The following is a 112,076-nucleotide window of genomic DNA, read 5'->3' on the forward strand; positions in this document are numbered from 1 at the left end:
AGCAATTGGTTCTACTGCCAAACTGATCTCACTGTCAAGAAGTTCTTTCTGCCCTCCCGTAACTTAAAACCTTTAGACCTATAGCTCTTCCAGGCAGGCCCAAAAATGTGGGACCTGTCACACTTTTACTGGAGATGTCCAAATGACACCTCTGGTAAAAGCGAATTCATTCAAAATAAAGCAGGATTTCACAAATTAATTAGATATCTGGTAAACTAGGTGATCCCAAACCCTTATCAATCTGGATTTGCAAAATGTATTCCTTGCCATGGTCTTGTCCAGTGCATGAAAATACATAGTCCTCTTTTGGGGAGAAAATAAAGCAAAATAGATATTGAGCAGATCTTGCTTTTTATTGCCACTTGTTAGTATTTTACCATCCTTGCTAAGCAGGAATCCCACCATTTCCTTCATCATTATTTTATTTTGAACTAATCTGAAAACTCTGTCTCACACCTTGTTTCCTTAATCATTTTGAGCTTCAGTTTTCCATACACTATTCCTAAAAAAATGGAGATACCGTATTGCTAGTCACTTTGTTTTATGAATGGGTATTATCGGCAAGGCTCACTAGAATTTTGTTGCAGAAACTATGCTTAACAGAGCCAATCACTCAGCAGATATCAGGATAATTTAAGTCTCCTATAACTATCAGTTATTGCTTCTTGGAGATTTCTGAGATTTGTTTCAGTAATGAATCACCATCTTGGTTGGGTGGCCTGTAATAAATTCCTACCATGATATTAATTTTACTTCTTTCTTTCTTTCTTTCTTTCTTTCTTTCTTTCTTTCTTTCTTTCTTTCTTTCTTTCTTTCTTTCTTTCTTTCTTTTTACCCAAATGCTTTCCACTTAGATTTCTTGCATTGCTTTTTGCTCAAGTGAATTTGTTTTTGATATAGAACGCTGCCCCGCCCACTAACTCCCCATTTATTCTTTTTGAACTGACTATAGCCATCAATTCTTGTATTCTAATCCTGGATTCATCCACCCAAATCTATGATAACTTATTTCCTTTCTTGCACTAGGACTTCAAGCTCATCTTGTTTGATTCTGAAATCCTGTGCATTTGTGGATAAACATCTAAAGCAATTTTTATTCTATTACAAGTTTTACTATAGTTTCTATTATCTTATTTTCTAGCATTCACATCTTTTCATTCAGAGCTTGCTTTCAGCGATATGTTTAAGCTATTAACTCAAACCTTCCAAGAATTTAGTTTAAAAAACCCATTGATCAGCTTCGCCATGCTTTTGTCAAATACTGTCTTCCCTGTTTTCATGAGGAATTGCTAATCTGTAGCCAGTAGTCCTTCATTTAAGAAGTAATGACGATCCCAGATGCCAAATCTGCATAACCAGTCATTTACTTGCACATCTTCCTGGCCCTGTGTGATCCTCTGCAAGCTAGTGAGTTTTTCTGGCAGGAAGAAACTGCACACACATTAGGGCAGGAAATGACAGATCCCTTCTCCTCTGTCTCTGGAGTTATTTTTTCATCCTCTGATATAACAGCATTGCTGGCCGTCAGTCACTGAGTTCCAAAGACTGATACAGCAATTCTGTGAAGCTAGTAGCCACCCGCTCTCTCTTGAATCAACTCATTGGACCAGGTACACAGGGAGAGCACATAACAGGAAACAGATGTCTCTGCCCCTGGCACACATCTTTAAAATAGTCAAGGAGTCAATGATGACCCCTGAAACACAGATCACCTTCTCGTATCTCCTCAGAGCTCATACAACAAAAGTTTCTGTTCTGCATTTCTGATATGTTGTTAAAGAGATTATATGCCCAAACTCTGACCACCTCAATTTAGTTATCTTGGCTGCTAGGGAGATGACTGATTTGGCATCTATGTGCCTTTAAGTTGTCTGTCTAGAATCCATTTACTTGATCTTTTCCCAGCAATCTGTGGTAATAATCCCATATCTCTTCTGCAGTAGCACATTTCAAATGCTGATATTTCTGTCAATTTTGTCCACTGTCTAATTTTTCTACAACCATGTACAGAAATTGGAAATACTATGACACTAATGATTCCAACTTCATTATCTATTGGTATTGGCTATATTGACCAATTTTAGAGCCCAGAAACATTAGAATAGCCCAAGGTCGCCAATTGTGGCATTAGGGCCCTTGAGTGGAGGATTGGGGACATTTGATAACATCTTATATGCCCAAATGTTTTTATACTTTGGAACTGAATTTGAGGTTTTTGCAAGAAAAACTTCTGATTTGGAAAAGCAGGTTTCTGACTGGAGGTTTTTTTTTTTTTTTGAAAAAAGCTTTCAATATGCTTTCTCTTTGCATTTTTATTTATGTTCGCAACCAAATGTTTTACAGTTTATCCTGGGCTTAAATAAATGTCTAAACCATTATTTCTCATTCTTTTCTTCTCTAGACTTAACTGGAATGGTAAGGCAGAGAATTCTAAACACTCCACCTCTTTTAACTGCAGATGATACAAATCCACAGAGTTCAATCATGGCAATTAATATGGAACCATAGCACTATACCTATGTATTGTGGAGCAGGCCTTCTCCTTCTCTGACTGGCAACATCCACTCAGGGTTTCAATAAGAATCTTTCCCAGACCTATTCCAGGGACTGAACTGAGGACCTATTTCATTCAAAGCATATATTATACCACTGAGTTATGCCTCCCAAACCTTGCACACAATTTTGGGTTAGTTTTTGGGAAACTAACACATCTGTCATCACATCCAGTTTCACCCCAGGACTTGTGTTTCTTTTTATACACAGGTGGTCATTGTGAGGCTGCTTGGCTTCCACGTGAAAGTTTTTTGGATAATTTATTTGACTATGTATGATTGCATTTTTTTTTTAAAAAAAATTATTTCATGAATGGTCACCCACAGGGAACAAAATTGCTGTGTGTCCAGTCAAGGCAATCATTACATTTAGTAGTTTAGAAGATTGATGTCACTGAACTTTAGAAATTTATTTTATAAAATACTTTGATAATGAACAATCCCAGGTGTATTACATTTTAATGTGCATGAAAGATATATAAACAGGAAATATCAGAAGGATATCTAGTGAATATCTGGAAATTATAGCAGAGCTTCATGCTTGTCTTAACAGATTAAAAACATTTAATAACATGGATACAACTTACAGAGAAAATCAAATGATTACCATTTAAACTAGCTGGTACCTTTAAAAGAAGCTTCTGTGAATCGTGACTAGGGATGTAATGCTTCACCAAGTTTCTTCTCAAGAGTAGCAACAAGTAATTTCAGCATTTTTCTTCCTTCTGCAAGAAAATGTTTCAAAATTAAAGTTTGCAAATGTGATTTGCAATTTGCAACCTATTCTGTGCCAAATTTGCACATGTTTGTTTTGTATAGAAAACAATATTTTCTGCACAGGAAACAGATTTTCTGCATGAAAAATCACATTAACCATGTGTGGATTTTATGCAGGACAAATTCTTAGTTACTTTTAAAAAACAAATTTACTTTAAGATACTATTTTTCCCACATAAAATGCTGTTTCCAGAGCAGGAAATTATTTTTTCTGTGCAAAACAATTATGTGCAGAATAAGTGCCAAACTGAAGATTCTCATTGCTCCAGGATTCTTTTTGTCAGGATTTCTCAATATGGATTTAATTTTTTTTAAAAAAAAATATTATTTCCATTCGCAGTCATGAAGGCGGTTCTCACTTACTGCTCATCTACAGAAATTCTAACCAAAAATATTGCGTTGATCATTCAAATCTCAGCAGCTTGTCTCTACTCCCAAGGTAATGAGAGATAGCCCTGGATTTCAAAGATAAAGTAATTGAATTTGCAAAGCAGAAGCTGAACAACAACCAGTCCTATGCCCCAAAAAAACAATCTAGCAGACAAAATTAATAATAATTATTGACAAAAGATGTTAAGATAGCAAATACACTCTTGCATATATTTTGAAAACAGAGTGCCAATCTTTTTTAAAAAAATCGTACATTTTCTTGGCTTTTAGTATCTTTATTTTATTCTGTTAGCATTCACATTCATAGCCACACTGACACACATACAAAGATCTCAGAAATTTAATAACAAGTTTCTGCATTTTAAAATGCTTGTAATCTTTTCTCTTTTTAGGATAGAGATCAGTATAATGAATTGAGCTTTAAATCAAGCTGCATCTGATCTTCACCATTCATTTTTTGTCACAGGAATTGCATTCACCATCCAAATAAATAATAATGTGCCTTTAGAAATATTTCTGTTTATAATTATTGTTTATTTGTCTATTAATCAGACACCTTCCATTGTGTATTGAAAGTGTCACTGTTTGAAGACATCAAGCAAGTAGTCAAAAGCAGTGACCAAAGGCTGAACCTGAATAAGGATAATTTTTTTTTATTAAGCAAAAGGTTTTCACACCTGGATATGAACTGGAAAAAGAGGAAGCTCATTGGTTAGCTTCATACTTCATAAGGAGTGCAATGCATTGTAAACAAACAAGCAAAAAAATTGGCACAACATCTGAGAAATGAAAAAACGTTCCCCAAAAAAACATCTCATGAGAAATGTATTTTAACTGTTGTTGGAATAAAAGGATTGGCCTATATATATTCAGGATTGCTTGCAACTTTTCCTTTGGAACTCAACCAGATGGCAATCCTTGAGGCACTTTCAACATTGAAGACAATGCATTTCAATGTATTATCAGATACATTAGCAGATATCAGAAAAGGGTTATTTTTTTTACTACAATTCCCAGCTGTAACAGCTGTCCAAGAATGGACCAGACAGCCCAAAGGTAGAAGTAGAGGTTGGATGGACATCTCATGCCAGTGCTATAGCTGTGGATTAGTGCATGACTGAGATAGGCTGAATGGTCCTTGTTCAAATCTATGATTCTATGTACTTTTTGTTGGACATATTTTTGATATGTCCAATGTGTGAATTTGGAATGTGTGAATTTCAAATTGCAAAATGTGCCCAGTTCTCATCCAGTTTTGGATGTTGCATAGTAGAATAATGGGGTGTGTGGACGTCTCAAAGACTGGTTGCATCACATATTTATAGTTTTGTTAGCTTTTGCGTGAATGAGAAAATAAGACCTAATTAGAATTTAGAAATGTTACTTGTTTACCATAATCCCAGAGTTTCTCAGCCAACACAGGCAATGTCCATGCTCTCTGGGGATGATAAAGGGTTGTACAAACTCAGAGCCTCAAATCTCTTTTTACTCCGCTGAATTCTCTTTCAATCTCTTGTACTAGATTCTGCATGTAAAAAACACTGGTAACTACCTGTATGCTGTACAGTTACTTCTTGCTCTGCCTTCTGTTTCATTTACTTTTCAGACTGTGGATAAATGAATAAGGAAGAAAGCATGCTAGCATTTCACGCTGTCTTACCAAATTTCTATATGGAAATATCGCAACCAACTGTATTAACTCCCACTGTTTCTGTGTCATAGTTGCCACTGGGTTCCAGAAAACAGACCTCAACAGCAACCCATATTAAAGCAGTAGTTCAATTCATTCCAAAGGGGACAAAACAGAAAAAAGCATTTCAAATAAAATGAAATGTAACCTGGGAGGCGATCAACATTTGTCACTGCAGGAAGCACACCCTCACAATAACAGTATAGCCCCTGTTCAATGGAACAAAGTTCTGCTCATTTAACAGCAGATCCTGCAACTGTTCCTCTGAGCTAGACTCATCCCTAGAATCATGTCTTTCATTTATGGGAACTCAGGCTTTTATTACACAATTTAGCCAAGAAACTGAAAACGGGTGAAGCAAGCTGTAGCTAGTTTGAACATGAAAGAAGAAATCACCTATTGCTAGCCAAAAAGATTGATAGAGTTTTTCCCTCCCTGCAGAAGTCTGTATTTGCATAAAAATAGTTTCTCCTTTATTACTGGAAAAAGTAAGGAAGACTCTTGACAGTCCTGCAGAGATTTGTAGAAGTGTTTGAATTATAGCTACCAGCTTCTGTGGAAGATTTTTTTTCCTGAACTCCCAGGAAACCATGGCCTGCATAACTGCTCATCTGTTCATTTTTGGCTATAGGGAAAATACATGTGTGGCAAAGGGAAACATCAGGTGTAATGTTTCTAAGAACACATGGGGCAGCTTAGAGCATGTCCTATTAATAACTCTTGGCATTATTGTCTAAACATTTCAACTAGACATGTGCACGGATCTGTTTTTGGTTGGTCCCTTTGGGCATTCAGCTTATTTGTTTTGTTACAGGTGCTCAAAACAGTAAGGGCCCTCCCGGTACAAAAGCCCACCTGACATGAAAACAAGCGGAAGTCGGTCTCAGCTCCTCCTCCCCTATTCAGCATCACAGTTGAATCTTGTTGATTTTCCATTATTTTCATGATTCTTTTTATTTAGTGGGACTGACTGGGAGTTGGGGGCCTGAGGGAAGGTGGATGGGGTGTTTGTGGGTGCGTTTGGGGGTTTGGAGAGTCACTCTTTTCACTTCTTTTTCTTTTTCCCTTCCTCTCCTTCAGAAAATACTTCTAAAAGATAAAAATAATAATTAATAATAGTAATCTCAGCAAACAAATAGAGAAACATATCTCTCCTCTAGAGTGGAAGTAGAAACAGCTTAAAGGAAGCAAAGTAGGCAAGCAGAAAGGAGAGTGTAGGCATGCAGTAGAGAAAACAGAGGGGATCTTTAAGGTAATCCAGGGAAGATAGCTTCACTGAGCTCTTCCTTCCCTGGGCCTCCTTAAAATGCCTTGGAAAGCTGTGGCATGCTGCTGGTGCTGTTGAGAGAAAGCATGTGTGCTTGCCTGCCTCTCTAGAGTAGAAACAGTTTTAAGAGGTATTGAACCCAGTCTCCTCTACAAACAAAAAGTAAAGGACCTAGAAAGAATGGTAGCTTAACTGATGCTTTTAAAAATCCAGGTCTTAATGAAGGATATGGAAGGTGAGCTTGTAGGAAGTCCCCCCCCCTCCATAATGGGCTGGATATGGTGCTTTCTTAACCTTGTTACTGACACCCAGGTTCCCTTGAAGGGAAGAAAGGAAAGGCTCCCAGGGGAAAGGGGAGCCTCATAAGTTCCTCGTTGCTGCCAATAGAACAAAAATATCAATTTTTCAGATGTGGAATGAAAACATCCAATTGGCAGCACACCCATTTTCAGGAGGCACTTGAAAATAGATATGGGGGACTTCTGGTATCTGGCAAGCAGAAACAGATAGCAATTCACACGAAAGGCACAAGCCTAATTTTAACCCCTAGTAAAAGAATATTATCTTTTTATTGAATATGGAGAAGGGTGAGCCATGATGTTCAGAACTTGTTAAAATTTGTCATGATAAAATATCATATCACAAAGGAAGAGCATAAGGACCAACTCTCCAGTCATGCACTGGAATGTTTCGAAACTGGCAGTAAAGAACGAATGTTTACCTTATGTTCTGGAAACTGACTGTGCATGTGTATATTTATTCCATGTGTGTACAGAGAGAGGGAGGAAAGGGAAGGAAAGAGAAGGAAAGGGAAATAAAACCTCTCTATGTAGAACTTGGGACAGAGCTTGGAACAGAAAGTTTTTATTCTACAGCTTCCAGAATTCACAAATCTACATGGCTGCTCTTACTTTTCTAAGCTCTAGTGAGAGTGGGTGGGTCAAGAATAATTTACAGTCAAAGATTATGCTAGCAGCTGTAGCTTTGAGTCTCCAGACTATGCCTAGGAATAATTTGCCCAAGCCTCGAGGAGCGGCTGGTTAACAACAACAACTCAAAAACAAGCCCACCCTTAGCACTTGAAGGAATTGTGTTTATCATACTAGCTGGCAAATTATGAGTGTTCTGGTACACTCCCAACTGGGAATTGGGGGTATGGGTCTCTGGGATTATTTCTTATTCAGTGGAAGTGTCCAAAGCTGTCCTCAGAAACCATAGGACTTGAGCTTCCAGAATCTATGATCACTGACCATGTTGGTTGGGGCTTGGGCTCCAACAGCATCTAGAATCCTGACTTTGGGAGCAATTTTGCTAGTTACTTGAGGAAACTGTCTGCATTCCCATCTTTTTATTTCCCCTTGACACTCCTAAGACTGTTCAACTGCCCCAAAGGCTATTACTCCATCTTTCACTCTGAACCCCTATCATACATCTTCTGTCTAGTCGTAGTCCATTCCCCCTTTTGTACACAATATCATTCTCAAGTGTTTCTGTTTTACTTCTTACTCTGATTTCTCTGCACTTCATTTTTCCTCTTTTGCTTTTTTCCCAGTGAACTTTGGTGAGTCAGTGGGTGTATCATCTTATCATTCACCTCAAGCAGGAAGTCTTTCTGAGCAGGTCCTAAGAGAAAATAGTTAGATATCTGACAAACTTTGTTGAGTTGTTGTTGATGCTAGTTGCACAAATTACTGAAGAAGAAGAAAAAAGAATCTCGATTTTTAAAAGGTAGTTTATATGTATATATTGGAAGATAGGCAGAAATATCTTGCCTATTGGCATCCAGCAATGGAATTGTGGATCTGCTGGGTGAGAAAGTTGTTTGTTTCGTCAGATATGTGTCAGACACCCAAGTGTGCAGACTCTCAAGCTCTCACTAAGGAGAATTTGTCCACTGTTGGATTTCCACTGTATCTTACAGATGTCATTGCAGCAGTCTTCCATTAGAAGATATTACTAGCTAAAAGCCAAATTTCTGGTTTGTTAGGAAGGCTAAGGTGCACCCCATTCCAGTATCCAGACTGGTGATTATCTTAGATTCCTGTCCCATTTGGGCCTGCCTGAGTCACTCCTTTCTTATAGTGTACATGCTGCAATTGTGGCTTACTTGTTTTCCTAATATTGAATCTTCATCTGCAAGTTTAATTCTGTTTTGCTTTTGAGATTGCCAAGACACTGTATTTTGCCTGCAATGAAAATGTTTCTTCCATCTCATCACTGTTACCAAAAAACCACAATAGAAACCTCAATGTTTCTGTAACATAGAATATCTGCTTTGCAAATTTCCTTCTTTAAGTATTTTAATGAGGGGAATTAAGTTGTAGAAAGCTTCCAGAAAGTAATGGCACATTCTAATTTCATAATTGCACAGCTTAATTATGTCATTACAGCATGTACCTGAAGTTCAGCAAGCTTCACATTTAATGTTTTGTTTATTCTGTGCAATTACATGCAACACAACTGTAAGAATTAATAATGTGTACAGAAGCAAAGAACTTATTCGGGTCTTATCATTTTCAAAAGCAATATAATTGAAGAATAGTTTATCATCCCAGCATTTAGGATTCTATCCTGAGCGCAACACCCTTTTAAGATATATACGGTATAGTAAACTGATATTTTTGTGTCACTTGCACACTGTGCATTATCTCTGTTCCATTAAAGAAAAAAATAAAGAAAAACAAGATACAACATATAGATAGATAGATAGATAGATAGATAGATAGATAGATAGATGATAGATAGATGATAGACAAATAAATAGATAGTCTTTGATCCTGTTGGGGTTGAAGTCCTGAACCCCGAAATGAAAGGTTATGCCTAAAAATAAGGTAGCATGAACTAGTAGAAAGAGAATGTCAATTTTAAAATGGTGGTTTATATGTATGGATGCAAATGTAGGTATAATTATTATAGTTTACATTTCACAGAAGCCAAACCAATTTTTTTCCTATCCAAATCACCCCAAATAACTTCTTCAATTAATTAGCACCCCAGCACACATCACACAAAATGTTATTCCACAGTTAATTTGCCTCCAAGTAATTTCCTCATCCAAATCAATTTTTCCTCTTCAGTGAAATATGCCCATTCATCATGATCTAGCCATTAATTAAATTCTCAATAAATGGGGTACACAAAATTTGGCTCATTTGAATTACGAGTGGAATCTGGAAGGAGATGTAGTCCTGAGCATTACATCCACCCCACTTGAATAATACTATTTTGTATTATCCTGTTTATATCTTGTACTTGACTGTGTTCATGCTTTGTCTCAGTCTTTTAACTGAGTAATAACATAATGTCCTTCATTCAGTCATTCCAATCAATTCTTCAATTCCAGCAGCAACGATGCTTTCTCATCTCCAGGAGCATTGCCATTTTCTCTCTCATTTTTGGACCCCCTCCCCACATTTCCACAGCAACAGATCAGAAGGATAATTCCTAGTAACTCTTTGTCAAACCTTCTGCTTCCAGAATTAAAGGCCATTTGAACACCTTTTCTGTATTTATAACCATATCCCTTCCCTTGACTTTTTAGTTTTTGCTGAATGTTTCAGCCTCTTCTTTCCAGGAATAAAGTTCCCAACCTCTAGTTCAGCCAAATTTTGACCTTAAAACTCTTGCCTTTCTAGAAAGAGGAAAATTAGTGCAAAACCCACAACTGAATCTTATTTCAACACAAGTTGAAAATAAATACAAAATCAAGGGTAGTTATATTTTTCACTGTTGCCATTAATAAAGAAATATGGCATCTTGGGGTCATAGGATGATTTTGTCTGTCTTTCTGAAGGTTGGAGGGAGAGGAGGGACTGTCCAACCTAAACCTTTCATAGATTTCATAGTCCTAGTTTCCATGCCCCCCCCCAACTAGCCTTATTTGCAGAGACACTTCTAGTTAATCCCACATTGTCACCTGCTTTTCAAATGTTCCAATTTTTCCGCTCTCTTCCTCTGCTTGATCCAACTTTGGTAAATTGTGTTCAAAGGGAAAAGTATTTTCCAGTTAATTACTCAGTCAGATGGAATAGACAAAAAATGGAGGAATATTGCCCTTTCCAGTAGGCTCAGGCAAAAGCAAACTGCTGCAGCTTCCCCTAGCTATGTAGTCTTCCTCATTAATAACCTTCCTCATCTTGACCACACTTGACATTTCTTGGCCACAGGAATCCTAGTTTTCATCTATGAAATGTTGAAAGTGCTGGGAGCAAAGGCGCACCAATGCTCCTTTAAAATATTTAGCATGAGAGAGGAGTCTAAATAATGTCTGCTTTTTGTTTTCACCTCTTTGTATTCTTCCTTGGTCTATATATTCAAGTCTTTTGCTACCTTCTTACCTGCAGAGGTCACTTCCCCCTTCTCTTGAGAAGTTAATCTCTCTACTTCTTTTGTCTGGTAAGGCACATCCATGGGATTCTGCTCCCAATAATGATGAACACTAAATTTCAGCAACTCATGAGAGCCAACTATCAGGGGCTCTTCTAACCAGGTTGTTTTGGCTATCAACATTTCTATCATACGATGGATTTCCTGACACAATAAAGGTATATATGCTGGAACTCTTACATTGGCAGATGCAAGAGGTGAAAATCGGTGGCCATGTCAAGGGCAGATAAGAGCAATACTATAGACCAGGCATGGAGAAACCTTTTAACATAGGGGCTGTATTGCAAGCCAGGGTGGGCTGGGTGGGCCATGCCAGGAGGGAGGGAGGAGGTGGAGGTGGAGGCTGAGGGTTGGTGCAGGGAGGAGGCCGAGGGGCAGTTGGTATGGGGGGCAGTTGCTGCAGCAGTGAAAGGCTGGGGGTGGTTGGCACATGACTGAAGGGCCGGTGGGTGATTGGTGCAAGGGGGAAGGGGGGATTTGACACACTGCTGCCTGGGGCTCTCAGGAGAGCCCTGGGCAGCCTTGTTGCATCTCATTGCTGAGAGGGCAGGGAAACTCGCGGCTGCTGAGAGCTCTGGAGAGCTCTCAGCACCCACGTGTTTCTGCCTTGGCCTTCATTTTAGCATTGGGATGCTGTGGCTTGCTGAGAAAGTTGTGAGACAGAGGAGGGCCAAAGGAAAGAGCCCAAGGGCCACATAAGTCCCACGTGCTTGGGTTCTCCTGTACCTGCTATAGACCATATTTAAATATTTATTTATTTACAGTATTTATATTCCGCCCTTCTCACCCCAAAGGGGACTCAGGGCGGATCACATTACACATATAAGGCAAACATTCAAACAAAGAACATAGAACAAAGACAAGACAAACACGGGGCTCCGAGCTGGCCTCAAACTCATGACCTCTTGGCCAGAGTGATTTGTTGCAGCTGGTTGCTCAACATCACATGAGGAAGGATTAGACCACACTAGGTATCCCCACACTTTTTAGTCAATAGCTCTGCCTCTGCAAACAACCAGATTTAACTAAACAAAATGAGGGTTTGTTGTATGTTTTCCGGGCTGTATGGCCATGTTCCAGAAGTATTCTCTCCTGACGTTTCGCCCACCTCTAAGGATGCCTGCCATAGATGTGGGCGAAACTTCTGGAACATGGCCATACAGCCCGGAAAACATACAACAACCCTGTGATCCCGGCCATGAAAGCCTTCGACAACACATCAAACAAAATGAGCCTGTAGTTGGAGGCCTTCTAAATGTACTTCTATATTCACTGAAACTGCCTTGTTATTCACAACCCTTAACATGCATGGTTCTGAATCCTTTGGTGGAAATCTTTTGAAATACAACAATACAGGAAAAAAACCTCCTTGCTATAGACATTCACTCTGTGAATGTAGATGCCCATGGGAATTGGACAATGGAGTAATTCAGCTTTAGCATACCTATCTCCAATATTTCATAGATGAAAACAAGAACAGATGTGGTCAGGAAACATCAGACTGTGGTCAAAATGGCAAATGCTATGAAGGAGAAACCAAGGCTGCAGCAATTTGCTTTTGCCCAAGCTTACAGGGAAAGGTACCATTCTACCAGTTGGTAAGATTCCACGAATGGAGTTTGCAATTGAAGTTTGAAGAACTTCAGTAGGTTTGCAGCAATTGGTAGTAAGTAGAGAAGATAGGGGAACTGAAACTGAGAATGCCGTTTTTAAAAAGCTGCTGAAGAAGTGGGGGCAACAAGACTATTCCTGCCAAACTGGGGACAGTTAGAGAGTATGTAGTGATATGAAGCAACTTGACAAAGCTGCATCCCTACTCAGGAGGTGAATTCTAGTTTTTATCATTCCTGAGAAGAACTTATAGCTTTCTATGGCATGCCTATTCCTTGAATGTCCCCAGAATCTGGGAAAGGATTCATAATTAGTCCTGGAGATATAATTTCCATCCCATTGCAACCAATGTGAAGGAAAGTAAAAAAAAAAAGTGTGTGTGTGTGTGTGTGTGTGTGTGTGTGTGTGTGTTGGCAGCAGGGGGAGGGGGCTGTAATTGTCCCTTTTTAGTATTTTAGTGTAAATATTAAAAGTGGGGTTTCATTTGCCTTCAAACATTCACCATTGCTGTAAGACTGCTAGATGTCAATATTCTATACAGTATGTGTGGGCGCTTCTCTTGCTTTCTTTTCTTTAAAATGGTGTTTAGAGTCTGTTACATATTTGCATGAAATTGGTAGCTGGTCTCTTGAACATTACCCCAAGCATAACCTGTACAAAAGGAATCAGTTTAAATAAGGCAAAGATATTTCATCTTCTTTGTGAATTTACTGTCTAAGCCCATATGGAGACAACAAAACAACAGCCTTTCCATGCTCTCACATTAGCTATAATGCAGAAAGTGTGTGTTACACCCCATTTTGAATCCTGAAGGTACAGGCATTCTTATAAGAAGTGTGGTTGGAAGAATAAGCATGTCATTTTCCGTGCATTGCTTCTTTTTCAAGTTGCCATAGGAGAGGAGACAGTGTCCTTAATTAGTGTTTCAAGGTGAATGTATTAGTAACAAGAAAAGCGTAAAATGGATCTGAACAAAATATTATCTGTGAATAAAATGTACCAGTGCCATAACGTGGCTCTGCATTAGAGCACAAAATTCAATCTGACATTGAATTGTTCAGGTTTTAAACATAAACTTTACACGCTGCAAGCAACAGAAGGTCTGAATACTGAGTATGTTAGCAGCCTCCCATGAATCTCTAATTGGTGGCTAATGATAGGAACTATCCTTCCAAAAAGAAAGGGAATATTTGCTCAAAACTGTATAGTGAGGAGACAATTCATAAAAAATACCATATTAGCAGAATACAGAACATACAAAATAAAGACTTGGCAGCTCTGAATTCAATTTCTGAGTAATGATGACATTTACATTTAATTATGATTAACAAAATCAAACCTGCAGTACAAAAGAATGACTTGTGGGACTAAGCCGTTTCGGAATACTTCTCCAGGATGATGAAGCAATGAGGCCTTATGCAGGTGTAAATGAGAACAATGCTTCTGAATGCCTATGAGAATCTTCTTCATAGACTGCATGAATATTCATTTCACAATACAAAGTCACTGATTTAATTTCCTTTTAACCACCCACCTGGAACAAGTGATTTACAGGGCAATCTTATGGCCCCATATGACTTATGCTGTCAGTAGCTGCTGCATCAAATGTGATGACATGCGAACAGCTCTTTTGGGATCTCCAAGAAAGCACAATAACAACAACCAGAGAAACAAAAAGCAACAATATAGTAATATCAAAAGTTATTTTGTGCTCCACTGTTAAAGCATTATGATTTCACCTTAACTGCCATAGTTCCATTTTACACAGTCCTGGGATTAGCAGTTTACGGAGTGGTGTGTAGAATTTCCTGCCAGAGAACTTCAGTGCATCCCCAAACTACAAACCCTTAGGATTCAGCCATGGCAGCTGAAATGGGTCCATAATGCTGCAACTGTGAGATACAAAGGTTCCAGGATCTTTGTTATCTCTGACATTGAATCATGGATAATAACTTATTGATGACACTCCAGCACAATCTATTCATATGCGACATGTATCAATAACGGAGATCCCAGATGGCATAGTGGACTAAGTAACTTGAAGGTTGGGTTGCTGACCTGAAAGCTGCCAGGTTCAAATCCCACCCGGGGAGAGTGCGGATGAGCTCCCTCTATCAGCTCCAGCTCCATGCAGGGACATGAGAGAAGCCTCACAAGGATGGTAAAACATCAAAACATCCGGGCGTCCCCTGGGCAACGTCCTTGCAGACGGCCAATTCTCTCACTCCAGAAGCAACTCAAGTTGCTCCTGACACGAAAAAAAAATGAATCAATAACCATGATATTTGTTTCAGTAGATGCCATACACAACTTAAGCAGGCAACCAGAAGGAAGCTACAGAACCTTTCTTACTGCACCTCATATTACTGAGTTGGACAAGAGATCAATTACTCACATTTTTATACTACATAGTTTTAACAGTTTGGCAATATTCTAATTCAGTGGTTCTCAACCTGGTGTCCCCAGGTGTTTTGGTCTACAACTCCCAGAAATTCCAGCCAGTTTACCAGCTGTTAGGAGTTGGACATTTAAAGTGGTATTAAAATGCTATAGTTGTGGATAAACTCATAGATTTACAACCACTACATCTTGGATTTCCTCCCCCAACTGAAGATTTTCAATCTCAGTATCCAAAAGCCCCAGCCAATAAGTCTAATGATTTCTTTTTGTGTCAGGAGAAACTTGAAAAACTGCAAGTTGCTTCTGGTGTGAGAGAATTGGCCATCTGTGAGGATGTTGCCCAGAAGATGCCCAGATGTTTGATGTTTTTACCATCCTTGTGGGAGGCTTCTCTCATGTCCCCGCATGGATCTGGCGCTGATAGAGGGAGCTCATCCTTATGCTCCCCGGTTTGGATTCAAACCAGCAACCTTCAGGTCTGCAACCCAACCTTTAACTCGGTGATTCCCAAAGTGAGTGCTACCGCCCCCTGGTGGGCGCTGTAGCAATCCAGGGGAGCGGTGATGGCCACAGGTACATATATCTTTCTGTTCAATTGCTATTAAAATTTAAAAAATAATAATTTCCAGGGTGCTGAGTAATATTTTTTCTGTAAAGGAGGGCGGTAGGCCAAATAAGTTTGGAAACCACTGCTTAACTCATCAGTCCTGCCAGCACAAGGGTTTAACCCACTATAGTACCCACAGTTCCTTTCCCTTATCATTAGACTGGAGCCACTGGAGGCACTATAGTCCAAAACATCCTTGGCTCACTAACACAAACATAGAAAGCATTTAGAAACATCCCTTCTGTCTGGCAAACAGAAAAAGAGAAATCAGGAAGGAAGGCCATCACACAAGCACCCTATGTCTCAGCATACTAAATACGTAACTGGCTGAGCATTTTTCAATTGATATTTAGCACCCAGTCAAAATTCATGCTATATCCATATTGCTTATTTTGTTTACAATCACCAGTTTATAGACAATCTACAACTCACTTTATGAGGGGCCATGACTAAGGTGTATTGCACTTTGACCACAACTTACATTTGTCTAGTCTTCTTTCTGTGTAATGTTCTATAAGGTACATCCTTCCAGATAGTATATTTTCCTGTGACAGAGTACTGCTAACAACCTCATTGTGGCAAGCACCTTCCACATAATGCAACTATAAAAAATTCAAGTAATGTTCCACATGGAAATACATAACTTCATGGAAAAGATGCTTTTAAAAATCCCTTGGAAAGGAATGAGTGAAATAAAGGTGGAAAAGAAAGTAGTCTCAAAGGCTCACTGTTGGACCCTCCTGTGCACATCCTTGTGAAATGTTTAAAAAAGGGCAGCTGTAGTTAAAGAACCCATTGGGTTTGTGGGGGATTTTGCACAAATTCCAAAAAATTTAAACAAGCAAATTTGTCACTAGAAATTTCCAGATTTTGAAATTCTCCATTCTTTCATGCAAAACTAAAACAAGCAGTGTGTCAGTCTCCAGTAATGTTGATCATACTGAGTAAAAGGGAGCAGTAACACTGAGATGCAGAACAACAACACCATGACACTGTGAATGTTATGGCTTCTGATGTTATCTTCATCTCACAAGAGTAGTGTGTACATTCTCATGCCATATACCTCAATGTCATAAGACCAATGATTTATGGAAAGATAAGGTGGCGCTTTCTCATGCCAGATGTGCAATTCCCAAAATGTCAATGTGTGTGGGTTTTTTGGAGGGGGGGAACCCTTAGGTTTGGCCTCCTCACAAGTGACCTAGATCTTCAAATGGCACCAGAATGGTCTGGGAGGATGATCAAGTCTCTTCCTGCAGCTGTCCTAATTCATATCCAAAGGACAATATTTGTAATTGGAAAGAAACTTAATGTGGACTCCTCCCACATGACCAAGATCTTGTGAGAATATCAGAGCAGCACCTGGAGAATACATGCTGCACAATTCCCACGATCAACAGATATCGTTAAAAGAGTTCTACCAAAGTCCATTCCAAGCAATGTTTAAATCAGCTTTTGATTCATGATAGAACACATGTCATTGCACTATGTAGAAGATCCTAAATTCAATCTCTGGGATTTCAAATAGAAGAAATACAGGTGTAATTATGTAAAAGCACACATCAAAAAAACCCAAAACAGGTAGGCCACAAATAGTTTGGCAGTCTCTTGGAGATTTGCAACAGATTTACAAGGATTTCTAGTTCAATTGTTTAACAATAACAATTTGTTTTTCTGTTTTCACTTTCATTCAAACACACATATGTGCACCCACATCCTCAAAATTAAGCTACTGAAACAATCCCCCAAAATTTAAAAGAAAGAAAACTAGACATTGTTTTTGTGTGCTTAAACATTACAATAATGTGGGCAGTGAAAACTAAGCAGGTTTTCTCAGGAATCTTTGTTCTTAACTTCTTAGGCTACAATCACATTTGCCAAAGACTTCCTCCCAAGTTACATTCATGACAAGAGTGGGCAATCTGACATATTCTAACTATGGCTGAACTCTAGCTTCCATTAATCCCACCTAACCTGTCCAGAGATGTAGGATGATGAGAGTCATAACTAATCAGCATCTGGAGGACCACATGTGATGTAGTCCTTCAACTACCATTATGGACCTGGATCTAGTAGTAAAAAGAAGCTTAGGGTTTCATTAGTTATCTAACAAGCCCAAAATCTATGCCTAAGAATCTGAACTGTCCACACCAAGTACAAGAAACAATACTGTAATTGTATAGGCTATCTCATTATCTCATTAGTCGTGAGATTTTTTTTACCCTACACCATTAAGTACCATGGTTCAATGATGTCAAATATGGTTCGTAGTTTAATTCCGTGTTAACGTTTTGCATATTTTTAAATTATCTTGTTATCATGTTAATTTGGAACCTCCTTGAGTCCCACTCTTAGCAAAAAGGTGGGCCTTTTTCACAGCTATTATTTGCAATTCCCACCCCCTATTTATACTTCTGATGAGTTTGTAATGACTGTTTAATTGGGTGAGTTTTAAGCTTTTTGATGGGGGGAAACCTCTTGTGGCAGTTGTTTGTGGAGTTAGTCTTGTAAGGCAGTTATTTGTTGATCCAGATCTTCCTGGAGATAAGACAGTTTTATAGAATCATTGCCAGCAAAGAGGTGTGGCCCTCAATCCAGCTGACTGAAGAAAAGGGTGTTTCTCTTTCAAGGTAGGAGTTGATTTAATACAAAATTACTGATCTGCTATTTCTTTGCTTTGCAGATATTTCGCTCATACTTTCTCTGTTCTCATATGTCAGTGTTATGTTTTTAGGTCTCAACTATTGGGCTTTTAAAGGTTCTTTCCAACCAAGGAGCTTGCAGAAAGAACAAGGCTTCTATTCCCTTAAGAATGCTAAAGCAAGGCAAGATTTTTCTGGCTCATGTGTTTCTTCAGTTGACAAAACTTGTGCTTGTGTTTGAAACATGAAATATAGCACTCATGCCTTATCTTGTCTTTCGCACTTGCCTGCTGGGAACACATACCCTGTGGTCTTTTGCTAGACAGCTCTCTCAGCACCTCATAAAATCCTCTCTGATTCACTATTCATCTGATCCATTTTGATCCTCTGTCCAATCTTTCTTATACTTTAATATTATACCTGGTGGCAACGGGTGGGTCCCATGTCCTTAGGGTGATTAATATGCCCAATGTTATTAATCTGAACATTTGAGGAAGCATCAAAGACATTTTTGAGGGTGCCTTAGATGACTTAATGTTTGAACTACAACACAGAATAGATCCATTGCCCACCTGATATGGATTCCACGAGACATACTATATCCACCCCTCTTCTAGCATCTCCCTTAATTCAGCATGAGAAGCAGTGCCAAGTATCTACTGGACCAAAATGTTATCATCAAAGAGCTTTCTGTGAATCAGTGTTCCCACCTCAATTTCACATCAGAACATGTTATTGTGAACTGCTTAGGAGAAGAATACAGTGACATGGCTACACTGGGCATGTGCATAATATTTGGAGCCTATGATGGGCAATCTCCTGCCAACCTAGCAGTTCGAAAACATGCAAATGTGAGTACTGGAATAGGTACTGCTCTGGCAGGAAGGTAACGGCGCTCCATGCAGTCATGCTGGCCACATGACCTTGGAGGTGTCTATGGACAATGTCGGCTCTTTGGCTTAGAAATGGAGATGAACACCAACCCCCAGAGTCAGTCATGACTGGACTTAATGTCAGGGGAAACCTTTACCTTTACCTTTTTATGATGGGAAATATTAATCACTAGTAAAGCTAAAAATCATTTGAACCAATTGGTGCTATGGGATAAACAATGATCACTTAATGGATATTTTTGGTTTAAACCTCACTATGTTGTGTTGACTAAGACAAATGCAGCCCACATATTAGCATCCACCAGGTGCTTAAAAACCTGTTTCTCAAATCCACAGAAGTAGAAAAACCAGAACGTTTATCTGCCGGGTGTCAGGCCACAGTACAGGGCCGGCATGCTATATTTAACTGTGTGGATCACCCGAAAATTGTGTAGGATTTTGCTTTTAAATCAGTTCTTAAAACTTTCTTCCCCTCCCCCTTTCCTCCAGAAATTAATGAAAGTTAACTTCAGCAAGCACCTGATTAAAAGAAGTGTTTCTACTTATGTTTGCTTGTTTCACCAGCAAGATCAAACATGTATGAGAGAAATAATAACAGCAGCTACATTCCAAAAACACTGATCTAAATTTTTCAGACGCTTGCAATGTGTTTGCCTTGGCTCAGCCAATGTGGCGTTATAGTCCTGTGCTGTGATGGAATGATAATTGGGTTTTGATGAAAAACATCAATCGCCATTGCACTGAGATTTTGAGCTGCATTTGTTTTAAAGTGAAGCTCAAAGTTGTTGTGAAATAAAGCCGTTTGGTTTGGATGATTGCATTTTAAAAGCTTCATCCCTTTGCTTACAGAGGTGTGTGTGAGTCATGGCTCTAAATCAATAGAGCTGTTGTTGTTTTTAAAACTCTGGGATTACCTGAAAAAAGATTCAAAGCATTTGTCAGTACAAGAAATTAAAAAAAGAACAACTCCTTTGTAATTGTTTCCTCTATTCTATTTTCCCTCTCCCAAATCCTAGCTACAGCCATTTATCTGACACTCCTACCAAACCCCAGGAACTAATCCTGAAATATGTTTTTGAAAAACAGTTTACTAGAGTTGTCCTGATATCTGCAACATGAATGATTCAATTGCGGTTTGTGGTGAAATGAAAATCAAGCAAAACCTGCCCAGAGCTGTAGAGCTGCATTTGGTATATATCTACATCCATTATTCTAGCCAGGTGCAAAAACACCCATCTTTGTCCCAAGGCAGAAACAAATGTTTAATTGGAAAGGAAGGGAGGGCAGGCTTATGGAGGAAGACAATGTTTCAGTGCTTAATCTTTGTGCTAGGAGTGGTGAAAACCAAGAAGCAATCTGGAATTAAGAATCTTTAAAATGTATATAATAAGATTACTATTAATAGTATTGATAAATATTGTTTGTTAAGCCCAGCAGAGTTCTTCTGAGTGGCCAAGTGATTGTTTGGATTTGAATCAGAGAAGACAAGAGTAGACCCATGGTCACCTGACGTGACAAGAATACTATGCTTTTTGATGAGAAAATTGCATGAATCTGATCAGATCTTTATTCCATAGTTATGTTTTCTGGAGATGTGCCTTTAGTCCCAGCAGGACTAACTTCTTGGAATCAGTTTCAGTTGCCATAGCATTGCAAATGCATGAACCAACATGACCAACCATATGTCAACTTGACCCTTGGAAATTCTATTTGATAAATCTAGTGGAGATGGTTTGGCTGACTAAATCAAATGGATGGTAATTCCATCTTTTTGTCAAGGAGTGAGTTCTGCTGCTTTGAAAGATGTGGTGGTCCATATTCTCCAAAAAGGAGAATAGCAATTTAAAAGTCTAACAATTACAAAAGGTAACAAATTACATTATTAGAGCAACTGCTTCACAAACAGCAATCCTTACTTTCATCAAGAAGGATAGCAAAGTGGAAGACCTGTATAGTATCCTTAAGGTAAAGATACTACCTTTTTTAGTATTAATGCAGTTTGACACCACTTTAGCTGTAATTTTGCAAGGTCTTCAGCCTTTTCTGCCCAAGAGTGCTGATCCCTCGCTAGATTACAAATCCCAGAATTCCATCACATTGAGCCACGGTAGTTAAAATGGTGTCAGACTCCATTACTTTACAGTGTAGATGCAGCCAAGGTGGTAACATTTCATGCATATCATTTTTTTTTCATGTCAGGAGAGACTTGAGAAGCAGCAAGTTGCTTCTGGTGTGAGAGAATTGGCCATCTGCAAGGACGTTGCCCAGGGGATGCCTCGATGTTTTGATGTTTTTACCATCTTTGTGGTAAGCTTCTCTCATGTCCCCAAATGGAGCTGGAGCTGATAGAGGGAGCTCATCCGTGCTCTCCCCAGGTTGCATTCGAACTGACAACCTTCAGGTCAGCAACCCAACCTTCAAGTCATCCATCCTGCTGGTACAAGGGTTTAACCCACTGCGCCACTGGGGGCTCCTATGCATATGATGAAAAGGACTGTGGATATGTGAACAAGCAAAACAATTATCAGTCCAAGTACTTAACAGATTTCATGCAATTCCTGAAGCTTTGTGACCTTTTGCTTGTTTCCTTTTGCAGTGTTCTCATACCTATATGCAATATTTTCCTAATCTAAAACACAAAACTGAAGTAGAGATCTTGTCCCGCTGGAATCTGCCCATGTAAGATTCCCATTTGTATCATACCTCTGTGCTATCCCAAAGACTCTGTAGCTGTGTGATCCAGGTGTAACCCACATTTTTTGAGTTAGGTGTAGGTCACAACTAAATGATTAATAGCTCTATTCTCACAAATGTGAGCTATTTATCACTATGCATTTGTAATCCACCCCCCAAAACCAGTAGCCTTATTTCTAAAGTATAAGCAGAACATGTAAATATAGGATGCTTGTTATCAATGTCATTCATCTTTCTTATGAATTCAAAAAAAGACTGAAGACCCTGAAAACCTATATTAAATCCAAAAGCTGTATTTAGATATTCTAGAAATGTGCTCAACAAATTCTAGCATATTCTCCTTATTTAAAATAAGTCATCAAGCTCTGAAAATGTCAGACAGTGCACAGAATATATCCTTATAAGAATCCGGCCAAGATCCTATACAATGCCATCAGAGAGTTTAGCTATGAGGGAGGGGATGAGAGCATTGGATCTTAAAATAATAATTCTGCCCAATGACATTTACCTTCAATCTCCAATGCATACAGTAAGGTTTTGGAAACATTTCACACTCAGGACTCTTATATCTGCTATATTGAAATGTACTTGGTAATTTTGCCTGGCTCCTTTCTTTGGATGTCTACACAGTGTTTCTAAATACTTAACTGAAGTTTTAAGTTGCTAAGCCAGAGGAAGGTTTAATCAGTTTTTTGACTGATACATGATGCATGGAGCTGATTTAGTGTAACGTGGAAGGCTGTTTAATGAGGCCTTGAACTGTGTTAACAGATGTTCCTGGATACTCTAGAGCTTTCCCAAAACTCTGGAGTAACCAATGATTTGGGGTATGTGTAATCAATTGTGCCACTTCCTATTTATTCCACTCACTCCACCATCCTTTCCTTCTCTGATTGCCTCATTGTTTTGGTCAACATCGCTCCAGGTAATGAGCAACTAACATGACCCATGTCATGCCACCGTGATGAGCACGGGAGGGGACAGTGAGTACCATCCAGTGTCCGCTAGCCACTTGAGCACAAGGAATACAGGATGGCCATGTAAACAGGTGCAGCCTGTTTAATCTCAGAGCCAACCCAACTGTTCACATATGCTCAAAACTGCGGTTCACTATGAATTCTAGGTGATAATTCTGGACAACCTACACCGTTGGTTAATGTGGTTCAGGGCCATATTAAATAGCTTTGGTATGCATGAATCCAGATCAGCTCTGAGTATTGTTTAGCTGCCACAGAGCTGATTCATTAGCCCTTCACACTAAATGGTTAGTGTAAATATGCCCATTCCTGAACTAACCAGGACTGACGCTTCATCACTTTCAAGATCAGATGGGATCTGGTGCCTTTAAGGTCTTTAAGGCTACTTCACTTTTTTTCATTGTTGTTGCTTTCATTTCTACTCAGGCTGGATCTACTCTGCCATATAATCCAATTTCTGAATCCGGATTATCTGCTTTGAACTGGATTATATTTTGGATAATCCAGTTCAAAGCAGATTATCTAGATTCAGAAACTGGATTATATGGCAGTGGACATATGAGCCCATTCTGTTCTTTTTGGTGCTTTTTGTAGTGAATTATTTCACAAAGGATCTTCCAAAGATTGGGACATGATTTGCTAAGGGAGTCTCAATGGATTGACACCTTGATATGGTGAGGGGGCTTGCGCGTTCCAATGAACCTGCGGGCACAACTATAGGAGTCACACACTCCCAGGAGTGGCCACAGGGGAGGATCCAGACCAAGAACAAGCTGAAGACCCAAAGACCTCAACGGCGGAGCAGGCAGAGGATAACATGGTACATGTTACAACGGCTGTGAAGGCGGAAGAAGGCTGCAACAGACTGAGAAGCCACTCTCGTTGTGTTAATCACACCACTGCTGGGACCTCAATATGTGAAGACTGTGTGGTGACCGGTCGTGCACCGACCTCCACACTTTAAAAAAAATCATGCACAGGCATCTTCCAAGAAATGGAGGATCATCATGCTCGAACTACGAGGGATCGCCTAAGTAAGTAAGTCTTATGGATGAAGCAGAAATTCTCTACTCTCTGAACTTTTAACTTTTTTTCCTTGTAGCATTATAGTGTAAAAGTATCGTTTCAGTGATGATTTCAGGCACCACAGAAATTTTAAAAAGGAGACAAGATGAGAAAAGAGAAAATATTATCCAATTTTGGAATTAAAAAGAAACCCATTCAAAAAATGGTTGTAAGGTTTTGTCATTGATGTTAGGAATGGCCAAAATTTAATAATTTGAATTCTCCCATCCCCTCTTCCTTTATGTTAAATGCAAAACTCAAGACCTACTGCATCACCCAGCACAACATCTAGGAACCCCCAACACATTTGTTCTATCTGGTAGAATCTGTGGAAAGAAAAAAAAATTGAGTTCTCAGGGTACCCAATGGGAGTGAAACAATAACTGCACTACTGATTTGAACACAGAATTTTCCAAAGAAATTTTGTTTTATTGGATTTTTCTTTCATACTGTATGCATATATCCTGCAATCCTGTTACACATCCTATCCCACTGATTAGGAAAAGGAAATATCAGTAGATTTTTATTTTATAGTATGTCATATGGGGTGGACGGGTTTAATGAGCTGTTCCTCATAAAAATTCTGTCTTCAATGAAATTTCTTTTAGTCCCCAAATGGCTAGCATTGAAGCAACTCAGAACTTCAACTGAACATTTAGAAATATAGTTGAGACACAAATGAAAAAGAGCAGCAAAGTTACCAAAGGAAGTGTAAACAAAGCACATAAAAGCAAGCTAGGTGTGAATGATTTCATGACCCTGTGGTTTGTTTGTTTTTTAAACCCTCTATTGATCATTGTAGCTGCTTTTAGTGTCTTTGGGGATGCTGAATTTGAAAAACACAATAAAAATTCCTTACCACACGCAGTTCTTTTACAAATTGCATTATTAATTTCTCTTTCAAGAAAGGGGGGAATGCTCTGTGAGAAGCAGAGGCAACTCTTTGTCAACTAGTTAGTGAGAAGAGCCCACCCCCCAAAGTGAAAAAAGCAGTGTTTCAAGAACTGAAAAATGAGAGAAAATGTCACAACAAAGTATTTAATAATGTCTGTTAGAAAGGTGATGGGGACTCTACAGGCAATCAATATTTGGGATCTGAGGATTATGTTATGGAAGCAGAAGGTTTCACAGAAAAAGAAGAGGAGCATGAAGAAGAGGAAAAGAAAAAGGATGAGGAGGAGGCAAAAAAGGAGATGAAGATGATGATGGAGATGAAGGAGACAAAGAAGAAGAAAAAGAAGATGAAGGATGTTGAGGAGACAAAGAAGAAGAAGAGAAGGGGGGGAGGAAGAAAGAGGGAAATGATATACAACCAAAATACACCAAGTGGGATTATACAATCTTAACGTCTAACCAAAAATTCAATAAACAGATAAATGGAGACTGGGGAAAATGGAAAAGTTTGAAAAATTATATTTGAAGTATTTATTTTACTTGCCTTATTATGTATTATGTCAATCTTTGGGCGGGTGTGTGTGTAAATTAAAATACTTTAAAATGGGTTTAAATGTTTAAAGATAATAACTGAATGGTTTTACTGTGGGGCCATTTTTTCTTCAACCAGAGCCTTGGGAATGATGATTAAATGTACTTTGTTTTTTATTAAGGAGTTGGTACCAGAATAATAGATGATGAATGTGTTGAACTACTGGTTTTAATGATTAAGCATTCATCTCAAATTACAAAAAAAATGGTGGAATGGAAGATTGTTCCAGATTAAATAGAAGTATTTATTAATCATTATTATTATTGGATAGATATTGAAGTTAACCTTTTATTTGCTTTCTTTTAGAACAACTAGTTAATATGACAAATTATATTTTATAGGTATACAATTAACAAAATAGAAAGAAGTGTATCTTCATTAGCAAGTTAATGTTTATATGTCTACTAATGAATTTGAGTGTTTTTTTAAAGCATGATTTAGTTTTAAAATGTCTTTAAAAAGTGTGTGTGTGGTGGGAGGAGAAGCTGGAGGAGCTTAATTAGGACTTAGCTATAGCAGCTGTGGAAAAAGGTAAGTTACTTTGATCTTTTCATTTATTTTTTTCCTCTCCTCTTTCTTCTTTTGATTTCCCTATTCCCTAAGTTTTCCTTTTCTTCATTTTTATTATTAGTTTGTATGTATGTAGTTTGTATGCAGTTTGTAGACTGTATTGTGTGTTCTATATGATATAACATTAGTAAAAGTAATTTTATTTTGAAAGTTGAAATTTAACTTATATTAATTTAACTCTGTTATATATTTATTTTAAAACTGCCTTGAATCCTGATTTTGAGGGAAAGGCAGACTGTAAAACAACAATATAGGATTGAGCTTTTAAACAAAAGTATTTCTGGGATTTTTTTTACATGGCCAACACCAGCAAATCTCCACATTTTCTTTCCTATTGGCTCTGGTGAGTGCAAAGGTATCTAGAAGAGACCCATAGACAGGGTCATGCCTGATAAGATGCAAATAATCTTGTGGGAATCAGAGAGAATTGGGGAGAAGGACTGAATTTTCAGTCTTAGCCTAATAAAGGGTAAGTGAAGCAATGAGAGAGAATTTTTTTTTACCAAAATAGACAGCAAATATCTAGTTATTTCATTGTTTTCAACTCTAAACCTGTTTCTAAACAACCCCATAATCTGGATCAGAATGTAGATTAAAGAAATCCAGTTCTACTCCAGAGAATCCCCACATGCACACTGGGAATGGCAGAAAAGTTCATGTGGCATCCACAAAGCTCACCTCATGTCAAATTGATCCAGCAAAATGACACATTTTTCCACTTACCTCATTGGGAGAAACGCGCTGAATTGCAGCAGCATTGGATGAGAATCAACAATGGAATCTTCCAGTTAAAAAGGGGAGGGGGGTTGTGCTGGTACATCTGTACCAGAACCTTCTACTTTACTTTATTGCTGTAAATGTTTGCATTCATAGGACAGGCCACTTGTCAATCACCATTACGTTTGGTTCCGCCCCTTGTTCAGGGCTATGGGAGGGAAGGAGCCATTTTTAAGTTAGTCTCACTTATGAAGCTCAGCTATAGGATGTAGACCAGCTTGTCCCGTAAAAAGCTTCATATTTCAAGACCACCGGGGATAAAGAGCACCAGGGTTAAAGAACACCAGGGTTAAAGAGCACCAGGGTTAAAGACCACCGGGGTTAAAGAACACCAGGGATAAAGACCGTCCGGGGATACAGAACAACAGCACAGAAACATCTGCAAGCCATTGGCTGGTAGGTCCACTCAACAACCAGACGCACTTGGAGTTGGCAGTGGGTCCCAGACCAGCTAGGCCCAGATAACAGATAGCCTGGGAGGGGTTATAAGAGGGTTTTCACAGTTATTCAAATCTTATCGCCTGTCCTGTGGGGACAAGACTCCTTGAAGATTTATTATTTGTTCGTCAATAAAGACTTTGTTATTTCTTTAAAGACTTCAAGGCCATCTTTTCAGGGAATTCCTCAACAACCTTTCTTTAGGCACCCTGGCTTCCCGCTGGGCGTAAAGCGTATGTCCTATATAACAGACAATCAGTCACAGGCCCAGCGCGTGACAAAACAGGGGTTAAAGCAATTTCCTTGGGGGGGGGGGGGGGTTCTTATGTTCCTGAGAGCACTATCTTCAGTTCCTTTATCTGAATTTTCCACTGGTGGTTCTGTTTACATGAGTGATTTTCATGTTCCTCCTGAATGCTTCTTGGCAGTATCCATACGTTTATCTAGTGCATTTTATCCCAGAAATTGGACTTCCTCCTGATTTTTTTGGGCAATTTTTTTCCATGTGGATGTTTGCTGCAGTATGCATTAGGAGCATGTGTTTTCTAATCATCCCACCCCCCCCCCCCCCCCTATAATCCACATCATTCTGTATTTCAAAGCATGTGTAGTTGAGCTCTAAGAGGTACAGCAAATTTCTGGCATAGGTAGAAGAAAGGTAATTCAGTATCTCAGCTCAAAGTTTAGAAGAAACCCCAGAACAGATTTTCCATTTTTGTGACCCACTGATATGGAAATTACTCTGAAGGTACCAAGTCCTATGTGATTCTGGAAGGTATATGGAGTCAGCCATAGTTAGTACTTTGATGGGAGACTACCAACAAATACCACGTTCTTCAGGCTATATTTCAGAGGAAGGAATAGAACCACCTCTGAGTATTTCTTGCCTGAGAAAACCTTGAGAAATGCATGGGTCACCATACGTTGACAGCTACACACATACGCAGGTTGCACAGTTCACAGCATTCTATTTCCCACAGGATGTATTTAAAACAATTGTTATAAACTATTAGAGAAAGAACTTTTTAAACCAAAAGTTTCATTTCCCACTTTTATTTACATATAGGCAGGACAAAGAAAAAAAATCATTTTTGTTGTATAACTTCATGCTATTTGCAATTTAAGGTAAAGGTTTTCCCCTGACGTTAAGTCCAGTCGTGACCGATTCTGGGGGTTGGTGCTCATCTCCATGTCTAAGCTGAAGAGTCGGCGTTGTCCATAGACACCTCCAAGGTCATGTGGTCGGCATGACTGCATGGAGCGCTGTTACCTTCCCGCCGGAGTGGTACCTATTGATTTACTCACATTTGCATGTTTTTGAACTGCTAGGTTGGCAGGAGCTGGGGCTAACAGCGGGTGCTCATTCTGCTCCCGGGATTTGAACCTGGCACCTTTTGCTTTGCAAGTTCAGCAGCTCAGTGCTTTAACGCACTGTGCCACCAGGGGCCCATTTGCAATTTACGGTGATCCTAATGGATGCCTAGCTTGTCAAGATTTTCTTAGCAAAACTATGCTCCTTGCTATCAACCACACTTCACCACTGGTTTTATGTTATGTTTACTGCTTGGCCCTACCCTAGCTCTTACAGCTATCTTGACCCAGCCAGAAATTAAGCCCATTGGTTGTTGAATCACCCAATGGAGTAATTTGAAATTGTTTTTTATACCAAATGGATACATTGTTTTTAATTTTTATTATGCTTAAGCTGTTGTTTTATTATTGGACTGCTGTAGGTATGTTGGTATTGAATGTTTACCATGTGTAAACTGCCCTGAGTCCTCATGGGAGATAGAGCAGTATATAAATAAAGCATGGAAACATTGTGGGATGAGAGCCCATGACCAATGATAGTAAGGGGATGAGGCAGTATGCTGCCCTACGGTTTTCCCCACTGTCCCCCAACTTCTCCACCTCCATGTGATGAGTTCCTGAGTGGGGATTTAGACACTGGTCTTTCAAAGGCTTAGTCTAATGGTAAAAACACCCCTGTGGCTCTTATTTCTAATCTTTATTGTGCCCCAAGCTTGTACTGGACTTTTGCCTGAAGATTATATGAAGTGGCAACTACATATTTTCTCTTGATAAAAACATTATAGAACAGTCTTCCCCATGCTTGTACCCATTGGATTGCATATGTTATCATCCACAAATAGGATGGCCAACAAAAACACTAGGAAGGCTTCCTGTTGGGGAAGATTGTCCTAGAATATTTTCTCACCCTACTGCAAACATTTTATACTGAAAAGATACTTTGCCAAAAGCTTTATAAGAACCTTCAGTGCTGTAGAAATCTCTAGCATCAAGTAAAATAGGTTGCAACTGCCCAGAGGTACAGAGATTCTTAGTTTAAAATTCTTTCCTAATTAATTTATTTCTCCCAAGTTGCTCCACTTTCTTAAGCAACACCCTGGCAAAGCCATAGTCATAAAAATGAATAGTGATCATTATTTTTGCAACTAACTTAGCAACTAAAGGGGCTGCAAGTAACACATCATTATTTAAAGGGATGTTGCCTTTTGAAAAAGGAACATCTCTGCATAATTAGCATAACAATGAATTTTCTTGGAAAGCAACGGAAAACTAAAAATTGTGGTTTACAAGGGAGGTGGTGGCGAAAGTTAACATTGCTGCTTTCTGTGTTCACTGCAACATCAAGCTTTATCAAGACATCCTTTAAAAGTCAATGTTTATGGCATTTTGGATAGCAAAACACCAATTTTATTGTTAAGTCGGGCCTGAAAAATTGCTGTTTCAGCTGTCCAAAGATAAAATTATTCTAATAAAATATTTTTTTACCCCTTTTGTGTTTTTACTGGAGAAAAAAAATTGAGTATATATTGTAACACTAGAACTGTAAAAATATCTATAGTCGTGCACAGTAGAGGTATGCATTTTTTCATTTGCCTCGTAAGTCGGATCAAATTCATATTTTGTACTTATGAGACAATATCTGATATGAGGGCCAAAATTTAAGAATAGAACTTACCCCATACATTTTTGTTTTAGTTTTGTAAATCTTGGAAGTCTCCCAAAGTCAGTTTTTTTTTCAGCCCAAAGAAGCAAAGCAAATCCAAAAAAGTTTTCTTAGTGTCTTGCCTTGCCTTTTCTCTAAATTAATGGAGTCTCGGCATTAGGAGTGGGAAAAAGAGGGAGCGGCCTTAGCTGGAAACAACGCAGAACTTTGGGAAATGTAGTTTGGGAAAGGAGAAGCTCTATGCCAGAGAATTCAAAAGACCTTGCCTTAAACTACATTTCCCAGAATACATCAGCATCAAAAGGCACCTATAAGTAAAATAAACATTAAATATTAACCAAAAATGAAACTTTGTAGAATTATTAATTGAAGTAAATATATTTTAATGTGGCAAAGTAAAGGAAAGAAAGAGGTTGGTAGAACTGACCAAAAATATTTTAATATGGCACTATGATTGCTTTATGCCAGGCATGGGATGATTTTCCTCCCAGAAAAACAAGGAAAAAACAGCTTTTACTCTCAGGAAGTTCTTCCTAATCTTTTCAGTTGAATCTCTTTCTCTGTCATTTGAACCCATTGCTCCCTTGTGCCCTGGTCTCTAAAAGTAAAGGTAAAGGTTTCCCCTGATGTTAAGTCTAGTCGTGTCCTACTCTGGGGGTTGGTGCTCATCTCAATTTCTAAGCCGAAGAGCCGGCATTGTCTTTAGACACCTCCAAGGTCATGTGGCCGGCATGACTGCATGGAACATCGTTACCTTCCCACTGGAGCAGTACCTATTGATCTACTCACATTTGTATGTTTTCGAACTGCTAGGTTGGCAGAAGCTGGAGCTAACAGCAGGTGCTCATTCCGCTTCCCGGGTTTGAACCTGGGACCTTTCAGTCCACAAGTTCAGCAGCTCAGTGCTTTAACACACTGAGCCATCGGAGGCTCCCTGGTCTCTAGAGCAGCAGAAAGTCTGTTTTTCCCCTCCCTCCTCCTCAATGGGACACCCTTTTAAATCTTGAAACCTGGTTCTCATGTTCCTGCTCAGCTTTCACTTCTCTCAGGTAAACATTCCCCAGGAGGAAAGGAAAAAGGAAAAAGCGATGGATGGAAGGAAGGAAGGGTGGAAGCGAAGGAAGGGAGGGAGGGAGGAAAGAAAGAGAGAAGGAAGAAAGGATAGGATGGTGAGAGAGAGGAGGGCCCGAGAAAAGAGCCCAAGGGGTTGCATCTGGCCCCCGAGCCTGGATTTACCCATATCTCATCTACACTGTAAAACTAATGCAGTTTGACAGCACATTAATAGCCACAGCTCAATGCCATGTCATTTTTCAAGATCTTTAGCTTTCTTTGAGAAGAGTTATGGTGCCTCATGAAATTACAACTCCCATGATTTCATAGCATTGAGCTCTGGCAGTTAATGTGGTGTCGAACTGCATGCTCCACTGATAAGGTCTCCTAGTCTGAGCTCCTTTCCCCCGGCTCCACCTTAAAAGTCAGCTGCCAGATTGAGTGAAAAAATTGGGTCACAGGTAAGATGATGTTTCCACACCACTCCTGCCAGTGAGAGAATCTGCAACAAAGACTTGCAACAAGGATCCTGCTTCTAAATATCACAGACTTCTTAGCCAGCAGAAGAAGGGTGGAAACATTGTTCTCCCCCTGCCTCATTCACCAGCTGAACAAACCTCCTTAAAACACTCAGATCTCGTACAAAGGCGTCTTCCAAACCAGCCATTCTCTCCCTTGTTAATTTGCACTCAGTTAGAAATCATATTGCAATAAATGTGTGTGTACAGTAAAGCCATGTGTGCAGGCGATGTATAACTGCTACACGATTGATTTCATGATATATAACTCCTTTCATTGTGAGGCACGGAACAGGTAGAGGCATGGGAGATTAATTTGGTTTATATATACAGCTGTAAGACTAGACACTGCATCATTCTTTTCACAGACCCATGACTCCAGGCATGTGGAACTTGTAGCCATGACAACAATGAAGCAGCCCTGCTTCGGAGCCTGAACTAAGAAACTCTGCTTTGTCTCCATCACTTCCTGTTCATGACCTGACTTTCCGAGCTTTCCAGGCTGGGTGTTGAAGCCATATGAATGATCTATTGAACACAGCAACTCCAAGCCGAGGCTGAAATACACTGAGCTGGTCTTTTGAGCTTCTCGCTGACATGCGCTGTGCTGTCAGGGCTGGTTTCAACAATATTTGAACAGCTCCATTCTGCAGAGGGTTTTTTTGGCTAGCCTCAGCTGTACTTGGCACTAGTGGAAGCTAGGCGGTAGGCTAAATGAAGCAAGCAGGGACATTACTCCCTCCTCCCCATCCTGGGCTTTGTGTGGGTCCAGCATCTGCTGGGTGGTCTTCTTTCAAAGTCTAAAGGCATCTGTCCTTTTCTTTCTCCTTTTCTTTTATATACAGGGCACGTGGGAATGTTGAATGAGTTCTGTAGCTCGTATGGGTATCAGGCGGCGTTATCGCTGTGGTTAAATTATACTGAAGTGGAGTAGAGTTGTGCAAGTTTTTGACCCTGGGAGTTAGGGGGGCAGGCACTGTATACTCACGCATATGTTACCTGCCTACATAAGGGCGCCCTCATATATGCATGAATATTTCCACCACCCTCAAGTGCAGGCATATGCATGTGCACCTACAAATATATCTAGATGAAAGAGTGTGAAGCTTTATGTCACCTTTCACTACTCACCAAGAAATATCAGGAGACAGGATTTGCCACTCAAAACTTCTACTGGGGATTACTAAAGACCTAACTGCCACACCATGCCCAACAGTGCAAATAAAGGATGTACCTATATTGTAGAATGAATGTAGTTTGACACCACTTTAACTGCCATGTCTTGATGCTATGGAATCATGGATATTGTAAAGTTTGGTTGGTCACTTGCACTTTTGGAAGAGAAGGATATAGGTCTTGTAAAACTGCAACTCTTATGATTTCAATTGCATTGAGTCACGGAAGTTAAGGGGATGTCAAACTGCATTCATTCTACAGTGTAGATACACCTAGAGTTTCTGTGTAGAAATTGCCAACTACATAAGGGATGGGGTCACCCCCCCCACACACACACACACACTGCTTTAGCAGATCACAAAGTCTCATATTGGTGTGCCAGAAGTGTCATAATATTACTTTTACCTGCCATTAGTCTGATTTTCAATCTTTGTTTTTTAGGGTATAGGAGAAGAATGAAAAATCGCTAGGGATGTGTGGACAGGGCAAACGGTCACATATACACCCAGTTTGGGATTGTTTGGGTACATTTGGGGGTGAAAACTGTCTTCAGAAATTAGAGTTGTGGGCTTTAGGGGCTTCTGAGAATCTTAAGGGTTCACACTTTGAAGTTCCAAGACCTGGTGTTTCTGTAGGCTAGGACCTCTTCACATTGGTTATTTTTTGGCGGTGGCAGTGAGTTTTTAGTAGTTTTGCCACTGAGCCCGACAGCTCCCATCATACCCTGGAGAAGTACTTCTGGGCCAGTTCCAGGGTAAAACTGCAGAAAAACAAAAGAAACCCTGCTGCCACCAAGAAATAGCCAACGGTGAAAGACAGGAGTCAACCCATCTTTTCATAGAAATCTATTGGGACATTCGGCTGCCTGATGCTTCCCCCATGTGATGAGGTAGGGGGGAAGCTGGGTCGGCATGGGGTGTGGGGCAACAGATTCCCATGCCCCCTGCCCAGGCACATTGAACTGTCACCTTATACGTAATCTACCAAGCTGTTTTTAACACTCTCATTTATGTTTTTGATAGGCTAGGATTTATTGGTTCTTTGTGACTATTCTTTAGATCAGTGATAAAATCTATACAGTTCAACTGAAATGTTCTGCCTAAATCCAATTAGTGTAAACAACTGGGGAAGATACATAGATAAAATGGGATACTCTTTACGATTCATCAGATGTAATTGGGACTGGTTGGGGCTAGCAAATGATTTAAGCCTTAGTGCTGATCTTGAATTTTTGAGGATTATTATTATATTTATTTATACCCTGCTTTATCTCCCCCAAAGGGGACTCAAAGCAGTTTAACATAAAAGCGTCAGCATAATCATTTAAAATATAAAAACATTAAAACAAGATTAAATATTAACAGTATTTTCAAAATCCCTGTTAAAAATCATTAAAACAAATTCAAAGTTAAAAACCACAGCAACCCCTGAATTGATCTTAAGAACTGTCATCTTTAACAGCCTGTCCATCTTTGCAGGCACGATTGGTGGGGACGAGAGAGAGGGCCTTCTCGGTGGTGGCTCCTCAGCTGTGGAACTCCCTCCCCAGTGAGATTAGATTGGCCCCCTCCCTCCTGACATTCAGAAAACAGGTCAAAAACAGGTTGTGCAAGCAGGCATTAGAAGAATGATTGCAATATGTAAGCAGCTATAGGTACAATGGTTTAAAGGCCTTAAATTTAAATGTTTTGATGTTTTATGTCATGTCTGATATTTATATAGTTTTAATTAGCTTATTTATGGTTATATGTGTTGATTTTAGACTTGTAATGCTTTCTTTTAGATTGTTGTAAGGCATTGAATCTTTGCCATTTACTATGTTGTTGAATCGTGGTGAGTCCCCCTTGGGGTTGAGAAAAGCGGTATATAAATGAAATAATAAATAAATACATTAAAAGGTTTTAGCCTGCTGCCAGAAGGTCAGCAAGGAGGGGGCCATTCTGGCTTCCCTGGGCATTGAGTTCCAGAGTCGTGGGGCAACCACCGAGAAGGAAGGTCGTGCTTGAGATGGAGGCGAGACCAAGAGAAGGGCCACTCCTGAAGAACTCAGGCCCTGGGCAGGTTTGTACAAGGGGATGTGGTCAGCCAAATAGCTTGGACTTGAACTGTCTAGGGCAGGGGTCCCCAAACTTTTTAAACAGGGGGCCAGTTCACAATCCTTCGGACCATTGGAGGGCCGGACTATAGTTGGCCACCGAGCAATAATAATAATAATAATAATAATAAGAAGAAGAAGAAGAAGAAGAAGAAGAAGAAGAAGAAGGTTGGAAGAGACCCCTTGGGCCATTGAGTCCAATCCCCTTCTTTTGTGTACCGAAAGCACAAACAAAGCACCCCTGACAGATGGCCACCCAGCCTCAATGTTAATAATAATAATAATAATAATAATAATAATAATAATAATAATAGTAGTAGTAGTAGTAATAATAATAATAAAGAGGGTTGGAAGAGACTCCTTGGGCCATTGAGTCCAACCCCTTTCTGCCTCTGTGCACCAAAAGCACAAGCAAAGCACCCCTGACAGATGGCCACCCAGCCTCAATGTTAATAATAATAATAATAATAATAATAATAATAATAATAATAATAATAATAATAAAGAGGGTTGGAAGAGACCCCTTGGGCCATTGAGTCCAATCCCCTTCTGCCTTTGTGCAGCAAAAGCACAAGCAAAGCACCCCTGACAGATGGCCACCCAGCCTCAATGTTAATAATAATAATAATAATAATAATAATAATAATAATAATAATAATAATAATAATAAATCCAGCATATTGATCTTGTTTGCTGTGTCATAATAAAATAATAATAATAATGGTTGTAAGAGACGAAGAGACCCCTTGGGTCATTTAGCCCAACCCCTTTGTGCCTTGGGGGCTGGATAAATGGCTTCAATGGGCCGCATCCGGCCCCCGGGCCTTAGTTTGGGGACCCCTGGTCTAGGGTTTTAAAGGTCATAACCAGCACTGAATTGTGCCCGGAAACAGACTGGCAGCCAGTGGAGCTGCTGCAACAGGGGAGTTGTCCACTCACTGTAGCCCCAGTGAGCAACCTGGTTGCAGCTCTTTGGGACACCTGAAGTTTCCAAGCACTCATCAGAGGCAGCCTCATGTAGAGTGCATTACAATAATCCAGATGGGATGTAACTAAGGCATGTACCGCCATGGCCAGATCTGGCTTCTCAAGGAACAGGCACAGTTGGTGTAGAAGTTTTAATTGTACAAAGGCCCACCTGGCCAATGCTGAAACCTGGGCCTCCAGGTGCAATGCCAAGTCCAGGAGGACCCTCAGACCATCCAGCACAGGCTGAATCCCTATTCCCCTGTCTGCCTTCTGAATGACCAGGAGTACTCTGAGATCCCTCTGTTTAATCTGTTACTTTCTTTACCTTCTTTATTTATCGTTTTAATGATTTTATTTTTAATCACTGTACATATTGAAATGTGTGGTGAGAGGGTGATTCACAAATCCATTCATTAGCTAACTAACTACTTATAAGGTGCCAGACAAAACCACATGAACAGAAATACCTTCCACATTTCTTTGTAGTGTCAAATGAATCATTTAATTTAATGCAACTGGAACATTACTTAATTAACTTTTATCCCATTGTAATAAAAATATAGTTAAGCTGCCACAGGAACTTTGCCAAAATGTATAATTTTCTTTCCGTCTTATTTTTATGGATGAAGATGAGATTGGCTTCAATATAGTTGCTTCCTAGATATATTATAACAAATGTTTTGTCTTGTTTAAGTGACTTTATATAGTAAGAAATGTATACATTTATTTTAAAAATGAAAGAAAAAGTAGTATTCCATTTGCATTATGTACTAGTAATGTGTTTTGAAGAGATTTCATTGTCATCTCATATAAACAGAAGTGTTTGAAATATTCAGTTTTTACTGTGAATCAAACAAGGAGTTGAGATCTAATTTATAGAAATGCATCTTGTGTGGGTTATTGAATCAGTGTGTCTTGTTAGATATATTTTATTTTTATTAACTAAAGTGAAAGTTACAAATAGAATAATTTCTTGAATGATTTGTCTTTCTTTCCAGAAGAAATGACTTCTTGCATAACTAAAGACAAAGAGAGAAGAAAAAGAAAATGGAGGTTATATTAAGGGACAACTTTGTTCAAGGCAACTGTGGTATTTACAGTTCACATAACTGAGATATATTAATTAGTAGAGATATTCATCTATTTTTGGCAAAGTTGAAGGGAAGTAGTATTTAAAACATAGTCAGGAGAAGGAATACCATGTTTTGAGTAGACATTGTAATTGTCCAACCAAAATCTTTGAACAAGACTCAATCAGACACAAGAGGCAAATCGGTATTGAAGAAGAGCATCACCAAAAATGATGTTTGTGCTTTAATTCCAGTTTGTGGAATAAAGTCCCAATTTTCAGGATGCCATTCTGCCACCTCCCCATGATAAACCCTGTGATTTGATTGATGGGGAAACCCCTCAATCCCTGGTGTAATAAGGCCAAAGTGCTTCTGTACCAGCTTGCCAGTATTGAAGTGATATCAGGGGGTGAAATTCTTATCCTCTCCCATTCTCCGTCACCCACCCTCACAATTTCCAAGGTAGTAATCCTATCATTGGAACTTTTATTTTTAAATATTTTTAATTAACCTTAGTTGGAATTACAAAATTGTCTTTAAAAATAGTACAGAGTAGTGGAACTATAAGAGGGTGGAATCATGAGGTTAAGCAGAAAAACACTCATGAGACTACAGAGGGGCAAATCTGTGCAGTTGAATGAATGCTGAGAGGTACAATAGTGAGGGTGCTCATCTCAGTATCAGTGATCACATAACTGCAATGGAAAAGTGGCTTTGTGTAATAAAGGCATAGGCTTGAACTATTTTCAGGGTCTTATTCTCTGCAATGCTAGAAATTTAAAGACTGATGGAAAAATATAATCACAGGGCAGGATTCTCATTTGGGGACCAATGACTTCACTGTACTGCCTCTTTATTAGTTCCACTGTGATTTTTTCTTTGTTCCAGCTTAAGAAGTTTATTGTAACTGAATTCTGAAACTGACTATGTGGCAAAAAACAAATTCTTTCACCACTTTAGGAAGGAATAAGCGTGGAGCTCAACAGAGGAGTGAGTAACTAGAATTTGGAGTGAGACATAATATTTCCTTTATTTTAGTGTTGTTGAAACATCCATGGTCAACAGATGCACTTTAAGGTGACTGACAGCAAAGTAAGAATTTGTGAGGGAGCTTTACAATATATTGTTGCTGGTAGCAATATTGTACCAAATGTAATCTTCCATGTCATTAACATATCACTTTTAATTGATCTTTTAAAAAATGCTGTCAGGATTTTAGCATTTTAAAAAGGAGGTTTCCTATGACCTCATAATAATAATAATAATAATAATAATAATAATAATAATAATAATAATAATAAAACTTTATTTATACCCCGCCACCATCTCCCCAATGGGGACTCGGGGCGGCTTACATGGGGCCATGCCCAGACACCATACAATATAACAAAATAAAACAACATATCATAACACAATATAACAGTGCAAAAATAATCATATACATTACAACACAAATCAGAGAAAACAATAAAAACCAGGGCAGGCCACATGAACACTTAATTAAAAACTCGAGAGAGAGAGAGACATAGGAATAAGGGAACAGGGATATAAAATGGTGGAGCAGTCTAAAGGATAGAATCCAAGGGGAATAACCAGAGTGATATATTACATTTACTCCCCAAAGGCACATCGGAAAAGCCATGTTTTTAGATCTTTCTTAAAGGCTAACAAGGTGGGGGCTTGCCTGATCTCAGTGGGCAATGAATTCCACAGTCGGGGGGCCACAGCAGAAAAGGCCCTCTCCCTCGTTCCCACAAGATGGGCCTGGGGTAAAGGCAGTGGCGAAAGGAGGGCCTCCCCGGATGAACGAAGGGATCGGGCAGGTTTATGGTAGGAGATACGGTCACTAAGGTAGGTGGGTCCCAAACCGTTTAGGGCTTTATAGATGATGGTCTGCACCTTGAATTGGGACCGGAAAGTGAACGGCAGCCAGTGGAGCTCTTTAAACAGGGGAGTAGATCGTTCCCTGTAGCTCGCCCCTGTTATTAATCTGGCCGCCGAACGCTGAACCAATTGTAGTTTCCGGGCCATCTTCAAGGGAAGCCCCACGTAGAGCGCATTACAGTAGTCCAGTCTAGAGGTAACTAAGGCATGCACCACCGTGGTCAAGTCAGACTTCACGAGGTATGGTCGCAGTTGGCGCACAAGTTTGAGTTGTGCGAAAGCCCTCCCGGCCACCGCCGACACCTGAGCCTCAAGCGTCAACGCTGAGTCCAGGAGGACCCCCAAACTGTGGACCTGTGATTTCAGGGGGAGTGCAACCCCGTCCAGCACAGGTTGCCACCCAATACCCCGATCCGACGAGCGACTGACCAGGAGGGCCTCTGTCTTGTCAGGATTGATCCTCAGCTTGTTCCTCCTCATCCAGTCCGCCACAGCGGCCAGGCACTGGTTCAGAATCCGAGGGGCTTCCTTGGAGTTAGATGGAAATGAGTAGTGGATTTGCGTGTCATCTGCGTAGAGATGGCAACACCCTCCAAAACTCCGGATGACCTCTCCCAACGGTTTCATGTAGATGTTAAATAGCATGGGGGATAAAATAGACCCTTGCGGGACCCCACAGGTCAATGGCCAGGGGTCCGAGCAGGTATCCCCCAGCTTCACCATCTGGGAACGACCCTCCAGGAAGGACCGGAGCCACTGCAGAACTGTGCCACCAAGCCCCATCCCGGAGAGCCTCCCCAGAAGGATACCATGGTCGATGGTATCGAAAGCCGCTGAGATGTCCAAGAGAACCAGCAGGGTCACACTCCCCCTGTCCAGCTCCCTGCTGAGGTCATCCACCAAGGCGACCAAAGGCATCTCGGTACTGTGCCCAGGCCTGAAGCCAGACTGAGAGTGGTCCAGAAAATCAGTGTCATCGAGGAACTCCTGGAGCTGCGTGGCAACCACCCGCTCCAGAACCTTGCCCAAAAACGGGAGGTTGGAGATTGGTCTGTAGTTGTTACAAACAGATGGATCAAGCGAGGGCTTTTTAGTAGTGGTTTTACTACCGCCTGCTTAAAGCAGGATGGAACTGACCCCTGTGATGGAACTGACCTCATCACATATAAAAAATAAGTTTCCTAGGACACTTCTGCCCCAGTTCACTCATGGAGCCCCACACTACCCATCAGAGGATGTAGGCTTACTTCTGGTGGGGCTCTGTGGTTGAACTGGGGCAGCAGCGTGGTAGGACACTGCACCTCCAACACGGTAGCCTCCCTGTGTTCCGTTAGGAACAACGGGACTACTCTGGGATTAAGTCGTATGGAAACACTTTTCCACGTGTGATGGGGAAGCATCAGCTGCCAGCCAGGGCACCGGGATTGCCTTGTTGCTGCCTTGATTTGTCACAGAGGCCGGCAAATCGCAATGTTGGACCTCATCCGTGTGATGAGGTCCATAGTATGACTTATGATGAATGAAGGGATTCATGTTCTAGGGGGTTACAGATGTCTTCAGCATCTGAGGAATATAAAATCTCTCTCTCTCTCTCTCTCTCTCTCTCTCTCACTTGTTCTCGCTCTCTCAGAAGATGAGGAGACTAGACGTTGAGGAAATACTTCTACCCAACCTTGAGGCACCCCCCTCCCCAGTTATAAATATGTAAAACTTAATTGAAAGCCTTAATAAATATTGAATAAAACACCAGATAATCCACATTGGGGATATGTATCTTGGAGAAAAAGACACAGCTCCGAGAAGCAAAGAAAGGATTTGGATAGGGGAGGGGGGTGTAATACTGGGGAAATGTCTTTGGCCACATTGGTCTTATATGATTCAAAGTAACTTGAAGTCGACCCTCCATATCCATAGATTTTGCATACAGGAATTCAACCATACATGACTTGAATATATGTGTGTGTGTGTGTGTATGTGTGTGTGTGTGTGGAGAGAGAGAGAGAGAGAGAGAGAGAGAGAGAGAGATACAAAAAGCAAATCTTGATTTTGCCATTATATATAAGGGATATCATTTTTACTATGCCATTGAATATAAGGAGAAGATTCTGTAGCCACATCTCAGCAGGTGCAAAGGGCCCACTGAACTTCAGAGCTGTAGAGCCGGGTTAACATTCTGCATAAGCCTAATTTAACAGTTTTGAACCTCTCACAGATGGAATTTCTGGAAGGAAAATATCAGACAGGAGGTGGCAGGAGGGAGATAAATGAAAACTTACTGTTTAAAGGTGAATAATGGTTTATGATGGATATTTTCATTAAGATTGTAGGTGGAAAGAGCATGTATACATCATTGTTCAGAGAAATAAAGCATTTTATAATTTCTAATGACATGTTGAATATCCTATATCATAGTTTTGCCATCTAAGCCCTCTGTAAATTAATAAATACATTGAACGTTAAGATGTAAAAAATGATCTGCAGAAGAAATGGGGGACATCTCTCAAGGTGTTCAATTGATGAATGATATTATTGACATTGGTTTTTTTTCTTTTATTCATTAAATTTCTGAAATTAAATTTCTAATAGCCCCTGAACAAGACTTGTGAAAGTACCCACAGATTGAAACTCATTGGGTATTTTATCAATAAGTCATTCATCAATTGAATACTTTGAGACATGTCTGTATTTTCTTCTGCAGGTTTTATTGGTTGTACCTTGGTTTTTGCTTTGAATAGCAATATGAGCCTAGTAAACATTATAATTCCCAGGGAGGACTTCCTTTCAGGCCCACCACCCTCATAGGCTCAGGACAGAGATTTCTTAGTGGTTGTTTCAGACTATGATGGTGCAGTTGACTATCGTTCTACTCAATATTTCCTGTCAGACAAAGGCTTTTTTATTGAACAGGCTTTTAACTGATTGGAAGAGAAGGAATTTTGATGGAGGTGTTGTGCTTTTTTATTATTTTACTTTTTTCAATGTGTTGTAGTTTTTCTAAATTAAGGTTTTCATTGGATTGGTAGTTTAATGTTTTTCAAACTTTTTAATTATATATTATTTTAGTTATATTTTGTTTAAGTTATATTTCAAGCTACCTGAGTCCCATATTAAGAGAAATGTAGGAAATTAAGTAACTAAGTAAATAAAAAACACAGGAAGGGGAGTAGGCTTGTGTCCCTTGTCCCTTTCCCACGTTTGTGTTTTGGGAGGTTTTGTGCAGACAAGTATCGTATCACATTTGAGGCAGGGTAACTGGGTGCAATCCCATTTCACATTGATCTTCCTGACATTCAGTCAGCAACACAAGGGTTCCAGGGATAAACAGAGTGACAAGAAAAATAACAAGAGGTGTCACTTCATTCAAGTGGAGAGATGTAGCATCTAATGAAATCTCCCTCCACGAGGCAGCTAAACTTTTTTGATGAGTAAAGACAGCCAATATAATTGCAAAACATTTTGTGTAATGAAAAGGTCCCCCCAAAGTAATGAATAACACAGACCAAGGATGGGGAAAACATCTTCTTTTGTATACTTTGCATAGACACATTTTAAAAAAAATTAAGTTAAAGATACTGGTTGTCCTCTCTAAATTCTGAAGGTGAATCATACTCTGCATATGTTAACAAAATGATAATGAATATTATAAAACTACATATAATGACTAAGTGATATAACCATATACAAGCAACTTAAGTATAAGACAACAACACAGATGCATACATATTTACTTACTACGCTAACTAATAATTATAACTCCACACCTAACAGGAACATATGTGACTTCCCACTTGCCAGACTGTGATTATATGTTACCTAGTACATTTCCCTCCTTATTATTGTTTGGGACATGTGAATATTTTACACTTAACATTTTAACCATTTTAACATCACTTCTACTTGTATATAATTTTAATTAACTATCAAAGCCTAAAATTTCCTATATTCCCAATTTTTTTTTCATATACCCCACGACTTTATTCCATTCTTCTTCATTGATTTATCCATATCTATCTATTTTGGGACATATAACAGTCTGGCCACAGTTTTCATGTATTCAAATAATCTTCCAATTTTCCCACTCATTTTCATCTTTCCAATTTCAAGTAGGGGAAAAAGTCTAGTTTCAATTATATTTATTTTAATTTTTTAAAACCTCTTCCATCCCTCTATGAATGTGGATCCAGATATTTTTCTTGCTTTTTCACAAGTGTGACACACATTTGAAGCCCCTTTAGACATTTTTGAAATATTTTACAGGGTTAAATATAACTCATACATTCTTACAGATACCATGCATATTTTTTTCTGAGGGGAGAGGCAAATATTTATGTGCATTCATAGTCTTTGTGCTGCAGGAGAAAGAGTATGGTGGACAACGACTGAGATTGCTGGCCTACATATATTCAAGAAAAGCTCTTTCGGATCAGACTAAAAGCTTAGCTAAAGCAACATTTTATTCCAATAATGGTCATCCAGGCCATGAGAAACCAACAGCTAGGGAATGGGACACAATACCACCATTACTGTTAAACTTATACAAAGAGAATGGTGGGATATAAATTAAATAAACAAAGAAAATTATAAATAATAATAAAACTCAAAAGGACTTCTTTCTAGGTAGACATGTATAGGCCTTTGCAGTTTGGTCATAAAAATATTTTAAGTGGAAAGCATTTGCTCTGAAATCAAAATAATGTAATTCTCAGTAAATGTTCCCAGACTTTGCGTGAATTTGTGAAATTATTGAATTATCCCAGTACTATAGAGTCATGCTGGAGGACCTGGAAATTGCCTAGAGATGACATATTTTGTTGTATGTGAACAAATGAAACCATAGATTCCAGTTCTACAGATACAGTGGCCATGCTATTTATTCCAAAATAAGCAGCAGGCTGAAATGCTCCACTATATGCACCACGTTTTGGACCCAATAAAAGAAAATACATATCATTTTTGTGACACTGGAGTTACATTCCCCCCTAACCACAACTATGAAGCTTGCATTTGCTATCTAAGGTCAGAAGACAGGAAATCAAGTTGATGATGAAGGTTGTTTTTTATTTCTGTTGGTCTTTTTGTCTTATATATGTATTGTTTTATTTCTGTCTCTTCCTTGGTTAATAACAAATACCAAATGTATTTGCCTTCTTTTATTTACGGTATTCACATTTATATTCTTCAGCTTGACTTATCAGACAGGATTAGCATTTTAAAAACAAATTGTAAATTTCTTCACAATTACAATGACTAATTTTAATTCTGATACCAGCATCCTTAGCTGTCATGGTCAACACAAATTAAAACTACTTGTTCCTTTAATCTACAAATGTGACATAATTGAACTCTTATGAAAGGTTGGCTAATGACCTGTATAAAGCAAACTAGTTAATCCAAATATGCTGGAAATATGCTCCCGAGTGTTCTTCCATTTAGAGGCAATAGATTCATAGTCAAGATTTGAATGTATTTGTTTGACTGCATTGACCAATAATGAACTTTCTTACTGTTTGGTGTTCTAATTGAAGAAGAAGTTTGTGAGTTTATAAAGAATTAAGTCCAAATTAATGTTTGGTTGTAATGCTGCTGAATTTCTCCACATCCAGAAATAGTCAACAACAGATGTAGTAAGCATCATAGAAACGTATCACAGTTACATTTAGATGGATGCAAAGGCTTATAATTTAAACCTGTCCCGCCTCCAGACTATCATCAGAAGCATGAGTTTTAATAGAGCTTGGAAGTAATGCATTAAATGTAATGGCATTCAGACAAGGATGTTTTCCCACTGGCCATATGCCTTACTCATAAAAGCATTTGAAAACTCTCAGAACATGCAAACGTTTTAATGGAAGCCCATATGTACAGTATTTGTATCTTTTATGTTGCCAATATTTGACCAATATGAGAGTGAGTCTCATTACCATTTGAGAATGAGTGAAGCCAATGTAGGCACCGAGTCCTACCTATGAATGCCAATCCCACTTGAAACAATGGGCCAATGTCCATACAAGCTTTTAAATGGCTCCAGGCCAAAATGTTGATACAAAAGCTCATTCATTCAAATTACAAACCCATTTTGTAGTGTTCTACCTCTCCCCAACTCCACTACCCCAAGGGAAAAAATATCCCAGAAGAAAAATATAGCTAGTGCAAAATAAAGTGTGTTTCAATCAATAATAATGTAGAGAATTGCTTTTCTGTATATAAAGATAGAACTAAAGATAAAGTATTTTAAAATTAAATTGTCTGCAAGGCAGGAGATAAAATATTATTATCTGGCATGAAAGAGAAGTAAAAACCATTTTTTCTACACAACATGCATTATTGGGGGAAGCTGCATTAAGTCCCACACAAAATCCTTAAAAGGAGAAAATTAAAGAAAGAGGTATTGTTTTTGTGCATCATCACAATCCACTGACAATATCCCACTGTCATTTAATTAAATACAGATTAAAATTTTACAAAGCCTAGATTATAAAGAGGAACTGTATATTGTTTCATGGCTGTAAATCATCCAAATTTCATATATTTTTGTAGAGGCACTTTATAGAGTGCTACAGATAATTTTATTTGTAGAGGTCACATTTCACCAAGATAAGATGTTTACACTTTCCAGGCAACTCAGACAATGTGAGAGTGTTTTAACAAGAAAACTGCATTTTTGGAATTTAAAAATGTTGCTGATAAAGCTTAGTATGATACAGCAGAACAATAAATGCAATTCGTAATGTGTACCAATGTTTTCTTCCAGTTAGTTATTGCATAACATTAAAATTTGTGCTGAATTGCAAAACGTTAAGGCGAAAGTGGTCATTTAATAGCTCCATTTTAAGACTTGCTGCATCAGCAAAAAATTACTCAGGAATGGTCTCACCAACCTCTGTACAAGTAGAATGTCATACAGTCAAATATTTTGCCAGTTTTCTAGCACTGTTCTTTATTACTAGTCAGATGTTTAATATGAAAGAGAGAGAGTATGAATGTAAGATTTCAGCTGTGTCAATAGAAGAGACTCCAACTTAGATCAAGGCGGTAGCTTTGGAATTCTTAGCAGAACATCTGATTCTGAGTTATTTAAGGCACCTATGCACAAAGTTACTTGGCTTATGAAATTTGCCTCAATTTTTCTCACTATATCAAACTTAAGAGTTGCGTTCAATGTGAAAAATACAGGGAGAATGTGAAGTCCAACTGCCTTATGCTTTGACTCACCTTTCTTCTCTCATTTTGGAAATAGAAGCCCCTTTCATATTTCATAGCCTAGTCTGTTGTGAATAGAGAAGGAAAACATGGTCATGTCTTGCAAAAAACAATGCATCCAGTCAAACAGTCATCCTCATGCATGCACATAAAGTCTATTCAGTATGCATAGTATTTAGTAGGGTTGAGCAAATTTTTCGTTAGTCCATTAAATTCGTTTAAAATTCGGATCAAAAGCACTTTTGAAGTGATTTTTGAAACATCTGCTCACTGCCTTCCAAATATTACAAATTTGAATCAAGAAGTACCTTTTTTTCATCTGTTTCTGATGTCTTCGGATGTAGCTGTAGCCCCTCTGAGAGGAGAAGCCATGTTGGCATGCCTTTCAGCCAATCAGAGTGGAAGGAAGAGGGACAGAGAGGCGGGGCCATCGTTCTGCTAGCATTTTTAAAGAATGTTGTTTCAAAATTCCCCAAAAATCAGTGGATGGGTCAAACATTATGAAACTTGATAGACAAAGAGTGGTTAATTTTTGCTTCCATTCTGGCAAATTTCATCACAATAGCTTTCAAAAAGCAGGAGAATGAAGCCTCTGAATTTTCATCATTTATTTAAGTGGAAATGAAGCAAGTCGCCATTGCCTACAAAAAAACTCCATTTCCCAGAAGCCTTGCGGTAAGCCAATCAAAGTGGAAGGGAGATGGAGGGAGAGGCATGGCCTTTGTTCTGCTAGCATTTTAAAAAATGTCGTTTTAAAATTCCCCCAAAATCAGTGGATGGGTCAAACATTATGAAACTTGATAGGCAAAGAGTGGTTAATTTTTGCTTCCATTCTGGCAAATTTCATCACAATAGCTTTCAAAAAGCAGGAGAACGAAGCTAACACCCCCTACTTTTGAAGCGAGTTTAGAATCAATTTTTTCATGGATCACTCAAGCCTAGTATTTAGGTTCTATTCAAGAAGGAAAAGTATAATAAAACCGCATTTCACAATGAGCCAGAAACTATGAAATACTTCTGCTTCACATTTCTATGTAGCATCCCCATGACTCAAACTACTTCAAGACTTGGTCATGTGATTGCATGTGAGCCTTTTTCTCTTTTCCATAAGGAGAAAGGTGCTACAAATCATGGCATGGCACACGGATCTTTTTATAAATTCACATTACTTCGTTTATAAAAATGACATTCTCTAGTTTCAGAGGGCCTATCCAGACAAGCCTAAAAACTGGGACCTGACTCTGTTTTTATCAGAGGTGTCCAAATGATGCCTCTGGTAAAAATGAATTAATTCGGAAAGAATCTAGGTTTCCTTGGTTTGTTCTAAATTAATTTGACACCCTATTAGATACAGGCCTTCCTGAAAGTATCTAATGGGGTATTGGATCTATGGGGACACAACCATCTTGCTTCTTCAGGCTTCCAAAAGGAGGAATCCCCCCCTCCAGTGTCATTCTGAAGCGACTCCACAGCTCTCTAGAGAGGTCCTCTGTGCCTGGCAAGCCAGTGGGAAAAGTTTTTTGGAAGGGAATTGGGGGCTGGAAGATGGCTGGATATCCTCCTGGGTCAATCTTTGATTACCCTGGGATTGCATGTAGCCACCCTGGGAGGGAAATTTGGGATGGGGTGGGGCCGACAATGTGGGCAAAAACGCATTAGTTTAACCCACTTTTGCCTACATTTTAGTCATATCTGAAACTGCCCTGAGATAACATATGTAGAGCTTGTTTCCAAAAGGTATCAAATGACCTGAAAAGTTTTTTAAGGAATTGAAAAAACTGTGCTGAGGATATGCATTCTTTTGCTATACATTTTAATAGTTTTGATCTGTACATAACCATGGGCTGAGTGTGAGTGTCTCCTAGACAATCTGTACATATTATTCTACTCCTAGGCAAACATGTGCTGCTGCCTATAATTCATATTTCAATATACATTTTTGGTTTTAATACCTTTTGGAAACAAACTCCATGTATAGAAAAGGAAGAAAATTAAACACATCACGTTTTACCCAGTGTAAAGTTAGGGTCTCCTTCTCTGCACTTTGAAAGTTGTATTACTGAATATTATAGTGTTTGGAATAAAATTGTTAGTTTTGATATGGAAAGGAATATTTTAGCACCTTCTTGTAAAGAATCATTGGCCAGTATATCTTGCACCATTACAACTTTACTTGCAAATTACTATTTTTTTTAAAGAGGTTTGCAATTGCTTTTTAAAATTCTCACTTTAAAGGTTTCTTGTAGACTGCCATGGTCTGCTGTATTCCTTTCATTACATTAGTAGTGCAGCTTTATAGTCATGAAGCTTTCCTGACTGGCTTTAGCTTTATGTGCATTCCTATTTAGTCTTGTTCTACTAGCTGGGCGATAGATGTAAAAGTGATGAGAGTTTGGTTTAGCCTTGCCCTTTATTATCTGATATCCACAAGAAAATAAAGCTTTGATCTACTTCCTTAGAAAGATAATCCCTGCGATTATCTGGCAATGTATTCAATGGTAGCTATAGGGATATACATCTTTAATCTCTTGGTGTTGAATACTTAATCCAGTAAGGATTCTTGGCAAAGAGATTTAAAGAAGAACAAAATCATTAAACTGTTCACAGACATTGTTTCCTGGAATGCAGATCTCTTGTAGCTTTACCTTTGGTGAGTCTCATGGTGGACCTGTAAAGAAATGTTGCACTCTGCCTAAGAAAGGGACCTGTGGCTTCACAAAAGGACAGGGGCATCCTGTATCCCAAGAGAAGTTGCTTTACTGCTGTAAAAGGTATTAGAGTTTACCAACTTTTGTTTCTGACCAAAAAGGTGTGTGTAGATTCTTTCTTTCATGAGATCCCCAACTGAACAACAGAAAAAACCCCCATCTAAAACAAAATATATGACTGTGACTGCAACACCATCACTTTTCTTATTTTTAATGTATTTGGTCTGATGAAGAAGCCAGTAGAGCTTTCAACACTTGCAACATGCATTTTGTGTGCTTTTGGTTTAACAATAAAGGAATTGCTCCTTTGTGGATTGTAGATTTTGTTTTGGTGGTTATGTTCCTAAAGCAAACAATTAATCTGTACATTTCATAATGGAATGTTACATATTAAACTATTTCATTGTCACTTATAAGCAAAATCTAGTGCCCACATAGTAAAAGCTGAGATAATTTCAAACAGAATACCATTAGATAAAACATTTTTGACTAACCTCATCCTCTGCACAGTAAATGATTGGCCAACATCCTTCAACAGACAGACAGTCATGGTGTCATGGCTATGCTACATCTTTCAATCTAACTCCACAAAACCAGCTAGCCTCACTAAAGGATACGATTCTGCAGTTAGCTGAAGAATGGCATATTCAGCTCCTTCCCACCAATGAGTGAACTTTGCTACCCAGAAGCATGAATCTCTGAGGTTGTACCACTGATTGTAAACATGAATAGTTTGTAAACCTAGCTTGGGGAGAGGTAACAGTGGTGATGACTAGGTGCTCATTGTGGCTGACAAGGAGCAGCATCAAGGGTGATATACAGTAAGCCAGTCTCTTCCACTGCACAGGAAAAAGATGGTGTCTGCAGTTTTGACCTGGACAAGAAATGAGGCTGAAAAGGACCCAGTCTAATTGTCTAGACTACTGTAAGATTTAGATATTTTGGAGTTTCCAACAACCTGAAGTATCACCTGTTTTTTGCCTAAAGTATTTTGTTCCAAATTATATTCTGATATGACCTGTGTTCTGATCACAAGTGGCTTGATATGGCTGCTGGCTGTTAGGGCAGATGGGGGGGATTTACAATTATGATAGTTAAGACCCTTTCAGACATGCTCAAAATGTGGGACCTGTCCCACTTTTACCTGAGAGTTTTCCTAGTTTGCTCTGAATAAATAAAACACCTGAAAATATCTTTACCTTAAGCAAAGGTCTGGGTTTTTCCAAGTGCTGGGCCCGTGGGGATTGACTCCTGAAACTGCTTCTGCAGTCCTGGGAGTCAATTCCCCAGCCATCCCGATTCTCTGGGATCCTGGTTCTTCCCTCCCCCAGGCCCCCTCTTCTTAAACTGTGGTTCTTGACCCCAAATGGGGTTCCCTTAGCTTAATGTTAGGGTCTTGAAAAGTTTTCTAAACATCACCTAGAGGCTGTTTTGGGCATTTACATGAATCTGTGGGGCAGAGTTTATACTTTGGAGGGGATACTTTAGCTGTATGTCATTAAAAGAAAAATCAGCCTAGAAACATAGAATCATAGAATAGTAGAGTTGGAAGAGACCTCATGGGCCATCCAGCGCTAAGAAGCAGGAAATCGCATTCAAAGCACCCCCGACAGATGGCCATCCAGCCTCTGCTTAAAAGCCTCCAAAGAAGGAGCCTCCACCACAGTCCGGAGGAGAGAGTTCCCCTGCCGAACAGCTGTTTAGCAAGCCTTGCAAATGCTGATTTGTTATTATTAAATATTTGATTTTTATACCCATTTTCTATAACTGTGATACCCAGGGTCACATAAATATTTCTTGGACCAAAAGTGGAAAGGTTGAAGAAGCTCTGTCTGCTCTAAGTCAGGGGTTTTATGTTGTGAAGCTTTTCAGATGTTGCTGAACTGCAGCTCCCATCATTCCACAACTGACAATTCTGGCCAGGGCTTCTGGAGGTTGAAATGTAACAATACCTAGAAAAGGGGTTCTCAAGCTGTGCTCTGCGAAGCCCTTGGGGCTCCGTGAGTGATAGTGAGGAGCTCTGCAGCTCCATGTTGCTTCCCACAAACTCCTCTTTCCTCCTCCTGAAAAACGCAAGTTTTGAGCTTTCCCCCACTTCCCTTGCTGCCCAGGCTCTTTTCCTTGCCAATCAATCCCTTTCTCCACCTCTCTCACTGCCCATACTCCTTTCTTTGCCACGCATACTCTTTTCAAAATGTCATATTTTACAATTAATTGACAGAAAAAGCAGTTCAATACATGGTAATATTATGTAGTAATTACTGTATTTACAAATGTATCACTCCTGGCAGGCACTTGGTCGTGGGGGGTGGGGTGGGGTTTTGCTGTGTGTGACTGTTTGGGAGGGAGGGAGCAGGGCCCAGTGCTCCCCCTTCCTTCTGGGGCCTCCCCTTCCTTTCACCTCTGGGTCCCAGCTCCCTACCCTGCTCTCTCCCTTCCTCACTCGCTCACTCACCGGGCTGGGTCCCAACTGCAAAGGTGATAGCAGCAGAATCAGGAACCTGGCATCTGTCGAAGGGGTGGGATACAGCTGGTGCAGGCTGGACACATGTGCTCAATGGACCCACTGCACTCTATTTTTGCACCGCGATCCTTGCCACCAGGAGTGGTGTGGGTGGGGCAGTCATGCTCCCGGGTAGGCAGCACCAATTTGTGTGTGCTTTTTTCGGGGGGGGGGGGGCAGGGGCGTTGGATAATACGGAGTGTCGGATGAGCCAAGGTTGGATAAGCGAGACTCTACTGTATTCACACTACTTATGATATAATATATAATATAATATATAAATATTTATTGGGGATCTACAAGAAACTTTTCTTTCAAAAAGGGCTCTGTGGATGAAAAAAGTTTTTGAACCTCTGATCTAGAGTGTCAAACAATTCTCACCCCTAAGTGGGGTGACTGAAGGAATGGCACTGGTGGTAGAAGTGTACACATTTTTCACAATTATATAATTATAGCACTTAGATACCACTTTAAAAACTGTGTGTGGCTGCATTCCACAGAGCAATGGGATTTGTAGTTTGGTGAGACACTTGAACTACCTTGAAGATAAGTCTCATGAAACTGCAAATCCCAAGACTCCATAAGATGGAACCAGGAGAATCAACATGGCTTTAAAGTGCTGTAATTGTGTAGCGTGGAAGAGACATGGGTTAAAAGTTGGAGAAAAATACCTGGAAACTTTGTTCCTATTTCCAGCTCTAGAAGATCCTCTGGGAAGCAGCCATCTGCAGCAAAGCAGGATGTTGCCTGTTCTGTGTCTGAAAGCCCCTCCATAAAGTTCAGTTGCGGTTCCTTTTAACACCTGTCTTATGTAGTTATTGCACCCTGTCTGAACATAAATCATAAATCAAACCAGGCTCACTCTGAGCTGGGCTACAGATTTACTATGAAGGTTCATAAAGTTTTTTAATGATTCCAGAGTGAATTTCACCTTGAACATACACGTTACAGTGAATACTTGGCAAATTACAATCTTGCGACATGAATTTCAGTTAAGAAATGGAAGGGAGATATCTCATTGTTTTGACTTCCTATATTATGCAATACAGCACAATGAAAATAACCTTCAGGCTTTTGTAGTTGCTTACATTCATGCTGGGAGTGCATATCATGGGCCCCTCTGGCCATTTATGAGGCAATTGCCATTCCTACTGGCTGCCAATATTATGCTTCTAAAATTCACCACAAAAAATGAATAAATCCCTGCAAAAGTTGTGCTAGCCAGGAAGACATTCTGCTTTATGATATGGGAGAATGCCATGGTAACCTCTGGTATTGTGACATAAGTGCAATTATAAGGAAGCAGGAACCTGGTAGCACCTCTGATTTTTGGTGATAGCCACAACATTTTAATAGTGTGTTGGAGTAGCCCTTTGGGTTGTGATGATGCAGAGGTTCAGTGATCCTGTTTTAGAAACACAGCTGTGGGGTAATGGTTTTGCCTTTCACTTGTCGCTCATATCTTCACTTGAGGGGCCTAGCAACAAACAGTATTATTTTCATGCCTGTTGGGCATCACAAATAGATCAAGGGGAACATGGTAAGGGTTTCAGATAAGCGGCACCAAACCATCCCTGATGTCACTTGGCCGTACAGCTGCCATACAGCCATTTGGAGTGGTTTAGGGACTCAGAGTGTAGCCTTCATTCAGGTTCCAAGCCAATTCAGAGGTGTACAATCTAGCTTCTGGTGATACTGATCTGAATTAGCTTTGCTGTTTCTGACCCATCAAGATTCACCCCTAGGGCTCAACCAGATAGGCCCAAAAACTCAATTTTGCCAGAGGCATCCAAACGACACCTCTGGTAAAACTGAATTAATTTGGAACAAACCAGGTAAAATCTGGGTCCTACTAGGTGTGGACCTTATATGGATTGAACCCGTGGACCATGTCACATGATTGCTGGCCCCTGCCCATATAACCATCTTGGGGATTTTTGGGCTCCAGGAGCCCAAACAACTGAGGGGGCATCCACCCTCCCCCAAACCCCAAATTTTTCCATAAAAAGTAAATAAAACTTACACGGCTGTTATAATGTTTCTCTTTGTGCCAGGAGGGTGCAAGGAAATGATGTGTCAGGAGACGGGGGACAAAGGGTGAAGAGGGATTTTCCTTCTCACCACCGTCTCCTGGCATGTAATTTCCTCCCACTAGGCGGGTTCGAGGAGGAACGTTATGTCAGCCACATACATTTATTTACTTTTAATGGAGAAATTTGGGGGCTTCAGTGTGGCTGAATTCATCAGGGTGGCATAAAGTCAAACCCCACCCCCTGGAAAGCTTGGGGTTTTTTGGTTGGAGTGAGGATGGGAATCCGTGCCAAAATGGATTTTTAAAACCAGCTTTGGTGCAGATTTTTGGCCTGTGTGGAAGTGCCCCTAGTCTCCAATATATTGATAGCATGCAACTTTATCTGGAGTTATTTTCCCCTGGACTCATTGGCGTTTTAGTTAATGCAGTGAAGATGGGACCAGATTGAATTCCACATCATAGTTTTGAGTTTTTGTTTCAGGACACAAAGGCAAAAGCTTACAACCAGCATGAAAATCAGTCTTGGTGAACTTGCAAATTCACTGACATTCTGTCCTTTTAATGAAGGCATTGTTCTAGGATTTGAGTGTCTTGGGGTATGATTTCCTATGGCATCTTTGCACAGGTCAGGGATAACATTTAATTGTGATCATGGTGTCTCATGCACTACAGTAGACATAACTTGCTGATGCAGATAAATACTACTTGCATTAGCCATATGGATATTCCTCCAGCTGCTATGCATTGACAACACGAGCAGTGGTAGACCACCAACATTGAAGTCATGCCAGAGAAAGGTTGTACATTTAAATTTTGTCTATGTGATCTAGCCAGTTTTTCTCTCAATAACTTTTAAAAAATTGTTCTGATGGGCTTGGTTTTTTTTTTAAAGAACTTGTCAATGTGATTTGTTTTTAATTTTCCAAGCTTACTTTACACTCATTTCTTTTCCAAGTCCCCCCCCCCCCCCCCAAATAAAGTAGAAACGTTGATGCAGACGGGCAGAACCATGTCTGGAGGAAAAATATGTTGGAAGACCACATTGTGAGCATTATTATTTTTTTGCAGCTGGGCTGAAGAATGCAGTTTCAGAGTTCTTCTTGCTGGCAAAATTCCAACGTATAAATTGTTTGCAGCTGGTTTAATAGTCAGTTGAAGCATGTAGTAAATGGGATAATTGTTATTAATTTTATAATGTTTTATGAATGGCATGAATCATCACAATTAGAATATATTTGTTTTGTTCAGTGGTCATCATAAGTATATAATGCCAAAAGAGTAAGACAATATAGAGAATGACATGATTATACAAACCGGGTGATAACCATTAACTCAGTCTTGAATCCAGACAGTTTTCAGGCATCTGTATTTGCATCTCTAATAATAGCATAATTTGAAATAGTGTAGGCATTGTGGAAAAAATGAACAATAAATAGAGCCCTTACAGGTCTCCCATTCAAACCTTATGCAACACACACAATGTTTTTCTTCATTGTTCTCTCTGGAGCTATATCCAATCTAATCCCGAATAGCATAATTTAACTGACAATAGCTTGACTAGTTCCCTTAGTAGTTATTTTCCAATGCCAAATTGCTGTAACTGTGGAAAATTTGTCTCTCACATCTAACCTGAATGTTTTTCTTCTTCATGTTTTAGCTCATTACTCTTCCTCTTACAAATTTTAAAGTAACGGGCCTTGCCTTTTGTCCCTGAATACTGTTCAGACAAATGAGTTGCATTGCACTAGATTTCCTAAGGGTGGGATTTTGTCACCATTGACCAAGGATAAACAATGTTTTTTTTTCCCCTACTACTATCCTGCCTCTTCTACAATCTGATGGCAGATATAATAACTGTGCTGGGGATGTTATGTTCACCTGAAATTGGATTTCCCTCCATTTAATGGAAACAAAGCAGAAATATATAGTGCATGGAATTGCCAAGGTCAGAGCACAATTTTTGTTGAGATCTGAGAGGTAAACAATTGGGCAATGTCATGGTTTAAGTAACAAGAAAGCCTCCTTGAGGGGATATGAAGCCACTTTATATTTACATAGTCTATCAATGTTTTGAGCAGCATGTAGGTATACTGGATTATCTTGCCCACACTCAATATTTGATAGGGTTTGCATTGTGTAAGTTTCCAGAAATTGTCAAACTACAATTCCCATTATCCTTAGCACGCATAGTCAGTGGTGAGGAATGCTGATTAGTCCAGTTCAATAACATCTGATTTGCCTCTTTCTTGTCCCTACCAGTAAGCAACAGCTTTGGGGATATGACAATTGCATCATGGTGTGGTCGACACAAAAACACTCAAACACTGAAAATGTGTGCTTTGATATGTGGAAGCAATGCCCTGAGGACTATGGGTATAGAGGAATAGCTCCAGTCTGTGCACTTGATCTTCTGATTTGGATAATTCTGGATAAGTGGTTTTATGTAAATATTTTTCTGTGTCAGCTTTGGGGAGTTGCTTCCTTCCTATTGGCCTGAGTATATCAGATGTCAGTTTGGAGAAGGAGCACAGAGCGTTGTTATTGCTGCTGCTATTCAGGTGTTTCTGGCAACCATTGACTTGAATAATATTTGAATTAGTTATGCTATGTGAGCATTTAAGTTTGGTTTCTTCTTTGGGATGTGTCCTTTTGCTGATCAGATTTTAGATACTTTCTGCAGAGGTAGGGGATGAATGGGTCCTATTAGGTCACTCCACAGTCACTATGTAGACAGAAGTGTTCTTCTGAGAGGACAGGGGCTGCAAGAGCAGTGAGGAAGGCTTTTGAGCATAAATATTCACCCAGAGTAAGAACAAACTTCAGACAGTTCCAGGAACAATGTTTCATCACCAAACCATTATCGATTGCACCTGAAATCTTCTGGTTTTATGTTTTGGAGGTTTAGATGGATCTGTACACTGTTAGAATTTAAAACCGCTTCTCTTGAAGGCTTCCAGGAGTGTAAAAAATAATGTTGATGATTCTTTGGAGGGAAATTGAGCATTCTGGAGCTCAGAAGGCCATCAAAATAATAAAACCATCAATGGTCTTTTTGCCTACCTCAGTCCTGTAGCCCTCTCTCAAAGTCTCTGGATGACTATCATGTCTAGATTACATCACTTATAACATCACCTTATCACATTGAGAAATGTCCTACCTCTTATCACACTTTACTCCCATGTTTACCACTGAAAAACAGGTGTGATGGGAACCATCAGAAGTTTCCCAACCTGATTCATTGCCCAGCCGTCAGCAGTTAATAATAATAATAATAATAATAATAATAATAATAATAATAATAATAATAATAATAATTTATTTATACCTCGCCACCATCTCCCCGCGGGGACTCGGGGCGGCTTACATGGAGCAGCTGCCCAAAACAACATAAGAACAAAATATAAGTAACACAACACAATCACAATATAAAAAAAGATAAAATAGTAATACAATATATCAATTTAAACAACAATACAGGATAAAAAATTACATTTAAAACACATAAATGGTTAGACTGTAATAAATACAGGATAGATTATTAAAAACCGTCTGGGGCTGATTAATTAATGACTGTATCCCCGAAGGCCTGCCGAAACATCCAAGTCTTCAGTTATTTCCTGAAGGAAGGTAGAGAGGGAGTCAACCTTGTATCCTATGGAGTTTGATGAAGAACCATAGAATCCCATTGAGAGCAATGGTTTTAACCCAGAGCACTGTCTCTGGTATCATATGGGGTTTGATGCACAACCATAGGATCCCATTGAAAGTAATAGTTTTAACCTGGGTCACTGTCTTGTATCCTATTGGGTTTGGGGCTGAATAATAGGATCCCATGGAAAGAAGTGGGATCAATCTACTTTAATGTAAGGGGCTTTGGGCAGGGCAAGGGATCTTACTTTCGGATATTTCTGTTTCTCCTGATTTAAAAAAAACGTAATACCGACCTTGTGATGAATATAAAAGATGAATGTATTGCCAGCTCTTAAGATTCCATGTGTGAGTGAGAGTGTGGGTGTGAACTCTAAATGGGACTGCTGATGATATAAGATGGGTGATTCTCTACTCTTAAAGGGATGGTCACCCATGCTTTCTCCTTTCAATGTGATGAGGTGGTTAGTCTCCTGAATTGTCAGCATATACAGTCAAAATGCATCCCAAGCTACAAGTATTTGTGGTGCTATCTAGAAATTATTTTCATAATTAGAAACATATTAATATTTAGCTGAGAAATATAAACTAAGATATTTTGAGCAGAAACAAACATGCTATTTCTTTTTCTTTGCAGTGAGGTATACCAACTGGGAGAAGAAGGATCATGACAGGATGACGATTGCAGGCTGGAAGCCAACTTTTATGTGAGTTCTTTTAATGCAGCAAGGATTCTCTCAGTGCTAACTCAATTCAAATATATACTGGTGAGAACAATAAAAATATTTAAGTGATATAACATCTGAAAATTGTATTATGGGAATTGTGGAAAATTATATTGTGTGAACAGATTCTTACTGTAGATATGAAGGAATATGAGGAATCAGGAAAGATTATCCATAACTAAAGAATCAATAGTTATTTGAGGAGAGCTTTCAGTTTGAAAAATAAATAACTCAAATTAAGACATAACATCTTCTTTCAAGCATAAATAGTTGTTTGCTATGTACCATTGACTGCAGTAGGAAAGATGCAAGTTTAGAGATATAAATGTGGAACATTCACTTATGATTTCTCTCTCTTCATGAGGAAGGATGATGACTGTTCCAAAATATAGTGGTACAACTGTTTTCCAGAGCTCAGGATTTGAACATTCTCTCCAAACCAAGGACCACACAGACACAAAGTTAAATTCTGAAATTGTGACATGCCAAAAATTACACTTAACCAATACATCTTTCTTTAGATTAAACAGTTACAGGCATGCCTTAAATATTGGATGCATTGGGGGAAAGCCATATTTTTGAGAGGCCTCCTGAGAAAGAATAAGGGATAGCAGTTTAAGTATGGTGGAGTTTGAATATTAGACAGTAATTGTGTTTAAAAAAATCTAGCAGTGGGATCAAGATGGACCATTTCTTTATTCAGTCTTACTTTAAATACAAAAACAATATTGGATATGAAAAATATAACATGTATTTTGAAAATGAAATACAACACTGCCATATATAACTGAACGGTGCTGGGCATCCCTTTACCACTTGTTTTGTTGTGGAAGACTTCAGTCTATTACTATACTTAAAAGCAATTTTCTAAGTGTTACCGAAGGCTTTCATGGCCGGAATCACTGGGTTGTTGTGCATTTTCTGGGCTGTATGGCCATGTTCCAGAAGCATTCTCTCCTGACGTTTCACCCACATCTATGGCAGGCATCTTCAGAAGTTGTGAGGTATATTGGAAAACTGAGCAAGGGAGGTTTATATATCTGTGGAAGGTCCAGAGTGGGACAAAGAACTCAGGAGAGAATGCTTCTGGAATAGGGCCATACAGCCTGGAAAATGCGCAACAACCCAATTTTCTATGTTTTGACTAAAAGCATATAGGTTTTTCTCTCTCAAACAATAATGAAGTGCAACAGCACAAAGTGCTAGTTGCCTATAACCATTATTGTTATCAGGTCAGACTATTTAAGATCTGAGATTTCAGGATCAAAACCTAGGAATGTCCCCTGTGATTTCATGGGTCATATTCTGAGGATGGTTTGAGGTTGATATTACAGGAGTCATCCCTTATTGATATCATTAAATATGATGAATTAAACATCAACTAGAGTTATAGAGAGTACACCATCAAATAAAAATATTAAGTCTAAATGATGATGAAAATATAGCAGTCTTACCCTGGGATTTCTTCCCCTCGCCCTAAGAACTGGAGTAGAGTTCATCCCTGATACCTGAAACCCTAGTTTGTTGTGTGCCTCTGAACCATTTCTGACTTATGGCAACATTAAGGAAAATCTATCTTGGCAAGATTTCTTCAGCGGAGGTTAGACTTTGGCGACCACAGAGGCTGAGAGAGTGTGACTTGCCCAAGGCCACACAGTGAGTTTTCATGGCCAAACAGGGATTCAAGTTCTTTCCTACAGAACTGTAGTCCAACACTCAAACTATCATATCATGTTGGCTCTCTGGAACCACAGTAAGTGGTCTGAATTCGCTTCTTGAGGGCAATGCAGAAAACATACACAAAGCACCATATTTGATGGATCATAGTAGAAAGCTCAGGTGAAACATAATTTTACAAATTAATTGAAAAATTATATGGCATTTATTGACTATAATATCATAATGTTTAAAAGGCTTTCATGTCAGAAAGCCTGTCTCATGTCATGGAGAATACATGGAGCTATTTTGCTGAAGCTAACTTATGGATCAAAATAAGTTTCTGGATAAAACATAGCAGTGCTACTTAACACATATCACCCTGAGATCTAGAAAATAAAAGTAGGCTATAGCTGCAATAAAAAGAGACAAAGAAATAAAAAAGAGACATAGAAATGAGAAGGAACAGAAGGATGGATCAGCTACCCTTTGTAAAATATCTTGTCAGATGTGTGTAACTGTGATCTTCCATGTGTTGGACTACTGGTTCCTTGACCTCCCATCATCATGTATGCTGATGAGGGCTGATTGAAACTGTAGTCCAAAAGCACATGGACCAAAGAAAGTATAAAAGCACATCTTCCTTTAAAAACATACTGCAGTTCAGCTAAATGCATAATGAGAACTTGAATGAGAATTTATGTTTTCATCCTATCTTTCCAGTAAAAACAATACTGTTCAGGAGGACTCATTAAAACAAATCAAACAGTTTACTCACTAAAATAATCACCATATAAGAATTAGAGCTGGTCATCAATAATTTTTAAACTATATAAAGACAATTTGAAAATGATCACAGCTCTAAGATGGGTGCATTCCAAAACAGGAGAAAGCATGTTTTCCTCATGTCCTTCAGATGAATCTTCATCAGATTTTAATTTCTAGTGACTGAAAATTCATTATAAACCCTACCCAAAGTACAAACAGATATGAATAGATAAGACTTTAATTCAGACAAGAGCTTTATTAAAATTAACATATATCTTCATGGAAGGAAAAGAATTTGAGAAATATATTTTTGTTAACTGAATGTGGGAGCAACCAAACATGAAGAATTTGTTGAATTCAAAAATATTAATGCTGAATTAGAATTACCATCATTATTGTTGTTAATAAAAATTGGCACATTTCTTTATATGTGGGTGGAAAGAAGTTGGGTCTTAATTTCTGAATAGGAGGTGGGAGGAAGCAAAACTCACAGATTTCCCCAACTGTACAGCTGGGTATGGCCTTACTCCATCAGAGAAGTAATTCACAATCAAATGATAACATAGAAAATGTACCCTCCTTCTTTTCATTCATGTTCAGGTCATGAAAACCATGCCTTCCCCTTCCCGCCCCATATATTAGCACATTTTCCAAAGCTTGCTTCTGTCAGAGCTACCTTGACAATTTCTTCCCCCTTGATTTTGCTCCTTTCTCGGGGAAAAAAAAGAACTGATCCATCAATGAGAGAGAGACCAACATTCTTGTGTTTCTCGGAATAAATATTCCCTGCTAATTTCTTGGCAGGGATTGAGCCCACCCTTTCAGAAAGAAACCAGATCCTTCTACAAATATTTTTTTTAAAAAGAGTGTTAAACCCCAGCTGTTAAAACATTTGGTCTATGCACCCTTTTCCTTGCAAACCATGCAATTGGTTTAGACATTTTGTGTATTTGGAAGAACACTTAGACTCACTGCAACAAACATGGACAGCATGATTCTTCTTCAGTTGGTGTCCTTATCCCCACCCTCTTCCACATTCCTAGAGGATAGGCAGAAGATTTATTGTATAATTCCTTTGGCGGCTCCTAGCCAAGCGTGCAGCTACAGCTTGCCTTAATTAGGAAATCAGAGGGTTTCTTTTATGTAGGTCACATCAGTTTTTGATTCGGATTCTCATAAAGTTATAACCTTTTTCTGAAAAGGCGACTGTGGAAGCATGTGTGTATGGGGAAATGCTTCTACATGTTCCCCATGTGCCCACAAATGCTGTTGCTTCTCTGCAAGGCAAATGGAAGGCCAGTCCTTTCTCTTAAAGTCAGGAGGCAGTGCCCGATAAAACCTTTCTCTACATATTTTCACAATGGAAAAATGCTTTCAAACAAGATTTAGGATGGCAGGCTAGGCTGCAAATTGCCTGACACCTGACAGTTTTGGAAAGAGAGCAACCTGTTGTTGTGCCAGATGCACTCCATCCTTTTAATTTATTTCAGTTGCGATTACATTAAAATAAAATTGTCTCCATCCATCAAGGCACTGAGCTGTCCTCTTGAGAGAACTTATTTAAATCCTATCTTCAGAGGGAGCATGTGATTCCCTGGTGCTTTCAGGCATTTAGCTTACGGCTGTTTTTCCCAAGAAATTAGCCTGCCTCAGCCCTGAGTCATCTCTGAATGCATGTTTTCACTCATTAAATATCCTGGTTCATATTCTTTGTCATTTACTTTTATGTTAAACAATTCAAGAGAGCCAGCTGGAATTCCAAAAAGCATTGATGGACATATGTCTGTCCTGAAGAGTTATCCTTTACTGGAAGGCAATGCCAAAAGTAAGAGTACATTAGTTGCCTGGGCCTTAGTTCATACTAGAAGATACAAAGAAATAGTTGGTAAAGTCCTCGTTCAAAGGACATCATGGGATCCCTCTTTCAAGTTTTGTTTTGGTAAAATAAGTGGGCAGTTTTGCATGCAATACTATACCGTTCTGATCTCTCAGGCCTGATAACTGCTGCTTTTTCTTTGATTGTTTGCTTGCTTGCTTGCTTAACTCCAAGGTTAATCTGGATGACTCTTTTTCTCTGGATGATTCTGAACTAAAAAAGAAAAATAAGTAAATATTGCTTTACAGACAAAGGCATTTTATATGCCAAAGAACAAGATATTTTCCCCTCCCCAGCTCATACACCAAAGCTAACTGGATTGGGATTCTTGCCTCAGCACTACTGATGAAACAACATCTTCTAACACATCTGAAGCACTAAGATAACTGGGCACGGGATGAGAGTTAGGTAGGAAGATTGCATCTGTGAATAACTTTGCATGTGTACTGCTTGAGTTGGTCTGCTCATATTGCCCAATGGTAGGAGCAACACAATTTACAAACCTATAAAATGATATATTTGTACTCTGCTGTTGTTTACTTTGCAGCTCTGAACAGCAACAGTGATGAGGAAATAGCCATCATAAGAATAAATGTAACTTTGTGAACTTGTGAAATCACACCTGGAGAACTGAATCTGAAGCACCTACATGCAAAGGATGTGCTCTACCATTAAACTGCAACAGAGCCATTCTTAGAGCTTCAAGAATTGTATTGGGAAATAGGATATGATGAGGGCATTGGCTGTTGGCCTGTAGGAAAGACACGTTCAGTAATACTGGCCAGTAACCTGTACTAAATATTCATTTATTCAATTAATTTTCAGTTACATTGCTATTCATTCATCCAATGAGCAAGGTTCACTTCACTTCCTTACATTATTTTCAGAACAGCCTTGTAAGGTTGGTCAGGAAGAGACTGGATGCCCCTAGACTACTTAGTGAGTGTGATCTCACCTACTAAATATTTCACCATGTCCAATATATTACATTGTACATGATAGAGTGTGTTATTGTATTCTCATCTTTGTATAGTATGCTTTATTTATTTATATTATTTTCTTGTTTCATTTATTGTACAGACCTGCCAAGAAGAGTAAGGGCTGTTATATGAACTTGTAAAAGAACAATTATAGAAACCTATAATTCTGTGGATGGATGGGTGAACAGATGGATGGACAGAGAAACAGACAGATAGAAGGCAGAAAATGGACAGCATTAGTGGTAAATTCTATTCTAGATTTTGGCTATTTTTAAAGGTCCTCTCCAAGGTGCTACACTTATTTACAAAGATGTTTCAGCACCTTGGAGAGATCCGTGGAAGCCAATGCTCCCTTGAGATGGGAGTCACAAACTGCCACTAATAGCTAAAAACACAGTAACATCACAAACAAATCCATACCAACAAATGGCTACTCTCTTCAATGACGAGATAAGCTTACATTCCTTATGAGATACAGCCATAGTTTGTAGGATAGTTTACAAAATGGAAAACAACATTTAAAAAAAAATCTGATGACTGAGGAAAATTTCCCTCTTGAAAGGATTAGAATTTTACTCTTGTTGCCATCAGAAAGTTTGTATATCTTGGCCAACATAGCAAGACAAATTTTTCTCCTGGAACAATATCACAAGTATTTGTAGAATATAGTTTTTCACAGTCATACATCCATGAAAAATAATCAGGAAGTTTCAAAATGCCAGTTAAATGCTGTAGACAGGCAGACTGTCTCAAGGATCGTTGCTGGCACAAAGAATGATCCCGTTTTCAGCCTGGCTCTTCCACTGACAGTGTGTGGTCTTTGGTGAGTCACAAATTTCATCTACTATCTCAACATATAAGAAGGAACAGAGTCATGAAATGTAACTATTTCATATGTACATAAACTCATTAGCCAGTCTGCCATGGAATGTTAGGTGAGAAACTATGAAGTGATCTACTTTATTTTTTCAACTTAAGAGATGATTGTCTAGTAAAATGCAAATTCAAACATTTGGCACATGAATTGATATTCCATCTATGACAGAACTTGAAAAATTGCTTTAAGAAAAACAATTGATGGTTCTTATATATTACAGTCTTCAAAAAGTAAATCATTGCTGTTACTCATTGCAATGTTTACAAACTAACACGTTGTGTTGCTTGTGATCTCTTGCTGCTTTTAGTTATTTTTTAACTATAGGATTTTAACCTTCAAAAATTCTTCTCAAAATGTCTGTAGAATGCCTCCAATGTTTATTCAATGTGGCTTTTGAAGTTAACTAAAAACAAAAAAGTAATCCCCTTATTGAGTTTCTTTTCAAATGATTGTTTTGTTCTCCAATCTGGTATCTCTATCTTAAATAAATGAATATGTACAGTGCATCAGTTAGACTGAATGAGGATAACTATGATAATATGGCAACAGAGTAATGAATAATATCATTTGTGAGACTGAAAGAATTGGACAAGAGAGTTAGCCTGAAAAAAAGTAAATACTTTGGTGAACTAACAAGGAAAAACAACAAGTTACTTTGAAAATTTTCAGATAAGCCATTTCATTTTCATTAGTAAGAAATGCCAGTATAGCACTAAATATAGTTAAATGACTAAGAAGGTGACAGCTTAATGAATACCTTTATGGGTTCTTAATCACATTCTAATTTACTCTTGTTTGCAGGCTTTTATCCCTGATTTTCATAAATGTTCAGGGAAAGCAAGTTCATACAATCTGTAAGATTCTAATTTCAGGCCACTGGCTGAGATTTTTTTTAATGAAAATTGTTACTTTGTACAATGCATTTGTTTAGTGAGTATACATTTTTTTTTCTGATGAAGGTTAAAGCCTTTGTGAAGACTGTGTAATCCAGCCAAGATGCATAACGGCACAACATGATCCACGGTTTCAATCAACCAGTTGGAGACTCAAGTTCTGACTCCTCAATAGCCAAATTAATAGTTGCTATGAATACTTTCCAAATGAGTCACAGTCTGTGATTTGATTACAAGCCATGTGCTAGACCATTTTTAAATAACGCGGGCAGGTTTGGAAAGGATTTGTTTTTTAGAAATGGGGTGGTGGAGAATGAATTCAATTTAACTTTCAATGTGGAAAGCATTTTAGTATTTTAGATACACAAATAAATGTTTCCAAAACTGAAAATACTTTCCTGAAAAATTATCCATGTCCTATCTATCTATCGTCTATCTATCATCTATCTATCTATCAGAAATGCACATCATATTAGAAAAAGGGAGTAGAATTAATTTTAAAATCAAGACCTTTTTTTTCTTGAGACCCGAATGAAGGTTTTTATTTCCTACTACTCATAAAATCTGCCAGATTTTAGTAACAGCTCCTTTCCCTTTAACTCAGGTACATCCATGTGCTGTAAAATGTCATCTGTACATTTCTTTAGCATCTGCTTATATGGCATACAATGCCTTCAGTCTTTACTCATGTGTTTTCATTTGTCCACTAAATGGTCCTAGTCCAGAAATCTTTGAAGTTTGACTCTAAATAAGTATGTACAGACCATAGTTAATGCACCACTGCAATCCTGATTTTATGTAATGTGATAGTATATACAGTAGAGTCTCACTTGTCCAACATTTGCTTAGCCAACGTTCTGGATTATCCAACACACTCTGCCTCCCATTTGGATCCACAGCTGTTTCTCTAGGCAGCAAGGACTGAACTTTTTATGGATTTAATTTTTGACAATGTTGTTATTGTAAGTTCATTTTATGCAATTCTATCTTTATTTGTGGTCAATTTGTTAGTAGCCAAAGTTTTTGTAGTCAATGTTTTCACTACACTGCAATGTTTTGGTGCTAAATTTGTAAATACAGTATTACTACATAACGTTACCGTGTATTAAACTGATTTTTCTGTCAATTTGTTGTAAAATATGACGGTTTTGTGCTTAATTTGTAAAATCATAATGTAATTTGATGTTTAATAGGTTTTTCCTTAATCCCTCCTTATTATCCAACATTTTCTCTTATCCAACATTTTGTGTTTGTGTTGGATAAGTGAGACTCTACTGTATTTATGTTTTGTCCTTTTAGAAATTTATATTGCTCTTGAATAAGGCCTTAAAATTATACATGTATTTTTTTACTACTTTTGTAGGATAATATCAGAAAAAACAATGCTTAACATTGACGTCAAGGCACAAGCAGTCCAAAAATTCTGATGGCAACCGATATTTTGCTCAACATCCAGATGATGGACAAAACCCTAAGGAGACACAAGAAATTCCACCAGGAATATGTCTATATGGTTGACTAGTCCATCTGCAGGACTTTTGATGTAATTCAAAACCAGACAAATCAGATATTTGTTCTGAAGGCAATATAAATTCCTCTGTGGGGATTTTGTGGGCAGTGGAATGAATGTTGTTCACCATGGTGCTCCCACAAGATCTTGTGTCATGGATAGTAATATAGTTGCTAGTAATATAACTTCACACTGCATTTTCTGGTAAGGATAATGACAATATTGTAGTCAATATTCACAGTTGGTCAGTTCCTTACTCTAGAGAACAAAATTCTTACTTCAAGGTACAAACAGTCCTTTCTCTCATTTTTTTTCCCTCTTATTACATTTGAGCCAATATTAGATTAAAGGTACATTGGTACATTTTAGTCTCTGTGTGTATATGGGATATGGGAGAACGGTTAATACTATAACGGGCAAAAGTCTAATCTCTGAGAAGTTACAATTATTCAAAATGTTTACCTTAGAATTCAGTTTTGTGCTTGGGATTTAAGAATATTTAACTCGGCTCTGGATGTAACAACATAATCAACAACAGCAACAACAATACAGTGGTGGTAGTAGTAGCAGCAGAAGTTTAGTGGGGTTTGTGCCGGTGTATATGAAGATGTAGATATAGAGATTATGTGTATAGAGTGTTCTCTCACTTATCACGGGGATTACATTCCAGGATCACCCACAAAAAGTGAAAATCCTCGAAGTAGGGACACTATATTTGTGCTGTTTACAATCTCACTGGCAAGTAGCATCTCTGTCCCCTCCTCGCCTCTCAAGCACGCACATGCTTTGTGAGGCGAAAACAAAGCTGCTTCAGCTTCCTTTTCTCTCCCTTCAGCTTCTCCTTCCTTCCTTCCTTCCTTCCTTCCTTCCTTCCTTCCTTCCTTCCTTCCTTCCTTCCTTCCTTCCTTCCTTCCTTCCTTCGGCTTCTCCTTAGGAAGGCAGTAGAAAGAGGGATTTATAATATTATTTTATGATTTATACTATTATTTTAGTGTTTATTAAAAAAACGTGAAACAGCAAGGGCGCGAAAAGCAAACCACGAAGTAGTGAGGGGACACTGTAGATAGCACAATAAACTTAGGTAGTTATTTTCATTCCTGCCTCTGACCCAATAATTTTAAACTCTACACTACAAAAGGCAGGAATATCATGGTTTTTAGCCAAATATCAGGATCTTCACGTGTCTGTATGTCCCTGCAATCAGAAATCACAGAATTTTTTATCTGGGTTTATTCCCGGGTTTTAGATTATTGTTCCTGATTGGTCAGTTCCTAAAAAGAAGGTGACACTTGAGTAGAAGGAAAAATATTTATCCTGGGAAGAAGAACTTTATCCTTCATTTGTTTAATGAAGTTTGTGGCAGAAAAATGAAGTTTCTGGAGTGCAATAAGTACTTTCACAGTAAGTAGTACACCGTGAAACAGGAACAGACACCTTCAAACCAGGAACAGAATGCCATCATTACTATAATTACTTAGACCTTGTTGTATGGCCATCTGTGCAGACAGGTTTCATGGTGTACTTGTGCAAGGGAATAACAGGCTGATGTTGCTGGGTTATACATGTTGGTTCCTCATTGGGTGTATGTTGACAACATGTGTGCAGTTTAGTAAATGGCAAAAACTTAGTACTGGCTGTTGGAACATGGACATGCTGGAGAGGAATGTAAATATTGAGAGTCAAAGTCATGCAGGTGTCTAATAGGAAAAGCCTTGTATAACCCAGGAACAACACCCTGTTGTTCGATGCGACAAGTACACAATGAAATCTGTTTGAACAGATGGCCAGGCAGCCAGGCTCTAAAAATAGTCAATAATTACAAAGTTCTGTTCCTGGCTTACAACTGTGTGTTCCTGTTTTATTGTGTACTTCTGACTTGGGCAATAGTGGTCCTACCCAATGAGGTTTATTCGTGTGGCAGATACTTCATGAAACGTTTTGAGGACACAGTTTTTTTCTGGGCAGGGCAAAGAACGGAACTTTTGCAGAGATTCGCATATCCGTATATCCGCATCCCTGTGCAGGCCATCTTGGGAGCTTCTAAATCTCAGAACAAAGCAACAAGTCTAGACAACAGAGGTAGAAATCCCAGGACTAACAGGTCTGTATGTGGACCTCTTCTGAAGTCTTGGGATTTTTGCTCCTGTTTAAAACTCGTGATTTAGTGCTGTCTGTAAGCATCCTTAGATCAAGTAACAACTTAAGCAAGAGTCCGATCAGTACTGACTACAATTTTTAATCCCTCTCCCCCACACACACCATATGAGAAACAAGATGCCAGCAGAATTGTGGCTGCTTGGTGGAGTGAAGCTATGAAAGCGTTGGCACCAAGAACTAGGAATAGCAGCAACAGGGTATGGAGTCTTCCCACTTGAAATAAAGACAAAGACTTTGCAAAGTAATTCAATTGAGGGTAGCTTGTTAATATGACCTTTTGAATTAAGGTGTAGAAGTATGCTGGTTCTGTTAATGACTTCTGTTTGATGAAGGTGCTGGAGAGCTGGTCAAAAGAAGCTGGCAAAGTCATCCTGATCTTATTTCCCTCCTCATCTTGATCTATAGGGTAAGTGACAGTTACATAAAACCAACTGTTTGAAACCTTTTTATTTCATTGCCTTCTTTGATACATCTTTTGTGAGTGTCAGGTTGGCCTTTCAACTTGAGAAATATGTACCTTATATGTGGCTCCCAGTACCAGGTGAAGTTATAAGAAGATTAATTGTGAGTTTCAATGGTTTAGGTTTGGGGAGGGCCTTTGGGATTTTTGGACAATGTTTGTTTCCTACATTCTACAGTTCTGTATACACTTTAGGAGTAAAGACTTAGTTTCACAGTCTCAGGTGGGGTTGTCAGATTTAGCATTCCTTCCAGGATATAGGGGTCCCTGGATAACGCAAGCAGAATTTGCAAGGCACTGGAGGAACGGTAAATCTTACAGGGCAACAAACAGATGAGGAGGAACAAAAGTAATTCTGTGGCTTTGCCAAAATCTATACTGCCAAATAATATAGTTTGAACTGCATTATATGCTCAGTATAGACCCAAATAATGTGGTTCAATACAGTTCAAACTGAATTATATGGGTCACACTGACAATATAATGCAGCTCAAACTGCACTGTTTGGCAGTGTAAATCCAGCCTATGCCATGACCAGACCTTGGGACTGGTTTGTTTGTTTATTATATTTTACCCCATTTTTCTCAACCCAAAGGGGACTCAGAGCACCTTCAATGTTGGCAATATTCAGTGCCATACAAACAACAGATACAATATACACAAATATTAAAATCAATGAAAGTTTTAAAAATCATAGCATATGATACATTACATTAATACATTAAAACCAGCTATTAAAACCACACAAATTCAAAGTCATAGTCCAGGAGCCTGTTAATTGTTGCATAATTATCTGGGGTGTAGTGGTTTAGGACAAGTCCTCTATTTTGAAAGGCAGATTTTTCACACCTTACAAAGTTCCAATACTATAGTATTACTTCTAAAGCTTTACAACATTCATGTTTTCAGGGTGTTAGATTTGGGGCCCATTCATTCTGAACTGGGACGAATAGATTTGGGGCCCATTCATTCTGAACTGGGACGAATTCTACAGATTTTGGTATGGGTTGAAAGGTCTATCAAATGTATTAGGTGTTGGAGATCCTTGGCATTCAAGAGGTATGTTTAGTCTCCCAAGTGTTGCACTCTATTGTGCTGTTTATTAATGTTATATTTTCCAGATTTTAGTTTTGTCTGCAGAGGTGATGGTTCCTGATTTGCGGCCACACCAGATTCAGAACTGTCAACTGAGGTTCAGCTGGGGTTGAGCAAGTATACCATAATGGAGTAGCTTGTAAAAAGAGATATTTGTGAAAATAGTTTGGTGCTTTTCTGTCTAAGGAGTGCAGTGTGCCTCCTCATGCTTTAATCATTCACATTGGTGAGAATGATTTGGGCTTGCTGAAAGGCAAGCCCCTCATTTAACAGGTTCTGCATGATTTTCAGGTGATACAGTGCAGGTAGCCAGGTGTAATCCTGGTATGGTAAACTATTTTGCCATGTAATGTTTGGCATGGTAAGGGGGAGCTTCAATGCCACGATTTAGCTCGGAGCGGGGTACATTTTCTTCTACACCACACCATAATTTTTGACACTCAAAACTCTATATCTTTTGTGGTGGATATCTTTCTGAAGAAAGAAATGTGGTACATCTGCAACAAGAGGCAATTACTTCATTGGTTGGCTTGATGTGGGAAAGATGTAGTTGATTCTTGCCCATTGTTCATGGCAGGTAACAGAGGGAAAATATAAGAGTTTCGGTGTACACCTTGGCACCCTTTGGATAATGGATTGGGCTTTGGAACTGATCTTTAAGTCTGGGACCAGTGGAGTGAAAACAAGGAGGACTTTGAGGTTTTTCCTCTAATAAAATCCTAGGACTTCAGGAGTTTCTATGTTTGCCTTCCAGTAGGTGGTCCTTACAGTTTCAATAACTTCTAGGTCAATAATGTGGCCCTTATTTAATCCAATTCTCTGTTTCTGGTCTTATTATTCCATAGTTGGTCATCAAACTCCTGTGGGGAGCTTGTTGGCTCACAATAGATAGCCCCATCTTCTGACCACTACAACCCAAGTACTCGTTTTCAGTGAAAATGGAAAGATCCTATATTAATGCTGATATACTGGTTGTTAGAAGCAAACCGTGACCCTGAAGAAAAACATTTGAGGGAAGCAAATGAAGAAAAAACTGACTATAGGTATGAAACATGATGATTGTTTACACCACCAAGAACTCTGAGAAATTACTATTTTTGATCATATCTCTTAGAATTATCCAACCATCAGGCTCCCTAGGTGTGCCTTTGGGGTTTGGAGAAGGATTTGTAGTCAGAGAGTAATTTCTTCAAGCTTAGAGTACAATCCTATACATGTTTACCCATAAGAAAGTTTTGTCACATACAATGGAGCTTAATCTCAAAATACATAGAACTGCAGCCCAAGGCTGAAAACTCAAAAGTCAGCCCCACAGAACTCAGTGGGTCTTTGGAGTACACTTTGAATTGTTTGTCTTTTTCTCTCTTGTTGATATTGTTTTATGATGGGGTGTCAGTCTGCTTGTATTTCAGAAATAGTAAATCAGGATGTCTATTTCCTTACAAATGAAAGATGAAAAGGATAAAAAGAAGAAGAAAAGGAGGAAAACTCTTTATGCAGTTGTCTTGGAACAATTGAAAGATGATCAACAGCAATAGCATTACAGTGAATGCGCACACTATCTTTACTGGGATAGCAAGCTTCAGAGTAGTTTTATTTCTCATTTCTGGTGCATTATCTTCTTGTCTCCCATGCTGTGTCACAGCATGTTATCTTGTTTTGCAACAAGACACCATGTTGAGCCATGAGGAGAAAAAAAAACTCCAAAGACAAATGTATGCGTGCTTTCTTATTTCAGAGGCAGCTCAATCCATACTGTGCGATGAACATTTTGCCAGCCCTCTCCCCAAGTCTGGCATTTACATAATTCCAATGCATTTCCTCAGGCACGTTTAAGGTTTGTCTAAACAATTATAATTGAAGAAAATAGTCCCTGATTAGCAATGTGATTTTACATTTTAAAGGCCATTTTAAATACTGCGAGAAAAATGAGACCTTTGACTCAGGCAGCATGACTGCAATTCCAGGCATGACATGATAAAACAACAGAATAGACAATTCCTCAGGAATCTGAAAATTACTCATTGAGTGCAAAGGCAGAACTGAGGGGACAATTATGTTGGTTTGCAGTTCAAAGTAAGGAAGTCCAGCAATGACAATCCTTATTAAGTGGGATCAGACAATTTGTGACAATTGTCAAAATTCTGGATTCAACTCAAAATTGGATAGGAATGTATCCTTCCATTCAAACCTGTCAAGGTTTAGAATACCTCTCTTAGTCCTGCCACACTCAGAGGCACATTAGCTGGGTGGTCATACGTGGTCTTACAAACAACCCAGGTTGTTTTCTTTTTAAACAGTTTAAGGTATTAGATCTAGGTAAATTATTGCAAAACTCTGGTCCTCTAGGTGTTTTGGACTTTAACTCTTAGAATCTCTGATCATTGGTTAAAGTGGCTGAGGCTGCTGGAATTGAAGTTCAAAAACCTGGAGGACCAGAGTTTGCTAATCATTGATCTAAAATCCTAGATGATTGGATGACATGAGTCCAAGATCCAGGATCCCATCTATCTGAAAGACCCCCATGGCTCTCATGTAATCCTGTCTGAATTTTGGGATAGTTATGAAAAACTTTTCTTGAACTTTCATCTGTGAAGCACTTTTGGTCAGAATGTGAGATAATGTCTTCTCAGGGCCCTTCCACACAGTCCTATAACCCAGAATATCAAGGCAGATAATCCACAATATCTGCTTTGAATTGGATTGTCTGAGACCACATTGCCATATAATCCAATGTTGATTTTACACAGCTGTGTGGAAGTGGCCTCAGTAACTCTCCCAAAGCTTAGGCTGTGACTACACTTACCAAATAAATCTGGGCTAAAACACTGTGAATCTGCTTCAGTGCACTCTAGGACCATCCCTAAACCCTTTAGCTATCCACATTGGAGCCTTAACTTCCACATCACTACCAGCAAGCAGCTCTCTTCCCAGATTCTTTCTGATTATGTTGTATTTCTCATCACATGACTTGACACCTTGGTGTAACATCATAAGAAATGCAACTAGGGCCGGGCTGTGGCACAGCTGGCTAGTAACCAGCTGCAATAAATCACTACTGACCAAGAGGTCATGAGTTCGAAGCCCAGGTCGGGTTAAGCCCCTGACCATTAAATAGCCCGGCTTGCTGTTTACCTAAGCAGCCCCAAAGACAGTTGCATCTGTCAACTAGGAAATTTAGGTACGCTCTATGCGGAAGGCTAATTTAACTAATTTACAACACCATAAAACTGCCAGCAGCACGTAGAAAGGAATGAGGAAGTACAGCACTCGGTGTCACTCATGGATGATGAAGCAACAGCTCCTCCTGTGGCCAGAATCAAGCATACCCTCAAGAAGCTGGAAATGTTAAAATTGCCTCTCTGTGTGTCTATACTGTATGTTGTTTTTCTGATGGCATTGAATGTTTGCCATATATATGTTCATTGTAATCTGCCCTGAGTCCCCTTCAGGGTGAGAAGGGCGGAATATAAATACTGTAAATAAATAAATAAACCTTATCGAGAGGGTGATGTAGAGGTGATGTAGTGGTGATGTAGAAGTCACTGTTGATAGTGTGGACAGTGAATTCATCCAGATCCAGGCCTATCCAGCTCTCCACACCTACAAAACTGAAGGATCACTCCAGAGCTTCTGGTAAACTCCAGAATAAATCAGTTCTGCTACCAATATCAGCCATGTTGTATGTGGACCCCTGAATCAGCTGAGTAGTGAGTCCACTTTATTGTGACTGTGGTGAAGAGCATTTGATCTACTTTGCAAAGATGTCTATGCTAGGCTACTTTTCCTCCAGCAGGTAAAAACCTCTATTCTCTTTATTCAGATGAGCTTTCAACAATTAAAGTGTTACTAAAGAAAGTGCTTTTTTATAATACGGTTTTGAATTTTTTTAACAATTAAAGGATTACTAAAGAAAGTGCTTTTTATTACATGATTCTGTATTTTTTTTTAAAAAAAAAATTGCAGTGCCTTTAAGTGCTTTTCATTTATCTATGTTATAATTTGTTTAACTGTGTATTATATTATGTGTTTTGTGTTTTTATCTCAACCAATTTAACTAATTTTCTTGTGAGCCACTTTGAGTTTGGGTTTTGGGAGCAAGGCAAATAAAAATTAATGATTTAGGATGACAAATAAACCTTCTCTGTCTCTGGTGTTGGAAAGCTATATTACTGATTCATGAAGGAGAACCCAAAATAATGTAATGCTGACCACATCATTTGAAAAAAAAAGTTAAAATATTAGTTTGGGCTAAGCCAATTATGGCTTTCCTAGTTTTCACAAAATAGGCAAAGTCGCCATGTGTTTAGCTGCTAGTCTTTGCTGATTATTTTAGTTTATATACAGTAAAGACCCCTTCCCCTATAATCATAAAATCCCTTTCTGCAGTTTCACGTACCCACACCTGGAAAAAAATGTTCTTTCTAGGAATTTGCTAGGCCATCAAGGTAATTCTATGATATGCTTCCTCTGGAAGTTATTATAGAGTTGCTCTGAAGGATCATGCAAGTTCCTAGTGAGGATATTCCTCTAGAGAGTTCTTCACATGGCCCTTTTGGCCATGTCAATGTGCCGGAAATTACCGGCAAAAGGGAAGCCAGGAAAGGCAGCTCGCGGCACCCCGTACTCCTCCCATCCCCACCTCATCAGATGGCAGAAAGGGTCGCAATGCATGTTGTCCCGCCACCGTTTATGCCAGGGGTCCCCAAACTAAGGCCCGGGGGCCGGATGCGGCCCTCCAAGGTCATTTACCTGGCCCCCACGCTCATTTATAATATAATATTTTTATATCAGTTTTAATAATATAATATATTGTATATACATATGATATTGATAATACTATTATAATGTTATACAATATAATACCAATAATAATACCATATAATAATATTAATTATATGTTATATATTACACTAGCTGTGCCCGGCCACGCGTTGCTGTGGCAAAGTGGTGGTGGTATTGGTTAAAAATTGTTGTGTAATTTTTATTTGACGTTATTTGCAATTTTTAAATTAATTTTATTGTAAGTTATATTTTTATTGATTATATTTTATTATTTTCTTGTATTATTTTTAGTTATTTTCTGTTATTATAGTATTTTATTGTATTAATTTTTAGTGTTTTTTATTATTTTTTATTGGGTTGCTAGGAGACCAAGTTTGAGGAGCTTAGCCTTCTAACTGGCAGCAATTGGATAAAAGCAATTATTCCTCTCTCTCTAATTAGGACTTTATTTTTCTTTTCTTTTTGTTGTATCAACCTAGAGACGTGGATGATGGGTTGTGTTGTCAAATTTCGAGGTTGGGGGGCCTGTAGTTTTGTTGTTTTGTGGGTCGCCGTGATGCCATCACTCTTTTATATATATAGATATAATGTTACAGTATAGTGGTATAGTTCAATATACAGTAGAGTCTCACTTATCCAAGCTAAACGGGCCGGCAGAAGCTTGGATAAGCGAATATCTTGGATAATAAGGAGGGATTAAGGAAAAGCCTATTAAATCTCAAATTAGGTTATGATTTTACAAGTTAAGCACCAAAACATCATGTTTTACAACAAATTTGACAGAAAAAGTAGTTCAATACGCAGTAATGTTATGTTGTAATTACTGTATTTACTATTTAGCACCAAAATATCACGATGTATTGAAAACATTGACTACAAAAATGGCTTGGATTATCCAGAGGCTTGGATAAGTGAGGCTTGGATTAGTGAGACTCTACTGTAGTAATATATAATGCTAATATTGTGATATGCTAATAATATAATATATTGTATGTACATACAGCTGCTCTGAGTTCCCTTCAGGGTGAGAAGGGTGGGATATAAATGTAGTAAATAAATGTAGTAAATGAATAAATAATTTTGGACTTAGGCTCGCCCAAAGTCTGAAATGACTTGAAGACACACAACAACAACAACAATCCCAATTAACCTGACTATCTCATTGGCCAGAAGCAGGCCCACACGTCCTATTGAAATCCCGATAGGTTTATGTTGGTTAAAATTATTTTCATTTTAAAATATTGTATTGGTCTTTCATTGTTATCGTTGTTGTTTTGCACTACAAATAAGATATGTGCAGTGTGCATAGGAATTTGCTCAGTTTTTTTTTCAAATGATAATTCGGCCCCTCAACAGTCTGAAGGATTGTGGACCGGCCCTCGGCTTTAAAAGTTTGAGGACCCCTGGTTTATGCCATTAATCTGTCAGAGCTACCCAAACTACATTTTCCTCCCTGTAGTGGAGGAGAAAGTGCCTTTCAATGCTTCTCCTCCACTTTGGGAGGAATGTGGGTGGGACCTGCCGTGTGCCATGTGATGGTGAATGGCAGGCCCCATCCTTGCTGTGATTAATGTATTACATAGCCTGAAGATTTAATCATATTTGTAAGCTGCTCTGCTGTTGTTTCTTTGCTTTGTTGTACAGCATTTGTTAACCACTTTGGGTTGTGAGAAAGGACAAGATAGGGCAAGGAGGGGAGCAGGAAACATAGCATTCCCATTTGCAACAGAAGTCAGCTTCCACAGTTGATGAGAGTTTTAGTAGACCTTGAATTTATTGTAAAGATAACTTCCCTTGAGAGACAGTTTATCCAAAAATATGTCAAGAATAAAGGATGCTGTCTTTTCTTACACAGCTGTTGTTGTTGTTTTTCCTGCATATTTTTTGCAGCTGTTCAGCTGCTCTTCTTATTTCAGTTATATCTGGGTTCATCAAATTAAAATATGCTTGCATTATCATCCCCCAAGATCTATGGCAGTTATTGTAAATGAAACTAAAAAAATAACAGATTTTCTTTCTGCGTGCATTAACTCCAATTCTGGGGCTACTACTAACAGAAAACAAGCATGACAAGTTTGGGGGAGAATACTGGCTTCCTTGCACCCACAGTAAATGATTGGTTGTGGGTGCACAGTTGCTTTTGTCCTCAAATGCAGAATACTCATGGTGATCCAGCAACAGAGATCCATATGCAGGAGCAAGCTCCCATATGTACTACTCATGCACATGCATGTCTGGGTGAGCATCTGGATCACAGTATTTAACTGGGTCTTATTGAATGGGTTATAGGAGCCCCAGTGGCAAAGTGTGTTAAAACACTGAGCTGATGAACTTGCAGACTGAAAGGTCCCAGGTTCAAATCCCGGGAGCGGAGTGAGCGCCCGATGTTAGCTCCAGCTTCTGCCAACCTAACAGTTCGAAAACATGCCAATGTGAGTAGATCAATAGGTACCGCTCCGGCGGGAAGGTAATGGCGCTCGATGCAGTCATGCCGGCCACATGACCTTGGAGGTTCTATGGACAACGCCGGCTCTTTGGCTTAGAAATGGAGATGAGCACCAATCCCCAGAGTCAGACATGACTGGACTTAACGTCAGGGGAAACCTTTACCTTTACCTATTGAATGGGTTGGGCATCTCTTTTGATGTGGTTGAAAATACATATTTCTATCATGGACCATATGGCTACAAGCAGCTATTTCTGGATTTGAGCCACTATGCACAGCTGAAAGAGTTCCCTTAGTTGGAAACCACTTATGTCCCTTCTACACTGCCAAATAATCCCACTTATCAAAACAGAAAATCCATATTATCTGATTTGAACTGGATTATCTTAGTCTACTAGTAGAGCAGGATTGGATATTACTGTATTACAGTTCACCATTGGTTTATCTACTGGGATGGTTGAGATTACAGTCTAACAACACATCAAAGGCAACATGATTTGGGGGTGTGTGCGTGTGTGTGAAAAAAAGCAAAGGCCATAGGTTTTGTCCATCATTGTCTATTAATTAATTAACCCAGCATTCTCTTGATATGAGACACAAGGTGGCTTGAAACAAGACTGGTTAATTAATTAATGCATTAATGAAACAAGCTGTATATCCCATCGTTCCCCTACTATGGGAAACAAAATGGTTTGCAACAAGGTTAAAACCAAATGAAACCGAAAATTGATAATAAAAATATTATAAATGTATGCACTGTTTTGTATTCCCTAGTAGTACAATAGGCCCTCCATTTTTGCAGGGCTTAGGGACACAGAACGCCCACAAAAATGAGGAAACCACAAACATGTGATGCCACGAATGCTAGTATGATTATTATGCCTTTTAAGAGAAGGGAAAGAGAATATAGATATAACTAGTTGTATCCTTAAAATGTGGGGAAATGTTACATCCTGCCTATTGAAAATTAATAATAAGCAAGCCAACCATGTAAGGCTTGCACTTTTCTACAATTCATGGACAGATGGGGCTTCCTGTTTCTGCTCAGGCAGCTACCAGATTATTTTGTTTTTAATAAGTAATTGCATCACAAACTGTCTAGAAGGGAGAAAACAATGGCCAAAAAGTAAATCTGTTGACATGGAAGTTGCTCTTGATTGACACTGGCTGCAAGCAAGCTCAGAGGTACTAGAGCCCCAAACCCTTGGAGAAAATCTGCCCTCGGCAAAAATGCAAGCGGAGCAGCATTGTCCTTAGCATCTCCTGGGTCCTGCAATATATTGGGGGGAAACTGACAAAATAAATTACCATCATTCATGATTTCACATTGAAGAAAAATGCCTGCTGAAATAGCAAGGAAGAAAAAGAAAAATGGTAACTTTTTTTAAAAACGACCTTTCGGTAATAAAATTCTCATAAATGTTTCAAGTTCCAGGAGTAATTGTCTAGTCTCCAATTTTAAAGCTATGACTTTATTATAACCTAATTTAAAACACTGCACACCCTGCCTAAAGAAGAGTTTTAGCCACATAGTATTTCCCTTCAAAATGCATGGGCTGCCATGTAAAACAAATAAATACAGCTGCTTTACTGGGTGCTTTGATGCTATCAATACAGAAGAGAGATAGTTCTACTTATTTTTGGTTTGATGGGGAAAATGGAGTGATACTGAAGGTGTAGAACCGTCATTGTCCCTGTTTTCAAACTTTGTAAATTCATGGGTTGTGGGCATTTGTTAATGAAAGGACAAGAAAGAGATCCTTTGCAAAAAAAAAAAAGAAAGAAAGAAAAGAAAGAAAGAAAGAAAGAAAGCTATCACAAAGATAGATCATTGGTGAATGTGCCCTGTATAATATGTTGGGTTGGGGTACTATGTATCTTAACTTGGGTGGATATTATTTCCTCTTCTGCTTCAGGCAGTAAAATGCCTTAAGTCAGCCACACTCATCCTATTCTGGATGGCTTGATTTGGAACTCACTAAGCAATAGTTTCTGCTCATAATCAGAAAACAAGAGGCATCAGTGCTGTCAATATCAGTTATGTTCCGCAGTAACATTCATCTCGCCAAGCTGAACAACACAAAGTGGCAAGAGAGATGTTGTAACCCATAAGAAAAAAAGACCACTTCATTGGTTAATAGTTCATGCCTTGGGAATGTACCCATTAACCTTAATTAAACTTTTTCTTGGTTCAAAAGCAGAGAGCTTTCCAGCAGATGGTCTTGTTAATCTACTCTGCTTCCTCCGGAAACTCATCTTAATCCAGAGATATGTGATGTGCACATTATTAGCATATTTCTGACATCTCCTGGAACAGGATATAGCAAATTGAAATTTCACCTTTTCTTTCCTAACAAACCATGACATCAAATAATAGGCAAGGAAAAAGGACAAGCAGGGATGAATAAATATCCAGCTACCATTTTTTAAAAGAAAGATTTTAGAACAAAATAAAATAAATGCAGCCTCTTCCTGAATGTTTTAATCTAATTAATTTTGAATTCTAATTGATTGTAATTATAATTGTTTTATACAACAACAACAACAATTTATTGATTAGCCAGTTGGCCTTATCAAGCACAGACAATACAAACACGAAATACAACATACATCTGGTACACTTAAAATAAAATAAAAATATACAGGTATTTGCCAGCTTGGTGCCAATGTAGCTTAGCCATAGATGTATGCCTCAACTATCCTCATCTCCCCTACACTGCTATAATTGTTTTATACATGTGTTTATATTTGTAAGCCGCCCTGAGTTCCCCCTCGGGGGTGAGAAGGGCAGGGTAGAAATGTTGTAATAAATAAAATAAATTCATAAGCAGTGTCTTGCATAGCCTAATCTTGAGGAAGTTACTTTTTTCCACTGATAACCCACACTGGTCATATTGAGTGCAGAATTCTAGGCATTGTCATTCCCCAAAAGTAACATTTCCAAGCACTATATCAGTTTGTGATATCTAAGTGGACAGAGTTTGAATCAAACTTGATGTTTTGTGAGCAGCCAATGCATGTATGTTAAGTCTACCTCTCTGAATGTCCATTTTTGCTTGCTGCAGAATTTGTCATTCTTCTCTTTTTCTCTCTTATTCATTCTCTAGTAAAATTACTCTTTGTTAAACACTTTCTCCTCCGACTTCTTACATTCTCCTATATTTTTAATATGTAGATTTCTTCTTAAGCAACTTTAGTCAAATATTTACATGGTGGCCAACAAGCTTTAGGATTTTTACTGCTGTTCCTCCAAAATAATAGGAAAACGATACATGGTGTATAAAAAAAATAGCAGTTGTACAAGGTCACCTTGAAATATATTTCCCCCCAGCTTCCTTTCTGTTCTTAGTCCCAATCACAAAATGAATTGTTCTTCATTTAAAGTATTTAAGGCACTAGAAGATGGTCAAATTGTCCCAAATATGTACTATTATAGTACACCGTCAATTGAAATTGAAACATTTTTGAAGAAGGTTAAATATTGCCTCCTTCATTAGCAAGTAGTTGATATCCCTTTTCTTTGTTGAATTGTCATTTGTCTCAACTTCACCACATGTTAATTGTTGCTAAGGTTTTCAGTCAAATAAACATTAGGCATTGATATGCTACGTAGTATGATACAGAATTATTTATTCATTGTAGTTTAGAGAAATCCTACAAAGGTGTAGTTAAATCATTTTATTTGTTTCAAACTAAGGTATCTTGGCTTTCAGGACGATTGCAGATTAAGAAAAGCCAATACAAACAGTAAAAATAAAAATATACAGTTATACAAAATAATAGAAACATCTCAGCAACAAAAAGGATTGCTGGAATGGCATAATGACAGTGGTTTCAACCAAAAATTATCTAGAGCAAGGCCTAACTCATTAACTTGATCTCTGACAATATCAGTAGGACTTACAGAGAACTGAGGGAAAAAATCTTCTGGATTGCAACTGACTGGGAGATTCTAGGCACAGTAGTCCAAGAAAGTAACATTTCTAAACTCTGGTAGTAATCCACTTTCAGGTGGGTCTGTATGCTTCAACACAAACAGTAATGCTTTGCTAGAATGCCCTGCACTCTAGCTGCTGTTTATATTCACACATGGGATTGGGAATTAGTAAGCAAGGAAGGAGAAATACTGTCTGATATTCATTTCTTGACCAAAAATTGGTTGCTCAACAGTCAGGAAACACTTTTTAGAAAATAACAAACCACAGAGGCCTTATCTACATGAACAAAAAAAAACCTGGACTCATTACAAATCCATTGCTAGCTGTCTTCACAATAAATAGAGATTTCTGGTGAGTATCCTAGGTTTTCTGCTCTTAACCCATCTTTGCTCCACTTTAAGCAAAGTTGGGACATACTCCAGAGTTTACAGGAAATGCTGGCATTCATGGCAGTCTGGACTGCTGGACGAGGTCCATTTTAGTCTGATCAGTGTTCAGACAGACACCTCCCTGTGGTAATCTGAATAGGGGAATGGAATGGCTCTTCCCTGTGAAGCTACTGCTCCCCACCAGCCACAGAATTTCCCGTCTTCAGGCCTGGGTAATGGAGTTGAGCTGAGCTGGAAGGAATACAAAAGGATCTCTTTTATCCTAAACACAACCCTGCTGATGTCTTGTGACTGGTAAGAAACTGGGAAAATATACTCTCTTGAAGTCCTCCTAGCTGCTATACCTATACTGCTCTTAGAAGCAAGGAATGCTGCTGGGCAGACAGAATGAGAAGAGATTAAGGTATCCATTTGGTGTGGACCTTATTTCCTTATTTTCACACATATTTTTTTTTGGCAGCTTGATGGTATTTTAGGACCTCAGCCACAAAGTCCGATGCCTCTCATCACACACCGGCTAACTACTTCAGGGTGGCTCTGTGGCTAAAGTGCTGTCATTGCCTTTAAAAATGGCAATAGCAGGTAACAGCAGGCTCTCAATATTTCCATAAGGAAACATGGGTCGAGACACTAAAAAGAGGCTTCCTCCCAAGTGATGAAGAAGGGGGAAAGCAGCAACGGAACAGGGCATGGGGCTACAGGTCTCCCGTGTGACCACCGGCAGGACACAGCATCCTGGGACATCTTCGGCGGCACATGTGACAATGTCACAAGAGAGGTTCTCTAGCAATCGGACCAGCCTGGAGCCTTGCTTGACCAGCACTGAGAAGACATTTCTCCTTGCTCCCAATAGACACACACACCTGGCAGCTGAAGAACCAACTCCTACAGAATCTGGCTTTCTTTCCTGGCACACTCAGTGGCAGTTTTAAGTCTCCAGTGGATTGGCTAAAAATCTATATACAGTAGAGTCTCGCTTATCCAACATAAACGGGCTGGCAGAATGTTGGATATGTGAATATGTTGCATAATAAGGAGGGGTTAAGGAAAAGCCTATTAAACATCAAATTAAGTTATGATTTTACAAATTAAGCACCAAAACATCATGTTATACAATAAATTTGACAGAAAAAGTAGTTCAATACGCAGTAATGCTATTTAGTAATTACTGTATTTACGAATTTAGCACCAAAATATCATGATGTATTGAAAACATTGACATCCAAATGCATTGGATAATCCAGAACGTTGGATAAGCGAGTGTTGGATAAGTGAGACTCTACTATAGATTAATTTCAAATGTTTTACATTGTCATTATTTTCTCTTATATTCACTGATTTTGCAATGGTTGTCAAAACACTCCAGACATAATTATATAGGTGGACAACATAGTTGGAACTCAGCTCCTCTTTTGGGCCATCAGACTCCAGGAAGTGATACATGCTGATCTCCCATCAGACCTGTGCACATAGTCAATAAATCAATTTGAACTCTACATTCCACTTTTCTGGCTCCATCATCCACACTTGAGATATGAAATATTTCATATCATTACACAATTTAAAAAGTGTTCCATTTAATTCATGTCACAAGCTTTGTCAAGCTTAATTGGTGAGATTTTCCATTTCTTTTCTGGTGCTACCTGGCATAGATAACAGATAAGGCATCGGGGAGAAGAATAACTTCTTATTATGTTAATTTTCTTTCCAAGAAACAGCAGTTCTAGCTATATTTAGATATTTGCGAGGCCTTCTGAACACAGTAAAATTTATGTCTCTGTAAACAGGAATAGAACTGGACTCAATAGTTTTTTTTTTTAAAAAAAACCCTGTATTTATTTTTCTGTTCTCCTTTTTCATTCCCATGTATGTGTGTGCATAGCAGTAGCATATCATCTCTTTGGATTTTTCCTTGAATATATAACTGTAAAGGAAATTGTCATTTGAAAAAAACATTCCCCCATTCCCCACCTCTTCCTTGACAGGGAAGACATTTTCATTCTACAGCAGTGATTCAAGCCAAGTCAACACCTGTGAAAACACTTAGTAGAATTGAGTTTTCCATCCCCTCCTCAATCCCTTTTCGGGCTTTTGTCTGCCTGCCCTCAGTCATTGGCCTTGTTTAGCTGTCCTCCAAGACTACCTCAGCTGTGACAGTTTGAAATTAGCCCATTATTTGCTATTCATACACAGTGCAAAGAACAAACAGGATGGATTGTTTAAAAAGCGATGGTAAAGAAAAACTATAATGTGGAAGGGAAGAACTGCAGTCCCTAGAGAGACTAGCTGGAAGACTATTTTTTCATTTTTTTTTAACTTTAAGGTAATCAGTGCACACTGCCTCCTTTCTAAGCTGCCTTTTGAGTTACAAGCAGAAAAAGCTTAAACGAAGTTCTATGAGTCCCCTGTGGTTTCTATCAATTCTCCAGATGTGACTCCTCGCGAGTCCTTTCACTTACATACAGAGACCACAGGCAAACTCTGGAGCCTCAACAATAAGTTCATTAATTATTATTTTTAAAGCAGCCACTTCTCAAAGGAGCTGAACTGATTTTTTAATATAACTTTTACTACTGAACCAAGATTTACATATTGATAATGCTCTATTAGAGCCTTGTAGCAAGGTCTGGAGAGTTAAATGTTGGTTTTTCCTTTCTGACAGGTTTGTTGTTTTATTTGCCTTTCTAGTGCTTTCACTAAATATACTGCACATTTGTTCTGAAACTTTGGCCCTTCAGGTATTTTGGACTTCATCTAGTGTCCCTGACACTGAATTGACAAGAGTTTCTAGTAACGAAGTCCAAAATACCCAGGGAACCAGCATTTAGGAACTAATGGACTAGTATATTCTATTGCTGTCAGTGGGACTTGATATTAAATTACACAGACTAACAAAAAATCTTGGTGTCTTGGCTCTTAGGTTTGTTCTTGAGAGTATTTGATAATTCAGAAAATTGCATCGGCTCTAGTTTCTTAAATATGTTTATTATGGTTTCCTAAGAGTAAGCAGATGCAGAGTGGTATATGGCAAGTGTCCTGTATCCCAAAAACTAGAGCTGATAGAGGAAAAGTGGTGCCATTTTTGAAATCAGCAGATCAAATATACCTAGAAACAGGTGTAATATTTGAGGCAACAAAATGTGTATTGGCCAGTGTAATACTTAATATTAATCTTCACCGTTCAAATACATAGAAGTAATAGCTTATTTATTTAAAAACTCTTTTCTATTATACTGATTGTTTTAAATATGTATTATGTTTACTTTTGTTGTCAGCTATTTTGGATCCCATATTGGAAGATACGGAGGATATTGTACATTCATTCACTGTGAGATAATGTTCAAATACTTCTTATTTTGTCTCAGTACCATGTGTGCTTGTGGATGAATTTTGAATACAACTCCAAGAAAGAAATCAGGAAAGATCAGGATGAAATCACCTCACTTGTTCTCCATTACTGTGGACTAGCCAATTGAAAGTGTGCTTGCTCTGACATATAATCCTAGTTGTACCTTTTCTGGATTAAATAGAAACTTTTTGCCCTTGATTGAATTAGGTGTTTGTGTTTTGGCCTACCCAGTCCACACTTGGTGGGAAAAGGTCTGCCTCAGCATAGTAAATATGTACAGGCAGTCCCCAAGTGATGAACAGGATAAGTTCTGTTGTTCTTAAGCTGGATTTATATGTAAATAGAAACAGGTATATTTTAAGCCATATATAAATATATACACACATATATAAGCTCTGGATAATTTACAGAAGAGTGAAACTGTGGTGTTTCTTTTGCTATCTGTGCCCCTGTTCAGAAGATTTCACCTCACTTTCTGTTTCCGTGATAACTGGATTTTGAAAAAAAAACTGGCTTATTGTGGAAACAAGGGATTGGTGATAGCTTTTCCCCATGATAACTCTTTTAGAAGTGCATTTCCTTTCCTAGGGTTAGATTTTTCTTACTTTAGGAGACCATTCTTATGAAGATCAGACTAAAGGAAGAATATTGACTGTCAAACAGATCTGGGAAGGGCTTTGGTTGGAGAGCTCCTCCAGAACTTGGAAAAGTTATTTCTTTGATCTACAGTTTCAAGAATTTTGCCAATCTATACCTAATCTGTCAGCCTGTTTTGGTTTGTTTTATTTGAATACACATTTTGACCAGGCTCGTTCCCATGTAAACTGCTTCAGGTCCCCTTGGGGAGAGGGAGGCAGGGTACAAAAATAAAGTTGTTGTTGTTGTTGTTGTTGTTGTTGTTGTTGTTGTTGTTGTTGTTATTATTATTATTATTATTATTATTATTATTATTATTATTATTATTATTATTAAATTGTAGCTTATCTATCCATCACCCTATCAACAAGGCATTGCTCTTTGACTTCACAGTGTGAGCAGATCAAAGGCAGATGGTCCTGAGGTGGAAATGGAGAAGGGGTGACTGTTCACTCCTCACTGGCATTACTTGCAGCCATTGCGTCTCCGACCAGAATTCAGCCAACTCCTGGAAGCACTAGCTAACATCAGAGCCCTTTTACAGTGCTATTTTTCCACTTTAACTTCCAATGGCCACATCCAGTTGAATCCTGGGGTTTGCTAAGTCATTAGAGGTCTATTACTGAGAATTCCAAATCTCAGTCCCTAACTTGTTTTTTTTAAAAATAAAATTTTATTAGTTTTCTTAAAATACATCACTACCTCAGTACATTACATATTCTTCTATTCCATACATAATTCATTGCATCAACAATATATGTACATGTATCTTGTATGTTGTTTTCTTCACCTCTGTGCCCGCCCCCCTCCGAGCCATTTCAATTTGCATTCTCTTTCCAAAATACCATTTCTTCTTGTGGAGGTAATTTCCCATCTACTTCTTTTAAACCGTTCTCAATAAATTTTCCCCAAACCTCATTAAAGTCATTTTTCTTCCATACCCCTTTCTTAACTCTTAACCTACATGTCAACTTATCGTTTATTGCTAATTTCCATAGTTCTTTGTACCATTCTTCTATTTGTATATTTATTTTACCTTTCCAGTTCCTTGCTATCAACAACCTTGCTGCAGTTAGCATGTTATTTATTGCATCCTTCTCTGTTTTCTTCAATTTCTTAACATTATATAATGACAACAATGCAATGCTTGCACTTTTTCCTATCTTCATATCCATTATAGTTTCTATTTCTCTAAATACTTTCCCCCAAAATACGTTTACATATTTACATTGCCACCACATATGTATGTATGTGCCCACCTTCTGGCAACCTCTCCAACAATTTTTTGTGGCGTTCTTATTTATGTTTGCTATCTTTACTGGTGTTAAATACCATTTCCATACCAATTTATAATAATTTTCTTTAACGCGTATCGATACATTCGTTAAATGTCTTTGATCCCATAACTGTACCCAATCCACTTCCCCTATCTTAGTCCCTAGATCTTCCTCCCATATTTCTCTTAATATTACATCCTTTATTTTTTCCCCTTAATTTCAATTATTATCTTATACATTTTGCTAGTTATTCCTTTCATTTTGTGGCCTTCTCCCATTGCTCTTTCCTTTTGTATCATTTGTTCAAATTGTGTAAGTTTGCCTCCTTCCCCATTACTTTTTTTTCCAATTCTTGAACCATTGCTCTAACTGTAAGCAATGGAACCACGAGAGTTTAGTATCTCTAAATTCTCTCAGTATAGTTTCTTTCTTCATATCCACCTTTATCCAATCTCCAATTTTGTCTATATTCTTTTCTCTTAGTTTTTCATCCAACATATTCTTTAGGTTTTTTGGGAATTTCCTATCCATTATTATTGGTGTTAATGTTGAACTTTCTGACAATAATATTTTCTTATATCTATTCCAAATTTCTAGCACATTTCTCTTTATTTTCATATTAGCTTGTTTCATAAAGTCTTCTTCTTCCTTTTTTGTATAGTTAAGTAACATCATTTCTGATTTGTTCCAATTGATTTGTAAACCTGTTATTTTACCAAATATCTCTAAATGTAATTTTATTCTATCCATATTGGCACACATATTCTTAATTGTCAATAGCGTATCATCTGCGAATAAATTAACTTTTTGTTTTGTTGTTGTTCCAACCCCTTCTAATTTCTTATCTTTTCTTATTACATTTGCAAGTAATTCTATTGCTATGGCAAACAATATTGGCGACAAAGGGCAGCCTTGTCTTGTTCCCCTCATTACCTTTATTTCTCTTGTCACTCCATCGTTTATGGTTACTATCGCTGTATTGTTTGAATAAAATTGTTCTATCAATTCTTTCATTTTATTCCCTATTCCGAATTTATTCATAATTGTTTTTAATGTTTTCCATTCCACACAATCAAATGCCTTGAATATATCCAGAGCTAATATCCCTACTTTTGTTTTTTCATATTGAGATACCCAAACTTTATTTATTACTCTCCCTATTAAATTTGGCATTTCCCTCCCTTTCACGAAACCACACTGATCGGTCTTTATATATTTATACATACAATTATTCATTCTTTTAGCCATTATAGCTGATAATATTTTTGAATCTTGATTTATTAGTGATATAGGCCTATATGAACCTGTATCTGTCAAATCCTTATCTGGTTTCGGTATCAATATTATCAGAGATTTCGTCCACGAGTCCGGTATTTTCTCCCCGCACATTATTCCATTATATAAGTCCAATAGTTTGGGAATCAGTATTTCTTTAAAAGTTTTATAAAATTCTGGACCCAGTCCATCCAAACCTGGGGCCTTCCCAATCTTTAATTTTTTAATAGTTTCTTCTATTTCGTATCTCTCTATGGGCTTCTCTAATAATTCTTTGTCTTCTTCTCCTAATTTACCCTCCCAATTTTCCTCTACGTATTTCCTAATTTCTTCTATGGAACAGGCCTTTGTTTGGTATAATTCTTTATAGAATTCTTCAAAAACCTCTATTTTTCCTTTCACTGATCTACATATTTCTCCTTTTTTATTTCTTATCATATTTATTAAATTTTCCATTTTCTTTTTTTGTGTTGATCTAGCTAGCATTTTTGAGTTCCTATTGCTATATTCGAAAAATTCTCTTTTTAAATATATTAAGTTTTCTAGAACCTCATCAATCTCAATTTTATCCAATTCTTCTTTTTTGGCCCTTAATTTTATATATGTTTGTGTATCTACCTTTCTAATATAATCCTTCTCCAGCTCTTCTATATCTTTATTCAAGCTCCTTTTCCTTTCTTCTTGTTTCCTCTTTAGCTTGATTGTCTCCTTTATACATAATCCTCTTATCACCGCCTTCATTGTATCCCACAGAATTCCTTTTGGCACACCTCCTTCATTTATTCCCCATGTTTCTTGCCATTCGGCTTTTATTTTTTCTACAATATCTTTATAATTCAATATCCTAGTTTTTAACCTCCACCTTCTCATTTTTTCATAATCACACTTTAACCCAATTTCCATTGACACCAAGGCATGATCCGAGACCCTTATATTACTAATATTTGCATCTAACAACTTATTCAGCATGTTTACTGAAACAAAGAAATAATCAATTCTTGTGTATACTCTATGTACAGCAGAATAAAATGTATATTTTTTTCATCTCCCTTTACCACCCTCCATACATCCTTTAAGTGCCATTTATTCATAACTTTACTTAATTCTGTTAATCCTCTATTTGATCTTTGCATTGTTTTGTCTTTTTCTTCATCCATGCAACAATTACAATCTCCTCCAAAAATTATTTTTTGCTGATGATAATTTTCTACTTGACTTAATACTTTTTCATAGAATTCCTGCTGCTTAACATTTGGGGCATACACATTTATTAATACTAACTTTTCTTCCCCTATTTCCCCATACATTATTATATATCTTCCTTCCTCATCTTTCACAACTTTATTTACAACCATACTACATTTTTTGGCAATTATTATTGCTACTCCTTTAGATTTAGATGTCCCAAATGATTTCTCATAACATCTAATCCAATTTGATTTCAACTCATTTGTACCTTCTCTGGCCTGGTGGGTCTCTTGCAAGAAGATCACATGTGCTGCATCTTTCTTCAATAGGGCTTCAATTCTCCTCCGTTTCATTAAAGTTCCTAGGCCTTTGGTGTTCAACGTCGATATTTTTAGTTTAGTAGACATCCCAAATATTATTTACTTTCTCCTTTTTTATGGCTCGGATTAATGTGAACCCTTCCCCTTATCCTCTATCCCTTCCTCCCCTCCCTTTATTCCCCCCCTTTCCCTTCTTCTCCCTTTTCCCCATTCCCATTTGTTGGGTCTCCACCCAACCATGGCTCCCTGGCCTTCCCAAATGGAGATGGGTGGAGACGAAATCCGATCATGGCCCAAGGTCGACCTCCCCCCGAGTGCTCATTTTTCCACCTTCTCTTCTTGCAGTGTCTAATTTACTAGTAGTTTTCCTGTTGCTCCTTTCCTCCAACTGCTCCAATCAATTCCTCCAATTTTCTTTCTTCATTTGCTGCTCCAGCCGGTTCTCCTACTCCTCTATCTTTTCTCTCTGGTCCCACTGCATTCTTCCTCTTGTTTATATTCAGTTCCTTCAGTAGTTTCAATCCTTCCTCGGCAGAATTCACGCTGTATCTTTTCCCTGCCCATTGGAACTTCAAAAACAATGGCTATCCCCACATGTAGGGTATACCCGCTTCCATCAATTTACTTGTAACTAACTTCATTCCGTGTCTCCAATTCTTAGTCTCTGGGCAGTAGTCATTGTACATTTCCAGTTTTTAATCTATCTGGATTTTTCCTCATTATTTTCATTAGAGCTTCTTTCTTTGAATAATGTAATATTCGGATTATTACATTTCTTGGCATCATCTTATTCCTTCCTGCTGGCAACCGGTGTGCACATTCTATATCCCTCTCTTCCCAGTTCAAAGATGTGGAGGTATCCTGTAGCCATCTTAATATTTCTGATTTCAAATCCTCCTTGTTCTCTCCTTTTTGTCCCTCTGGCCAATTTCTCAAAATTATATTATTTCTTCTTTGTGCATCCTGCATGTACACCATCTTCTTCTCCATCTCTGATAGTTTAATACCAAGTCCTTGTATTTGCTTTTTATTTGATTCTTGATCTAGTTTATTTTTCCCGACCTCTGTTTTTATTATTTGTATATCCCCATATACATCTTGAATATTTTTTTGTATATTCTGAAATTTCTCATCCGTCTTTTTCCCATCCAGAACCATTTGAGCTAGTTGTGCCTCTACCTCTTTCATTTCCTTTATAACATTTTGTAAGTCTGATTTAAAAGCAGTTTTTATCTCTTCCATTTCTCCTTTCCTTCTTCTGGATTCCTCCTCTTTCTCTGCCTTTCTTTCCTTTTCTCTTTCTTTCCTTTCTTTCTCAAAACTGCTATCCAGTTCCATAAATCTTTTAATATTTTCTCTCTCAGGATCATTGACATTTGTTCCATCATTTTGTCAAAATTCCTGTCTTCTTTTTCCGTCATACTTTTTGCTTGTGGGAGAGTGGGCAGCGATTTTGAAGTGGGAGCAATAGGGGATGGTTGTTTGCCTTTTATTTCTGGCTTCTTTTGAGGTTGAGTTCTCTGCATTCCAATGTTTTGTTGGGTCTTTTCAATTTTTTCAACTCTTTGTAATCTACCTAATGTCTTATCTGATGGTTTTTCACGATTCCGAACCCACGTTTTTTGATTCTGCATTCACTTACTCCTGCTCTCTCCCTTCAATCTTGACAGCTCTACTAGAGTTGCTTCCCTTTCTTTTCTTCCTGTAAGGTCTATAATAAGTCTATATTCCTTACATCACTTCCAATTCCTGGTTGTGTTCCGTCTTTAGTTACCAGTTCTTATCTTCCGGGGAGGCTTGGCTTGCTTCAAGTCCGTCAATTATGTCCCGGGCAGACTGTTCTCTTTAGTCCGGCCTGGTTCTCTTTGTTATGTCTATGATTCAGCTTCTTTAAACAATCTTCGGTCTTAAGGTCAGTGAAAGTTTCTCTGTTCTTAAATCAGCCTCCTCTCCGCCATTATCCAATCTCAACAATGTCCATAAATCAGGGAAGGAGAGGGTTTTTTAAAAAAAGTTTTTTAAGTTATCCCAGCAAAATTTTGTTAACTAAAGAGAGTTGTGGGAGTTACCTTCACATGCTTTCATCCAATAATTAAAAGTCTATTTTCCCCAGCTTTGGAGGGGAGGGGGAAGCTACTCTCCACAATTCCAAGGATCTTTCTTACTTACTTCTTGTAGTTTTCCTTTCTTTTCCTTTCTTTATTTTGAGATGCAGGGCTGATGATTCTCTGTGCGTCCAAATCTCAAATTACTCCACCGTGACCCGCCTTGCCCCGTGGACACTCCTGCCAAGATCCTTATGGGATCCCTCCTTGAGGGAAAGACCCCTTTGGATCTTTGGCTGTTGCCCTTGGGCTTCGCTGTCCTCTTGCGTCAATCTACTGTGAGGAGGGAGTCAGAACTCTACCCGGTCACTTTTAATTGGGATGGCTTGCCCTCAGTAAACAATCAGCCACAAAAAATTCAGGGTTTCTTACCCTTTGATGTAGAATTCCTTCTCTTTCAGGAGATCAGATGTTTATTTCCACATTCCAGTCATGGATTATGGTGCAAACAGTTCTTTAACAATTCATTTTACTGCAAATAGCCTTTTTTCCACGAGGAGCTCAGAGGCTGACCTTCTTAGCCAGCCATGACCAAACTCAGTCCCTAACTTGTAAATCTCAGGATTCAAAGGGATTGAGAAATGTCAGCTAAAGTGGGTTCATAGTGCTTTTTTATGTAGTGACTGTAAATGGCCCCAGGACAAAAACTCAGTGTCCGCTGTAATCAAAATTTGGAAATAACAGGAGAGATGCCCTTGCAAGTGTGGGAAAGATAGTAGAGACTCATTTCTTTAACAAGAGGCAGAATCCCTGGAAGGAGAGGGGCCTATGGAGGGGAGAATCAGTGGGAAGCCTGGTTTAGGTCCCTATCCTTTGAAAATAAGGGTTAGACATCTCTTTCCACTGCTCAATGTGATGCTCTTGGGCACCACTTTTCTGATTCGCAGGTACAGGTTGTGAATGCCATCTCATTGAACCAGTGAAGCCCATCTGGATTTTAGTGTATTAAGAAGGTGATCCAAAGTGTTTATTTTGGGCACAGGGTTTAACCTACCATTGCGCTAATATAGAAGTCACCCACTGCTATAGATCACATAGATTTAATATTATGCTCCTATTCAGAGTGACCAGTAGCTGTGAAATTAAGACACCTTTAAAAAGCCAGAATTTCTTCCATGAGATCATTTCTCTTGCACTTGCCTTTCTGCTCCTTATCTCGAATTTGCTGCAAGAAGCGAGTCTGCCTTAATTGCATGCCCTGTCATCTCAATTCGAATCACCTTGACCTCAACAAACATTTGTCTCCCACATTTCACGCAGCCTGCATTTCTGGCAGGTTCCCATGGGAACAGACATCACTGTCTGCATTCCCTTGGGAACTACCAGAAGAAGATTCCAAAAAACCTCTGTTGGGGCAGCTTCCAGCCTCCTCTGGGCCCTCTGAATCTCTACCCCTTCCTCCTCATCCAAACACTCAGAATCTGACCAGGCTACAACACGGACCAATTGGTGGCAATGGGAACTTACAAGGCTCTCCTTTCTGTTCCTGGGATCCTTGCCACTTGCCACTATGCAGTGATGGGACTGGTTAGACAAAAGTATTATCCAATTCTCCATGACAATCTATTTATGCACGAGATACATTACTTACATTGCATGTATCCAGTAATGAACATCAGATATGGCCCTACTACTTATATTAAGCAAAGTGAGGATATATTCTCAAACAACCAGTATTAAGGAGAAGGTAGCAGTGGTAATCTTCCAATTGTTCATATGAACTCCTTTCTCTGTCCCCCTTCTCTGCAATGGGTAGTGTGTTAGATGTAATAGGTATGCTTTGATTTGGTCCTAGACTGTAAAGGGGTTTTCCAAGATGCTGATTCCTTTTCCTCCAGATAGATTTGTCTGCCTCTATTGATGGAATGCAGAAAGATATATGCACAAAGTTTTACTGGACTCTCTAAATCAGCTTGGTACCTCAACTGGAACCAGTTGTCCCACTGCTAGTTTTGAAGTAAGATTCAACCACTAGTCAGATCAGCTTCTGTTCATAGTCTGAACAAATGTCACCATATCCTTCATTGCTGGGACTAAACTGTCTTGGTCTGTTTTTGAAAAACAAAACAAAACATGACTTTGTGAAGGAGACCTAAATAAACTGCCAAGGCTACATTGAACTTTCCATCATTTAGTGCAGTTGGAATGAAATAGTATGTCACTGGGCTAAGTTGATGGTGGAAACAGTAAAAAAATAACACCGATATTTCATACCTTCCAAATCTTTCTACTTTCATTTCATGATACGGTAAAAATTCCATGGTCTTAAGTAATTAATTTTCCATTTAATGCATTATTTTTTCAGGGTTTCATTTGCAGAAATACTTAGAAACTAAACTGGCACAGCTAATGGAAAATATCTGTTAAGCAGATGTTTTGTTCTTAACTTGGTTAGCCATAATTAATATTTTTATTATTCATATTAACTTTAATTGGTCTAGCAGTGATCACAAGAACAGTAAGCTTATTTTTGAGAGAGAAAAAAGCACAAGACAATAAATTTAAAATTGTATCCAGGACGCTACAATGACATGAAGATATTTTGAGGAACATTAACTCCAATTTCAATTCATTAACATTGTAGTCCTATAAATGGGCTTACCTGGGAACCAGCCCCATTGAAACCGATGGCACGTTCTCCTGAGAAGACATGCTTATGATTGCCCTGTAAAATATTGGAATTTTTGAATAATGGCTTTCTTGAAGATTTCAAAATGTCTTATTTCAAAATACGATTGTGAGAACAGTGAAACACTATATGTCCTTGGCAAATGAATACAAGGGTTTAATCAAGCACTGTTGCACATTTCAGTTTATAAATTGTTTATGAGTTGGCTGGAAACTTTCCACACAAATCCATTGCACTTGAATAAGAGTCTGGGACATTTCTATGCAGCATTTTGCAAAGTACAAGTCTTCTAGTGTTCTGATTTAGCTTATGTTATGATTATTCCAAAGATGTAATTTATCAAAGTCCTAAGCATTGGTGAAATGGGGCATGTTTGTGCAGCAAAAGTTCTTGCAAATGCATTATGCCTTCACAGGAAATTTCAACCATGTGTACTCTTTGAGATCCCCAGTGTCTTCATCTTTACTCATTTGCATCTTGAAGGAAACAATAAGTAATTTGAGACATGTTCTGAAAGTCCTCAGAAACTGTACAATTTCTGGTTAATTCATAGTTTGAGACTTACTCTAAGATCTCATATGATTTGTGGGAATGTACAGAATAAGTCTCCATCTACTACATATTCTGTACAGGGAGCATAATTTTGGATGCAGAAAATATTTTTCTGCACATAAAATGTTGTTTTCTGTGGGAAACACTAAGGGCAAATTTTGAATAGAATAAATCACAAATTACCAAAAATATCTTGTCAGCCCATGATTCTTTTCCTCTAGGTTTCTTAATAGATAATATTATTCTAGTCAAGAAACACATTCCTTTTTTGTTTGTTTTTAAATAATTGTTCGAATATTTTCCAATATCCTTTCCAACCATGCTCAATCTAGTCCTAACCTCCCTAGACTGATTAGATAGATCTGAAGGCCATCTTTACTTGAAGTCCTCCAAATCAAATGTTGAAAAAAAAATACTTTGGGGACTTTAACTTCAGAATCCTCTGGCTAGGATATTTTAATATATGTGAAGTGAAACATCATTTTTTTTCACTCTCTTCATTTATGGAGATGTTCAAACATGTATGTAGCAAAATATTCTTCAGATCTTCTGACGCAATACAGAAGGGTTTGGGGTACAGGGGGCAGGGTTGATGCATGCTGTGTTAAGTCTCTGGAGTCAGAACTTGCCAGAAATAGGCAAGACACCTCACAATCAACACAGAAGGATTTTTTTCAGAGTTTTAAGCAGCAGAGAATGCCAAAATTCAGTCCCAAGGTCATATAAATATGAATCCAGTCCAAATGAGGAGCCCTGGTAGCGCAGCTGGTAAACTGCTGCTAAACTTGCTGAGAAAGGTTGGCAGTTCGAATCCACAGAGCAGGGTGAACTCCCGCTATTAGCCCCAGCTTCTACCAACCTAGCAGTTTGAAAAGATGCAAATGTGAGTAGATCAATAGGTACTGCTCTGGCAGGAAGGTGATGGTGCTCCATGCAGTCATGCTGGCCACATGACCTTGGAGGTGTCTATGGACAATTTCGACTCTTCGGCTTAGAAATGGAGATGAGCACCAACCCCCAGAGTTGGATACAACTAGACTTAATGTCTGGGGAAAACCTTTACCTTTACCTAGTCCAAACAGAGTCCAGGCTCATTCACAAAGACAGTCCAAACAAAGTAGCAGGCACAACACATCATCTGAGAGTCCAGACCAAGGGTCAAACACATAAGCACCTCACCAAGATCCTCAATAGCCAAACATGGTCAAAATCACCACCTGAAACATTCCATGCCATTATTGCTTCCAGCACTGTCTTGTTTCCAGTGCCCTTCTTTTATGCTGCCTCTCTAACAAATCTACAGCTGGCATTTCCTCTGTTGGGCTAATCTGTTTGACCAGACCAGCCAGATTGAGTCCACTCTCAGCTGCAGCCAGGCAGGGCATGTCAAGTCCTGCCCTTCCTCCTGAAGACTTTAATCCTGCTCTGACTCAGTTGGCACTATAGGGTTCTTCTTCTGCACAGCCATATCATTCTCAGGCATGTCCAGCTGTTCCTCACCCATGGGCTCGGACTTGGCTGCTGGGAGATAAACACCCTCCTCCTCATCCTCCTCTTGACCCATGGTCCTGACACCCTGGGACTTGCCTGCATGACTCTTAAACAATTTATAGTTTTGATTTGAGGTTAAAGCTACCAATTAAGGTCTGCAATCCTATGCACACTTAGTGAACAGAATGGTTCCTTAGACATAAATAGGTTTGTACTTTGGCTGGGTTAGACCACTGTACTTCCTGAGTTCCCTGCCAGGCACTTGCATATAAGTTTCATTAAATGCTTCATTATCCTTGACTACAAGGGTATGATGTGATATGAAATGATGCCACAAACCCAGACTTCTGGTCCTGATAACAACATGGCTATAGTCATCCATCAAAGGTGTCCTCCAATCTGTAGCTGGCCTACTATTCACATCCTCGTGTACAGTTTTAGGGCAACTGCAAGTGAGTCATGAGAGTTAACATTTTATTTGTCCAGATATATACTTATATTGTTATCCCATAGAAATTCATGGTCAAATTAAAAATATGATCATGGCAATTGCTTCTCTCAGGGCAATTTTTTCATTGTGCAAAGGAGTGTCATTACTTACAAAGGCAAGCATGATTCACAAAAGTTTTGTTTGCAGTCCCATTGCAACATGTACAATGTGCATCTCCCTCGGTGAGGAAGACAAGTTCCATATATATTTTCCTGTTTCATCAATGTTGAAGCAAAATTCCCTCTTCATAGAAAAAATGCACACCCATCTGTGAGTGATATATCCAGTGAAACAACTTTACCTTTCCATTGCCTTGCTGCCTTAAGTATGTTTTCAAAGTTATATATACATCAGTTCGTGTAGCTGCTTTTACAGTACTATTCCCAGAGAAGATTTATTGTTATGCTTTAGAATAACACCCCCAAATGTAAAACCACACAGTCAATCTCTCCAATCATTAAACTGGAATAAGTACCACCCAGAGGTTTTGCATTCATGTTCATTAATGTGTTGGGAAGGGAGAAGGAACTCACTCTTAATCACATTGATATATACCAGGTTAGTTAGAAAGGTGTTAAGGCAGAGCCATTCCCTATTAAGCATCACAAGTATTATGGAGTGGTGGTGGTTTTAAATACTGCCATTAAATCAATCATACATTAACTGAAGGGACAGAGCATAGATCGTATGCTTCTAATAATGTATATGGGAAATTAAAGAATGTAGATTAAATGTGTGATTTCTGTTCTATGAATTGTATGCTGTTGTAAGTGGAGACCTGAATGATAGAGAAGTCTATTGGAGACTTCCTCTTACAAATGGGATATCAAACAGGTGTCAAACCTTGCTTCTTAATTTTTTTTTGCAAAGGGTGGCAAAACATATTTAACAAGCATTTCTGCCCTCTTGTGGTAAAGTCTTTCTCTATCCAGCTTTTGATGACAGGAGCCAGCAAGAGAATTTAGACCTCTGTTCCTTCCATTCCACAAGACATCTGTTGTTGTTAACTGCTGTCAAGTGAACTTTGATTTATGGGGATCTTGTGAATGAGAGACCTGAAGTCTCCATCTCCTCAACAGCCTTGCTTAGATCTTGGAGACTCAGGACCATGGCTTCCTTGACTGAGTCTATATATCAGGAATATAGTGTTCCTCTTTCATTACTGCCTCTAACTTACCCAACATTATGGGCATGGCCAAAGTATGGTAGTCTCTGTTTAATTATCTTTGCTTTTAGAAAGAGTTCAGGTTTGATTTGCTCTAGGACCCACTTATCTATCTTTATAGCAGTTCACAGAATCTTAAATCAATTTAATCAAATTCAGTTGAATCTGTTGTTAGCACAATCTTCTTAGTACTAACAACAGGATTTAAACCAAATTTCTTTTGGTTGGTGATTTGGGTTCACCAATAAGGTGCATCCAGATGTCCAGTACTATCCTTTAAAGCCTTTCTCAACCTGGGGCTCAGGCCTTGTGGGGGGAAGGGTCGTAAAAAGGGCATCAGAGGGGTAGTCAAAGACCATCAGAAAACACATATTTCTGATGGTCTTAGGAACCCTTTTGGCAGAGAAGGTTGAATATCTCTCCGCCTGCTAAACCCTTCCAGTATTTTCTGTTGGTCATGGGAGTTCTGTGTGCCAGGTTTGGTTCAGTTCCATTGTTGGTGGAGTTCAGAATGTTATTTCATTGTAGGTGAACTATAAATCCCAGCAACTACAACTCACAAATGACAAATTCATTCCCCCCATCCCTACCAGTATTCAAATTTAGGCGTATCGAGTATTTGTGCCAAATCTGGTCCAGTGAATGAAAATACATCCTGCATATCAGATATTTACATTATAATTCATAACAGTAGCAAAATTCAATTACGAAGTAGCAACGAAATTTTTTTTTGTTGGGGGTTACCACAACCACATTCCTTTCTGTGATTGAATATGATGGTCACTGAGAACTGGCCACCTTCTCCATGATGGTTAACTATAGACAAATAAGGGAAACTGCTATGCTAAAGCATCTCTACACTACCCAGTTAATGGGCAAACTGACACTTATTTTAGATATAATGATCCACAACAGTAATCTATTTGTCTTGCTGAGACAGTGTTCAGTTAGGAATTTATTCATTAGAATCAGAGAATAGTAGAGTTGGAAGAGACCTCATAGGCCATCGAGTCCAACCCCTTGCCAAGAAGCAGGAAATCGCATTCAAAGCATAGAATCATAGAATAGTAGAGTTAGATTATATTTACAGGAATATTGAATTTGTGTCTAAATATCCTAAATGCACCAGATCGTATCTGATCTTGGACACTAAGCAGGATCAGCTCTGGTTTGTTCTTGAATGGTAGACTGCCAATTAATACCAGATGCTTTAGGTTATAGTTCAGAGGAAGAGACTGGCAAAACCACATTTGTCCTTGCCTAAGAAAATCCTATGAAGCCCATGGGGTCACCATAAGTCAAAAGGCAACTTAAGGCACACATACTAGAACAAAATCATTGTACTTGAAACAAGTTTTATTGTTATTACATTGATTCACTTTGCATCAGATACATATTCTTTTTCTATTTCATTCACCCCAGTAATGGATTCCTGGATTAAATGTAAGATATTCAAAATGGAAAAATAATGTTTCATACATATGCTGTGCCAGCAACAAATCATCTCCACAGTAATGAATGATAGGAATTGCAGTACATCTATATTCTTTTTTGTATCTATTACAAAGTGGAGTCAGAAATGGATCAATGCTGAATGTGTTTCCACAGAGGAGAAAAATACAATTCCATGCATGATACCTATATACTAATGCCCTCTGCTGGATGAAATCAGGTGTATTTCATTATTTTCTCCAAGACAAAATTGGCATTGAATATTGCACATTGTGGAAAGCTATTAAAAGATATGCAAAATGAAAGCAGGTTTTATTGCTCCAGTCAATCCTGCAGCAATCAAATTTTTCACTATAGCTGAAATATAGGCTGATTCCACACAGGGGAAAAGTCCGGTCTGATCCAGGTTTAAAAAAATCCAAGTCAGGCCAGATTTCAAATCACACTAAGCCTATGGTGAATAGTTTCCTTTTTAATTGAAGCTTAAGACCTCTTCACATGGGGCATTTTTGCCCCATTTGCCACTTTTATTCATGGCAAGGATGGGGCCTGCCGTGCACCATCACCCGACACATCTCTTGAGCTACCCATGTGTCTGTTTGGCAGCTTGCTTGGCTCATCAGCTGTTTTGGACTTTTAAAAAGCTCATGTACACTGGAGCAGTTTACAAGGGGGAAGTAAAGGACATGTTTTGCATGACTGCAAGAATATACAGTGATGCAATGGTGTGCATTTTGGGATTTTACTGCACCCATTTGACATCTGTTTTTTGTCTGTTACTGCAAATCAGCACGGATTTACCACCAGCGTCATTTGGCCACCCCCCTCTTTTAACCTGGTTACTTCCGCATTTTTAGGGCTGTGTAGAAGATCCGACAATTTACACTATCATTATCTATGTTAGTTCTTATAATATCACGTTTAGATGACTGCCTTACATTGTATGTGATATCGTCTTGAGTCCCACATTTAGATCAAAAGATAGTACATAAATAAAGACAATAATGGCAATAATAGTCTTTGGAAATTGCAATTGGTTCTAAGAATGAGATTAAAACTGGAATAGATTCATTCACTGGCATGTAATCTCTGATACTTCAAAACATCTAAAATATTGTGATACTTTATTTTTTTATTGCATAGTTCTTTTTGATTTTTTGCTTAGAGTATAATGAAGGTGAATTATGTTTTTAAAGCAGACACAATATATTAAACCTGCAATTGCCATGTAATTCCAACATACCATTTTCAAAACCAATAGTATCATTTTACATGCCATATACTGAGTATTTTTAAACAACATACACAGGCACAGTATGATAAGATTTCTTTGTTTTTCACATATCTTCCTGTCAGTTCCTGTGGGTAACAGTCAACAGCTCAGCAGGTGCGGTAGTCAAGAAACACATTTTCCTCATTTGACTACTTACTGCTGTGGAATTTAATATGTCTCAAAATTGCTAGAAGAACGAAGTTTTTAGTGGGAGGATATTAATATGATCTGTCAGAGAAAACAGGTGTCCTTTTGCTATAAGTCTAATTTTATTCTTCTCTCCAGATAATAATGTAGAATGAATACACTGCCAAGTCATAAAAAGACACGTGGAAGTTTGAGAGTAGAACTGGATCAAATGAACTACATTGAGCAAGATTCAAATTCTGCCAGCCTTATATGATTATATTTTTAGGCAAGTGATGGCAAATCTGTGACACTCCAGATATTGATTTATTCCATCACCCATCAGTCCCAGCCAGCCTGACCAAAGGTGAAGCGCAAGAGGAGTTGAGGTTCACAGTAGTCCATGCTCTTGTTACATCCCGAATACACTACTGCAACATGCTCTACGTGCAGTTGCCTTTGAGGATTGTCCAGAAGCTCCAAGTAGTCCAATGGGCGGCAGTCAGATTCCTCACCAGAGTGACATACAGGGAGCATATAGCCCCCCTGTTATGTCAGCTCCACTGGCTGCCAGTTTGCTACCAGGCACAATTCAAAGCACTCCCTCTATGAACCAGCAAGAGCATTAGGATCTGCCGGTGAGGCCCTGCTTTCGGTCCTGTCCCCTTCGCAAGCACAACTGAAAGGGATGGGAGACAGGGCCTTCTTTGGTGGTGGCCCCTCATCTATGGAACTCCTTCCCAAATAATATCAGATTGGCCTGCTCCCTCCTTGTCTTTAGAAAAAAAAGGTAATACCTGGCTCTGGGATCAGGCATTTGGGGAAAAGTGCAACACGGAATTGAGATGCAGCAATATGAATGACGACCATAGTTTTAGGTATATGGTTTTAACAGTTTTTAACAGTTTATGTATTTATGTTTTTATTGATGTTTAATGTGCTGTATTTATATTTTGTATTGCAATGTGGCACTGAATTGGCCAATCTGTAAGCTGCTCTGAGTCTCCCTCATCATGAGAAGAGTGGGGGATAAATATAGAAAATAAATAAACAACTTGTAGTGAATCACAACTGACCCACCCTAATTCTGCCTCTGTTTTTTCCAAGTTCCCTAATTTCTTCAACTGTTATATGTGTGTGTAGTAAATACCTATAATTTAGCAGATGGTACTTTAGTGTCAAGTGGAAATAGTGTAACAGATCTAAATATGACAGCCGGTCTACTTGCTCACCATGCTTTTATTTACCTCTGCTCATTGACCTGTCTCATATATTCTGAGATGGTTTACTTACCTCTACTTTGCAGCCCTCTTCCCCATAAATAGTGCAACTTGTTATGCCAATAACTCTTGCCTGCCAGGAAAATTAACTATAATGCCAGTTCCCACTCCTTCTGTTCTCCCTGGGTAAAAGCCTGTGATGACAAGAATTATAGAGCAGATGCAGAAATTTAAGCATGCATTCAAATCCCTTATCTTTTACTATTCAAATGCAATTATGAAATGTGTTTCTTTTGCATTTAATTAGAGAGTAGAACAGATGGTGAAAGCTTAGTATAAACTGATGTGTCCATTAAAGTAATTTGTGCTGTGCAGTGAGATAGGCCAAAGCTCCATTACCTGTACGATTCCAGAGGCTTACTCCTCAGTGTGTTGGGCCAGAGGATGCCAAGAGCCCAAAAGACATTGCCACTGGATTCTTAACTAATAAGGAAAATACTTCCTGTTGTAGTGAACTCTAGTTTTGGAAAGTACTCCCTAAAGTACTTAAAGCAACAGTGTAAAACATGATGCTTCCATGGTAAAAAGGTGATAATTGGATGACTCCTTATAATAGAACGAGTGGTGCGGAGAGGAGAGGCTACTTCTTTAGGCAGGGGGAAATCTTTTTAAAATATCCCACCGCTGCCACCAATATAAAGCAATGAGCAAAGCGGGGAGGCGAATTATAACGGATTTTCTTTTAAAATGGTAGCTGCCACCAACCTAAAATGTCTTTAGGATTTTTGTTGTTAAATGTGTCTGAGGCAAGCTTCTCCCATATCCTGCCCACACTGTTTCCGCCCTGGCTCCCAAACTGATGTTCACTATGAGACTTTTCTGTGGTATTTTAGTGTTGTATTGCTGGAACTTTTATTAAGGCTTCTTGATGGAAAATATACACTGTGGAGGTTCTTGAAAATTGAAAATAGAATAAACATTTATTTTCTTAAAAACAGGCAAATAATTACTTTAGAAAGGTACATTAGCGTAAACGGTTACAGGCGTTCTTTAGCTTAACTTAGTTGTATGTTTCAGAATTACTTCACTTAGTTTCAAACAGTTCCAACCAACCAATCTATCTATTGGTCACAAAAACCCTCGCTCTATTTGCTGAGAATAGACACGAGTTCCCCTGGGTTGTTAATTAACTCTAACCTAGAGTCCTTCTATTAACCAGCCAACTCAAGGGATTGAGAGACAATCCCTTGAGTTATCTTCCCCTCAAGAGATCCAAAACTGCCTGACCTAGCCTGTCAGTTTCCACAGCTTTCAGTTCTCTCTCACACACACACCCTCCAAACTGCTCTTTTCTCTCCAAACTCCAAAACCGAACTGCTCTCTTCTTCAAACCCCAAAACAGAACTCCCTTCTTCAAACCCCCAAACAGAATTGCCTGGCGCTCTTTTTTTTTCTCTGCACTCTAAGACTTGGCTCCTCCCATCTGCTCTGGTTGGCCAATCCTAGGAGTCTCTCTCTAAGCTCCTCCCCCTTTCTAACCAAACTCAAGATGGCTGCCTGGCATTCCTCAACAAAATGGATGCCTGCCTCACTCACTGTTACCAAGGCTTCATCCCAGGCCTAATAGTTAAGGTTCATTACACTCCCCTCTACAAAATGTTGTTGTCAAAAATAACTGTATTCATTATCATTACCCCAAAGGTAAGGATATAATATGCTGGTTAAGAAAGGTGCAGTGGGCCCTTGGTAACTGCTGCGGTTTGGCTCCTGTCACTTCATGGATATCAAAATTTGTGGATGCTCAAGTCCTATTATGTACAGTGGTTTAGTACAGGGGTTCTCAACCTTTTTCAGCCACCAAGCCCTTTTGAAGCAAAGGTTTCTTGTGGACCCAAATAAATGTGTGTGTGTGTGTGTGTGTGTATACACACACACACACCAGACATGGGAAAACATTTGGACACAGAGGTTGCATTACTGGGTCAGTGGCATATGGATAAAGAATGTTTGTGTGAACCAACTGGAAAAGAAAACATGAACAAATTCCTATGTACACTGCACATATCTCATCTGTAGTGCAAAAAGAAAGAAAGAATAATACAATATTTAAAACAAAAACAATTTTAACCAACATAAACTTAAGAGTATTTCAGTGGAAGACCCCAGGGGCCATCCAGTCAAACCCCTTCTGCCATGCAGTAAAACACAAACAAAGCACCCCCCAACAGATGGTGATCCAGCTTTTGTAGTAGTAGTAGTAGTAGTAGTAGTAGTAGTAGTAACAGAAACCCCAGGGGTTGTCCAGTCCCACTCTCTTCTGCCATGCAAGAAAAAAAAGTAATCAAAGCACCCCTGACAGTGGGTGGCCACCCAGCCTTTGTAATAATAGAATCATATACTCATAGAATAATAGAGTTGGAATAAATTACATGGGCCATCTCCCTACCATGCAAGAAAGCACAAATTACCCCTGACAGATGGTTATCTAGCCATTGTTTAAAAGGTTTCAAGGAAGGAGCTTCCACCACACTGAGGCAGAGGATTCCACTGCTGAACAGCTCACAATCAGGAAGTTCTTCCTAATGTTTGAGTGGAACTTCCTTTCCTGATTTATACTTCTCATATTTTTTCTTCTTGCTGCCACTGTTTGCAATTGTGCCTTCTCACTTTTTAAAAACTCCCATCCATCATTAACTTCCTTCTCTTTTAGTATTCCAGTCCATGGAGCCCCACTCGGTATTTCCTTAAATTTCCTAAAGTCAGCACTCCTAAAATCAAAAATGCATGTTTGACTTTTCTTAGTCTGACTCTTCCTTTGTATCCTCCATGAACACATGGCCACTTCCACCTAAGGATCCCACTACCTCCACTTCATTGACCAGATCTTCACTGTTGGTTAGGATCAGATCCACAACAGCTGATCCCCTTGCTGCCTCTAATAACAGAAAGCCCAAGAGCCATCCAGTCCAACTTCCCCCTGTCATGCAGGACAAGCAAAATCAAAGCACCCCCTGAGCCGTGGGAGGGAAATAGGGTTTGGGAAGCAAAGAAGGTGTGTGTGGGGGTGTCTGGGTGGTGAGGAAAAGAATCTGGGTGATGAGGAAGGTGGGGGAAAGGGTCTGGCTGGCAAGGAAAATAGTCTGGATGGCAAGAGAGGTGGTGGGAAGGGTCTTGGCAGCAGGAAAAAAAGTCTGGATGGTGGGTGAGGTAGGGAAAGGGTCTGGATGGCAAGGAAAAGAGTCTGGGTAGTGGTGAGGGAGGCAAAGGAGAAAGAGTCTGTGCCCCAGAAGGATGCTGCTTGGAAAAAGGTTTGCCTCTGTGTATTATGTAGCTAACCTAAATACCCCATTAACATTCATTTCTTCTATTTACATGAATGTTACTTATGTGGACGCAAGAACACATTTTTACACATGCAGGCGGTGGCTTGCTGAAACAAGTTCTTTATTTTAAAAAAAGAGAAAAATAAGTGGTAATGGTGACTGTTGCCTGGCTAAATCAGATTAAGATGTAATGAATGGCAGTTTTGACTGGTACTGCTTATTTTCCATCCAACATAGGCATTTGTGGGACAATAGCTCTTCCAGCAGCTCTTGCCAGCGTAATTAATAATATCGGAGTCAACCTTACCATAGGGCCACATTGCTCATCCCTCTGCTAAATGGTTAAAAACAAAATGAAAGCACTATGTAGTCAGAAGATGCCTACAATTGCTGTCAGTCCCTCCCCTTGCACTTAAACCATCAATAATCCCAGTGGCACAGCGGGTTAAACCACTGAGCTGCTGAACTTGCTGAGCAAAAGGTCAGCGGTTCGAATCCGGGGAGCGGGGTGAGGTCCCACTGTTAGTTCCAGCTTCTGCCAAACTAGCAGTTCGAAAACATGCAAATGTGAGTAGATCAATAGGTACTACTCTGGCAGGAAGGTAACAGAGCTCCATGCAGTCATGCCAGCCACATGACCTTGGAGGTGTCTACAGACAACGCTGGCTCTTTGGTTTAGAAATTGAGATGAACATCAACCCCCAGAATCGGACACAGCTATACTTAATGTCAGGGGAAAACCTTTACCTTTACTTCTCTGGGAATCATTACTAAAGAGAAGCTTGCTACTTCATTTGGCTTACTGTTCTAGCCCTTTATTTTAAATATCCCAATATATAAAGCATTGAGACATTGCAAGTGGAATGGATTTCAGTATGTTCAATCAGTCCATGCAAAATCACATTTTTCTAACAACAACTTTAAGATGATTTCCCCCCTTTTTCTCATATAAAAGATTCAGCTGTGCTCTTAAACTTAAGTGTTCATATGCCAGGATAACATTTGCCTTGCAAATTCTTCAAGGTTTTGGAATTGCACTTAAACTTCCTGTTACCATCCTCCAGAAATCTTTAATAGGCAGGAAATATCTCTTTCACACTGTATCATTGTTATTATTTTCCGTTATTTACATATCACAAGCTGTGTGAGATGCTCTTTACAAGCAACCATGAGATGCTGCCCTGGGGTTAAAGACTTGCTCTTGAGATGGAAGTCCTCACTAAAAGAAAAAAGGAAAGGAAAGAAGTCACTCTTCAGAGGTCTGATTCCATTTTATTTCACTTACAGCAATATGATCTTGCAATGTACTCTGACCTTGTGAAGTAGGCCTTTCTTCAGAACAAAGCCCCAACATAATTTGCTCTGTCTTGTTTATTTCTGTACTGGTGGAAAGCTTACAGGTGGGCAAACATGCCAGAAACTTGTCATAAACATCAAACAATCATCTCCAAAAGGGATTTTGGATGACTTGAGCTCATAAAATGGTTTTGATTGAGCTCCTCAGGAATCACAAACAATGGCAAACTTGAATGATCTGATTCTTTGGTGCAAAGGTAAATTCATTTTTTGTTGAAAAATAAAATGTATTTTGAGGTAAGATTTTATTATGCATTCAGAAGATGTCAGCGAAGGACAAGAGGGATCCTCTCTCTTCTGCAGGAGTCTACCGGATACCATGCAGCTGTGGACAAGTCTACATAGGGACCACCAAACGCAGCGCCCAAACAAGAGTCAAAGAACATGAAAGGCACTGCAGACTAATTCAACCAGAGAAATCAGCCATAGCAGAGCATTTGATGAACCAGCCTGGACACAGGATACTATTTGAGAACACAAAAATGCTGGACCATTCCAACAACTATCATGTCAGACTACACAGAGAAGCCATTGAAATCCACAAGCATGTGGACAACTTTAACAGAAAGGAAGAAACCATGAAAATGAACAAAATCTGGCTACCAGTATTACAAAACTCCAAAATCAAAACAGTAGATGGGAACCAACACAATGAAGGCTTGACTGAACAAAGGATGCCCCCAGGCAAGGGACAAAACATCTCCAATGCTAATTAGGGTGATTAACAGAAACATTAATGCTGGCTCCCAGTGACAAAGGACTCTTGCCACACCTTGGACACAGATATATATTCTTTCCTTTCCTTACTTAGTTTATCCATACCTCACAACCTCTGAGGATGCCTGCCATAGATGTGGGCGAAACGTCAGGAGAGAATGCTTCTGGAACATGGCCACACAGCCCGAAAGACATACAACAACCCATTCAGAAGATGTGGACATTACTAGCTAAATGACCCAAAAATGTGTGTATGTGTCAGGAGAGCAAAGGAGAGAATATTTAGCAATGGATAATGGCCAAATCAGATTAAGGTGTAAATGTATGAAGTTTTTATTGGCATTGCTTATTTTCCATCCAACATAGGCAGTTATTCACCCATACTTTTCAGGTGGAAATAACTTGAGATATCTCTCCCACACCCTATGTATCTTTTTATTTGGTTGTGTGTGTGTGTGTTAAATGTGTATATGAAAGAAATAAAAAATGACAGATCAATAGGCTAAGCCCAGGACTAAAGTGTTGTCTTTAAACCTTGTATGTTCATGCATGTTGATATTGAATCTTTCTGTCATCTTTAAAACTAATGGAAAATAGTTATCTCCTTGCCGATAATAGCTGTAACTATTGAATTTGGACAATTCATTCAGGGGAAGGATTGTTGTAGTTCACTTCTTCAAGAATTCAGCCCATTATTTTAGAGATAGGGACACATCTGACAAAAATTTACAAATGTCATATTCTTTATGTAACTGCCTTGCATTTTAGTTTGTACAAGGGATATTCACACATAGAGAAAAAGAGGGGAAAGAAAAAATAAGCACTGTTTGTCTCAGTTTTTTTCTAGCCAATCAAGGACCCTTCCACACAGCCATATGAACTGGATTATCTGAGTCCACACTGTCATATGTTCAATGTGGATTTTATACAGCTGTGTGGAATGGGCCCTAGTCTTAAGGGATGATTTAAACTATAGTTCAACATTATTTAAGGATGATGTTGAAAAGGCCTCCTTTTTAGAGAGCAAGGGCCCTTCCACACAACACAAAAGAAATAGGAGCAAGCGGGTTAAAGGGGGGGGGGGGGGTAGATGATGTTACAGTAAATCCATGCAGCCAAAACAAGAAATCCTCTTTTATCCCGGTTCTGGTTAGGAAATTTTGCATTTTTGAATGACTGTCTATCCCTGCAGTCATGCAAAATGTGAGATCCCCCTTCCCCCCGGAGAGACTGCAGGCCCATTTTAAAGAAGCTTGAAAGAGCTGATCAGGAGTTTGGGCAGTCACGAATACACAGTTGCTTTCCAGCTCACTTAAACGGAGCAGGAAGGAGAGCCAATGGAGTTCTCTGAAAATTTTTATTTTAAAGTTTCTAAACTTAAACAAAGCATGAAAACACAACTGGGGAAAAATTCAGGGGAAGTTTTTTTAAAAAATTCTCAGTTATGCGCTGATCTTCATGTTGCACACATGGAAATCTCTTCCTATTTTATAGTAAGGTATTCACATGTGCACATATGAGGATCAACACATAACAAAGTTTTTTAAAAAACTAACTTCCGTCAGATGTCCCCCATCTGCCCTCCATTTTATTCCGAGACAACAGAAAAAGGGCTGTGAGGATGGTGGAGGAAGACAGCCCAAGACCCGCAGGTCTGCAAGCAGGTCCCAGGTTTGTTTATCCCTCTTTGAAAATACGCATTTTGGCGCTGTCTGGAAGCACCCTATGTTTTCAGTTTAGCAGAGGTTCATGGAATGAGTTAGAGGTGCTTTATATCATTCTTCTTTGTCCCTGCAGCCTTTTCTAAGAAATCTTCAACTCCCTGAAACAATTTGGGGTGCAAGGGCCTTCAGGAGGAAGAGAAACTCAGCAAAGATAACTCTTTTTTAAAATGAAGTTTTACTTGAGTGTCACTCCGGATTCTAGGCTATCCCTTTTTCACTTTGGAAAAATTATTTATTTATTTATTTACATCACTTTTACCCCGCCCTTCTCACCCGGAGGGACTCAGGGAGGCTTACAACAGTTGGCAACTATATTGCCCAAAATACATACAATAAAACAGTAACAGAATCCATAAACAATAAAACAGTACTGCATTAATTAAAACTCTAATTAAAATCTGTTAAACCATGAATTATAAAATTTAAAATGCATATATAGTTAAGTTTGTCCACTAACACCTTCGCGTACGCCTTGATTCAAGTCATATCAACCTCAGATGTTACTCCTCAAACACTTGAGTACATAGCCATGTCTTCACGCAAAAATGCAGAAAACACCCCACCCTAAAATAAATCTTGTTTCTTGAAGTGCAACAAATAATATTAGTGCATAACCCCCACCCAACCCTATCATTGTTTAGATACTAGTAGGACATTTCATTAAAAATTTTCCTTCCAAAATATACTTTGCCCCATTACATGACAGTGTTAATTGTTTTTGAAAAATTGTATTTGTACTGCATACTGTACACAATGAAGGTTTTCATCACTGGTGTATATTTTATTTATTTATTTTGTATTCCGCCCTCTCTCCCTCATGTAGGGACTCAGAGTGGCTAACATCTTACTTCTGAGCTTTTGCTAAAGTATAGCAATTTTCCGTACCTGGATCTATAACTCAAAACAATGATTTGTAGCAACACTCAGTATATTGCAGTGTGGTTTAATACATCATATAGACAATTCATGGCATCTTGGGATAAAGTTTTATAGGTCAGTTTTTCTAGTGTCATTGTTTTCTCCTAGAGTTCCTCCTTTTCTTCCATTCCAAAGTTTTTTGTTTGTTTTGGGACAATGATTGAGCTAAACACATCATCATAAAGGATTGGAACACTCCTGCACTGTCATGACAATCGTTTTATATTCTAATTTAAAATTAGCAATTTTTTCTTTAAAATATACAATATACCCTTGGTATTCACAGGGTTTGGTTCCAGAATCTCTGATGTATTCCAAAATCTGTGTAAGCTCAAGTTTCATTATATATAGTAGCATAGTAAAATGGTGTTCCTGATTCAAAATGACAAAATAAAATTTTGCTTTTGAGATTTTAAAAGAAAAAATGTCCAAGCTGTGGATGAAGAATCTTTGGATTGGACAACCAACTGTATTTTACCGTGCAGACAATAATGTGCATTTGCTTCTGAATAAGCCTCATTGAACATATTATTACTGTGCATCTACACTGTTCAATCAATGCAGTTTGATATTGTTTTAATTTTAATACACAATGCTATAGAATCATGGGAGTTGTAGTTTGGCAAGGCACCAGGACTCTTTAGCAGAGAAGGCTAAAACAACTACAGCCCTCATGTTTCCATAGCTTGGAGTCATGTCTGTTAAAGTAGTTTCAGGTTGCATTAATTCTACAGTATACCCTTAATTGTGAGTTTAAATTTCTACTGTATTATTTTAAAGTCTCATGTTCTTTCTGTCAGATTTGTTAAAATGTGTGGATTTGAAAAGCTAGTTTAAAATGTAACAATTCCTACTTTTTTAAAACAAAGCATTTCAGATTGGCTCCAGGATAAAAGACTCAGAGCCCTTCCACACAGCCACCTAACCCAGAATATCAAGGCAGATAACCCACAATATCTGCTTTGAACTGGGTTATCTGAGTCCACACTGTCATATAACCCAGTTCAATGTGGATTTTATACAGCTGTGTGGAAGGGGCCTCAGTGAAGAGCTACTCTAAGTCCTATGAGGAATTGTTAAGGGAACTAGGGATATTTTGTTTTGATAAATTAGACTGAAAGGTGGTATGATAGTCAAATCTATCTATCTATCATCTATCTATCTATATCTCTGAAGGACTGTCAAAAAGAAAAGGGAGCAAGTTTATTTTCTGCTACTGCAGAAGAAAGGATCAGAACCAATGACTCAAAAATAGATTCTTCGAAAGGCTATAAAGACATTCCTGAGAGTAAAAACGTTCAAAAACATAGAACAGATAGCCTTTGAAGGCATTAGACACATCTTTATTCAATTGTGCTGAAATGTTGAAGATGAAACCAGACGGTACAGTCCCAAACTATAGTCCACTTATTAATCGTACGCATTGAAGAAGATGTTAATAGACCTTATATGTGTGCTCTTTGATATCATGACCATATTTTCGGTGAGAAATTTTCTTGGGAGACGTAGAAATTTACTTCCTGAGTTAAGGCACAAAGTTTCATAGGTTAACGATGAGATTCCTTGTTGATGAACCTTATGTCTCTCGGATCACACTATAGCCCTCATTCTGTACTGCCACTAAAGTTTAGTAGCAGAGTAACAACTGGACATGGATCTGCCACATTTGGCTGCTGGAAAAGAAAAAAAACAGTTTCAGGTTTATATACACGAATGAACCCATCACACTTATCTACAAGGGCTATCCAGAAAGTAGGTTACGTTTTTGATTTTAAAAAGGACAAAGTGTAGGATAAATCATTTACCATATGCAGCTGAAAGACACATCCCAAAACTACAATATCATGTAACCCTCATTGAAATTTAACCACATTTCTTATAGA

General features: G+C 38.7%; 1 long non-coding RNA gene across 1 annotated transcript; it reads left to right on the top strand.

The window, feature by feature from the left end:
- The first annotated feature begins 25,920 nt into the window (after positions 1-25,920).
- On the top strand, positions 25,921-66,698 carry LOC134299509 (uncharacterized). The gene is made up of 3 exons (XR_010006728.1): positions 25,921-25,968; positions 57,690-57,759; positions 66,191-66,698. It is a non-coding gene; the product is annotated as an uncharacterized LOC134299509 (long non-coding RNA).
- The last annotated feature ends 45,378 nt before the right edge of the window (positions 66,699-112,076 follow it).

The sequence above is a fragment of the Anolis carolinensis genome, chromosome 5, assembly GCF_035594765.1.
Source record: "Anolis carolinensis isolate JA03-04 chromosome 5, rAnoCar3.1.pri, whole genome shotgun sequence".
Lineage (NCBI taxonomy): Eukaryota > Metazoa > Chordata > Lepidosauria > Squamata > Dactyloidae > Anolis > Anolis carolinensis.